Source organism: Nerophis ophidion, linkage group LG12 (genome assembly GCF_033978795.1).
Source record: "Nerophis ophidion isolate RoL-2023_Sa linkage group LG12, RoL_Noph_v1.0, whole genome shotgun sequence".
In the NCBI taxonomy this organism is placed as follows: Eukaryota; Metazoa; Chordata; class Actinopteri; order Syngnathiformes; family Syngnathidae; genus Nerophis; species Nerophis ophidion.
The window spans coordinates 44,344,866-44,489,044 of record NC_084622.1 but is presented as its reverse complement, the minus strand read 5'-3'; the positions used below and the strand labels follow the sequence as shown (position 1 = coordinate 44,489,044).

The 144,179-nt window shown below is 40.5% G+C and overlaps 1 protein-coding gene across 3 annotated transcripts; it reads right to left on the bottom strand.

Moving 5' to 3' along the window:
- Positions 1-32,283: 32,283 nt before the first annotated feature.
- LOC133563480 (inactive serine protease PAMR1-like) lies at positions 32,284-121,355 on the bottom strand. Of its 3 annotated transcripts, none has more exons than XM_061917633.1 (15): positions 121,177-121,355; positions 84,811-84,987; positions 74,944-75,069; positions 74,340-74,454; positions 67,617-67,834; positions 62,397-62,504; positions 50,609-50,779; positions 50,306-50,497; positions 46,320-47,081; positions 46,068-46,244; positions 41,709-41,775; positions 41,354-41,583; positions 37,336-37,439; positions 37,081-37,248; positions 32,284-37,006 (listed from the first exon to the last, which is right to left on the bottom strand). In XM_061917633.1, the coding sequence occupies exons 1-15, from the start codon at positions 121,334-121,336 to the stop codon at positions 36,443-36,445; spliced, it is 3,339 nt and encodes a 1,112-aa protein (XP_061773617.1). In that variant the 5' UTR covers positions 121,337-121,355; the 3' UTR covers positions 32,284-36,442. The 3 variants fall into 3 exon arrangements, with proteins under 3 accessions (XP_061773617.1, XP_061773618.1, XP_061773616.1); XM_061917634.1 differs by lacking the exon at positions 121,177-121,355 and adding exons at positions 104,124-104,240; positions 104,499-104,620 and having other exon boundaries at positions 37,081-37,439; XM_061917632.1 differs by having other exon boundaries at positions 37,081-37,439.
- Between the last annotated feature and the right edge of the window lie 22,824 nt (positions 121,356-144,179).

The window sequence follows — 144,179 nt, the reverse complement described above, 5'->3', positions numbered from 1 at the left end:
CATACTTTTACTTTTACTTGAGTATATTTATAAAGAAGAAAGGCTACTTCTTACTCCGCTCCATTTATCTAAAATCAGCTCGTTACTCGCTACTTTTTTTTATCCATCTGTTAATGCACGTTTTGTTTGTTTTGATTTTGTCAGACACGCATTCAAAGTAGGATCCACGCATGCCTGCTTTTCACCAATCACATGCAGTCACTGGTGACGTTGGACCAATCAAACAAAACCAGGCGGTCACGTGACCGTCACACGTCGAATCCGACCTAAAAAAGTTGAAAAACTTATTGGGGTGTTACCATTTAGTGGTCAATTGTACGCAATATGTACTGTACTGTGCAATCTAATAATAAAAGTTTCAATCAATCAATCAAAAGTGTAAAGGAAAAAAGACACTTTTTATTTCAACCGTACTTCCCGTCAAAAGCCTAAAGACTGATCGCACAGTTCCTGTCTTCACAATAAAAGTGCCGCTCCATCGCGCCTGCGCTAACAAAATAAGAGTCTCCGAGAGCCAGCGCAAACAAGCTAGCAAGCTACGGAGTTTGCCGCCAATGTATTTCTTGTAAAGTGTATAAAAACGAATATGGAAGCTGGACAAATAAGATGCCAAAAACCAACGACTTTCATGTGGTATTAGACAGAAAAGAAGAACTTTGTTTCTCCTCCATTTGAAAATGTGGACATTATCAGCACTATACTGTCTGATTCCAATCAATGCAAGTCATCAGAATCAGGTAATACACCAACTTATATTCTTGTCTTCATGAAAGATAGGAATCTATATGTTAAACATGCATGTATATTCATTAAAACACCTTCAACATTTCAACAAAAACGGCAAAATAAAAAACCATAAATTATATACTATATATATATATATATATATATATATATATATATATATATATATGATATGTGTGTGTATGTATATATGAGGTAGATCACCTCGACTTGGTCATTTATTAAACAATTGATAAACGTTGAAAAAATGTATTGGGGTGTTACCATTTAGTGGTCAATTGTACGGAATATGTACTGTACTGTGCAATCTACTAATACAAGTTTCAATCAATCAATCAATCAATCAATAAATGCCTACTGAGCCTATGGTGCTGTTAAGTTATTGTGGCTCAATTTGCCTTAATTTTTTTACTTTAATGTATTATTATTTAATATATATTATTGTTTTAGTTGCTTAAGAGATATTCCTTGTTGCCGTAATCATTAAACGAACAGGTTACTCATCAGTTACTCAGTACTTGAGTAGTTTTTTCACAACATACTTTTTACTTTTACTCAAGTAAATATTTTGGTGACTACTCCTTACTTTTACTTGAGTAATGAATCTCTAAAGTAACAGTACTCTTACTTGAGTACAATTTCTGGCTACTCTACCCACCTCTGACTAAAACTAAAACAATTTAAATAACTAAATTATGACTAAAACTAAATTACATTTTAGTTAGAAGACTATGACTAAAACTAAATCAAATTTTGCTGTCAAAATTAACACTGGTTGTGGACAGACAAAGCCCCAGCATTACAGCTTTTCGAAGCAATACGAGCTTGCAGTGGGAATCAATGTATTAATAATGCACATTGAGAATGGATGCTAAATATTTGGTTGTGATTTGCTAGGTAGCATAACTGCACCTGTACACATCACATGCAAACCATTGAAAAGATTCCAAAGAATACCAACTCAAATAACCGACTCGTTCCTCTTTTTAATCAGTTTCAACAGATGGAAAACAAGAATGGCGAATAACGTTAACGATGGTTATAATATACGCTCCATACATTCCTTTATTCTGTTTCATTGTCATGCCGAGCACAGAAGCCTCACATCTTTTCAAAATGGATTTTTATGGCTGCGTCTTCCATTTTTTTCTGCTGATATGGTTGTGTTGACTGCCCCCCACCTTCCAGTCCTCACACATACCTTGATTCAGGGTTCCTGCTAAATCACATTATTGCCCGTGTGTGTGTGTGTGTGTGTGTGTGTGTGTGTGTGTGTGTGTGTGTGTGTGTGTGTGTTTGCGTGTGTGTGAGCATGCAATTTGGTTTCAAGCTGCACAAAGATGAAAATACGGCTGCATATGTAGCACTACATCGATATAGGACGATAATGGTTTGTGTGTTTCTTTGTGTGATTATTCATAGTCGGGTTGAAGTCTATCAATGGATTTCCTACATTTTGCAAAGTGTTTGGTCGGTGATAGCGTACACTAACATTAGGTTTTCTTGTAGTGTAGATGTTGATTAAACAATGAATGAATGAAGAAAGATTATATAGTAAATTAATGGTGATCCAAACAGAAGAAACTGCCTAAGCCTAGACATTCTGAGAACAGTTCTGTCAGGCTTGCCTCTGACAGTTTGACTATGTTTTAGTTTTTTCCTCTGCATTTGTCGGTTTCCTCTGTGTGTGTAGCGTTTCCTGTCAGTGCTCTTATTTTGTTGGTTTCTTGTCTTTCTCCCTGCGTGCTGTGTTCCCCCTCAGCTGAGGCTGATTGGCACCTGACCACACCTGGTTTCAATCAGTCCGATCCTACTTAGACCTGTCTTCCCATCCAGTCACTGCTGGATTATTGTATTGCATGTCGCACTTGTCATTGCTACCTGTCGTGTCGTATCTTGTCGTGTCATGGCAGCGTTGCGGTAAGCTATGTTTGATAGCGGTTTTTAGCTTACTCTCTGTTGTTCCCTGCTTCCAGTTTGTTTTCTAAGTACAGGTACGACTTCTGTTTTCCATGCTAAAGTTCCTTTTTGTTTTCTCGCTCCCATGCTAGCTCTCTTAGTTTGTTATCTGCCATCGTGCGTGCTTTTTGTTTGTACCCTTTGTTTGGTTTTGTTCTAGTATTTTATACTAAAACCATGTTTCGTTATTCAATGCCTGCCTCAGTCTCTGCATCTTGGGGTTCGTCAAAAACAAACTCTGACAAGTTCTAAAGAGTTTGGTTTTATTGAGAACAATGACAGAAGACCGAAATGTGTGATGTATCTTTAGGTGCTTCTAGAAGAATATATTACTTACATGTATAACCACAGTGGGATTGGCCAAGGCTTAATTAAAACTGTTTACTGTTTGTTTTGAAGTACTTTCCTGCCAGTTGTCCCTCGTTTATCACAGTTAATTAGGACCGGACATGCAGCTGGGATAGGCCCCAGCACCCCCCCGACCCAAAAGGGAATAAGCTGTAGAAACGCGTGTCCCTTTCAGAGTCATGGAGGGTGCTGGAGCCTATTGGTAAATGGTAAATGGGTTGTACTTGTATAGCACTTTTCTACCCCTTTTTAAGGAGCTCAAAGCGCTTTGACAATATTTCCACATTCACCCATTCACACACACATTCACACACTGATGGCGGGAGCTGCCATGCAAGGCGCTCACCAGGACCCATCAGGAGCAAGGGTGAAGTGTCTTGCCCAAGGACACAAGGGACGTGACTAGGACGGTAGAAGGTGGGATTTGAACCAGTAACCCTCAGATTGCTTGCACAACCACTTTACCAACTTCGCCATGCATATCCCCCTATTATCAGTAATATAAACTATTTTCATAGTGAGAGCATGAAATAACTGTTTGTGACCTCCTAAATAAATGTTTAACATTATTAGAGTCCTCAAAACATGAGACAACTATGGCCATGACAACATGGCCACGGCATGGTAATGTTGAGGGTTCCTGGTCCCATACCAGCTTCCGCCGTCCTAGTCAGTGCTGTAAAGTCCTTGGGCAAGCCACTTGAGAAAAAGCGCTATATAAGTCCTCTAAGTTACAACTGGGCTTTGAAAGCTGAGACCACGGGCGTACATTTTTCTCCACAAAGCTGGGCCACATGACAGTCGTAGCTACGACCATTAGCTGTGATTTGAGCGTTCCATGTCACCTCTGCATGTCTGGGTTGTCATTCCACACCGAACAAGCCAAAGCTGTTATCGATGTCGAAAATAAAGTCCATCAAAGAGTTTGTCTCCTAATTGACTGGGTAGTTGCTGATACCTGAATTTTTAGCAGCTGAGTATATGACAGTCTCAATTAGCCCTCTCAAGTGCTGCCTATAATGTCCGATCCTAATTGGACATTGGGGACGGCGTAGCAAAGTTGGGAGATTGGCTGTGCCAGCAATCTGAGGGTTACTGGTTGAATCCCCAACTTCTACCATCCTAGCCACATCCGTTGTGTCCTTCAGCAAGACACTTCACCCTTGCTCCTGATGGGTCCTGGTTAGCGCCTTGCATGGCAGCTCCCGCCATCAGTGTGTGAAGGTGTGTGTGAATGGGTGTGTAAATGTGTGTGCAAACGGGTGAATGTGGAAATAGTGTCAAAGCGCTTTGAGTTCCTTGAACAAGGTAGAAAAGCGCTATACAAGTACAACCCATTTACCATTTACCATTCCAGCTGTTGTCGTTCGACATTGCTCTCATTAAAGGTTAAAATCACTTATTTTTGCATTCTGCCCATCATTCACAATCTCTACGTGATATAAAAACACACGTCTTTCTTTTTTTTGTTCAGTCTAAACAGTAAAAAAAACCCTGCTATTATGAGGCGGCTAATAGGCACCCAAAACTGCTTGAAGGCTCGCGTACAAATGTAAGAACCTTATGAGTATGATTGGCTTAGTTAAACATATATATCCAACATTGCGTCCAAGCAGGACCCTGTGATCAAACAGGGTAAACTAGTGCTATGAACAAGAAGTATAGTCCACAACTCAGGGGGTAGTACAAATAACATTGACATAAGAGTCCATAGCCTGTGCCACACTAGTACAAATACAAAACAAAGTTGCCTTTAGGAAGGTAAGGCGAGGCTGAGCACATAAAAAGTAAATCCCCCCCGCCCCATAACCATGAGCAGCCTTCAGGCCCGTACCCTTTCCAGTCCACCAGATACCGGAAATCCCTGCCCCTTCGTCTCACATCTAAAATAGCCGAGACAGAACATGCATGATGACTGGCGATCAGCCTGGAAGGGGGAGGAGCCATCTGCAGAGGGCTCAGGTCACAGGAAGCCACAGTATTTAAGAAGATAGATATGAAAAATGGTGTGTATCCTCAGGGTTACTGTAAGGTGAAGCTGGACCAAATTGGGGCTGATGATACGTTCCACTGAGTAGGGACCAAAAAAAGTTGGCTGAAGTTTATGGATCTGTGTATAACGGTATCAATCAATCAATCAATGTTTATTTATATAGCCCCAAATCACAAATGTCTCAAAGGACTGCACAAATCATTACGACTACAACATCCTCGGAAGAACCCACAAAAGGGCAAGGAAAACTCACACCCAGTGGGCAGGGAGAATTCACATCCAGTGGGACGCCAGTGACAATGCTGACTATGAGAAACCTTGGAGAGGACCTCAGATGTGGGCAACCCCCCCCCCCCTCTAGGGGACCGAAAGCAATGGATGTCGAGCGGGTCTAACATGATACTGTGAAAGTTCAATCCATAGTGGCTCCAAGACAGCAGCGAGAGTCCCGTCCACAGGAAACCATCTCAAGCGGATCAGCAGCGTAGAGATGTCCCCAACCGATACAGGCGAGCGGTCCATCCTGGGTCCCGACGAGCGGTCCATCCTGGGTCTCGACTCTGGACAGCCAGTACTTCATCCATGGTCATCGGACCGGACCCCCTCCACAAGGGAGGGGGGGACATAGGAGAAAGAAAAGAAGCGGCAGATCAACTGGTCTAAAAAGGAGGTATATTTAAAGGCTAGAGTATACAGATGAGTTTTAAGGTGAGACTTAAATGCTTCTACTGAGGTAGCATCTCGAACTGTTACCGGGAGGGCATTCCAGAGTACTGGAGCCCGAACAGAAAACGCTCTATAGCCCGCAGACTTTTTTTGAGCTCTAGGAATCACTAATAAGCCGGAGTCTTTTGAACGCAGATTTCTTGCCGAGACATACGGTACAATACAATCGGCAAGATAGGCTGGTTGACAGCCACACCGTCTGACCAAGCTTTTACTCTAGTGCAGGGCCCCACTGCCAATTTACTCTAGTGCAGGGCCCCAGTGCCAATTACTTTTACTCTAGTGCAGGGGCCCACTGCCAATTAGTCAATCACTTTTTGGTGTGGTAGAGGGCAGCCCAGGTGCCTCATGTAAAGAGAAATGCATGGCTTTCCTACTGAAAATGGATGTACGATGAAATCCATAAAACGGCGTATGCAAGTAAATATTCAGATATATTGAAGTGTTCGCACTCACAAATCCAAAAACATTTCTTTTTTACATCGATTTGGAATCCTCCGCAGACGTGTGCGTGGCTTAGCTTTCCCAGACCATGCCACCTTATACATATGCAAATCATGTTGAAAGTAGCCAAGTGCTTGACCTCGGCACGGTCTGACCAGTCACAAGACAGTAGGAGGCGCTTCTTCCTCGCGTTTCGAGGGAACGCCAAAGACCTTGTCAGCCTGACATTTTCGAGTCTCCGAGAACTGAACACAGGCAGGAAAAGAAAAAAAATGGTTGTGTTAGGAAGAAAGTGAAGAAATTGTTAGATGTGCGCGGCCATAACTGACTCAAGAAAATTAGTGATTGTTAATATGTCTCTTATGAGTGTATCAATCAGTCAGAGGAGTGAAAGTTGGCACTTTTTTATGTGAACCGTTACCTATCTCTGCGTGTCGATAAAGAATCCACAGCCTGTAGAAATGAGCGTTCGACAGACTTGGAGTTTCCAAGAGGCAGCGCATATTTCCATGTCAACATCAGTCTTGATAAATCTCATCTTTGCCGTGAAAAAGGGTGTACAACAGGTTTTAATGCATACACAAGCTTGTTACAGGAGGACCCAGGCATGCGTGACCTGGATGAGGGCCGACTGATTGCACTGCAGTCTCTGACTCCAGAGACGGGAACGCAGGTGGCTAGAAACTGCAGGCGGCATGGAAGGGAGAACCCCCTGCGGCAGAACTGACATGGCCTTTTGTCCGTTGATGGTAGCCTGAAGACAAACGTGGTGATGCTCCCAGGGACTTGCTGAAAGCCTTCCAGACTGCAGTCGAGAATTGTGGACCCCTGTGAGATTCCACCTCAATCGTGATGCTGTGCAACTGGAACACATGCTGAGTCGTGAAGTCGGCAATCTCCAGGGCAGAAGGGAGTTTGGGTAAAGCTGCAAAATGTGCCATCTTTGAGGAACGGTCAACAATGGTAAGAACGACAGTGTTGCCATTTACAGGCGGAAGACACATAACAAAATCTAAAGAGGTATGAGACCAAGAGCTTGGGGGATGGGCAACGCCCTCAAAGTCCAGCAGGAGTCAGATGAGATGGCTTACTGCAGGCACGAATCGAAAAAGCCGACTCAAATTATCTAACATTCTTTCTCATGGAAGATTGTAAGAAACCCTACGCAAAAGGAAAACAGTGTGATTTACTATCTAATGGTGTGCTAAGATGATGTAGTCCTGATGGCTTCATCTGACCGGGATCTTCAGCTCTCACTGGATCAGTTCGCAGCCGAGTGTGAAGCGACCGGAATGAGAATCAGCACCTCCAAGTCCGAGTCCATGGTTCTCGCCCGGAAAAGGGTGGAATGCCATCTCCGGGTTGGGGAGGAGACCCTGCCCCAAGTGGAGGAGTTCAAGTACCTAGGAGTCTTGTTCACGAGTGGGGGAAGAGTGGATCGTGAGATCGACAGGCGGATCGGTGCGGCGTCTTCAGTAATGCGGACGTTGTACCGATCCGTTGTGGTGAAGAAGGAGCTGAGCCGGAAGGCAAAGCTCTCAATTTACCGGTCGATCTACGTTCCCATCCTCACCTATGGTCATGAGCTTTGGGTCATGACCGAAAGGATAAGATCACGGGTACAAGCGGCCGAAATGAGTTTCCAGGTCTCTCCCTTAGAGATAGGGTGAGAAGCTCTGCCATCCGGGAGGAACTCAACGTAAAGCCGCTGCTCCTCCACATCGAGAGGAGCCAGATGAAGTGGTTCGGGCATCTGGTCAGGATGCCACCCGAACGCCTCCCTAGGGATGTGTTTAGGGCACGTCCAGCTGGTAGGAGGCCACGGGGAAGACCCAGGACACGTTGGGAAGACTATGTCTCCCGGCTGGCCTGGGAACGCCTCGGGATCCCCTGGGAAGAGCTAGACGAAGTGGCTGGAGATAGGGAAGTCTGGGCTTCCCTGCTTAGGCTGTTGCCCCCGCGACCCGACCTCGGATAAGCGGAAGATGATGGATGGATGGATGGATGGTGTGCTAAGATGTGCGCCCAGGACAGCACCTTGGAACCAAGTTCAGATGTAACAAACAGCCAGTTTGCAGGACAGGCATCAGGTGCTAGGGAGCTTTTAAATATTTTTACACAACCTTTTCTACACTATAAAGATCCAAGAAGATTGATTGATTGGTTGATACTTTTATTAGTAGATTGCACAGTACAGTACATATTCCGTACAATTGACCACTAAATGGTAACACCCGAATAAGTTTTTCAACTTGTTTAAGTTGGGGTCCACGTTAATCAATTCATGGTAGATGGAACAATAGTGTCTGTAGGTGGGGGCTGTCCTCCACTACAGTGTAATCTAGGTAGGGTGTCAGACTTTCTATTCTGGGATCTGAGGTGGAATGTCTGGGAGAGGTTAAACCGGGACAGGTTTGTCTGGTGTACAGTCTCTAGGCAGAGTGCAGGTAAGATAAGTTCTAAGGGTCAGTGTAGGTGGTAATGGTCCTTGCAAGCCCTCCAGCAAGTGGCTCCATACCTGCAGAGCAAAGACTACGGCCAGGAGTTCCCAATTTCCAATATTATGATCGATCTCTGCTGGTGTCTGGCGACGGGAGATGAAGGCGCAGGGGTGCAGCTCACTAATGGTGGAGAAAGAATGGCCCCCACACCAGTCTGAAGCATTAACTTTGACCAAAAAGGTAGAAGCAGTATCAGGATGAGCCAAAACAGGAACAGAAATATATAATTTTTAATGTCTAGAAAACAGAATGTTAGCTTCTGGGGTCCATTAAAACATAATCTTAGTGGATGTAAGCTTGGTCAGGGCCAGCACGCCGGCTGTAATCACAGATTAACAGATGATAGAAATTAGCAAAACCAAGAAATCTCTGCAGAAGCTTCCTAGATGTAGGAGCGGGACCGTTGACCACCGCCTGGATCTTAGCTGCATCGAGTCTAAACTGTCCCTGTTCCAATACAAACCCCAAAAAAGACACCAACCATGCACAAAGCTCACACTTTTCTGCCTTGACAATTTATTCTCCAACAGCCGCTGGAGGACAAGGCGGGCCTGCTGTGTATATTCTTTTAGAGTAGAAGAAAACATGTGTATTTCGTCAAAATATACAAACACAAAGCTGCCGAGCATATCCCCAAGAACATCAGGCAGAAGCCTACTAAATATTCAGAAATGTCCCATGGGAGTGTTAAAAGGCATCTTTCACTTTTCCCAACAAGGTAATAGGCATTACAAAGGTGGGATTTATGAAGGTAACTAAAAGAAGAGTCTAGCAAGGGTAGCGCATAGTTATTCTGTACTGTGATATCGTCTACAAAGACGGAGAGTGAGAAGTTCCGATTGCAAATTTACACCGGCCAAGAGGTGCCCATCAAGCAAGTGGACCATTTTGGGAGATGTTTATGTGTAGGTATGATATACGCTTTCACAAAATTTCCATTAAAAAAAACTGTCATCTGTCCAAGAATCTAAGAAAACATTTATGTAGAGCACAGTCAATAACCAATCATTTGTACCTGGGAGCTGAAGCCTCCCTGAAGTAGATGCCGATGAGGAAAGCAGGGGTGGAAGCGCAAGCAACGATGTGGGGGTTGGAATTCCTCATGGCTCTTGACTGGTTGGGCAAATGGGACTGTGACAGAAAATGGTCCTCATGGCCGCAGAAGAGGCAGATGATGGAGCCGCTGACGTTGACTTCTTTCAGCTGACATGAGCAGATTGCTGCCAAGTTGCATGGGCTTGTCCCTTAATAGTATCGCCGTTGTTCCGGTACAATTTAGCGTTGGAGAGGCGTGGTTGACTAATTTTTGGTTCCAGTCATCCTCCTGTTTGCTGAGTCGTTTGTCAATCCGGACAGCTGGGTAGATGAGGTTATCAATAGCCAACATCCAATCCAATCCAATCCACTTTATTTATATAGCACATTTAAACAACAATAACGTTTCCAAAGTGCTGCACAGCCATGTTAAAAACAATTGTAAAAAAAATAATATTAAAACAAAATAAAATAAAATAAAAATAAAAATATATATACATATAATGCTCCACCAATGACTGAATAAAAACAAAAAATAAATAAATATAAAACCAAAAAAAACCAATATAAAAACAAATATGATTAAAAACTATTTTAAAGGGTAAAATCAATTAAAACAGTAAAATAGAAATCAAAGTGTATAAAAAACACAGAGGACAACAGAGGACCACACAACTCACGTAGTGTTAAAAGCCAAAGAATAAAAGTGGGTCTTAAGACGAGACTTAAAAGAGTCCACTGTGGAAACAGTTTGAACATGGAGGGGCAGAGTGTTCCAGAGCTTAGGGCCGACCACAGAGAAGGCCCTGTCTCCCCTGGTCTTAAGTCTGGTCTTGGGCACCACGAGCTGGAACTGGCTCTCGGACCTCAGAGCGCGCGCAGGGATGTAAATTTGGATGAGGTCCGAGATATATTGAGGTGCCAGTCCATGTAAAGATTTAAAAACAAACAGCAATGTTTTAAAATCAATTCTAAAATGAACAGGGAGCCAGTGCAAACTCTGAAGAATCAACGGAAGATCGACTGGAGCCATGTGACCCTTGATGGGGGTGTCGAGTCCCTGGAAAAAAAGTATCCAAAAGAGCGTCAGCGTTCCAGTCGTTCTCTGATGCCGAGGTGCCAAACTCAATTGAGTAACGACATGCTGCATTCTCTCTAACGAAGCCGAAGCAGTGAGCGAGCTGCTCTGCATCCTGGGTGGGGGTCCACTGGAAGATTTGCTTCATATCCGGAGAAAAAGCGGTCAAAGAGTTGCATATGTGCAACTGTCAAATCCACTCAGCTGTGGCCCATGCCACTGCTCTGCCAGACACAAGCAAAATAGAAAAGGCCACTCAGGCACCCTCTGTAGGGAATTCAAGTTTCAAAATGTAGCAATCACTGAACAAGAAAAGGGCGAACATCGACTGTGTCGCCGGAGAAATGCTTGGGTCGCGACGGTATCGGTCTGGAAGGGGTACTGACATTATAAGTGGCTAAAGCCACTCGTGTGGTCTGATGCCCGGACATGACGGAGACGACCTGTGCTTCTAGTGACACAATTCGAGCCTTTTGGTGAGTGACCAAATTATTGACAGCGGCCCCCAAATCCACAAACAGCTTCTCCTGATGATGGACACCCTCAGCCTGCTTCTGGAGAATGCAAGCTTCAAGAAGTCCATCCATCCATCCATCATCTTCCGCTTATCCGAGGTCGGGTCGCGGGGGCAGCAGCCTAAGCAGGGAAACCCAGACTTCCCTCTCACCTGCCACTTCGTCTAGCTCTTCCCGGGGGATCCCGAGGCGTTCCCAGGCCAGCCGGGAGACATAGTCTTCCCAACGTGTCCTGGGTCTTCCCCGTGGCCTCCTGCCAACTGGACGTGCCCTAAACACCTCCCTAGGGAGGCGTTCGGGTGGCATCCTGACCAGATGCCCGAACCACCTCATCTGGCTCCTCTCGATGTGGAGGAGCAGCGGCTTTACTTTGAGTTCCTCCCGGATGGCAGAGCTTCTCACCCTATCTCTAAGGGAGAGCAGGAAACTCATTTGGGCCGCTTGTACCCGTGATCTTATCCTTTCGGTCTTGACCCAAAGCTCATGACCATAGGTGAGGATGGGAACGTAGATCGACCGGTAAATTGAGAGCTTTGCCTTCCGGCTTAGCTCCTTCTTCCCCACAACGGATCGATACAAGGTTCGCATTACTGAAGACGCCGCACCGATCCGCCTGTCGATCTCACGATCCACTCTTCCCTCACTCGTGAACAAGACTCCTAGGTACTTGAACTCCTCCACTTGGGGCAGGGTCAAGAAGTAGTCACTGAAATTATTTTCACTTCAAAAGATGTGCTTGAAGCTCATCGAGAGAACGCCAAGAGTGTGCAAAGCAGTAATCAGAAAAAAGGGTGGCTACAGTATTTTGAGGAAACTAGAATACAAAACATGTTTTCAGTTAGGTATTTCATATTTTTTTGTTAACTACATAAGTCCGCATGTGTTCATTCGTAGTTTTGATGCCTTCAGTGACAATCTACAATGTAAACAGTCATGATATATATCCAGATGTGTTTACATGTACATATATGTGGCGAGAGGAGAGCGGTATAATATCAGGATGTATGTGTCCAACAACGCCACCCGGGGAATTGCACCCCAGGAAATACAAAGCTTGAGATTAGTATCGCGCACACACACCAAACAATAGAACAGACACTTGGGCAAGAAGGGAGGATAAAGGTCAGGGCTGGAGCTTACCAGGCAGCAGGAAATCAAAAAGGGAGAAGGGATCCTCCAAAATGACCACCCATGACACTGCATGCACACACAAAAGCAAAATGGGAGGGGACTGTAAGCCGCTGTAAGCCACCAACACCTGAAACAAAACACAAAACAGGGTTTAATAAAAACATGCCCAGGGGCTTCAACCAAAACGCTGTGGCCTAAACCAAACACAATGAAAGAATTGACAAAATAAGTCATTAACAAACAACAATTGGAATCAAATAGATAAATAGATACAATAAAATTAATTTAACAAAAAAAATGACAAAGGAAATGTATCAAAGGCCTACTGAAATTAGATGTTCTTATTTAAACGGGGATAGCAGGTCCATTCTATGTGTCATACTTGATCATTTCTCGATATTGCCAAATTTTGGCTGAAAGGATTTAGTAGAGAACATCCACGATAATGTTTGCAACTTTTGGTCACTAATAAAAAAAAGCCTTGCCTTTACCGGAAGTATGTGCGTGTGACGTCACGGTTGTGAGGGCTCCTCACATCCTCACATTGTTTATAATGGGAGCCACCAGCAGTAAGAGCAATTCGGACCGAGAAAGCGACAATTTCCCCTTTATTTTGAGCGAGGATGAAAGATTTGTGGACGAGGATATTGATAGTGAAGGACAAGAAAAAAAAAAAAAAAAGCGACAGCTCCGGGCGGCGGCAGCGTGAGCGTTTCAGATGTAATTAGACACATTTACTAGGATAATTCTGAACGATCCCTTATCTGCTTATTGTTTTAATAGTGTTTTAGTGTGATTGTAAAGACATACCTCAAAGTCTGATGGCTGCGGTGAACATGCCAGTGTCTCAGAGAGAAGCCGAAGAGCCAAGCTCACAGCTGCCTTTTTTGACAGCTACAGTAGGAAGACGCATAATCCACTGATGTCTCCGGTAAGATATATATCACAATTTTCCCATCCAAAAAACATGCTGATTGACGTAGAGAAACATGTTCGCTTGACCGCTCTGTGTTAAAGCTTCACAACAAACGAAGAAACACTGGCTGTGTCTCGGAGCTAAAGACAGCTGCAATCCACCGCTTTCCACCAACAGCATTCTTATTTATAGTCTCCATTATTAATTGAACAAATAGCAAAAGATTCAGCTACACAAATGTCCAAATTACGGTTTAATTGCGCGATGAAAAGAGACAACTTTTAGCCGTAAGTGGTGCTGAGCTAATATGTCCCCTCCAACCAATAACGTCACAAACACACGTCATCATTCCGCGACGTTTTCAACAAGGAATTCTGTGGGAAATTTAAAATTGTAATTTAGTAAACTAAAAAGGCCGTATTGGCATGTGTTGCAATGTTAATATTTCATCATTGATATACAAACTATCAGACTGTGTGGTCGGTAGTAGTGGCTTTCAGTAGGCCTTTAAACTAAACCAAATTAGGGGTTAGTGCGTCTGCCTCACAATACGAAGGTTCTGAGTAGTCTGGGTTCAATCCCGGGCTCAGATATTTCGGTGTGGAGTTTGCATGTTCTCCCCGTGTCTGCCTGGGTTCCCTCCGTGTATTCCGGCTTCCTCCCACCGCCAAAAACATGCACCTGGGGATAGGTTAAATGGCAACACTTAATTGGCCCTAGTGTGTGAATGTGAGTGTGAATGATGTCTGTCTATCTATGTTGGAGCTGCGATGAGGTGGCGACTTGTCCAGGGTGTAGCCTGCCTTCCGCCTGAATGCAGCTGAGATAGGCTCCAGCACCCCCCATGACCTCAAAAGGGACAAGCGGTTGAAAATGAACGGAAGGATCATTTCTGGGTGTGGGTCTTAGGCCCCAAAACAGCCCTTATATGTGGCACTGGACGGAGAACTGAGAAGGCCCAGGCGGCAATGAGTGTCAAGTCCCGAACGTGGTCCGCTCCACAGAAATAAGAGAAAATAAACACAATCCAAAACAGAGAATAAAGAGCCAAACTGAAGGAACAAAATAATAAAATAAATACAAAGAAAGACATCCAATCCAGCAGCCAGCCTCCAGTTAGGTGTGCACAGCAACTCAAACAATGCAGAGGATGCTAGACTCAAAGGGCGGAGCTTTAAAGAGGAACATTATCAGCAGACCTATGTAAGCGTCAATATATACCTTGATGGTGCAGAAAAAAGACCTAATGTTTTTTTAACCGAAGTCCGAACTCTAAAAGGGTGAATTTGGTGATTTAAACGCCCTTCAATTGTTCGCCTGTCGGAGCGATGACCTTTCACCCATGACGTCACACCGTGAAGCGACACGCCATTTTCTCAAACACATTACACACACCAAGTCAAATCAGCTCTGTTATTTTCCGTTTTTTCGACTGTTTTCTGGTACCTTGGAGACATCATGCCTCGTCGGTGTGTTGTCGGAGGGTGTAACAACACGATCAGAGACGGATTCAAGTTGCACCACTGGTCAAAAGATGCGAACGTGCCTCGTTTGTTCTGCACACTGTACCGACGACAGCTATGCTACGACAAGAATGTGTGGATATCCTGCGCCCCTCAAAGCAGATGCATTTCCAACGATAAAGTCAACAAAATCCCAAAGGTGAGTTTTGTTGATGTTATTAACTTATGTGGAGTGTGTTAATCAGACATATTTGGTCACGGCACGACTGCAAGGTAATCGATGCTAACATGCTATTTAGGCTAGCTGTATGTACATATTGCATCATTATGCCTCATTTGTAGCTATATTTGCATCCAGCCTTTCCCTCCACCCACATTTAGAATAGAATAGAATAGAATAGAGTTTTATTGTCATTATTGCAATGAACAGGTTCAAAGAACAACGAAATTGGAGCAGCCCCTCCTAAGGTGCATATACAATATGGTAGTAGAAATAGTAAAGAAAAAGATTGAGATGACAGATGTATCTATGTATATGTATATGTATCCACACAGATGCATATCTGCATGCATATGAATACATATACACACATACATAAAACATTATTGCACATTGTAGTCCGAAAAAATTGAAAAACATTTAAACATTACACATGAGGACATGATGGACATATTGTGCTCACTCAGTGCCTGTTTAGTGCTACTATGGCTCTTGGGTAAAAGCTATTTTTTAGTCTATTGGTGCTCGCTTTTAGCACCCTGTAGCGTCTGCCTGAGGGTAGCAGTTCCAGGTGGCTGTGCCCGGGGTGGAATGGGTCTTTCAGGATGCTCTGTGCTTTCCTGAGACAGCGGGAGGTGTACAGGTCAGCCAGGGGGGGGAGGGGCATCCGATTAACTTCTGGGCGGTCTTTATGACTCTCTGGAGCGCCGTTCTCTCTGCGGCCGTGCAATGCTGAACCACACGCAGATGCAGTAGGTCAGGATGCATCCACATTTAATGCCAAACAAACACATACCAATCGTTGGTTAGAAGGCGATCGCCGAATTCGTCCTCGCTTCCTCCCGTGCCGCTGTCTGTCGTGATATGGCTCAAAAGCTTCTGTTTCTTCTTTAATTTCGTTTTCGGTACCTGCCTCCACACTCCAACCATCCGTTTCAATACATGCGTAATCTGTTGAATCGCTTACGGCGCTGAAATCCGAGTCTGAATCCGAGCTAATATCGCTATACCTTTATGTGCTATCCGCCATGTTTGTTTCTGTGTGGTCACTCCGTGACGTCACAGGATAATGGACGGGTGGATATAACGAGGGTTAAATCAGGCACTTTGAAGCCGTTTTTCGGGATATTGCATGATGGGTACAATTTTGAAAAAAATTCGAAAAATAAAATAAGCCACTGGGAACTGATTTTTATTGGTTTTAACCCTTCAGAAATTGTGATAATGTTCCCCTTTAACACACCGCCGGAGCGGACAGGTAGCTGGACAGAGCAGGGCTTCAGCAGGACGTTCCCGTCTCCACCGGACCAAGCAGTCAAGTGTGGGGTAAAGGACATTTGTGTGCCTCAAAAGTGGTCACAGAAGGCCACACCAAACGAGGATTGAACAGTGGATACAAGCGAAACAGAGAGAGTGGGCCGCAGCCACACACCTGCTTCAAGAGGTCTGTTTCTTCTTTAATTTCGTTTTCGGTACCTGTCTCCATACTCCAACCATCCGTTTCAATACATGCGTAATCTGTTGAATCGCTTACGGCGCTGAAATCCGAGTCTGAATCCGAGCTAATATCGCTATACCTTTATGTGCTATCCGCAATTTTTGTTTCTGTGTGGTCACTCCGTGACGTCACAGGATAATGGACGGGTGGATATAACGACGGTTAAATCAGGCACTTTGAAGCCGTTTTTCGGGATATTGCATGATGGGTACAATTTTGAAAAAATTTCGAAAAATAAAATAAGCCACTGGGAACTGATTTTTATTGGTTTTAACCCTTCAGAAATTGTGATAATGTTCCCCTTTAACACACCGCCGGAGCGGACAGGTAGCTGGACAGAGCTGGGCTTCAGCAGGACGTTCCCGTCTCCACCGGACCAAGCAGTCAAGTGTGGGGTAAAGGACATTTGTGTGCCTCAAAAGTGGTCACAGAAGGCCACACCAAACGAGGATTGAACAGTGGATACAAGCGAATCAGAGAGAGTGGGCCGCAGCCACACACCTGCTTCAAGAGGTGCGCATGACACCACCCAGAAATCAGTTGCAATTAGTGGATGGAAAGATGGATGAGGAGGTAAACAAACATCTACCCCCCACTTTTGTATCATTGGCACAACCATTTGCAGAATATACTGGAGTTAACAACAAGGTCTTGGAAATGGCAAACTGGACTTTAGACACAGAGCCTGGAACTCCAACGGATTTGTCTGGATGACCGGCAGACGATGAACTATGGAATGGTGGCCTGTTGTAGAAGAAATGGTTCTATGCAACGCCGTCAGACTAGTATTAGGCTGGTCAGTTAGAGACATTGAAAGAGTTGGCGGATAAAGATGTTTAGATACTGGACATGGCGAGCCTGGTCTTCAAGGGTACCGGGATTGGTGCACTTGTAGAACCAAAATCATTGGGAACAGCTGCAGGCGGCGGGAGAGTTGTTTCAGAGACCAAAAATCACAGGTCGCCATCACTGGAGGACTCTTGGTCCAGTGCTGCCAGAGCAGGTGGAGAAGGCAGCTTTAGGCCGGACTACAGCCTTTAGCATACCCACTATGAAAACTACTTTGACACAAAAGCGAGGTGAGATATTTGTTTAAGTATTATGACTGGCATAATTTCAACGGGGCTTTATTTATGAAGGAGATCTCCACTCAGTGAGATGATTGTCTTTATGCTACGTTGTGTGATATATCAATCAATCAATGTTTACTTATATAGCCCTAAATCACTAGTGTCTCAAAGGGCTGCACAAACCACTACGACATCCTCGGTAGGCCCACATAAGGGCAAGGAAAACTCACACCCAGTGGGACATCGGTGACAATAATGACCCAGTGGGACGTCGGTGACAATGATGACTATGAGAACATGATACTGTGATACTGATGATACTGATGACTATGAGAACATATGAGAACATGATACTGTGAAAGATCAATCCATAATGGATCCAACACAGTCGCGAGAGTCCAGTCCAAAGCGGATCCAACACAGCAGCGAGAGTCCCGTTCACAGCGGAGCCAGTAGGAAACCATCCCAAGCGGAGGCTGATCACCAGCGCAGAGATGTCCCCAGCCGATACACAGGCGAGCAGTACATGGCCACCGGATCGGACCGGACTCCCTCCACAAAGGAGAGTGGGACATAGAAGAAAAAGAAAAGAAACGGCAGATCAACTGGTCTAAAAAGGGAGTCTATTTAAATAAAAGTACCACACACACTCACAGCTCATTAAAAGTGGAATAAATTACTCGCCACTTGTAGTTGAAGCCTCATACCTCTTTTCCTACGGAAGGAGGCAAACTGGATGTGAAATATCCTCATTGAATGACTACTTGTACTCGACCTCGGACCAACTGCACTCAGTAACAAAACAAACACGCTCACATTGCGCTTATTGCAACCATAGACAGCGGAACAATTGTATTGTAAATTTCATTCACGTACTTTAGTTATCTGCTGCACCCACAAGATGCCTTCTAGGTGCGTGTTGGCTACTGGAGCAAAACTGTCATGTCAAAACTGGCATGTGACGTCAAGATTTAACTTTTTCTTTTACAGGGCGCACCAACCCAGGAACTTGGGAAACTAAATATTCGACAACGTTGGCCACTTACTTAATAAAAATACTACACAAAGTGTGCCCCTTGACAGCTCAATATGGAATGTGTTTGTTTCACAATACGGGACTAATATATATATATATATATATATATATATATATATATATATATATATATATATATATATATATAGGTGTGGGAAAAATCCCAAGACTACTTCATCTCTACAGAACTGTTTTATGAGGGGTTCCCTCAATCATCAGGAGATTTGAGGGAACCCCTCATGAAACAGTTCTGTAGAGATAAAGTAGTCTTGTGATTTTTTCCACACACACATATTGCGCTCTACCACGGTATCGAGCACTATTCTCTTGATAATCCAATCAAGATATATATATATATATATATATATATATATATACACATACACACACAAACCCCAAAATCAGTGAAGTTGGCATGTTGTGTAAATCGTAAATAAAAACAAGATACAATGATTCGCAAATCCTTTTCAACCTATATTCAATTGAATAGACAGCAAAGACAAAATACTTAACGTTCAAACTGGAAAACTTTGTTATGTTTTGCAAATATTAGCTCATTTGAAATTTGATGCCTGCTACATGTGTCAAAAAAGCTGGCACAAGTGGAAAAAGAGACAGATTAAGTTCAAGAATGCTCATCAAACACTTATTTGAAACATCTAACTGGTGAACAGGCTAATTGGGAACAGGTGGGTGCCATGATTGGGTATAAAAGCAGCTTCCATGAAATGCTCAGTCATTCACAACGATGGGGCGAGGCTCCCCACTTCCTGAACCAATGTGTGAGCAAATTGTCGAAAAGTTTAAGAACAACATTTTTCAACGAGCTATTGCAAGGAATTTAGGGATTTCACCGTCTAAAGTCTGTCATATCATCAAAAGGTTCGGGAAATCTAGAGAAATCACTGCACGTAACATTGAATGCCCGCGACCTTGGCTCCGTTAGGGCATTACTGCATCAAAGACCAACATTAAGGTGTAAAGGATATCACCATAACCCTCTCAGGAACACTTGAGAAAACCACTGTCAGTAACTACAGTTCATCGCTACATCTGTAAGTGCAAGTTAAAACTCTATTTTGCAAAGTAAAAGCCATTTATCAACAACACCCAGAAATGCCACTGGCTTCACTGGGCCTGAGCTCATCTAAGATGAACTGATGCAAAGTGTAAAAGTGTTCCGTGGTCTGATTTTTATGTATAAAATATGAAATAAATATAAAAAACAGTGGTAATCTTAATCTCACAAAAATGTATATTTGACAAACGCGTGTAAATGTTGGGTCAAGCATGATGCCTTTGTGTTTCTATCCGTTAAATTGTATTAAGGTAGAGGGTATTTATTCCTGTTCCCAGGCCAGCCACATTCTGTGGGGTGCCCCATGGTTCTGTTGAAGATGTCTGACCCACCAAAGGTCTGTGAACAGACCCCTTTCCAGCCCAAGTAGGCAGGAGGACCCTTCCCGGGCATCCATGGGAAATTACTAAGCTGTTGTTCAACTTGAGTAAATGGATGCAGAAAAGACAGGACGTGCTTTGAAAATGCTGGGCGTTAGATGATCGAGGCAGGCGAGCAGTGTTGCATTCCAATTATCATACAATATAGTAAAACTCTCATCAAACTTGGGTTTATGAACCAACTGCAAGAATAAACTGGAACAAAACATACAACCATTGCTCTTCTTTAAACATGACAAGGAAAGAACAGCATAAATGATAAATAAATGGGTTGTACTTGTATAGCACTTTTCTACCTTCAAGGTACTCAAAGCGCTTTGACACTACTTCCACATTTACCCATTCACACACACATTCACACACTGATGGAGGGAGCTGCCATGCAAGGCGCCAACCAGCACCCATCAGGAGCAAGGGTGAAGTGTCTTGCTCAGGACACAACGGACGTGACGAGGTTGGTACTAGGTGGGATTTGAACCAGGGACCCTCGGGTTGCGCACGGCCACTCTCCCACTGTGCCACGCCGTCCCGATGACACATTTTAAGATTACATGACGAGAGGATACTGTAGTACCTAAACCATACTTGCCAACCTTGAGACCTCCGATTTCGGGTGGTCGGGGGTGGGGCAGAGGCGTGGTTTGGGGGCGTGGCGGGGGTGTGGGTAAGAGGAGAGTATATATACAGCCAATTCACCAACTCGAGTGTTTCATATATATATATATATATATATATATATATATATATATATATATATATATATGAAATACGTAACTTTCAGTGAATTATAGCTATATATATTTATTTTATTATATATATATATATATATCAATAAAATAAATAGTTCAATTTCAGACGGCACCTATCAAATACACAGTAATAAAAACACAGTTGTTCTAGTAATAAAAACACAGTTGTTCTACTTGTACTGTGCTTGCTGGTCACCAAAAAAAACAAACAACAACACTTACCTTTCACTATTTGAGTAACGTCACTTCCAAGTTTCCAGAAGATGGCGCCAGTACGTGCTTTGCCCTGCCGTCTCTCGCTGTCAATTCTGTTGGTTTTTGTGTTGTTTGCGTCTATTTTCGTCTCTGTCAGCTCACTGCTTGTGTATGACCACCAAACACTGTTGGATCTTTGCCCCTTTCCCACTGATGTGATCAACTTCAACGTTGGTTTTTCGACGTTCCAGTCAGCTTTTTCATCCGGCCCGATTCCTGCCTTCCTTTCCCGCGTCGTGGCTCCTCTCCCCCGCCACCTGTGTCTGGCCCCACCTGGATTAGCTGCGCCCTTGGATGTGTTTGGTCTTGTAAACGCAACATCTTTGACAAACAAAACGTTTATCCTGAAGGATTTCTTCACCTCCCGTGGACTTGACTTCCTTTGTGTGACGGAAACATGGCTGAGAGCCGGTGAGTCCGCATCTCTTAATGAACTTCTGCCTCCGGACTGTTCCTACTTTAATTCTCCGCGGTCGTCCGGTCGAAAAGGAGGAGGGTTAGCAGTCGTTTTTAAAAATGACTTTAAATGCTTCGAACTGTGCATGTTTGAGCCTCCAGCTCCAGCTGAATTTCGGGAGATTTTCAGGAGAAAAATGTCTTCCGGGAGGTTTTCGAGAGAGGTGCTGAATTTTGGGAGTCTCACAGAAAATCCGGGAGGGTTGGCAAGTATGACCTAAACATACAAGCTTAATTGGCTCGGTGACCGAGACTTGTATCTCAACTCAAGGTGGCTTCTTCTTCTCAGCACTCTCCTTTACACTCGCTTTCTTCATTCCAGTGATTGGAAAACAAAGTCATGTTAATCTGTAGCTGTAAAACCAGATGTTTGAGTTGCGGGTGTGCACAGGGTTGACTCTGACATTTGCTACACCAACTAATGGCAATCAATTCATTTACCATGAATTGATTAACGTGGACCCCGACTTAAACAAGTTGAAAAACTTATTGGGGTGTTACCATTTAGTGGTCAATTGTACGGAATATGTACTGAACTGTGCAATCTACTAATAAAAGTTTCAATCAATCAATCAATCAATGGCAGACATGCTTGTATTGCAAAATGTTGCATAACAATTTAGCTGAGCAACAGCTCTTATCTTAAAACAGTTGGGGCATTCTTAAGTTGAGGCACCACTGTATTTATCTCACAAATCAAAAACTTACATCAGGTGTCGGCAACCCCAAAAATGTTGAAAGAGCCAAATTGAAGCAAAAATAAAAAAATCTGTCTGGAGCCACAAAAAATGAAAATCCTTATATAAGTCTTATAATGAAGGCAACACAGTGTCTATATTAGCCTACTATCAAAGGCTGACGAAAATCTTCATTGACAGAAATGTTATATTTTCATTTTTATTCTACACATTTTTGCAACATTGGAAATCTTTCGTAAAATGAAGGCTTCTGACAGGATGAGATAACTTCTGGAAATGACTGTCTTAGAATAGCCAAAAGGTAAATATGAGTGTGTCCAAGTTCAAGGAAACGGCAGGCTGTCTTCTTCTAATGGATTTACTACAATCTTTGCAAGCTGGGTAACGTTTGCTGTGGTCAGACATGCAGCCAATATTGCATACAGATAATGTGTCATTATGAGACATGCAAATATAAATTAAATACACAGAGGACGTGAGTAAAGGAAATTAAATGAGCTCAAATATAGCTACAAACGAGGCATAATGATGCAATATGTACATACAGCTAGCCTAAATAGCATGATAGCATTGGTTAGCTTGCAGTCATGCAGTGACCAAATATGCCTGATAAGCACTCCCCGTAAGTCAATAACATCAACAAAGTTGGCTTTTGTGCATATACGCACAGCATAAAACATTTGGTGGACAAAATGAGACAAAGGAGTGGCATAAAAGACGTCTTACTGTGGCAGCGTCTGAGAAAGTTGGACATGCAAACAAACTACGATGAGTTCAGGGATCGCTGAAATTAGTAGGATAAAACGGTGTTCTCCAAGTACTCTCATCAGTAAAGCATGTTTCATATAAAGAGTGGGATTTCTAATTAGGGAGGTTTGTGTCAAGTTTGTTCTCCTACCGAAAATATATTAAAACAAAAAATATTTCAATTTTTTCTTTATCTTTTTCCATTTTCACACATCTCTGAAAGAGGTCCAGGGAGCCACTGGGGCACAGCTAAAGAGCCGCATGCAGCTCTAGAGCCTCGGGTTGCTGACCCCCGACTTACACAGTGGTAAATAGACAGAGAAAACATTTTTCATTTTAGTTTGATGCTCTTTATAGATTTGAATGTCTATTTTAACACAACAGCAGCCATCAGATCAACCACCACACAAAACGTCCTCATGTTGCACCAAACACAATTAAGACGAGTGAGTTGTATTCAAAAACATTAACACTTTGAACTTTAACAGTACGACACAGTCTCTGACTGTCCAGAGTCGAGACCCAGGATGGACCGCTCGTCGGGACCCAGGATGGACCGCTCGCCTGTATCGGTTGGGGACATCTCTACGCTGCTGATCCGCTTGAGATGGTTTCCTGTGGACGGGACTCTCACTGCTGTCTTGGAGCCACTATGGATTGAACTTTCACAGTATCATGTTAGACCCGCTCGACATCCATTGCTTTCGGTCCCCTAGAGGGGGGGGGGTTGCCCACATCTGAGGTCCTCTCCAAGGTTTCTCATAGTCAGCATTGTCGCTGGCGTCCCACTGAATGTGAATTCTCCCTGCCCACTGGGTGTGAGTTTTCCTTGCCCTTTTGTGGGTTCTTCCGAGGATGTTGTAGTCGTAATGATTTGTGCAGTCCTTTGAGACATTTGTGATTTGGGGCTATATAAATAAACATTGATTGATTGATTGATTGAAATGTGACTAAAGGTCTTGTAGGATCACCACTGATGTTTTACAGGCAGGAACTCGACTGATACATTTTTCTCTAAAAGCCCTGTCTATCTTTAAAAAATAGCAGTCATAAAAAGCCCAAAGGACCAACTTAAAGCTGTCACAATAAAAGCAATACACAGCAAATCCTGTCTAACAACATAAGGATCTCAGTAAAATAGCTTACACAAGTTAGTCTAGCTATGTTCTGTAATTATTTAGATTTTTTTTCATTCAACCTATATTTAACCAGGAAAAAAATCATTGAGATTAAGAACTTATTTTTCAAGGGATTCCTGGCCAAGAGGCAGCAAAGTTACAGATAAAATCCCATTGACATTACACATTAAAATGACAAGATGGACATAAAGTAAAACAGCTACAGATAACTGGGGCTCTCAGTTTGGATTCTAAATGCATTTTAGGATAAAAATTGAGTCAGCTTCCAGTCTCTTTGTCTATGCAGCTTCTTGTGCTTGGAACATGCTACAAAGGCTTTTTTCCCTAGACCATTTTCATGAAAAAAAACTGCTTGCAAGAGGTTTCAAGTACAGCTAACTTTTGCGGGACCGACAGCACAAACTTGGCCAATCGAGGTTTCTCAGGGGCAAGGCCAGGCCAAGACAGACTGATTCCACGACTCGTTGCAGCGACCGACCAGATGATAAGTTTGTCCATCTCTGCTCTTGTATAGAGTATGTCGCCATGCTCTGACTGGCATGGTCCACCACAGACTTTGGGACAGTAACGTGATTGGAACTGCCAGGATGTCCAGCCTCACCCAGAAACCGTGATTTGTCTTCGGGGTTTGCTCCCTTAGCCTTTGGTCAACCAAGACCTTAACCACAAGGCAGCGGTAAACACTTCGTAACCCTGAGGAGGGAGGCTACCAGGTGCTACACCTTGCCCAAGGGTGACCTGGGGTTTTCTGTCGGGGTAGTCCATCCCCTAGCCTTTGGCCAACCAAGACCTGCCTGCAAGGCAGCGGTGACTCATGGAGGGCGGGGTTGTCAGAGCCCGTGCAGGAACCAAACTGCCCACCGCCCACTTTCCCAAGTTAAGTGCGATCAAAAGGGACAGAAAGCAACAGCTGATCGTTGGATCTCAGTGCATAAGAGATTGTACATCTCTGTGGAATCAATGCACACATATATTCGGACAATAGTCCCAGAAGAGCCTTGTAAATACAAGTCTACCAATGACACTGTCTCCTATCAATCAATCAATCAATGTTTACTTATACAGCCCTAAATCACTAGTGTCTCAAAGGGCTGCACAAACCACTACGACATCCTCGGTAGGCCCACATAAGGGCAAGGAAAACTCACACCCAGTGGGACGTCGGTGACAATGATGACTATGAGAACCTTAGAGAGGAGGAAAGCAATGGATGTCGAGCGGGTCTAACATGATACTGTGAAAGTTCAATCCATAATGGATCCAACACAGTCGCGAGAGTCCAGTCCAAAGCGGATCCAACACAGCAGCGAGAGTCCCGTTCACAGCGGAGCCAGCAGGAAACCATCCCAAGCGGAGGCGGATCAGCATCGCAGAGATGTCCCCAGCCGATACACAGGCAAGCAGTACATGGCCACCAGATCGGACCGGACCCCCTCCACAAGGGAGAGTGGGACATAGAAGAAAAAGAAAAGAAACGGCAGATCAACTGGTCTAAAAAGGGAGTCTATTTAAAGGCTAGAGTATACAAATGAGTTTTAAGGTGAGACTTAAATGCTTCTACTGAGGTGGCATCTCGAACTGTTACTGGGAGGGCATTCCAGAGTACTGGAGCCCGAACGGAAAACGCTCTATAGCCCGCAGACTTTTTTTGGGCTTTGGGAATCACTAACAAGCCGGAGTCCTTTGAACGCAGATTTCTTGCCGGGACATATGGTACAATACAATCGGCAAGATAGGATGGAGCTAGACCGTGTAGTATTTTATACGTAAGTAGTAAAACCTTAAAGTCACATCTTAAGTGCACAGGAAGCCAGTGCAGGTGAGCCAGTATAGGTATATATGTATGTATATATGTATATAAAGGTATATACAGTATAGGTATATATGTATGTATATATGTATATAAAGGTATATACAGTATAGGTATATATGTATGTATATATGTATATAAAGGTATATACAGTATAGGTATATATGTATGTATATATGTATATAAAGGTATATACAGTATAGGTATATATGTATGTATATATGTATATAAAGGTATATACAGTATAGGTATATATGTATGTATATATGTATATAAAGGTATATACAGTACAGGCGTAATGTGATCAAACTTTCTTGTTCTTGTCAAAAGTCTAGCAGCCGCATTTTGTACCAACTGTAATCTTTTAATGCTAGACATGGGGAGACCCCAAAATAATACGTTACAGTAGAGAAGGCCTTCTCACCCGAGAGTACAAGTCACAGTGGTGTGTCACGGCTCTACAGTCTGTGATGAACCTCAAAAAAGCAGGGTAAACACAGTCCACCATCTGAAGACAGGAACGAGTAGCATAAAAGATCACCGTTATCTAGCAAAGATAAAAAATGTGGCAGAGACAATGAGCTTTTTTTTTTTTTTTTACACGGAAGAAAATACCCAATTTAAAGGTCTACTGAAATGAAATTTTCTTATTTAAACGGGGATAGCAGGTCCATTCTAGGTGTCATACTTGATCATTTCCGGATATTGCCATATTTTTGCTGAAATGATTTAGTAGAGAACATTGACGATAAAATTCACAACTTTTGGTCGCTAATAAAAAAGCCTTGCCTGTACCGGAAGTAGCAGACGATGTGTAGGGCTCCTCACATCCTCACATTGTTTATAATCATAGCCACCAGCAGCTAGAGTGATTCAGACCGAGAAAGCGACAATTTCTCCATTAATTTGAGCGAGGATGAAAGATTTGTGGCTGAGGATAGTGAGAGTGAAGGACTAGAAAAAAATAAAAAATAAAAATCAATCAATCAATCAATGTTTATTTATATAGCCCCAAATCACAAATGTCTCAAAGGACTGCACAAATCATTACGACTACAACATCCTCGGAAGAACCCACAAAAGGGCAAGGAAAACTCACACCCAGTGGGCAGGGAGAATTCACATCCAGTGGGACGCCAGTGACAATGCTGACTATGAGAAACCTTGGAGAGGACCTCAGATGTGGGCAACCCCCCCCCTCTAGGGGACCGAAAGCAATGGATGTCGAGCGGGTCTAACATGATACTGTGAAAGTTCAATCCATAGTGGCTCCAAGACAGCAAAATAAAAAAGGCGAGGGCAGTGGGAGCGATTAAGATGTATTCAGACAGATTTACAAGGATAATTCTGGAAAATCCCTTATCTGCTTATTGTTTTACTAGTGTTTTAGTGAGATTATATGGTACCTGAAAGTCGGAGGGCTGTGGTGACCGCCAGTGTCTCTGAGGGAAGCCACGCAGCTGCAGGAGGACGCAAGCTCCGCTCATAACTACAGTAAGAGCAGACTTATTACCACAATTTTCTCACCGAAACCTGCCGGTGGACATGTGGTCGATAACCATGTTCGCTTGACCGCTCTGATCCATAGTAAAGCTTCACCTTCGGAAATTTTAAAAGAGGAAACACCGGCTGTGTTTGTGTTGCTAAAGGTAGCTGCAATACATCGCTCCCCACCTCCATCTTTCTACTTTGACTTCTTTATTATTAATTGAACAAAGTGCAAAAGATTCAGCAACACAGATGTTGCAGAATACTGTGTAATTATGCGATTAAAGCAGACTACTTATAGCTCGGATCGGGCTGGAAAAAAATGTCCGCTACAACCCGCGACGTTTTCAAAAGGACACTTAGCGGGAAATTTAAAATTGCAATTTAGTAAACTAAAAAGGCCGTATTGGCATGTGTTGCAATGTTAATATTTCATCATTGATATATAAACTATCAGACTGCGTGGTGGCTAGTAGTGGCTTTCAGTAGGCCTTTAAGTTTTAGTTTATTCACCAGTTGATCAATAAAAGGTTTACAAGTGAGAGAGTCGTCCATTAAAACACCAAAGTATTTATATTCAGGCACCACTTCTATGACATTGCTTTCAAGAGAGGAAACCATCAGGGGAGTTTGAGGCTCCTTTGTTTAGAAAACAGCATAAGTTTTGCCTTGTCAGCATTGAGAACCAGTTTTAAGTCAATAAGGGAATTCTGCACAGCGACAAAAGCTTTCTGCGGGGAATTAACAGACAGATGATCCAGAGCAATAAATGATAAATAAATAAATGGTAAATGGGTTGTACTTGTATAGCGCTTTTCTACCTTCAAGGTACTCAAAGCGCTTTGACACTACTTCCACATTCACACACACATTCACACACTGACGGAGGGAGCTGCCATGCAAGGCGCCAACCAGCACCCATCAGGAGCAACGACCGCGACCAGGATAGCGGAAGCTGTAATCCAACCTGTAACCCTCACGTTGCTGGCACAGGTGCGCTACCATCTGAGCCACGCGTTCATCGTGTGTCGCGATTTACGCTAATTGTATGACAGGTGTAGGGTCGTTAACTAATGACATAAAGGCCCAATCCACACGATTTAATCATTTTTAGTGTTTCAGTTTGTGATGAATAAGAATTTCGTAAGAAATCAATATCTTGTCATTTAAAAGAAAGTTTTTTGTCTTGCACTCGCAAAGGAGATGAATTAAAATGGTAAAAAGGTCAAACTACATGGGTTTATGTACGTACAATTTAAGGTGTAGTGATTTTTTTTATATAGCGCTTTTCTCTAGAGACTCATAGCATTTTTACATAGTGAAACCCAATATCTAAGTTACATTTAAACCAGTGTGGGTGGCACTGGGAGCAGGTGGGTAAAGTGTCTTGCCCAAGGACACAAGGGCAGTGACTACGATGGCGGAAGCAGGGCTCGAACCTGGAACCAACAAGTTGCTGGCACGGCCACTCTACCAACAGAGCTATACCGCCCCAAGGTAAAGTTATACATATAGATTTCAAGAAATAGTATTGACTAATAGCATACAGTCCGATTTATTTTTAGACACAATTTATTTTTAGCTCTTACAATGTTTCCAATAATGAAGATATATCAATAAAATAATTTATATTGGTATTTGTAATGCTCCATTTTTAGTGTAAAATGCTGATTGTCATTTCTGTATTATTATTAATTATCAGTTTTACCATCATATTTGTACATATCGTATGTGCTGATGTTGTTCTATTGCTGTTGTTGTTGTTTTCTGTTGTTGTTTTTGTCTCTCTGTCTAATCCCCCTCTTGTCCCCACAATTTCCCCCTCTGTATTTCCTTTTTTTCTCTTTCTATCCCCTCTCAAAAGCCGTTTTCATATGAGTTGGGAAATTGTGTTAGATGTAAATATAAACAGAATACAATGATTTGCAAATCCTTTTCAAGCCATATTCAGTTGAATATGCTACAAAGACAACATATTTCATGTTCAAACTCATAAACTTTATTTCTTTTTTGCAAATAATAATTAACTTAGAATTTCATGGCTGCAACACATGCCAAAGTAGTTGGGAAAGGGCATGTTCACCACTGTGTGACATCACCTTTTCTTTTAACAACACTCAATAAATGTTTGGGAACTGAGGAAACACATTTTTGAAGCTTTTCAGGTGGAATTCTTTCCCATTCTTGTTTTATGTACAGCTTAAGTTGTTCAACAGTCCGGGGTTTCCATTGCGAAACTCATATGGAAACGGGGTTTGTATTTGATGCCAGCAACACGTGACAAAGAAGTTGGGAAAGGTGGCAATAAATACTGAAAAAGTTGAGGAATGCTAATCAAACACTTATTCGTAACATTCCACAGGTGTGCAGGCCAATCGGGAACAGGTGGGTGCCATGATTGGGTATAAAAGCAGCTTCCCAAAAAATGCTCAGTCTTTCACAAGAAAGGATGGGGCGAGGTACACCCCTTTGTCCACAACTGTGTGAGCAAATAGTCGAACGGTTTAAGAACAACGTTTCTCAAAGTGCAAATGCAAGAAATTTAGGGATTTCAACATCTACGCTCCATAATATCATCAAAAGGTTCAGAGAATCTGGAGAAATCACTTCCCGTAAGCGGCATGGCCGGAAACCAACATTGAATGACCGTGACCTTCCATCCCTCAGACGGCACTGTATCAAAAACCAACATCAATCTCTAAAGGATATCACCACATGGGCTCAGGAATACTTCAGAAAACTACTGTCACTAAATACGGTTTGTCGCTACATTTGTAAGTGCTAGTTAAAGCTCTACTATGCAAAGCGAAAGCCATTTATCAACAACATCCAGAAACGCTGCCTGCTTGTCTGAGCCCGAGATCATCTAAGATGAGTCCACATTTCAAATATTTTTGGGAAATATTCCACGTCGTGTCATCCGGACCAAAGGGGAAGCGAACCATCCAGACTGTTATCGACGCAAAGTTCAAAAGCCAGCATCTGTGATGGTATGGGGGTGCATTAGTGCCCAAGGCATGGGTGAAGTGAAGTGAATTATATTTATATAGCGCTTTTCTCAAGTGACTCAAAGCGCTTTACATAGTGACACCCAATATCTAAGTTACATTTAAACCAGTGTGGGTGGCACTGGGAGCAGGTGGGTAAAGTGTCTTGCCCAACGACACAACGGCAGTAACTAGGATGGCACAAGCGGGGATCGAACCTGCAACCCTCAAGTTGCTGGCACGGTCACTCTACCAACCGAGCTATGCCGCCCCGTAACTTACACATCTGTGAAGGCACCATTAATGCTGAAAGGTACATACAGGTTTTGGAACAACATATGCTGCCATCTAAGCGCCGTCTTTTTCATGGACGCCCCTGCTTATTTCAGTTAGACAAGGCCAAGCCACATTCAGCATGTGTTACAACAGCGTGGCTTCGTAAAAAAAAGAGTGCGGGTACTTTCCTGGCCCGCCTGTAGTCCAGACCTGTCTCCATTGGAAAATGTGTGGCGCATTATGAAGCGTAAAATACGACAGCGGAGACCCCGGACTGTTGAAGGACTGAAGCTCTACATGAAACAAGAATGGTAAAGAATTCCACGTTCAAAGCTTCAACAATTAGTTTCTTCAGTTCCCAAACGTTTATTAAGTGTTGTTAAAAAAAGGTGATGTAACACAGTGGTGAACATGCCCTTTCCCAACTACTTTGGCACGTGTTGCAGCCATAAAATTCTAAATTAATTATTATTTGCAAAAAAAAAAAAAAAAGTTTAGGAGTTTGAACATCAAATATCTTGTCTTTGTAGCATATTCAACTGAATATGGGTTGAAAAGGATTTGCAAATCATTGTATTTTGTTTTTATTTACCTCTAACACAATTTCCCAACTCAAAAGGAAACGGGGTTTGTATTAATGTTTCTCACCTTCTTTATGGATGTATTCTATATTATATTTGGATTGTATCCCAGACAACCATAACAACTATGTTATTGTAGCCCTGATATTCCACTATGTTTTGTGTACTGCCATTATTTATGCTGTATGCAATATTTTAAGATGCAATTTGATCATATATGAATACACATACAAATGAATACATGCAAGTTTTGTTTTATTAATGAAAAAAGGAATTGCTAACAATTTGTAGACGTCCACCCTTATGCTGAATTATTAAGAGGTATATTATATCTCAGTAATCCAAGATTTCCTTTCAAAAGGGCCTATATCCAAGACACCATTCTATATTCTATATTCCCAAAAGACATATAGAGCAAGATTATATTAGAATATGCAGCTGTTGTGCCACCTCCAAGAAAAAGGCAATAACGCTACACAATGTCATTTACACTGTATCTGAAAATCTAATGAAGAATGATGGCCGTTGGTCCCTTAAAAGACATTTTTGCACAATGGAGTCAAAGAATAAATGACCGGGCTTATTTCAACATTCTGCCTGAGGTTTGCATTTTTAATGTGTCTCTTTAATCACATTCCAGCACCTTTCACCGTGCTTCTGAACAACGGATGGAGATGTTCTTGTTTTTTGCTTTCTTGCACAGGATAGAAACTGAATAATGGAGGAGGGTCAGATTGGAAGTAATTGATTTAATTTGAGCACAGAGGAGTGAAATGATATGTGAATAATATGCTCCCTTTATGGTTGTGGAAATGGTGCTGCTCTGACCTGGATTCATTTGCTTCATAACACAGACTATGCTTCACCGAGCAGGCAGTTTTTTTATATATAAATATATATATATATATATATATATATATATATATATATATATATATATATATGTATTCATTTTAGTTTTTTTTACTAGACATGAATGGCTGTACAGCAAAAGCATAATATTACACAACACAACCACAGTTACCACCTCTTCTTTTTAATTAAAAAAAAGCATCCAGTTTGTCCGGTCTTTTTCAATGCAATATTTACATCAAGTTCATTGTCATATTAGTCTACAGAAAAGTCAATACATCACAATATACTTTTAGTAGTAAATACATTCCAATAGTTCCTCGCCTGAAGACATGGGTGGTTGTTTTTTCAAGAATGATCTTTTCGAGGGAACTGCACTTTTTAGTTTGGAATTTTTTTTAGAATTTCACCTATTGTTTGTAATCATTATGAAAGACATGACGTCGGATGGATTTTTCTATGCATTTTGAATTTTAAAGTGCCAACAATACTCCATTTACATTTTGTGACTTGTAACAAAATATTAGTGATATTTTTCTTATAAGCGCTAACGCAGACAAACTACTTATAGCCGTGCCGTGAAAACTACCCTATATTTACATCATCGAGTGGTCTGCTGCTTTCTCCCTTCTTTGCTCCCTGGAAGTTTATGGTAGATCATAAATCATGCCTCTCACCTGGACAGAAGACGTCTGACAAGGTAATCCGACAATTTGGTACACTTTGACAGCCATTTAGGGCCTAGAACTGGCGAGAAAGACACAAACAGACGTGTGTGGTTCCCCAACCCGTTTATTCATGAGGCTGATGGTCATCCTTCATTTAAACAGGAATATATGAACGTCCCAGCAGTTGGCATCCTAATGACAGCAGACATTGTACAGTAAGTAATGTTTCATTATGTTTGTTGGCTCTCTTAAAGTCTTTAATGAGTAATAATCAGAGATGAAGGAAAAAACCAAACCGTTCTGATGCCTTTTTGATGCTTAAAATGATCAAAATATGCAAATATTAAATGTTGCTATAAATGCACCCACTCCTAAAGTACATATACACTTAAAAATCATGTATATAAAACTTCAATGCAGTTGTTTTTAAAGAGTTTATAGGCAGAATTGTGCGGCTTTATAGGCTCCATTGTGAGCAAACTTTTGACCGCAATTATTTAATATTTAGAATGCAAAAACAATACAAAAATAACATCCATCGTTATGTCTTTCATAATGGTTGTGAACGATAGGCTGAATTCCAAAAAAATTGCAGTTCCAATTTTAGCACAGGGGTCAAACTCAAGGCCCGAGGGCCACATCTGGCTTGCCACATAATTTAATTTCATAAGCCTGGAAATAATAAACGTCAATAAGGCATTTCAGCTTTTTTCTACGTATGATTTTAAATTTAGAGATATTTGTTTTAAATGCAATATTATTGCAGTTCTTAAATTGGAACTGTGATTTTTGGAAAATTGCTTATAATTCACAATCTTTTTGTAGTACAAGAACACACGTTTGTTTTTGTTTTTTTAATGCATTCTAACTCGTCAATAAATGCCAGTAAAAGTCAGCTAACAATCCGACCAATGGGAGTTGCTCTCTTTCGCCCCTAAAGCATCCTTGAAATCATTCAAAAACGTCTATCGACATTGTATACACACGCTGTAAGTATGCATGTACTGAAGTAACAGGCACCTTCATTATAACATATATTATTATACCTTGCTAGATCTCTCGAGATGTATAATATGTATATGTGCTTTGCTATAGTTTTTTTCCCCACTCCAGACTGAGCCCAGTCTAGATTGTATTTTTTTTACTAATCCTTCCCCAGCGTTTTACCCTTTCCCCCATCTTTACGGGGCGCCTTATGGCAACCCATCAGCATTCCTATTCTGTAACCCTGTTCTTTGCTTGTCTAATCTTGAACGGGTTTGTGATCAAATGTTTTGTTGTACTTGTACAATGATCATAAAGTCCTATCCTATCCTTTTTTGCTCATTTTAAGCATACAGCGGTGCATTGACGTCACAGACGCATGACAACGTTCACTTTTCCCTTCAACAACAACAATAAAACTACTACTCATGGCATAGTTAATAATTCTACTTTGGGACAAAGAATGATCCAGAACCTTATATTTTCAAGCCTGAATATACAGAGTAGGAGCTACAAGTTTAAAAAGCTAAGTGCACAACGGATCCAGCTTTTAGTGAGACACCGTGAGCATCCTGTAGCAATTTTGCGAAGAGCTGAACAAGGAATACAAACTATGAACATAATAAAACAATCACGTAGTTTACAATGTCTGCTCTCACTGGGTTGCCGACTCATGGGATTTTCATATCTTCCCCTTTTGGTGAAGAATTAATCATAATTCTCCTTTAAGTTAAAAACAACAAAAAAATGTGTCTTTCTCGCCATCTACGGGTCTAAGTTGAACATTAAAGTTGACCAGATTCTTTGTTCATGGCTACAACCTTCTAATATAAAAATAAATGGCATTATTTATAATCTAGAAATAACTTTCACCAGCTTAGAGGCGATACAGCAGCAGCAGTACCTCAGTATGTCAATACTGTAGCTGCCTAAGCTAGTTGGCGCTCTGCTGGCTAAGAGTTTGTCTTTGTTAGCGCTTATGACATTAATGACATACTTGGTTATGAGATGTGAATGGAGTTTTGTTAGCATTTTTTGGATGTTTTTTAGAGAGCTTTATGGGCACAATATAGTACTCCAATTAGTTGCGTTGTAAACCACCTCATACCTGCTGTATTTTACTCATTTGAATTTTAAAAAAAACCATAGGGATTGTGAATGATAGGCAAAATTACCACAGAAATTAAATTCCCTTTAAGCTCGATATTTAATTGAACAAGCTATTCCTGGATTTTTTTTGTCATTGACAATATTTTTCCATTAACTGCTAGACTAGCCGAACCAAAATATTTGCTTGTCACTCTGACTTCTGATTTCAAAGAACACTTTCCATTAGGTTGCTGGTAAACAATGATAGTAATCAAATGAAGGGGCAATTATGTAATAATCAGTCCCTCTAGGATTTTGCAGGCTTTTTTGTGATCGTTAAGACCTAAAAAGCATGGTTTCTAGGGGTGTTGGAAAAAATCGAATCGAATACGTTGTGCGATTCAGAATCGATTCTCATTTTTAAAAAATCGATTTAAAAAAAAAAAAAAAAAGATGTATTTTTTAATCAATCTAACAAAACAATACACAACAATACCATAACAATGCAATCCAATTCCAAAACCAAACCTGACCCAGCAACACTCAGAACTGCAATAAAGACACAAACACGACACAGAACAAACCAAAAGTAGTGAAACAAAAATGAATATTATCAACAACAGTATCATTATTAGTTATAATTTCAGCATAGCAGTGATTAAAAATCCCTCTTTGACATTATCATTAGACTTTTATAAAAAATAAAAAAAAGAACAATAGTGTCACAGTGGCTTACACTTGCATGGCATCTCATAAGCTTGACAACACACTGTGTTCAATATTTTCACAAAGATAAAATAAGTCATATATTTGGTTCGTTTAATAGTTAAAACACATTTACATTATTGCAATCAGTTGATAAAACATTGTCCTTTACAATTATGAAAGTTTAAAAAAAAAATCTACTCTGCTAGCATGTCAGCAGACTGGGGTAGATCCTGCAGAAATCTATGTATTGAATGAATACAGAATCGTTTTGAATAGGAAAAATATCGTTTTTGAATCAAGAATCGAACCCAATCGAAAAAAATCGATATATTATCGAATCGTGACCCCAAGAATCGATATTGAATCGAATCGTGGGACACCCAAAGATTCACAGCCCTAATGGTTTCACTGCAGCATTTTCAAAAAGTTGTGGCCAAATCGCCCCTGGTGCTGCAGGCAGACATTTGATGTTGTGTTGCGTTCGAGTTCTGCTGGGACAAATCCGATTGGCAAATATGTCGATGCGAGGCCAAAATGGGCGGTGTGTTTGTGGGGATTGTCCAACATTTGCCAATCGCAGGGATTAGTTGAATTTGCGTGAATAGTCTCCATCGCAACATTACAAAATCCTGAAAGGACTGATCAGTATCATGAAAATATGTTTTGACGCACCTGACTTAAAGCACAGTGTTGTCCAGTGTTGCGTTTGTGCAAAACACTACAAAAATGAGACTGCTGGGTGACCAGATTGAACAAACAAACAAAAAGGAAGAGAAAGAAGCATGTGCATTTAAATATTATAAGTCACATGTTCCGATTTCTATTTCATATGACTCTCGATCCAGACTTTGAAGTTTGCTACATGTGTGTAGACCGTATAGAGGTCAGGATCACACTCTCCTTGGTCATAGCCAAAGCTCACAAGTCCCAGAAGTCTCCAAAATCCTTTGCTCCCAACATGATTGCTGCCAACAAAGGGATTCTGGTTGTTGTCAGTGTAAGCAGGAAGGACAAGAATCCCCCCAGTGTCAGAGGGACATATGTTAGAGGGCCCGTAGTCAGGCTTCTGGCTTGCGCACAACATGTTGTCTGTAACACTGATTGGCACACCATTTCGGGCATATTGCTGCTCGCATGGGACAATGTCAGCGAGTTGGACAAGTCCGACTCTTGCTTTCTCATCAGCACTTAAATCTGAGTCAGGAACTGGAGACCAGCCAGTCACAAGCCCTTGTCCGGAGATCTCCCCCTCACCCTGACTGTCTGATAGACAGAGGGGCAACACTTTCTCTCCAATCTTTGCTTTGTCCATTAACTTGATGATAGCTATGTCTGAGTCAAGAATATGGGGATCATAGTTGGGGTGAACGCTGATGGAGGCAACCTTTGGGGGGAAAGAGACAAGTCATGACATTTGTTAAAGAGCTTCGACACAAAGGATATGTTCTTAGAGCTTACCCTCAGATGTTGGAAACCTTTACTTTCTCTGTGATCGTCACGGTAGTGTTTCCCAACCACCACCTTGATTTCGGCTGCATCCAGAGGGTAAACCTTGCCCAGGTCTGTCACGCAGTGGGCTGCGACTACAACACTCCTTTGGTTCACCAGAGCCCCACTGCACACCAGCTGCCAGTCAGAATCACGAATATGGTTGCCAGATTTTGCGCCACCGTCCTTCTTCACAGACCCCGAGTGGCTATCTGCCTTGGTCACCTTGGTCCCGGCACCATTGGTGGTGCGGCGGTAGATGGCTGCCAGCCAAGGCCAGTGAGCCTCTCCCGGCCTCTCACGGTCAAAGGTTGGATGCTTCCCACACACTGCCAAAGAGGAAGTGACAGGAAACGAGGGCATAAGGGGAAGACCACGATGAGGAGGAAGGATAGACTAAATGTTACTTACATTGAAGTTGTGTTAACACAAAGTGTGCTTGAACCTTCTTTCAGTTATTTTCTGAATGCTTTTACTTTGTAAAGAACCGAGGACGGCTGTTTTGAAGCATGTTGACCAAAATGCAAAGAAGCCCCACGTGGGAAAATGTATGAAACACAAATGGCTGACTGTGTCTCTGACTTATCAAGGAAGTTTTGTTTCCATCCGTATCAGGGGTCTCAAACCCAATTTACCTGAGATGTAGTTGGGGTGAGGATGGGCAGTACGAAGTATTCACTTCAGAATCACATTTTAGTGATCAAAGTGACTAAATCTGTTGACAACGTCTGCCAGCAGCTACAGTGACCCTGAGCTTACCTCAATCTAAATATCAAATTTTATGTGAAATTGCATATTTTTAGATAACGGCTGACTTTCTCAAGAGATTGTCACAGAAGGTTTTGCTTGCTTAAAGATTAAGATTAGTTTATTTCAAAGGTGAACATGCAATTTTATAAAACACATGACTACACAGGGCTTCACGGTGGCAGAGGGGTTAGTGCGTCTGCCTCACAATACGAAGGTCCTGCAGTCCTGGGTTCAAATCCAGGCTCGGGATCTTTCTGTGTGGAGTTTGCATGTTCTCCCCGTGAATGTGTGGGTTCCCTCCGGGTACTCCAGCTTCCTCCCACTTCCAAAGACATGCACCTGGGGATAGGTTGATTGGCAACACTAAATGGTCCCTAGTGTGTGAATGTGAGTGTGAATGTTGTCTGTCTATCTGTGTTGGCCCTGCGATGAGGTGGCGACTTGTCCAGGGTGTACCCCGCCTTCCGCCCGATTGTAGCTGAGATAGGCGCCAGCACCCCCCGCAACCCCGAAAGGGAATAAGCGGTAGAAAATGGATGGATGGATGGATGACTACACAGGTTAAAAAAGCCTGAATTAGCCCCAGAAGGCTAGTTTTCATCTGTAGTCCCCTAGCCATGATGTAAAAAAGGCACTGCCATTACAATTCAAAAGAAAAATAAAACAGAGAGAAAAAGAAAAAAAAACACACAATACATATACGATATGATAAAAAATTTAATAAAACATCACAACATAACATTTATCTTAGAATCAAAACAGGCTCATCTGTTAGTGCTGAAAGCTTTAGGCGTTGATAAGCCACATCTTATTTTTTTATGTGAAGGCCTTGTGACCAGTTTAACCTCCTCAGGTACTGAGTTCCACACATTTCGGGCCGGTTCTACAATGGGAATGAAACTGGACTCACTGGTGAGGGTGGCAGAGAAGAGGACTGTGGACAAACTAGTGAGCATCCTGGATGATGCCAGTCACCCTCTGCATAGTGTTATCAGTAGCCAGAGGAGCCTGTTCAGTTCTAGACTGCTTCATCCCAAGTGCAGGACTAATAGACTCAAGAACTCCTTTGTCCCACACGCCATTAGACTGTACAACTCCTCTCTGGGGGGTGGGGGGTACTAGGATGACAGGGGATGCAAAACAATAACAGTGCAATACGTTTTCATAACATGGTCACTACTGCCTACTTTGTCTTGTTATATTCTTAATTTACTGTTATATTTTTATTCCTATTGTTGCTTTTTATTTTTTATTCTCATTGTAATATTTCTCTATTTTGTTTCCATTTGAACCCTCTTTATTTACTTTTTACTTTTTTTTTTTAATTTATCTCAACTCTGTACACTGCTGCTGGAATTTTAATTTTCCTGAAGGAACTCTCCTGAAGGAATCAATAAAGTACTATCTATCTATCTATCTATCTATCTATCTATCTATTTGCACTTCTGACTGACCAGGCCGACTTACTGACAGTGCTCCTGTGCAGAAGACTATAACAGTCACCTCTGACAGAGCCTCGAGTGACAGGCTTGCGGCTGTTGAACAATTCATGCAGTACTTTATAGGTCAGTTTTAAGTCCGCAAATGTGCAAATACTGTATTTTTTAGAATGGCACAGTGATGATAGTGCCTAGGTTTTGTATCCATCATTTTAATTGCTTGTTTGTACAATATTTCATTTTTTTTTTTTTTAACTCTAACCAGCCTGAGACCAGCTGGTAAGGCAATAGTTGAAGTCGCTAAAAATCATCGAATGCAAATACAATTTTGCAGCTTCAGTTGACATTTCATTTCGAATTGCACGAAAATTTGCAAGATTAAAATGGATTATTTTACACAAATTGCCAATATGGGCTTTGAAGGAAAGCTCTGAATATAGGCCACCACAGTGTATACGTTTATTTTAATTTTTATTCATAGCTGTATGTAGAAGTCCCTGGTTGTATCAGCTCCACTGCTTTATTGTCTTTCATGTCCTTTGTTTTCTTTGATGTTTCCCTCTTACACACATGTGAGAGGGATGTCTACTATCATCAATGTTTACTTATATAGCCCTAAATCACTAGTGTCTCAAAGGGCTGCACAAACCACTACGACATCCTCGGTAGGCCCACATAAGGGCAAGGAAAACTCACACCCAGTGGGACGTCGGTGACAATGATGACTATGAGAACCTTGGAGAGGAGGAAAGCAATGGATGTCGAGCGGGTCTAACATGATACTGTGAAAGTTCGATCCATAATGGATCCAACACAGTCGCGAGAGTCCAGTCCAAAGCGGATCCAACACAGCAGCGAGAGCCCCGTTCACAGCGGAGCCAGCAGGAAACCATCCCAAGCGGAGGCGGATCAGCAGCGCAGAGATGTCCCCAGCCAATACACTATGACTATGAGTTGTTGTTTTTTTTCCCTTGGCCTCAGTCTGGACCCCATCTCCAGGGGCCCAGGCTTAGACCGATTTTTTTTATTTTATTTCATTTGAATCTTCTATTTTTTTCTCCCATCCCCCCCCCCCACTTGTTTACCTGTATCGCACCATTTTTGTAAGGGGTGCTGGAAGCCGGCAGACCCGTCAGCGATCCTGTTGTGTCTCCCTGTAATGTTTGTCTGATCTTGAATGGGATTGTGCTGAACATTTTAATTTTCCTGAAATTACTCTCCTGAAGGAATAAATAAGGTACTATCTAATCTAATCTTATTAACCAAATATATTTATATTTGCTGACAATTTGTATTCTTTCTCCATTGATATGTGTGTCAAATGATACTTTTTTGGTTTTATTTGGGACTTGGTCTTTGCTTTGCCCAATGTGTGTTTGTGCTGTCAATTTTGTGTTTGTGTTCTTTTTTTTAAATTGGCATTCAAGACTGTGTATAAATAAAGTACATTAATCAGGGATTATGGCATTGAATCTAATTGTTGCGGCATAATTAAAAAATCCTTGGAACTTGACTCCAACCATGTGATCAGTACCTCCAGAAAGGATGCCATTCGTAATGTTGACATTTTTTAGACTCATTTGCTGACACAACTTAATTATGCGGACAAAAATATCGTCCCACTTGGTTATGACCCACATGAAAGGCATAAAAAATGTGTTGAAGACGATAAGAAATTTGTCCTTTTGCAACAGAAAAAGGGTCTTGACCAAACCCAGAGTTACAGAAAGCAAAAATGTTAGGTCCTGCTTATTAATTGATTACCAATGACAATACTCAAAATAATCAAAGTATAATACAATAATAGCAATTGAGCAAGTATAGTCATCCATCCATCCATTTTCTACCGCTTGTCCCTTTCAGGGTCACTGGAGCCTATCTCAGCTGCATTTTGGCGGAAGGCGGTGTACACCCTGGACAAGTCACCACCTCATCGCAGGGCCAACACAGTTAGACAACATTCACGCTCACATTCACACACTAGGACCAATTTAGTGTTGCCTATCCCCCTGTAGTCAGTGAGACTTAATATTATGGACCTCTGCTGCCCTCACCTGGTGAACATGAGACATGACGCCCACTCCATTTGCCTGTTTTCAGGCATGTCCTCCGAGGGCTGCCATTGTGTTGGTAGAAAGGAGACACACAGTCATACTCTATATGTGTGTAGAGGTGATGGAAGCCTTGGGCCAGCTGGGAGAGTATTGGTGGGCTTTTCGTGGGACCCTCTGACTGCACCCGTCGGCCCAATGCAGAGGAGTACAGCTTGTGTACTGGTGTCTTTCTGGAAAGGAAGTCCAAAAAAGCAAATAAAACATAACCGTCTCAGGCCATTTCCATTGTACGAAAAATTGCATTTACATCTTCATATTTGATTTGACTTTTTGATTATATTTGCATTTTACATACCTGAATGGTGCTTGAGGTGGATGAATTCTTTGTCTGACCAATTCTGAAACTTTGGGCTCCCGACAAGCTGCATATAGCGTGGAAAGTAAAAAAAAAGGACAATTAAATAGAAATAGCAAATTCCAGTAAGTATGTTGCACAAGACCAATTAAAAGTTATTACTCACAGGTTATTATTATTTTCTCGTACAATTATATCACTGTATAAAAGTGTCTTTTCATTATTATAGCTTCATTACACAACATTGAGGCCTTGACCTTGTGGTTAGCATGTCAGCCTCACAGTCAGGAGGAGAAATCTCTTGGAATACTTCTGTGTAGAACAGACCTGGGCAATTATTTTGACTCGAGAGGCCAAATTTAAAAAAAAAATGTGTCGGGGGCCAGTTTATCTATTTTTAGGAACACTAATACAAAACTTCACAATAATGAATTGAATGCTAAAAACTTTATGACGGACCGTCCTAAACGGAATGGAATTTTAAGATTTTTTTTAATGAGACACCCAGTATTTACATGGAAATAAAGAATTTTGGATTAACAATAAACTATAAACGATAAAACATTGAATATTAACATTGATAATAATAATAATAATAATAATATATTAAATTTATATACAGTGGGCAAAAAAGTATTTAGTCAGCCAGCGATTGTGCAAGTTCTTCCACTTAAAATGATGACAGAGGTCTGTAATTTTCATCATAGGTACACTTCAACTGTGAGAGACGGAATGTGAAAAAAAAATCCAGGAATTCACATTGTAGGAATTTTAAATAATTTATTTGTAAATTATGTTGGAAAATAGGTATTTGGTCAATCATTCAAATATCTCACTGATGGAATGAGGTTTTGGCTCAAAATCTCACGATACATGGCCCCATTCATTCTTTCCTTAACACAGATCAATCGTCCTGTCCCCTTAGCAGAAAAACAGCCCCAAAGCATGATGTTTCCACCCCCATGCTTCACAGTAGGTGTGGTGTTCTTGGGATGCAACTCAGTATTCTTCTTCTTTCAAACATGATGAGTTGAGTTTATACCAAAATGGATACATGGATGATACAGCAGAGGATTGGGAGAATGTCATGTGGTCAGATGAAACCAAAATAGAACTTTTTGGTATAAACTCAACTCGTCGTGTTTGGAGGAAGAAGAATACTGAGTTGCATCCCAAGAACACCATAACTACTGTGAAGCATGGGGGTGGAAACATCATGCTTTGGGGATGTTTTTCTGCTAAGGGGACAGGACGATTGATCCGTGTTAAGGAAAGAATGAATGGGGCCATGTATCGTGAGATTTTGAGCCAAAACCTCCTTCCATCAGTGAGAGCTTTGAATGGTTGACCAAATACTTATTTTCCACCATAATTTACAAATAAATTCTTTAAAATTCCTACAATGTGAATTCCTGGATTTTTTTTTTCACATTCTGTCTCTCACAGTTGAAGTGTACCTATGATGAAAATTAAAGTTAAAGTTAAAGTACCAATGATGTCACACACACCATTATGTTCTTTTGTATTTATTATTTGGTTATCTTAATTAGCTACATGATAAGTGTGAATGTTGTCTGTCTATCTGTGTTGGCCCTGCGATGAGGTGGCGACTTGTCCAGGGTGTACCCTGCCTTCCGCCCGATTGTAGCTGAGATAGGCGCCAGCGCCCCCCGCGACCCCGAAAGGGAATAAGCAGTAGAAAATGGATGGATGGATAAGTGGACAAATATTGGAAACACATTTCAGTATGACACATTACATAGGTTTTTCTCACATTGTTTGTGCCACAAAAAAATGATGGTTCTTGTCTGTGGTTTGTATAGCCCGTAGCGGTACTCAGTTGTAATCATACTTGCCAACCTTGGGACCTCCGATTTCGGGGGGTGGGGGTGGGGGGTGTGGTCGGGGGTAGGGCGGGGGCGTGGTTAAGAGGGGAGAAGTATATTTACAGCTACAATTCACCAAGTCAAGTATTTCATATTTCTAAAAGAAATACTTGAATTTCAGTGTTCATTTATTTACACATATACACACACACATAACACTCATCTACTCATTGTTAAATTAAGGGTTGAATTGTCCACCCTTGTTCTATTATCTGTCACTATTTTTCTAACCATATGCATGTACAGTAGATGGCAGTATTGTCCTGTTTAAGAGGGTCACAACATTGCTGTTTACGGCAGACGAACTGCTTTACAGTAGACAAAAACGTGACTGCTGTTGTTGTGTGTTGTTACCGCGCTGGGAGGACGTTAATGAAACTGCCTAACAATAAACCCATATAAGAAACCAAGAACTCGCCCTCGATCAATCTACAGTTATAACGTCACTGGGCAGACACGCTGTTTATATTGTGGGAAAGCGGACGTGAAAACAGGCTGTCCTCATTCAGGTCCGCATGGAGCTGGAGGGGGTGTGTCCTCCAGGTCCACCTGAATTTCGGGAGATTTTTGGGAGAAAATTTGTCCTGGGAGGTTTTTAGGACAGGCGCTGAATTTCGGGAGTCTCCCACAAAATCCGGGAGGGTTGGGAAGTATGGTTGTAATGCACTTTTCCACCACTCATGGCAGTAATTACAACATCAAACAAACAGAAGAAGTCTGGAGCTAAAGTCATAGAGATGTTTCTTAAGGGCAAAAAATATGACTGAAGTGGTCATGCAGTATTTTCATTTGCACTTTACAATGTATTCAAGAAACATATTCAATATTAATTTTGTGTATTTATTTTACATAATTGTATGTACATTTATTAAATGTGTTAGAATTTCAGTGGGACCCACAGTCAAAAAGGTTGAGAACCCCTGCATTACATCACTGCCAGTGACAATTAAAATATTAATATCATCAAAAAGGCTTTTAAAAAGTTTGAACATAAATAAAACAACCCTGATTATGTTTCTGAGGAAGTCTATTTCACAGTAGGTACAGTTGCAATATTGTAGCTCAGTGATACTCAAACTGTGGTACGTGAACCAAAAGTGTTGCGCGGGCTCCATCTAGTGGTACGACAAAGAATCACTTGATTAAAGTACAGTGTTTTAATCCTGTGTTCAAACTGTGTTATGATCCATTTTCATCCATCCATTTTCTACCGCTTATTCCCTTTTGGGGTCGCGGGGGGCGCTGGCGCCTATCTCAGCTACAATCGGGCGGAAGGCGGGGTACACCCTGGACAAGTCGCCACCTCATCGCAGGGCCAACACAGATAGACAGACAACATTCACACACTAGGGCCAATTTAGTGTTGCCAATCAACCTATCCCCAGGTGCATGTCTTTGGAAGTGATACAGTGGCCAAAAATATTAAATATACTTGTTAAACAAAACCTCTGCCTTGTTTTTAATGAATACCTAGGCCTTCTACACTATTGTATTTTATTGTATTTTTATTTTGTATGGTGGTACCAATTTCAACCCTTGATGCTGAGTGCCAAACAGGGAGGTAATGGGTCCCATTTACTGCCACTTAGTGTCAATGTGGTATAAAACAAATAAAACATCAATATAGTATTTGTTTTCCATTTTTTGTCAAACTAATGTGCTTTCTGAGGTTAATTTTTATAAGGCACACAAAAAACAATAATATCAAGTAAATTAAATAAGTTGATTCAATGGTATTGACAAAAATTATGCATAAAAACATTGCAACTTTGGCTGCCACTTTCCAAAAAAGCTGTTTCGAATTTAGACATTTTAGGCCACAAAATCACCCAAAAATCCCGCAAAATAACTACTGTATTTTTCGGAGTATAAGTCGCTTCGGAGTATTAAGTCGCACCTGCCGAAAATGCATAATAAAGAAGGAAAAAAACAAATATATAAGTTGCACTGGACTATAAGTCACATGTTTTAGGGAAATGTATTTGATAAAACCCAACATTAAGAATAGACATTTGAAAGGCAATTTAAAATAGATATAGAATAGTGAACAACAGGCTGAATAAGTGTACGTTATATGAGGCATAAATAACCAACTGAGAATGTGCCTGCTATGTTTACGTAACATATTATGGTAAGAGTCATTCAAATAACTATATCATATAAACCATGCTATACGTTTACCAAACAATATGTCACTCCTAATCAATAAATCCCATGAAATCTTATACGTCTAGTCGCTTACGTGAATGAGATAAATAATATTATTTGATCTTTTACGGTAACGTGTTAATAATTTCACACATTAGTCGCTCCTGAGTATAAGTCGCACCCCCGGCCAAACTATGAAAAAAACTGCGACTTATAGTTAAAAAATAAAGTACATTGTACTGTATGTGTGTACACCATCCTATATCATTTATTCTTATGACAAAACCTGCAAAGTGCAACATGACAAGGAGTAAAGAATGAGTACCTCGAACACAGAGAGGCTGTTTGCCGCTCCAAGTACCATTTGGCTGGCAGCTCCATTGGAAGTCTCCACTCAGAGCGTAGGAATGATTACAGAAGAACTCTACTGTCTCAGGCTTGGTCCCTGGCACCGTTCTGTGATAGCCGTGATAGAGGCGAGGGGGAGGAGGGCACATCCTCTCTGGAAAAGGGCGGTTAATGTCGGAAGGGAGTGTGAGCGCTCAGGGAATCTTCCCGTTAAATTTCAATCTCTTACCAGTGAAACTTTGGTTGATGTCCTTCCACCGCTCTTCCTCTTCCCCGTCCATATCAGGTTCCTCTTTTGGTTTTTCAGTAGGACTTGTCTCTGCTTTGCCTTCTCTGATGGTTGTTTTTTGTTTTGTTTTTCCACGTTCCTCACCCTCTGACCTATACAAAGTATACTGTGTAATATTGACTTGCGAGGGAAGGATTTTCCTCTCTGGAAAACCTGTCTTGTTATTGCTTTTTTTCTTGATGTCATTGATATCGTCCTTGACTGTGTCGTTCTTTGCCGTTCCCTGTTCCAATATGTTGACTGTGTTCATTTCTTCTGAGACTGCCGTCCTCAGCTTCGTGTCGTTTGGTCCGACCTTCCCTGAGTTTTTCTTTCCATTCACTTGCTCCTCTTTTCTTTCCTTCTCTTCCTGCCCTTTGTCTTTTATCACCTGTATCTCAGTGATATCTGTCTCCGACTTTGGGGAATGGCTGTCGTCTCTCCTCCCAGGTTTTGCTATTTCCGGTTCTTTGGGTTCTTGATCTTCACTGCTGCTTGTTGTTTTATCCTGACCGTTATTTTTTTCCTCAGACCCAGTTTTCTCGGGACGAACACCAGTGTTTTTGTCTTCTCTCGTTGTATTCCTGAGATCACTTTCTTTTTCAACACTTTTAGTGTCTTCGCTGACATTTTTATCACCGTGTATTTCTTTGTCTTTGCTTTTTCCTGTCTTTCCTCCAGCTTCTTCCCTTTCCTTTTCAGCTTGTGTGAGTGTGTTATTCACTGTGGATGAAGAACAGGTATCATTAGTGACTTGTGAAGCGGATTGACCAAACATATTTTGTTCCGAAATTAGTGGAACACTGACTAATTTCTTATCTAAAAGCAAAGCCTTAGACCTACGAATGTAAAATCACAAATCTCCAGCATTGGGAATTTTTTTTAATAATTCATAAAACATACAAATTTGTAAAACTGCATGTTTTATTGAGGCACTTCAACCCAATTTACAGTAAGCACAACACCCTCACATTGCTAAATAATGAGACAGTCCACTAGTGGGCAGTGCTACAACTGTATGTGACACTCTAAGTCAGGGGAGTCCAAACATGTTCCACCAAGGACTGTTTTGCTGAAAAAATTTAAGATTGTGGGCCATTTGGATGTTTTATTTGTTCAAACAAGCAAACACCTACTCATGCTAAGAAGTTGTGTACATTTAAGAAGGACCTGCACTTTTTTGGGAATTTTTCCTATCATTTACAATCCATATGTAAGAAAAGCACACATTTGTTTTAATGCATTCAACCGAGTAAATAAATGTCGGCAAAAGTCCACCTACAGTGAAGCCTATAAGCGCTTAAACATCATATAAACACCTCCATTAACATTTTACATACTTGCTGTCAGTATATATTTAATTTAGTAACAGGCACATTCATTAAAACATGTAATATATATTTATTTTTCTCATTTTAAGCATACCTCAGCGCACTCATTTAAAAAACGCATCACAACATTCGCTTTTTTTTCCCCCCAAAAGCTAGTATTAATCATGGCAGACTTCCAACAAACAAGCCAACAAACCACACTTACTATACAATGTCTGCTTTTACTGCCGACTGTTAGGATGTTCATATATTCCTGTTTAGATGAAGAATTACTCATGATCCACAAGAGGAAAAAAAGTGGGTGGAACCACAAGTCTTTTCAGGTTTTTTTAAGCCTAAATTGGCTGTCAGTGTGTATATTTCCACATCATTTTACTATCAAGGCTCGAGGCATTATTTATAATCTAAAATAAAGTTTTAGCATCAGCAGCTAACCAGCTGATAATGCCAATACCGCAGCATAAGGAAGTTACCTTTCTTAATCAATGCTCCGTCAAAAATACAGTAGGTCCTTTAGATCAGCGCTTATAATAACAATATCGCCAATAATTGGTTAATAATCTGATCATGAAATGTAAATTCAGTATTATCGGCGCTTTTTGGATGTTTTAATAGTGTTTTTAGGGTCAGAATAGACGCATTAACGTCATGACTTCATGATTCCAATTGAGTCATTTGTAAGTAGACTTTTATTCATTTAGAAGTTAGTGCATTAAAAAAAAGAAGACACGTTTTCTTGTTTCTCATAAAGATTGTGGATAAAAGGCAACATTCCGAAAAACGTGCAGTTCTCCTTTAAAGAAAAATGTATACTTTAAGCCAGCCTTTTCTTAAAGGTCCCAGGATTGGGTGGCAGATTGTGATGAGTAAAATGGAGACTTTGAGGACTTGATTTTTTTAGCTGTCAAGTATGGACGGAGTCAGTGAATGTGAATTACAAAAGTCATTTAGTTGCCAAGGCTTTCAAAATTTTGACTATTGTGCTTAATTGCTTGGTGATGAATGTTTGTTATTTCTGGTTATGCCTGGCTTTTGTTGGTGTTTAGCTGTTTCTGTCTTTTGCGCGTCATATAATACGTGCAGGTAACTTTCAACAGCTTCATTATGTTCCTGATTTTCATGACCCACTAAAAGCAAAATACGTCAGTGCGGGGGTCGAAGGCTTAAAATCCTAGACAAAATTACAAAAAATGCTATTTGAGTAACCCTTGTCTGCTTCCATAGCCCAGTCGATGTGACCTTAAAGGACCCTCTTTGTCCAGATGACCGAAATTTCACTCACACATTCTTTTTATGTATATTTTGCTCCTGAAAATGAATTTTTCAGTCATTTCTAATGATATCAATTATTTTTTGAGTAATTAGTAGATAAGTATTTGTAGTTAGAACACCCCGTTTCCTTCTCTAGACTTCTTGGTTTGACGTCATCCACAGAACTGGAGCCCATTTCCCTGCATAGGCAGTGTGGAAAAATCCATGTAAAAATCTTATTCTGATCACTTCATTGAATGTTTCTGTAGCTCTGGTCCATGATTACTCCAAAACTGATATGGTTAACTTATTCCAGTGTTACCATTTAGTGGTCAATTATAGAGAATATGTACTGTACTGTGCAATCTACTAATAAAAGTTTCAATCAATCTATCAGTGATAAAAAAAATAAGTTTAAAACATTTACTGTACTTGTACAATTGTTAAACCTGTATCTCACCTTTTTTGTAAGGGACGCCGGAAGTTGACAGACCCGTCAGCAATCCTGTTCTGTCTCCCTGTAATGTTTGTCTGATCTTTAATGGGATTGTGCTGAAAATGTTAATTTCCCCTCTGGGATTTATAAAGTATGTCTGATTCTGATTTACAATTTCCAGATTTCCCTGCTCTTCTATTTCCTCTTCCACAGACACCATAGCCTGTGTTTCCTCATGCTTTTTCAAAATGTACTCATGCATCTTGAAGAAATTATTAAATAAGGACGCAAAATTAAATACTAGTGGTTTATCTTCAATTTCTCTTGTTTTGAGTACCTGGTCTCTTCTTCTTCTCATCTTTCTCCCATCGAGGGTACTACTGGTTTTCAGGATCGCATTTTATTTGAGTTTTAAAAATGTTTTCCTTCCAAATTCCGATCAAAACCTTTCTTCTTCGAAGTCAAAATTATTGAATAATCACGGCAAATGACTCTCCTCTCGCCTGGTCTGTCCCATTTTCCGAGAGTCAATACTTTCCTCCTATTCCCATCACTTGGAAATAATGGAATGATGGGATTTAGTTGTATTGCTACAACCTGTAACAATGCATATGGCAGACATATTTGATTATAGATTCAATTTCTGAGGAAATATTGCGATTTGGGATGAAGATCGTACTAAAACACATACTACGTATTATGAAATTGCCTCCAGTGTTCTGAAGGTGATGTCAGCAGACTGAAACGGGCGCGCCCACATTTTGGAGCTAAAAGTGAGCATTCCAAAATGTGCTGAAACTCGTTAGAAAACAAGCATGAAATTACTACTTTGGGGGAAATTAGTAAGTGTCAATGTTGTCAGCATTAGAGGAGCTCTTTAAGGTATGTGTATTGCGTTATAAAGAGTAAATTTAGATACTTGGCCTGACCTCTCCTGCAATCAGGTGGACTTCCACTCCAGGAATTGTTAGAAAGGCAGGTTCTCTGAGAGACTCCAGTGAGTTCATAAGGCTGGTGGCAAAGGTACTGGAGAGCTATTAAAACATCATTGGGCCCATAAACCAAGAAGTGGTCCCCGTGTGCTGGCTTTGGTGGTAGAACACAGACCCCTTCCACTGGAACTTGGAACATAAAAAGAGCAGAAATCAACGAATGGCAAATCTTAGGCGAAGTGATGTTTATTTTTCTTTTATATTTAGATTTTGCACAAAATAAATCAAAGCAAGTATTACCACATTGCGGGGAAGGCGCACTCCAGGTGCCATCAGTCAAGCAGATGGCAGTAGAAAACCCCCGCAACTCAAAGCCTGAATCACACTGGAAAGTGACGCGCGCCCCTGAATGATGAAACACTCCCTCTGTGGATCCATGGGTCGGCACAGGTGGCCTACGGCAACCTACCACTGTGTGGAAATAAAAAGAACATGCTCAGTTCTAAACACACATGTTCTGTCTGTAAACAGAATGCTAGCTCATCAAAATGTATGGAGGCATCGGCAGCATTCTTCACCGCATCAATTTGGTGTAACTTCCCACTCAAATGCTGATTTTTGTCCACAGGAAGCAAACACTTTTAGACGTATTCATCTTAGTTCAAGAAGATGGAGAGTTTCTAAAACATAGCATCAGTCTTGTTATTGAATGGTACGAGCGACTCACAGCTGGACTTCAACACGTGGCTTTTAAACGCTGAACTAAGCAGATGCAGTAAAGTAATTCAACCGAACTCCTCCAGTTTTCAGTCGTAAACGCAGTTTTGATTAAGTGTTCAAGATCAGTTTATTATGTGTACAGCTTAAAGATTATATATTCTATGTGTTCAAATAATTACGACATTTTGGCTGTTAACAGAGTGAAATTCTGTTGAATTTTAAAATGTAATGGCTGCTAAATATCTTATGAACACAGGTTCTGGTTGTGTGTTTTACTGTTTTTACAACCTATTGTTAGTTGCTCCTAATGGTGGAATGCACTCCCCAATGAAGTGCAATATAAATTAAATCTACTTACTATTGTGTTTTAATGAGTACTTTTTCATTTGAATTAGAAACAGGGGCCTCAAGTGTTAAGGCTTGCGGGAATTTCTTACTAAGAAATGGCTCAAATCCAGAAAACATAGACACAAACAAAATGTGTGCATATGCATTAATTCAAGCACATTTCTTTTGTACATCCGAACAAACGTGGAATTGAGTGAACATGTTGGAAAGACTGGCAAAGGAAATAAAGTAGAGCTTATCCAGTTTGAAAAGATAGTCGTTGCAATGATACATACAACTTTAGAAGAGATGGGAGTACCTCAATGATAAATATAATTTGCATAACTTACGACAAAATGTGTTAATATAGTAGCCTGGGCACAGCTACACTATAATATTATTTGATCAATAATTTATATTTAGGTTGGAAATCTTTTAAATTCAAACATGCCAGCATATCAAAAAGGATACAAAATTTGAACCTTGTTTGGTTACTCAATTTATAAATATAAACCAGGAGAGTTACTTGCGGTAGCAGACAAGTGACACAAAGACGGGCCCTTCCTCCACCGGTTACTGTAGCTGTACACCCAACTGGCCGAGCTATGCTGGAGTTGCAAGAACACATTTAGACAGCAATAGATGGCAAATGGTTACCTAAATTAATTAAGAGAATGTCCTCACAAATCCGGATACAAGCTATTAAAGGGGAACATTATCACCAGACCTATGTAAGCGTCAATATATACCTTGATGTTGCAGAAAAAAGACCATATGTTTTTTGAACCGATTTCCGAACTCTAAAAGGGTGAATTTGGCAATTTAAACGCCTTTCGATTGTTCGCCTGTCGGAGCAATGAGCCTTCACCCGTGACGTCACAACAGGAAGCAATCCGCCATTTTATCAAACACATTACACACACCAAGTCAAATCAACTCTGTTATTTTCCATTTTTTCGACTATTTTCCGTACCTTGGAGACATTATGCCTCGTCGGTGTGTTGTCGGAGGGTGTAACAACACGAACAGGGACGGATTCAAGTTGACCTACGTGGAGTGTGCTAATCAGACATATCAATGGTCACGGCATGCTAATCGATGCTAACATGCTATTTAGGCTAGCTGTATGTACATATTGCATCATTATGCCTCATTTGTAGCTATATTTGCATCCAGCCTTTCCCTCCATCCACATTTAATGCCAAACAAACACATACAAATCAACGGATTCAAGTTGCACCAGTGGTCAAAAGATGCGAAAGTCCCTCGCACACTTTACCGACGATGCTACGACAAAGATGGCACAGAGATGTGTGGATATCCTGCGACACTCAAAGCAGATGCATTTCCAACGATAAAGTCAAGGAAATCACAAAGGTGAGTTTTGTTGATGTTATTGACTTATGTGCTAATAATCAGACATATTTGCTCACGGCATGACTGCCAGCTAATCAATGCTAAAATGCTATTTAGGCTAGCTGTATGTACATATTGCATCATTATGCCTCATTTGTAGCTATATTTGCATCCAGCCTTTCTCTCCACCCATATTTAATCAATCAATCATCAATCAATGTTTACTTATATAGCCCTAAATCACTAGTGTCTCAAAGGGCTGCACAAACCACCACGACATCCTCGGTAGGAAAACTCACACCCAGTGGGACATTGGTGACAATAATGACTATGAGAACCTTAGAGAGGAGGAAAGCAATGGATGTCGAGCGGGTCTAACATGATACTGTGAAAGTTCAATCCATAATGGATCCAACACAGTCGCGAGAGTCCAGTCCAAAGAGGATCCAAGACACAGCAGCGAGAGTCCCGTTCACAGCGGAGCCAGCAGGAAACCATCCCAAGCATAGGCGGACCAGCAGCGCAGAGATGTCCCCAGCCGATACACAGGCGAGCAGTACATGGCCACCGGATCGGACCGGACCCCCTCCACACGGGAGAGTGGGACATGGAAGAAAAAGAAAAGAAACGGCAGATCAACTGGTCTAAAAAGGGAGTCTATTTAAAGGCTAGAGTATACAAATGAGTTTTAAGGTGAGATTTAAATGCTTCTACTGAGGTGACATCTCGAACTGTTACCGGGAGGGCATTCCAGAGTACTGGAGCCCGAACGGAAAATGCTCTATAGCCCGCAGACTTTTTTTGGGCTTTGGGAATCACTAATAAGCCGGAGTCCTTTGAACGCAGATTTATTGCCGGGACATATGGTACAATACAATCGGCAAGATAAGATGGAGCTAGACCGTGTAGTATTTTATACGTAAGTAGTAAAACCTTAAAGTCACATCTTAAGTGCACAGGAAGCCAGTGCAGGTGAGCCAGTACAGGCGTAATGTGATCAAACTTTCTTGTTCTTGTCAAAAGTCTAGCAGCCGCATTTTGTACCAACTGTAATCTTTTAATGCTAGACATGGGGAGACCCGAAAATAATACGTTACAGTAGTCGAGGCGAGACGTAACAAACGCATGGATAATGATCTCAGCGTCTTTAGTGGACAGAATGGAGCGAATTTTAGCGATATTACGGAGATGAAAGAAGGCCGTTTTAGTAACGCTTTTAATGTGTGCCTCAAAGGAGAGAGTTGGGTCGAAGATAACACCCAGATTCTTTACCGTGTCGCCTTGTTTAATTGTTTGGTTGTCAAATGTTAGAGTTGTATTATTAAATAGAGTTCGGTGTCTAGCAGGACCGATAATCAGCATTTCCGTTTTTTTGGCGTTGAGTTGCAAAAAGTTAGCGGACATCCATTGTTTAATTTCATTAAGACACGCCTCCAGCTGACTACAATCCGGCGTGTTGGTCAGCTTTAGGGGCATGTAGAGTTGGGTGTCATCAGCATAACAGTGAAAGCTAATACCGTATTTGCGTATGATGTCACCTAGCGGCAGCATGTAGATGCTGAAGAGTGCAGGGCCAAGGACCGAACCCTGGGGAACTCCACACGTTACCTTAACGTAGTCCGAGGTCACATTGTTATGGGAGACACACTGCATCCTATCAGTAAGATAAGAGTTAAACCAAGACAGGGCTAAGTCTGACATACCAATTCGTGTTTTGATACGTTCTAATAAAATATTATGATCGACGGTATCGAAAGCAGCGCTAAGATCGAGGAGCAGCAACATAGATGACGCATCAGAATCCATCGTTAGCAATAGATCATTAGTCATTTTTGCGAGGGCTGTCTCCGTGGAGTGATTTGCCCTGAAACCGGATTGAAAGGTTTCACATAGATTGTTAGACGCTAAGTGTTCATTTAACTGCTCCGCAACAATTTTTTCAAGGATTTTTGAAATAAAGGGAAGGTGAGACACCGGTCGGTAATTTACCATGAGGTCAGGATCGAGGTTAGGTCTTTTAAGAAGAGGATGAATAACCGCTTTTTTTAATGCTAGGTGAACAGTGCCCGAGGAGAGTGATAAGTTTATAATATTTAGCACTGATGGACCTAATAATACAAAGAGCTCCTTGATCAGTTTCCCAGGAAGAGGGTCAAGTAAACATGTTGTCTGTTTTATTCCATTTACACGTTGTAACAATTCCTCTAATGTTATTTCCTCAAAACGAGAGAAGGTATTTTGGAGGGCAGTATCCGCCGTATATACAATCGTGTCAGTGTTAATAGAACCCCGTTGTAGCTGGGACGCATTGTCTTTAATCTCCTTTCTAATGACTTCAATTTTCTTACTAAAGAATTGCATAAAGTCATCAGCTGAGTGGGTAATGCCAAACAAACACATACACATGTGTTTAGGATCGCCAAATTCGTCCTTAATTCCTCCCGTTCCGCTGTCTGTCGTGATATGACTCAATAGCTTCAGTTTCTTCTTCAATTTCGATCTCGCTATCTGCCGCCACACTCCAACCATCCGTTTCAATACATGCGTAATCCGTTGAATCGCTTGCGCCGCTGAAATCCGAGCCTGAATCCAAACTACTATGCTATACCTTTCTGTGCTATTCGCCATCTTTGTTTTTGGTGATGTCACACTGTGACGTCACAGGAAAATGGACGGGTGTAAATAACGATGGTTAAAATCAGGCACTTTGAAGCCGTTTTTCGGGATATTGCGTGATGGGTAAAATTTTGAAAAAAACTTTGAAAAATAAAATCAGCCACTGGGAACTGAAGGGTTTCAACCCTTCTGAAATTGTGATAATGTTCCCCTTTAAATTTGTGGGATAAATGATCACGTAGATAAACTATTAGACGTCCTCACAAATATGAAAATGAAACATTAAATGCATTGGCGAAAAAGTGAATTTTGTGTCCTTGCCTCAATCAGTTAGATTGTTGAAATCAAATATTGGCAATGGCCGAACGACCGAGTTGCCCAAGTATCCACAGCATGAAGAAAGGTTCATACGGCAACCATGAAGTTGGCATGAGGCACCGCACATTTCCACTTTCAGTTTACAATTTTCATACATCTCAAGTTTGGCGTGAAAAAATGTGAACACCAGGTACATTACTGTGGTTTTACAGATCCAAAACTAAGATCCCTAATTTGGAATGTTGCATTGCAATGTTGCGTTTTTCGTCCAGGAAAGGTAAATGTTTTTGGGTAACCTGACCAGTAGTTAAATAAAAATACACTTGTAGTTTCAAGGCTTGGTTGTTTATTATATATATTTTTTGATGACCAGAGTTTCCCTTTTGTCTACCGAAAATCAACGACTTGAAGTTAAGCAATTGAAGGTCAACATTCCTGTCCTAAATGCAACACTTTGAAGCCACAGTATCCTGAGGTTTCCATGACAGCAAGTCAGATTAACACACAAAAGCTGCCAGTATATCAGTCATTATTAAAGCAGGTAAATAATACAAATCTCACATACTTCTCTTTGGGGTAGACACTTTGCCAATTTCACGACAGATTGTTAGATCGTAGCATTACTCAGGTTGCTGAAATAAAATGAACACTCAAAATTCCCTGTGGGAAAACGTTTCAATGAACAGCAACTTTTATAGGAAGAATGGTTGTCTTGGGGACAGAAATTGTTTTTTTCTTTTATAGCATCAAGTATGAAAACAAAACAAACCAGTTTTCTCCCAAATTTTCAAGACGATGTATAAGGTACGAAAAACACAAGTTAGGTTCCTGACACATAATAATGTAAGACCGTGAAGGGCCAAAATGAGTCTGGCCTGTCTGAGGGAACATACATTTTTTTTCCTCTCTATGTTGGGGAAACTATAGTTGATATTACCAAAAAAAAAAAAAATGGAGAACAAAAAAAGACTTGTCTGAGCCTCTCCCTTTTTACACTGAATGACAGTTTCCAATTAAAACAATCTCACTTGAAAAGTATCCCTTAGTTATTGGAACAATTACATCTGAATAGCCCTTTCAAGACTGACCGGACATGTTTTCCCTCTCTTTGTGTTTTGTGCTGGTGTGTTATCAGTTTGTCTTGGTCTCCTTTTGCATACAAGTACAACCCATTTATCATTTATCCTTACCTTACCCAATCAACTCACTCCCAGCCCTAGTCTTCTCCCAGCTGCAGCTGCTCTGCTTAGGGTTTAGTTCATATGCAGACTATTGACACTGTCATGCTTTGCTATTTATTCCGAGTGATGCTTTTATAGAAATTTGGCAATGTAGGCATTCGACAAAAAGTTAGGACATTTGATCAAGTAAAATAGTTTTAGATACAAAAACGATAACACTGTATTGTACTGATTGTGCACTGTTTGCGGTAATCAGCAGAATGTTAATTATTGCGTGTGAGGCCTGATCTGCTAAGATCCAAACACCACACGCTAAACAGCTTGTGCAAACTACAAAGTTATGTATACTTTCAAGGCCTACTGAAACCCACTACTACCGACCACGCAGTCTGATAGTTTATATATCAATGATGAAACACATGCCAATCCGGCCTTTTTAGTTTACTAAATTGCAATTTTAAATTTTGCGCAAAGTATCCTGTTGAAAACGTCGCGGTGTAATGACGCGTATGATGACGCGTGTGCGTGACGTCACGGATTGTAGCGGACATTTTTTTCCAGTTATTAGTGGTCTGCTTTAATCGCATAATTACACAGTATTCTGGACACCTGTGTTGCTGAATCTTTTGCAATTTGTTCAATTAGTAATGGAGACGTCAAAGAAGAAAGATGTAGGTGGGAAGCGGTGTATTGCGGCTGCCTTTAGCAACACAAACACAGCCGGTGTTTCCTTGTTTACATTCCCGAAAGATGACGTGAAGCTTTACTATGGAACAGAGCAGTTAGGCGAACATGGTTCCCTACCACATGTCAAATTGCAGGTTTCGGTGAGAAAATTGTGGTAATAAGTCGGCCCTCGTGCACCTGTCTAAGAGGCAGCTGCCGACTGTCTTGCTTCCTCCGACCAGCCGCCCCTGAACGTGGGATGCTTCCACCGTGGAGGAGGGGGAAAACAAGCTCAGCCCGGCTCCAACAGCTGCCTTCCCTTCGCCTCATCGAGAAACGTGGCTTCCCTCAGAGACACTGGCGGTCACCACACCCGTGGCCACACCCCTCTGACTTTCAGGTACGACCATATAATCTCACTAAAACACTAGTAACACAATAAGCAGATAAGGGATGTTCCAGAATTATCCTAGTAAATGTGTCTAATAACATCTTAATCACTCCCACTACCCTCGTCTTTTTATTTATTTATTTTTTTTCTAGTCCTTCATTCTCACTATCCTCATCCACGAGTCTTTCATCCTCGCTCAAATTAATGGGGAAATCGTCACTTTCTTGGTCTGAATCGCTCTCGCTGCTGGTGGCTATGATTATAAACAATGTTCAGATGTGAGGAGCTCCACAACCCGTGACGTCACGCGCACATCGTCTGCTACTTCCGGTACAGGCAAGGCTTTTTTATTAGCGACCAAAAGTTGCAAACTTTATCGTCAATGTTCTTTATTAAATCCTTTCAGCAAAAATATGGCAATATCGCGAAATGATCAAGTATGACACATAGAATGGACCTGCTATCCCCGTTTAAATAAGAACATCTCATTTCAGTAGGCCTTTCAGTCGGTGTGTTGCATGTAATCTACAAAGCCTGCGGGTACAGTTGATTACTGATAATCGAATCAGGTGTACGACTACTACTACTACTAACTACTACTACTACTAACACTCATTTATTGCACATTCATTTTATTATGTGCTTACCTGTAGTCTTTTGCTATGTTTCTGAAACAAGCAAGAAACATGTATCCCTTTTTTCTGGGTATTTTAGAGGCAGTCTTGTCTACAAAGGAACCCACTTTTTTACTGAGCTGAAAGTGCGCCCTGGCACTAACTGCGAGCTTTATGCGCTGGAATGTTCCAGACCATGAGTTTTTTACTTATACATTAAAAAAAAACGACCATCATTAAAAATATCCCAGCAGACACCAAAACACATAGATTTAATTAGTTTTAATCAGCCCCTTACGTCATCCGTTTACAACATTCTAGAGTGATATGGCTGAGCAGACGATATGTGTAATATTTTTTATTTATGATTTTTTCATTTTATTTTGGGTTCATAAATGTACAGTAAACAAGCATAGAAAGCTGCAGTGTGATCACCATTTTTTCCTAATGGTCATTGTGTACGTCTTGCTGAATGTTTTTTGCGACCAACAAGTATGTGCTCCAATCACTCAATCACAAAAAATTAAGGGTTGTAGAAATTATTGGAAACTCAAGACAGCCATGACATTATGTTCTTTTCAAGTGTATGTAAACTTTGGATCGTGACTGTATAAATATGTGTGTGTGTGCATGTATAATGCATTCCAAGCATAATTTTATTAAATTAGGAACTTTTGTTTTTGGCTAGAACCAATTGTCCATGTTTACCTTATTTTTTATGGGGAACTCCACAATACAAACCTTTCTATTTACAAACCATGTTCAACAACCAATTAAAGGCCTACTGAAATGAGATTTATTTATTCAAACGGGGATAGGAGGTCCATTCTATGTGTCATACTTGATCATTTCGCGAAATTGCCATATTTTTGCTGCAAGGATTTAGTAGAGAACATCCTTGATAAAGTTCGCAACTTTTGGTCGCTAATAAAAAAGCCTTGCCTGTACAGGAAGTAGCAGACGATGTGCGCGTGACGTCACGGGTTGTAGGGCTCCACACATTGTTTACAATCATAGCCACCAGCAGCTAGAGCGATTCGGACTGAGAAAGCAAACAATTTCCCCATTAATTTGAGCGAGGATGAAAGATTTGTGGATGAGGATAGTGAAATTGTAAGACTAGAAAAAATAAAAAATAAAAAGTTTAAAAAATAAAAAGGCGAGGGCAGTGAGAGCGATTCAGACGTTATTAGACACATTTACTAGGATAATTCTGGAAAATCCCTTATCTGCCTATTGTGTTACTAGTGTTTTAGTGAGATTATATAGTACCTGAAAGTCGGAGGGGTGTGGCCACGGTCGTGGTGACCGCCAGTGTCTCTGAGGGAAGACACTGGCTTGACCGCTCCGTTCCATAGTAAAGCTTCACCTTCGGGAATTTCAAACAAGGAAACACCGGCTGTGTTTGTGATGCTAAAGGCAGCTGTAGTGCACCACTTCTCACCTCAATCTTTCTACTTTGAGTTCTCCATTAATTAATTGAACAAATTGCAAAAGATTCAGCAACACAGATGTCCAGAATACTATGTAATAATGCGATTTCAGCAGACTACTTATAGCTTAGATCGGGATAGAAAAAAATGTCCGCTACAACCGGAGACGTCACGCGCAAGCGTCATCTATCTGCGACGTTTTCAACAGGATACCTCGCAGGAAATTTAATATTGCAATTTAGTAAACTAAACCGGCCGTATTGGCATGTGTTGCAATGTTAATATTTCATCATTGATATATAAACTATCAGACTGTGTGGTCGCTAGTAGTGGCTTTCAGTAGGCCTTTAAATTTGTAAATCGAGGTTCCACTATATTAGAGCGCCAAAATGGAGCAACATATAACATTGTGTTTAAGGCCACAAAAAGGGTAATACAGGAGATCTGCCAGGGAAGGAAAAGAAAAGTGAGTAACATCCCAACTCCTGAAAAATCCTTCCTAAAATAATGAATCACCCAGAAGCAGAGGTGGGTAGAGTAGCCAGAAATTGTACTCAAGTAAGAGTACTGTTACTTTAGAGATTTATTACTCAAGTAAAAGTAACGAGTAGTCACCCAAATATTTACTTGAGTAAAAGTAAAAAGTATGTTGTGAAAAAACTACTCAAGTACTGAGTAACTGATGAGTAACCTGTTCGTTTAATGATTACGGCAACAAATAATGCACAAAAACATAAAACTAGCAATGAGCAAATTCAGAGCCAGGAATATCTCTTAAGCAACTAAAACAATATTATGTATTAAGTAATAATACATTAAAATAAAAAAAAATTAAGGCAAATTGAGCCACAATAACTTAACAGCACCATAGCCTGAATAGGCATTCATTGATTGACTGATTGAAACTTGTATTAGTAGATTGCACAGTACAGTACATATTCTGTACAATTGACCACTGAATGGTAACACCCCAATTAGTTTTTCAACGTTTATCAATTACTTAATAAATGACCAAGTCGAGGTGATCTACCTCATATATACATACACACATATCATATATATATAATATATATATATATATATATATATATATATATATATATATATATATATATATATATATATATATACATACATATATATATATATATATATACATATACACATATATATATATATATATATATATATATATATATATATATATATATATATATATATATATATATACGGTATATGATTTATATTTATTTATTTTGCCGTTTTTGTTGACATGTTAAAGGTGTTTTAATGAATATACATGCATGTTTAACATATGGATTCCTATCTTTCATGAAGACAAGAATATAAGTTGGTGTATTACCTGATTCTGATGACGTGCATTGATTGGAATCAGACGTCCACATTTTCAAATGGAGGAGAAAAAAAGTTCCTCTTTCCTGTCTAATACCACATGAAAGTCGTTGGTTTTCGGCGTCTTATTTGTCCAGCTTCCATATTCGTTTTTATACACTTTACAAGAAATACATTGGCGGCAAACTCCGTAGCTTGCTAGCTTGTTTGTGCTGGCTTTCGGAGACTCTTATTTTGTTAGCGCAGGCGCGATGGGGCGGCGCTTTTATTGTGAAGACAGGAACTGTGCGATCAGTCTTTAGACTTTTGACGGGAAGTACGGTTGAAAAAAAAAGTCTTTTTTCCTTTACACTTTTGATTCATTGATTGAAACTTTTATTAGTAGATTGTACAGTACAGTACATATTGCGTACAGTTTACCAATAAATGGTAACACCCCGATAAGTTTTTCAACATGTCGGGTTCTACGTGTGACGGTCACATGACCACCTGGCTCTGTTTGATTGGTCCAACGTCACCAGTGACTGCATGTGATTGGTGAAACGCAAGCATGCGAAGTTCCTACTTTGAATGCGTGTCTGACAAAACCAAAACAAACATTAAGAGATTGATAAAAAAAAAAGTAACGAGTAGCGACCTGATTGCAGATAAATAAAGCGAAGCAAAAAGAAGCGTTTCTTCTCAAAAATATACTCTAGTAAAAGTAAAAGTATGTTGCATAAAAACTACTCTTAGAAGTACAATTTATCCCAAAAGTTACTCAAGTAGATGTAACGGAGTAAATGTTGCGCGTTACTACCCACCTCTACCCAGAAATGATGTTTTTTTTACGAACCAACATTGGCTTTCAACATATAAGAACTGAGAATTAAAGATAGCTGCTGTATTTCTGTTTGAGCATTATGCGTGGGCAGGAGTTTATGGTGTCTTTGTGCATACAAGATATAATAATATTCAAGAATAGGGCTATAGTTTCTGGGATGCCTCGTGGCTATTAATGAGTCATTTGACCTGGGAATGGATGCCAACTGTACCCACCCATCATAAATTAAAAGCAGATGTTGTTGGGTTTGGTCTACTGTTGTCAGAACGAACACTATTTTTGACACTCACCATTTTCGCACCTCTTGCCTGCATAGCCAGCCAGACAGGCACAGCGATACACGTAAGAGCTGTCAAGGATACAAGTTCCATCATGTAGGCAAGGAGAGGAGCTGCAGGCTGTAAGAAGAGAATATAAGATATCAGGGTACATAAAAAAAATTACCGTATTTTTCGGAGTATAAGTTGCTCCGGAGTATAAGTCGCACCTGCCTAAAATGCATAATAAAGGAAGAAAAAAACATATCTAAGTCGCACTGGAGTATAAGTCGCATTTATTGGGGAAATGTATTTGATAAAACCCAACACCAAGAATAGACAACACCAAAAAATCTGTCACTCAATCCCTAAAGCCGATGAAATCTTATACGTCTAGTCTGTTTCGTGAATGAGCTAAATAATATTATTTGATATTTTACGGTAATGTATTAATAATTTCAAACATAAGTCGCTCCTGAGTATAAGTCGCACCCCTGGCCAAACTATGAATAAAACTGCGACTTATAGTCGGAAAAATACGGTAATATAAAGGAACAACATAAAATCAGCATTCACAATAAAAAAAAAAGCCATTAATGTTAGGAAAGGAACTGCACTCAAATTTGGCAACATTCCAATGTCATTTTCACTTTCAGTTTAAATGTTTGGACATGTCTGGAAAGACATAGCTCAGTTTATGAGAATTGGCTTCGCAGGTAGTAAATGCAGGTAGTAAAATGTGTGTGTCTGTATTCAAGCCAAACAAAGACAAGCTGGCAGCATGATATGGAATTAGTACATGAGTTTTTAGAGGTTGGTGATGGAATCAGCTCTCAGTCATGTTCTGTCAAAAGGTATCATTCAGTACCTGAACAATTTAGTGCTGGCATGATGTGCTTTCTGACAACACATGCTACTTAATCTCAAAGGGAAACTGCACTTTTTTTTTTTTTTTACCCATCATTCCAAATCCTTATTTAAGACAAAATCAAATATGTTTTCATTATTTTATTTTATCTTTTTTAAATGCGAGCAAAAGCTCGCTTGTCATGGAGCCTAAAGGATTTGCTCTATTCTGCCTATAAATGGTTTAAAAAAAACATCTAAACACCACCATGTACAAATGTAATATATATATATATATATATATATATATATATATATATATATATATATATATCTCTAGTGTATATATATATATATATACATATATATATATATATGTCTTGATTGGATTATCCAGAGAATAGTGCTCGATACCGTGGTAGAGCGCAATATGTAGGTGTGGGAAAAATCACAAGACTACTTCATCTCTACTGAACTGTTTCATGAAGGGTTCCCTCAATCATCAATCCTGATATATATACATATACATACATATATATATATATATATATATATATATATATATATATATATATATATATATATATATATATATATATATATATATATATATATATATATATATACATATATATATATATATATATATATATATATACACATACATACATACATACATACACACATATATATGTAGTTGAGTTTATACCAAAAAGTTCTATTTTGGTATCACCTGACCACATGACATTCTCCCAATCCTCTACTGTATCATCCATGTATCCATTTTGGTATAAACTCAACTCGTCGTGTTTGGAGGAAGAAGAATACTGAGTTGCATCCCAAGAACACCACACCTACTGTGAAGCATGGGGGTGGAAACATCATGCTTTGGGGCTGTTTTTCTGCTAAGGGGAGAGGGCAATTGATCCGTGTTAAGGAAAGAATGAATGGGGCCATGTATCGTGAGATTTTGAGCCAAAACCTCCTTCCATCAGTGAGAGCTTTGAATGGTTGACCAAATACTTATTTTCCACCATCATTTACAAATAAATTATTTAAAATTCCTACAATGTGAATAAGGAGATTTTTTTTCCCCATTCTGTCTCTCACAGTTGAAGTGTACCTGTGATGAAAATTACAGACCTCTGTCATCATTTTAAGTGGGAGAACTTGCACAATCGGTGGCTGACTAAATACTTTTTTGCCCCACTGTATATGTACAGTAATAACAGGCGCATTTATAATACAATTTAAATGTACGTATTTTGCTCATTTTAAGCATACGGCAGCTCTTTCATTTCACAAACACATCATGACCTTTACATTTTCCTTTGACAACATCACTGATTATTACTCAATGCAGACTCAATGAGAGACAAAGAAATTATACAACATCAATTACTGTAAAATGTCTGCTGTCAATGGAATGTCGACTGATTAGATGTTGATGTATTCTTGTTTGGATAAAGAATGGTTCATAATCTTTGCAAAGAAAAGTGAAGTGAGATTGAATCTCTGGAGCAAAGGAATCTTGATCGGGCACCAGTTGGAACCGTTACTCATAAAATCTGACGACTAATATATTCACCTTGCGCCAACGTGATACCAAACAATTACTGGCTCACAGCAGGGGTCCACTTGGGATTGTTGTGATTCAATGTGAATATTCAAACATCAAATGCAATTAAATGGAGATCTTCACATGTTTTAAAGTAGAAAAGACACCAAGATCTTTGTGAGAATCCAGTCATCCCAATTTATCTAGGGTGACAAACTGGCTGACAAGAGAGCTTTTAACAGGCTGTAATTTAATTTGTTAGAAAGCCATTTGGGATGATCTTTGTTGCTGAACATGATATTTAAAATGTCTCACTCTGCAAAAAAGAAAAACAGCTCCCTTTAACTGACTCATCTATCAAGTGCACCCTTTTAAATGTCGCACTTGTTGTTGTCGCCAGATGTGCGTGCATTAGACATGGGATTTTTGAAAGGAGCCATTCCTTGAAAAGAGCCGTTCAGAAGACTGGCTCATTATCGTAATCTTTTTTTTTTTTTTTTCACCACTGGTAGCGGTTATTATAGAATACAATAGAATAGAATAGAATAGAATAGACTTTATTGTCATTATATTTGCATATAACAAAGATTAAAGACTCCAATTTAAGGTGTGGTTGTGGGAACAAATATGGGGTAAAATAAATAACACAAGAGGTAATAAAGGAAAAACTAACAATTGAAATAAACAGATTACTATCCAATAAGAATAACAAGCAATCCTGTACAATATACAAACACTATAGAAATACAAAATACTGTACAATATACAGAACAAGACAAGAGTAGCGAAGTAATAAATAACAATCAGTGTCGGACGTATTGCACTCAAAGGGTAGTATTGCACAGTAGGGTATTAGGGCAGGATATTGTATAAATACAGACGTGGATGAGATTAATTTAAATCCACACAAATATTACTCTATTAGAGGGAATCATTTTAAAATATTGATTTAATACTTTTTGTTTTGTTGCGTTTTTATTGTTAACATGCCATATTCCCATGCTTTGACAGTGACTTCACTATTTTGAATTTCCCCTCGCCTAAAACAGTTTGTAGCGCAGGAGCATTTTAACAAACCATAAATACACAAGTTATCATTTTAGAATAAAATGTATGAATTAATATATAGTATAAATCAAAGTAGAGCCAAAAATATGGTGTAATAAAAATGCAAAAGTGTACTACCCTACCTGCTGGAGTATGATTTAACTACCTTACATATCAGGAAAAATGAACCAGGAAAGTAAAAAAAAAAAAAAAAAAAAAAAAAAAAATCCCACTTTTGAATTGGGAGTAATCATGATTGGTCACTGGTTATTATTTGCTAGCATAAATACAATCTGCTTAATAGAATACGCCTATATTTAGATACAAATGCATGTAGTCAGGCCTACTGAAATGAGATGTTCTTATTTAAACGGGGATAGCAGGTCCATTCTATGTGTCATACTTGATCATTTCGCCATATTGCCATATTTTTGCTGAAAGGATTTAGTAGAGAACATTCACGATAAAGTTCGCAACTTTTGGTGCTGATAAAAAAGCCTTGCCTTTACCGGAAGTCGCAAAGGTGAAGGCTCCTCACGTCCTGACATTATTTATAATGGGAGCCTCCAGCAGCAAGAGCTATTCAGACCGAGAAAACGACAATTTCCCCCTTAATTTGAGCGAGGATGAAAGATTTGTGGATGATGATATTGATAGCAACGGACTAGAAAAAATAAATAAATAAAATATATCATGTAAAAAAAAAACGCGATTGCATTGGGACAGATTCAGATGTTTTTAGACACATTTACTAGGATATTTCTGGGAAATCCCTTATCTTTCTATTGTGTTGCTAGTGTTTTAGTGAGTTTAATAGTACCTGATAGTCGGAAGGGTGTATCCACGGGTGTCTTGAGGCCAGTGTCTGATGGAAGTCGATGGCAGCTGTATGTACGGCTCAAGCTCAGCAGTAATCCGGTAAGAGGCGACGTTTTACCACAATTTTATCACCGAAAACTGCTGGTTGACATTTGGTCGGGATCCATGTTCGCTTTACCGCTCTGATCCATAGGAAAGCTTCACCTCCGGGAATTTTAAACAAGGAATCACCGTGTGTTTGTGTGGCTAAAGGCTAAAGCTTCCCAAGTCCATCTTTCTACTTTGACTTCTCCATTATTGATTGAACAAATTGCAAAAGATTCAGCAACACAGATGTCCAAAATACTGTGTAATTATGCCGTTAAAGCGACTTTTAGCTGTGTGTGTGCGCAGCGCTAATATTTCCTAACAGTCTGTGACGTCACGTGTACACGACATCATTACGCGACGTTTTCAAGAACAAACTCCCGGTAAATTTAAAATTGCAATTTAGTAAACTAAAAAGGCCGTATTGGCATGTGTTGCAATGTTAATATTTCATCATTGATATATAAACTATCAGACTGCGTGGTTGCTAGTAGTGGCTTTCAGTAGGCCTTTAAGTACAGTATTTATCTTTATTTTAACCAAAAATATTTTTGTAATACATGATAACGTGACATTTTATCATTATTTTTGATTTTGATAATATTGAATTTTAAAATATATGCAATTGCATGCAGTACATGATTTTTTTAATGTCAAAAGAGAAAGAACAAATATATTTAGTAAGAAAAGATTAAGCATTATATCAACGCATATTATTTCCAGGCTTTCGCGGGCCACATTGAATAATGTGGCGGGCCAGATTTGGCCCCCAGGCCTTGAGTTTGACACCTGTGCCTTAGCGGTAACACTGCAGTGAATCGGGTCTCCTCGTTCACTTTAATACTTGATTGTTTTGCGGACGTAACACCTCTAGCGTTTACACACACAAGACATACCTGAGCTCTCCTGGAACGTGGCGAAGAAGCCATCGAAGTTCTTGTAGCCGTCCGACTCAAAAAGAATGTGTAGACTGTTTCCAGAACTCTGAATGGGAGCAGGTCTGTTGTTGCCACATAACCGAGCCACGACACGAGAGTTGATGCTGTCGCCATCTCTGACCTCCACGTAGTCATAGCGACAAGTGGGATGTGCTTCCAAACTCAGCATCATAAACCTGGGGGCATGAACATGCAGGGAAAACAAACACAACTCAAACATTTTAAATCAGGGGTGTCAAACTTAAATACAGAGTGGGCCAAAATTGAAAACTGAACGAAGCCGCGGGCCAAAGTTGAACAGGCTAACCTTTTAATAGGGCCCCAAAAGAGTTTTGAACAAGCAAGGCTTATATAACTTTAGAGTGACAAGCAAAATCGAGTTTCAAATTATAATAATTTAAAAATATCAATGGCATATCAAATAAAATTTAAATAAAAATTGGGGAGTGTCGGGGTTTGGTGGTAGCGGGAGTGTATATTGTAGCGTCCCGGAAGAGTTAGTGCTGCAAGGGAGTCTGGGTATTTCTTCTGTTGTGTTTATGTTCTGTTAGGGTCCGGGTATTCTCCCGAAATGTGTTTGTCATTCTTGTTTGGTGTGGGTTCACAGTGTGGCGCGTATTTGAAACAGTGTTTAAGTTGTTTATACGGCCACCCCCAGTGTGACCTGTATGGCTGTTGTGCAAGTATGAATTGCATTCACTTTTGTGTATTAAAGCCGCATGTATTATGTGACTGTGCTGGCACGTTGTTTGTATGGCGGAAAAGCGGACGTGACGGCAGGCTGTAGAGGACTAAAGGCAGTGCCTTCAAGGCACGCCCCCAATATTGTTGTCCGGGTGAACTTTAACTCCTCCCACTGGATCTTTCCTAGTTACCAATCATCCTGACTAGGATTTAAAATCCAGTCCTCTTTGATTGGGAGATAGCTGTTTTGACCACTCAGCCATCTTTGGTCTTCTTAAAGGGAGATTTTGGGCCCCGATGACATATTTAATTGAGAACCTGTCTCAGTAAACTATGACACACAATCTTAACTCCACCAGCTGAACTTTTTCTAGTTACCAATCGATCTGACTGGGATTTGAACCCAGTCCCCTTTGATTGGGAACTAGCTGTTTAACCATAAAGCGGTAGAAAATGGATGGATGGATGTTTAACCATTTTCGGGAGCGGCACTGAACTTCGGGAGTCTCCCGGGAAAATTGTGAGGGTTGACAAGTATGAGTATCAGCGGTGAATGCGGTGTTACAGAGGCACCGCCGCTGAATAATACTGGCGGGCCAGCTCTGATCTTAATTTGATATTATCTCAAGGGCCAAATGAAATTACACGGCGGGCCAAAGTTTGACACCCATGCCTTAAAGCAACTGCAAAAATTGCGGTCTACTGTCGTTCGGGAGCACCTGTGTAATCTGGCAGTGATCCACTAGCTGCCATCGCAGTTCTGGCGCTTCAGAACACTCAGAAAGGAACCGCGCAACAAACAGTAATGAATGACGGTAATTACTCCAACAGCTGCAGAGGGTGACTGGCACTGCTAAATTACAGTTTGCTGCTGTGATTCACTTTCTACATAACACTTAAATTAAATACTTAAATGCATTATATTTGACATGACTGTTCTATTCTGTCATCAATTCTCTTGTCAGTTGATGCCATGCAGGAACGTATCGAAAAACCAAGCCCAGTTGTGGCGCAGCGGTTTCAGAAAGCTTTCAGAACTTTATCACCCTAAAAATGACAACAATATGTATGATGGACACTCCTCGTGTGACTATTAAACAGGAAGAATGCACTCATAAATACAACTCCAGTTGTTTGAGTGACGATAATGACCGCTGATGAACGAGCATCACGGCTCCAGTCTGGATAAACTTCTTAATTACATCTGATCAGTGGCTGTTAAACGTCGATAAAACTCGGACAGTAAATTCCGGACACATTTTGTAGCCAGTACTTTGGCTTTAACCAACTGAATATGCAAAGGATGTTGTCTGATGCGAGTAAACTGCACTCCATTCTAGCCAGAGAAATATATACTAAACATGTTTAGAATTCCTTGATACTATCTTTTCCCCAGCAGCTTCGGTAGGTTCCGTGCCACAGAAAAAATAAATAAAATATCCTTATGTATTAGTTATCTAGCATGGCCTTTGAAATCGCGCCAAGCCTCATTTAACATTGTAAAGGTCAACCTTGAAGCTGCGACACATTGTTAAAAGTGTTCTGAATCAAACCATTCCTCAATTTACATGTAATCCCTCAAAGCCTGCGTAAATACTTGACCGTGAAAATATTTGGATACGTCATGGAGAAAATGACAGACTCAGGAGGTTATCACTGAGCTGGAAAGTAGTTATTGAAAAAAAAAAAAAAAAGTTTTCCTAACTTTACTGTAGACTTGCCATCATTAATGACAGACGTAAAGTCAAGCAGACATTTGAGCCACCACCAGCTGTTAATCACTATTACAGATGGGCGGTGAATATTTGAAGGTGGGGTGTCATGCCAGATGAGGTTTCTACATTCAACTGCTCATTAATGGAGGATGTTATTGTCAGTGGCCGGATAGCTCAATGGATAATGACGCTTGCTTTCATAAACCAGGGGAGCACTGTTTAAATCCTAGCCGGAGTGAATAATAATATGTTTCATTATTATTATTTCATGTTGATATTGTTATTTTTTTATCTTTTAGCTTTAGCATTAGGGCCTGATCTGCTAAGATAACCCTCCCAAAAAAAGTGGTAAACGTGTTAAAAAAAAAAAAATGTGTGTACTATTAATGGGTGTGTTGTGGGTGATCAACTAAAACTGCATCAATAACGAGTGCAAAAGTGGTGTAGACTACCCTATTTTTAAATTTGTTTGTTTTGTATACTCCTGGCTGTCACCATGAAGACACTAATTTCCCTCCACATTTATAGCATCATATGGGCCAACCTGTGGCGTTTTGTCACTGTGTTGACATGCAGCAAACAAATATATTATGTACCACCTTTTTTGGGCTATATGGAAGCATGATCTAGACTAGGGGTCGTAACCCACGGCTCCGGAGCCGCATGCGGCTCTTTGATCACTCTAATGTGACTCAGCTGCATAATTTCCGACCCCACAGAATATCCAGAGATATTTCCGGAGTTTGATGTCTCTCTCAGAAACCACCCGGGGCCAGTATTCGCCGATGTATACCTAGTTTACTAAATAGAGGACATGCCCTGATGGCAAGGCTCTTACAGTCCTCTAAAACTTGTCGTCGCACCCGCTTTTACAAAATGCTATCTACGTACCAGCCGGTCACATGTAGAATGCAGCCTATGTTGATGCACGACAGTGACTGCAAGGCAATCCCGCACGGAGGGAAGGGGGGATTTGGTGCTAGCGGGGGTGTATAATGTACCCCGGAATAGTTAGGGATGCATGGGATTCTGGGTATTTGTTCTGTTGTGTTTATGTTGTGGTCCAGTGAGGATGTTCTCCAGAAATGTGGTTGTCATTCTTGTTTGGTGTGGGTTCGCAGTGTGGGGCATATTAGTAAGAGTGTTAAAGTTGTTTTTATCAAAACTCTCAGTTTAACCTGTATGGCTGTTGAACAAGTATGTGTTGCAGTCGTCTTAGTGTGTCACATTCGACTAGTGGCTGAGCTGTGCGGTGAAGGTAGCGCCTTCATAGCACGGTCGTATTAATGTCGAAAGGCAAAAATCAGCAGACATTTGCTCTGAAATCCGGGAGTCTTCCGGAAAATTTGGGAGCTTTGGCAAGTGTGATGTTGTCAAACGGCATTAATTTAAAACTCGCGGGCCGCACTAACATTACATTTTCATATTAAGCTGCTGGCCGCGAGTCTGAGACCCCTGGTTAATACATAGCACAAAGCAAAAATAAATTCTGTATGCAGTGTTATCCATCCATCCATCCATTTTCTACCGCTTATTCCCTTTCGGGGTCGCGGGGGGCGCTGGCGCCTATCTCAGCTACAATCGGGCGGAGGGCGGGGTACACCCTAGACAAGTCGCCACCTCATCACAGGGCCAACACAGACAGCATTCACACTCACATTCACACACTAGGGCCAATTTAGTGTTGCCAATCAACCTATCCCCAGGTGCATGTCTTTGGAAGTGGGAGGAAGCCGGAGTACCCGGAGGGAACCCACGCATTCACGGGGAGAACATGCAAATTCCACACAGAAAGATCCCGAGCCTGGATTTGAACCCAGGACTGCAGGACCTTCGTATTGTGAGGCAGACGCACTAACCCCTCTGCCACCGTGAAGCCCTATGCAGTGTTATTTCATTTTAAATTTCAAATGAGTTTTGTGGCTCCCATTGTTTTCTTTATTTTGCGAAAAGGGTCAAAATGGCTCTTCGGGTGGTAAAGGTTGCCAACCCCTGATCTAGACAAAATAACCTATTTTGAGCACGCGGAAGGTGCGCTCTGGGAGGCTTGTGTGGATTGATACAGATGCAAGAAAATGCATATTGTAAGTCATTTATCAATCAGTCATTAATTTGTCATTTATTTCCTATATGAAAAATTTAACACCATTATAAAAAATGCTATCAGACACCAAAAGAAATGAATTGAATTTGTTTTAACCATCCCCTAAATCATCCAGCAGCCATAAAATTATAAAATTATATTGATAAATAGACAATGTCCAATATTTGTTTTTATTTCTGACAGTTCAAATTCGTTAACACGCACAGAGACAGAATATTCTCTCTTACATTGTCCTTCTTTGCTGCATGAGTACCTGTTTTCTTAAACACATTTGGGCGTAACTGTGCCAGTTTGATCACACATATACATCCACCCATCCATCTATCCATCAATCCATTCATCCATTTTCTACCGCTTGTCTCTTTCGGGGTCGCGTGGGGTGTTGGAGCCTATCTCAGCTGCATTTAGGGGGTAGGCAGTGTACACCCTGGACAAGTCGCCACGTCATGCAGGGCCAACACAGATAGACAGACAACATTCACGTTTCAAATAGACTAAATATAGATGCAACACAGTCGCAGAACAGTTTTAGTCTCGCTAAATCACATTGAGAGCGCTAAATGATTATATTTTCATCTTCTCCCAGAATTGTGGGTGTTCTAATAATCTGCATAGAATTTGCAGATTGCGGATTTGCTGTCAAGTGTGCATGTGATTTAATACATGCAAAACGTTAGTACAAACCCCGTTTCCATTTGAGTTGGGAGATTGTGTTAGATGTAAATATTAATGGAATACAATGATTTGCAAATCATTTTCAACCCATTTTTTTTGCAAATAATCATTACTTTAGAATTTGATGCCAGCAACACGTGACAAAGAAGTTGGAAAAGGTGGCAATAAATACCGATAAAGTTGAGGAATGCTCATCAAACACTTATATGGAACATCCCACAGGTGTGCAGGCTAATTGGGAACAGTTTGGTGCCATGATTGGGTATAAAAGCAGCTTCCAATAAATGCTAAGTAATTCACAAACAAAGATGGGGCGAGGGTCACCAATTTGTAAGCAAATTGTCGAACAGTTTTAGAACGATCTATTGCAAGGAATTTAGGGATTTTACCATCCACGGTCCGTAAAATCATCAAAAAGTTCAGAGAATCTGGAGAAATCACTGCACGTAAGCGATGGTATTACGGACTTTTGATCCCTCAGGCTGTACTGCATCAAAAACCGACAGTGTGTAAAGGATATCACCACATGGGCTCAGGAATACTTCATAAAACCACTGTCAGTAACTACAGTTGGTCGCTACATCTGTAAGTGCAAGTTAAAACTCTACTATGCAAAGCAAAACCCATTTATCAACAATATCCTGAAACGCCGCCGGCTTGCCTGGGCCCGAGCTCACCTAAGATGGACTGATGCAAAATGGAAAGGTGTTCTGTGGTCTGACGAGTCCACATTTCAAATTATATTTGGAAACAGAGGACGTGTCCTCCAGAACAAAGAGGAAATTAACCATTCGGCTCAAAGTTCAAAAGCCAGCATCTGTGATGGTATGGGGGTGTAATAGTGCCTAAGGCATGGGTAACTTATACATCTGTGAAGGCACCATTAATGCTGAAAGGTCCATACAGGTTTTGGAGCAACATATGTTGTCATCCAAGCAATATTATCATGGATGCCCCTGCTTATTTCAGCAAGACAAGTCCTACAACAACGTGGCTTCGTAAAAAAAAGTGTGTGGGTACTTTCCTGGCCCGCCTGCAGTCCAGACCTGTCTCCCATGGAAAATGTGTGGCGCATAATGGAGCGTTAAATACGACAGCGGAGACCCCGGACTGTTGAACGACTGAAGCTCTACATAAAACAAGAATGGGAAAGAATTCCACTTTCAAAGCTTCAACAATTACATCCCTCAGTTCCCAAAAGTTTAATGATTAGTGTTAAAAGAAAAGGTGATGTAACACATTGGTGAACATGTCCTTTCCCAACTACTTTGGCACATGTTGCAGCCATGAAATTCAAAGTTAATTATTTTTTGCAAAAAAAAAAAAAAAAAAAGTTTATGCATTTGAACATCAAATATCTTGTATTTGTAGTGCATTCAATTGAATATGGGTTGAAAAGGATTTGCAAATCATTGTATTCCGTTTATATTTACATCTAACACAATTTCCCAACTCATATGGAAACAGGGGTTTGTAAATCAGCCCCTTCCAGTGCTATTTTACCTGAGTTCGATCGTAAAAGGCCGGTCCACCTGTATTGTCCACTCACAGCGAGCATTGTTTGGGTAGCTCTCCAACACCATGTGGCCCTGTCGTTTATGGATCACCCCACCGCACTCTGGCAGAACAGAAAGAGTCTGTTAGGAAGCATTAGGTGGTTCGCCTTTAACATTTTAGATCCTTTTAATTACACCCTAACTACTACAGCATGCTGGTCTATATTTATGTAACTGTTTATTTTTGCTCCCCAAAGAGACTCAGTTACATGTAAAAAAAAATCCATTTGTTTTTGTTTCCAATCGTTTAATGGGTATCCAGGTTATTGACTGACACTCTTTGTCAGCTCGATGTAGACAACCCCCGAGGCATGGCATTGGTCCAAGTCGGCACAGTCATTCAAAAAAATATTGGAAAGGAAAAGAAAGCACATTGACTACATCTTACAGAAATACACATGCATTAGAAATATACAATAAAGAGCAGTCCTGTCTAGTCTTTCAGCAGGAACTACTCAGATGACCCTCAGAAAACCCAGACAGTCCAGTTGCAATCAGTTCAATGCCCCAAGCAAAGACAAAGGGATCCTGAAGAAAATGACTTCACTCACTCATGCAATCTCCACCGGACCATCCAGGACGACACTCAGCACAGAATTGGCCCCTGACGAAGAAGTCATCCCTGGGACCCCACGTTCCATTGTTGCACCGCTTACAGTTCTCAAATATGCTGCAACCTGATAGAAAACAACCACGACATTACAGCATAAAAGACTTTAAGGAGTTGGCTTGGATAGAAAACTACATTCTGCTTATTAGAAGTAGTTGTATAACCTTGCTAGCTAACTGCATTGTTAACTATGCCATGTTAACTATGACTTAGATCCATCCATCTGCTTTTTTGTTCACAATCTTTATGAGAGACAACAACATTTATGTTTTTTTGTTGTTTGTTTATATTTTTTTATTTGTAATACTAGGCTTATTCTACATGGCTAGCAAAGCAGCTAATGGGAACAATCCATTCTACCTCTAAATCACTCTAAAAATGCATTCAAAAACCGGCGACAATATTTTCTTTATCTTTTGTAACCTGTATAATAACCAAGCTGTTCGTTATCGTAAGAGCAAACACTGAGGAACTGGTTTTTTTAGCGTAGTAATACATCGCCATGCGACGGCATGCTACAGTATTAGTCTTAAGTTAGCTTCTGCGTCAGCAGCTGAATGGCTTTTGAGTTTGTACTGCGCAACACAATGCGATACAACACCAATCTGTACTGACTAAAACACATGGACAATCATATTACATTATCTGTAAAGTATTATCCCACATTTCATGTTTTGTTTGTTAACGACTAGCTCGACAGCGTGTGTAATTGTACAAACAAGCATGATGTGCTGCATGTATTATGATCACTATTATAGTGACTCGCTCGATGAACATTTGTCTGTTTGGTTCAGCTGGCTGAGGGGATGTTTTTTCTTGTTGATTTTTGGCAAGCATTACATTTCTGTCAGCATAGCTTGGCTCCATACTCCACATTTACACCATCAGGTCACGCCGGTCCTGACTCTCTCGGCTTTCGTCAGCTCCCGCGTTTCACACGCTCTTCACGCTTGCAAAGATTGTATAACCAGGCATTCATCCTCTGTATGTTCAGGTTCAAAAAGATAACGGTAGTGAATACTCATTTGTCCAAAAAATATCCATCTTCATTGTGTAAGTCTGCTACGATTAGAAACACTTGTGTTTGTTTCCGGAACTAGGAAGACACATTTGTTGCCGGAAGTCGAAAGTGTGTTGCTCTGAGCGCCGTAATAAATGAGCCCAGGAAATAAGTCTCGGTAATGGTTAAAATTTCCAAAATACGGTAAATATTAAACATATTACATATTGTTAGAACGTGTCTGTTACTATATTATGTATATACCTGCAGTGATGGAGGGTTTTGAAGTGGTTTTAGAGGTCTTTGAAGGCTACGATGGTGACTAATATTAGCTGTATCGTGCAAACATTTTATCTTTAGAATTTGTATACTGTAGCTTTTAAATAGACCCCCTTTTTAGACCAGTTGACCTGCCGTTTCTTTTTTGCTCTGCAGCCTTTCCTTCGTGGAGAGGGGAGGTGGGGGGGGCACAGATTCGGTGACTACAGGTGAGGCGCTGGCTGTCCAAAGTCGGGACCCAGGGTGGACCACTCATCTGTGCATCAGTCGGGGACGTCTCTGCCCTGCTGACCTGTCCCCACTAAATATGATCTCGTGCTGGCCTCATTACAGACTGGAATCTCACACTATTATGTTAGATCCACTATGGACTGGACTCTCACACTATTATGTTAGATCCACTATGGACTGGACTCTCACACTATTATGTTAGATCCACTATGGACTGGACTCTCACACTATTATGTTAGATCCACTATGGACTGGACTCTCACACTATTATGCTAGATCCACTATGGACTGAAATCTCACACTATTATGTTAGATCCACTATGGACTGGACTCTCACAGTATTATGTTAGATCCACTATGGACTGGACTCTCACACTATTATGTTAGATCCACTATGGACTGGACTCTCACACTATTATGTTAGATCCACTATGGACTGGACTCTCACACTATTATGTTAGATCCACTATGGACTGGACTCTCACACTATTATGCTAGATCCACTATGGACTGGACTCTCACTATTATGTTAGATCCACTATGGACTGGACTCTTACACTATAATGTTAGATCCACTATGGACTGGACTCTCACACTATTATGTCAGATCCACTATGGACTGGACTCTTACACTATAATGTTAGATCCACTATGGACTGGACTCTCACACTATTATGTTAGATCCACTATGGACTGGACTCTCACACTATTATGTTAGATCCACTATGGACTGGACTCTTACACTATAATGTTAGATCCACTATGGACTGGACTCTCACAGTATTATGTTAGATCCACTACGGACTGGACTCTCACACTATTATGCTAGATCCACTATGGACTGGACTCTCATACTATTATGCTAGATCCACTATGGACTGCACTCTCACACTATTATGTTAGATCCACTATGGACTGGACTCTCACACTATTATGTTAGATCCACTATGGACTGGACTCTCACACTATTATGTTAGATCCACTACGGACTGGACTCTCACACTATTATGTTAGATCCACTATGGACTGGACTCTCACACTATTATGCTAGATCCACTATGGACTGGACTCTCACACTATTATGTTAGATCCACTATGGACTGGACTCTCACACTATTATGTTAGATCCACTATGGACTGGACTCTCACACTATTATGCTAGATCCACTATGGACTGAAATCTCACACTATTATGTTAGATCCACTATGGACTGGACTCTCACAGTATTATGTTAGATCCACTATGGACTGGACTCTCACACTATTATGTTAGATCCACTATGGACTGGACTCTCACACTATTATGCTAGATCCACTATGGACTGGACTCTCACACTATTATGTTAGATCCACTATGGACTGGACTCTCACAGTATTATGTTAGATCCACTATGGACTGGACTCTCACACTATTATGTTAGATCCACTATGGACTGGACTCTCACACTATTATGCTAGATCCACTATGGACTGGACTCTCACACTATTATGTTAGATCCACAATGGACTGGACTCTCGCGCTATTATGTTAGATCCACTATGGACTGGACTCTCACACTATTATGTTAGATCCACTACGGACTGGACTCTCACACTATTATGTTAGATCCACTATGGACTGGACTCTCACACTATTATGCTAGATCCACTATGGACTGGACTCTCACACTATTATGTTAGATCCACTATGGACTGGACTCTCACACTATTATGCTAGATCCACTATGGACTGGACTCTCACTATTGTGTTAGATCCACTATGGACTGGACTCTTACACTATAATGTTAGATCCACTATGGACTGGACTCTCACACTATTATGTCAGATCCACTATGGACTGGACTCTTACACTATAATGTTAGATCCACTATGGACTGGACTCTCACACTATTATGTTAGATCCACTATGGACTGGACTCTCACTATTATGTTAGATCCACTATGGACTGGACTCTCACACTATTATGTTAGATCCACTATGGACTGGACTCTCACACTATTATGCTAGATCCACTATGGACTGGACTCTCACACTATTATGTTAGATCCACTATGGACTGGACTCTCACAGTATTATGTTAGATCCACTATGGACTGGACTCTCACACTATTATGTTAGATCCACTATGGACTGGACTCTCACACTATTATGCTAGATCCACTATGGACTGGACTCTCACACTATTATGTTAGATCCACAATGGACTGGACTCTCGCGCTATTATGTTAGATCCACTATGGACTGGACTCTCACACTATTATGTTAGATCCACTACGGACTGGACTCTCACACTATTATGTTAGATCCACTATGGACTGGACTCTCACACTATTATGCTAGATCCACTATGGACTGGACTCTCACACTATTATGTTAGATCCACTATGGACTGGACTCTCACACTATTATGCTAGATCCACTATGGACTGGACTCTCACTATTGTGTTAGATCCACTATGGACTGGACTCTTACACTATAATGTTAGATCCACTATGGACTGGACTCTCACACTATTATGTCAGATCCACTATGGACTGGACTCTTACACTATAATGTTAGATCCACTATGGACTGGACTCTCACACTATTATGTTAGATCCACTATGGACTGGACTCTCACACTATTATGTTAGATCCACTATGGACTGGACTCTTACACTATAATGTTAGATCCACTATGGACTGGACTCTCACACTATTATGCTAGATCCACTATGGACTGGACTCTCACACTATTATGTTAGATCCACTATGGACTGGACTCTTACACTATAATGTTAGATCCACTATGGACTGGACTCTCACACTATTATGTTAGATCCACTATGGACTGGACTCTCACACTATTATGCTAGATCCACTATGGACTGGACTCTCACACTATTATGTTAGATCCACTATGGACTGGACTCTCACACTATTATGTTAGATCCACTATGGACTGGACTCTCACACTATTATGTTAGATCCACTATGGACTGGACTCTCACACTATTATGTTAGATCCACTATGGACTGGACTCTCACACTATTATGCTAGATCCACTATGGACTGGACTCTCACACTATTATGTTAGATCCACTATGGACTGGACTCTCACACTATTATGTTAGATCCACTATGGACTGGACTCTCACACTATTATGTTAGATCCACTATGGACTGGACTCTCACACTATTATGTTAGATCCACTATGGACTGGACTCTCACACTATTATGTTAGATCCACTATGGACTGGACTCTCACACTATTATGTTAGATCCACTATGGACTGGACTCTCACACTATTATGTTAGATCCACTATGGACTGGACTCTCACACTATTATGTTAGATCCACTATGGACTGGACTCTCACACTATTATGCTAGATCCACTCGACGTCCATTGCAACGGTCGTCCGGTCATCCAATTGGGTTGAGTTTTTTTCTTGGCCTGATATGGGATCTGAGCCGAGGATGTCGTTGTGGATTGTGCAGCCCTTTGAGACACTCGTGATTTAGGGCTGCATAAATAAAATTTGATTGATTGATCGATTGATTGATTGAATCCTAAAAATATAAAGATGTGTGTTATTGTCTCTCATAATGATTGTGAACGATAGGCAAAATTCCCCCAAAAGTGCAGTTGCCCTTTAAGCTTTTAAATTGTTGCTGTTTTTTTTTTTTTTTCAAAATGCACTGTGGGCCAAAATCCCCCCCAAAAAACTAAACAAAAACAATAAACGCCACAATATACAAATGACCCTGACCGCACTTGGACATCATTCCTTGCTTCTTTAAAATAAACCTTGATAAATGTTTTACACTTATATCCCGCTGCTATTTAATGCTAAACCATTATGTTTTCCCGACACTCAAACGGCTGCTTAATCAATTGAGGGGCTAGAGGTTAAAATATCCCAGATTCTAATTTAAACAGCAAATGCAGACACACATGGGGATTTAAGACTATTAGTATTTTTGAGGGCTTCACAGTTAAAAAAAAACACACAAGTTACCCATTACTAATTCCAAACATCTGTTTTCCTCTATAAAAGTGAGTGCATTAAATCGATGTCAAAAAAACTTGATATTCTGGAGGAAAATAGTGGAGAAAAACATGGAGAAAAAAAAAAACTTTAGCTATAAAGTGAAACAAGCGCCTGTATAAAATAATGTGTTTCTTCTGTGTTTATAAAATATAAACACATTGACTCCTATTCAGCAGTAAAGAGTCATAAGTGAAGAGATGTTGTGATGTGTGGTTGCCCTGGAAGCAAATGAGATCAGACATAATGAAGTTGTTTTTCAGGTTTTCCATCACACTTATTCGTCTCTCTACGGGGTAAAGGGCAGGCAAGGAGGCAGACAGCTCTTGGGGATGAGCCAAGAACATGGCAGGCAGTCCTGAAAGACTGAACTCGATGTTGAAGCGGTCTACAATCACAAAGCTTCTCAGTCTCTCTTTTCTTTTTTTTGCATTAAAACATGCCACTCACAAGTCAAACAGCTGGTCATGGTGCATTGACTCAGTCTGACTTATGTGAGTAAACTGTTAAGTTTAGCTTATGTTGTGCTACAGAATAGTCAAATTCAAGTATCTCTAAAGATAAACTGTTGAAAAATCGAGTTTCCATTGTATAATGTTTTTTTTTAGCCAGAGTTGGATGGTTGGCACTTTTTGATTGATTGATTGATTCTTTTATTAGTAGAGTGCACAGTTCAATACATATTATGTACAATTGACCACTAAATGGTAACACCCGAATACGTTTTTTTAACTTGTTTAAGTCGGGGTCCACGTTAATCAATTCAATCAATTTTGGATGCATTCTTTCAAGTACACTAAGAAAAATGTAATTAGGACACACTTTCTAATCAATCAATCAATCAGTCAGTGAGGGATGTAGGAGGAACCTTTAAATTCCACAGATTCAAAATTGTTTATCTTACTCAGACTTTTTGGCCAAATGCTCACAAGTGGGGCCTCGCACTGGGCGCCATTGAAGCTGGAACCACCACTCTGTTTCTGAAAGATAAACACCCAGTGGTGTGCCGTCAGGGCCAGCAAGGCCTTCTCTGCTGGCCTAAAATAACCAGAAATCATGGTCATGATTAAAGATAAAAGTAATTTATTATTTACTTCCCCTAAATATCTAAACACACTTGTATTCTCTTCATGTCATATTATACTCATTGCAATGCTGTTGTTTTTAGTTGAGAGATTGTATCCAATCAGAAATCAGCAAGCTTATGTTGCCAAGATGTACCAAATCTGCCCCGAGCCCTCAGAATCAACTGTGCAAATGTGATAGTGAATTGCGATAGCCAATCACATCACGAGGTGTTGTGAGTAAAGTCTTCCAGCTGGCCTAACGTTGTGATTGGGAAGTGAGTATCCAATCAGAACCGGAACCATAGAAAGCATACTTGCCAACCCTCCCGGATTTTCAGGGAGACTCCCGAAATTCAGCGCCTCTCCCGAAAACCTCCCGGGACAAATTTTCTCCCGAAAATCTCCCGCAATTCAGGCGGAGCTGGAGGCCACGCCCCCTCCAGCTCCAGACCTGACTCAATGTTGTAACCCTCTTTAACAGGACAATACTGCCACCTACTGTACATAGAACGTAAATATATTCTACATTTAAGTGCAGTCAAGGAACATGCATTAGGGAGTCTGTTTTGAAGCCCGCAGTAAAGAGACTTAACTTCATCACGTCGCTTGGTTATTGACTGCAACCCAATATATTACACCTTCGACGAGCAAAATGAAGAAATACGCTTGCAAGTTCCAGAACGATTGGAAACAAGAATTTCAGTTTATCCAGGAGAGTTCGAAGGGGAAGGGGTATGTTGCCTGTAAATTTCATAGAACAGACTTCTCCATTGAACACGGCGGCCGAACGGATATACTCAGCCATGAACGGTTAGCTAAGCACAAAGCGTCCGCACCGCAGCATCGTTCACAACCCAGTATTATGGCCCACCTCGCAAAATGGAGACGCGATGGTGTATCTTATGCTGAGACAAAGATGGCTATATGCTGATAGCTTGAAGCAACATCCCGTTCTCATTTGTGGATGTCTACAACAAATCCGTGAAGGATGTTCCCGGATTCGGAGATCGCTCGCCAATACGCAAATGGCAGAACAAAGGTTACTCAAATAGTGAAAGGTAAGTGTTGTTGTTGGTTTTTTTAAGTAACCAGCAAGGACAGTACAGTTAGTAGAACAACTGTGTTTTTACTACTGTGTATTTGATAGATGCTGTCGTAAATTCAATTATTTCTTTTATTTTTATTTATATAATAAAATAAATATACATAGCTAGAATTCACTAAAAGTCGAGTATTTCATACATATATATATATATATTTATTTATATATAAATATATATATATATATATATAAATATATATATATATATATATATATATATATATATATATATATATATATATATGAAATACTCGAGTTGGTGAATTATACGCCACCCCTCTTAACCACGCCCCCCGGGGTACATCACTGAAAAAAGGTTGAGAACCACTGGTCTAAACAATGTCGTATTGAAAATGCAAATGTCAACTCTCAAAAATGATTGGTCTGTTTAGAATCTGGGTAAAAAGACTCAGATGTGAATGTAATGTTTTGAGAACCCCTACTTTATAGTTGTTTGTAGTCCATTAATAAATGTATGCATTTTCCACATTAAACAGTTATGGTGGCATGCTACTAGCACACTAGCCTATCTAGTCTGTCTGCTAACTTTGTAAACTAAACATACTCTCTTTACATCCTATTAAAGTCTAGGGTTGCAGTCTAAGGACATGACAGAAAATAATTGCGAGTCACTGCATTAGCAGCTGAGATAAACTCCAGCACCCCCCGAGACCCCGATAGGGACAATCGATACAAAATGAAAGGATGCATTAATTGAAACAGCAGCACCTCTGCTGGTAGCAGCTAAGCACTGCATTTAGTTTTACCTCCATTGCTATAAGACACGGTTAATAAAAAATTATTTCCACACAAAAAAATCACCTAAGCAATCAATCAATTATAGAAAAATTACACTTTTTATACAGTGGGGCAAAAAAGTATTTAGTCAGCCAGCGATTGTGCAAGTTCTCTCACTTAAAATGATGACCGAGGTCTGTAATTTTCATCATAGGTACACTTCAACTGTGAGAGACAGAATGGGGAAAAAAATCTCCTTATTCACATTGTAGGAATTTTAAAGAATTTATTTGTAAATTATGGTGGAAAATAAGTATTTGGTCAACCATTCAAAGCTCTCACTGATGGAAGGAGGTTTTGGCTCAAAATCTCAGGATACATGGCCCCATTCATTCTTTCCTTAACACGGATCAATCGTCCTGTCCCCTTAGCAGAAAAACAGCCCCAAAGCATGATGTTTCCACCCCCATGCTTCACAGTAGGTGTGGTGTTTTTGGGATGCAACTCAGTATCATCCTCCAAACACGACAAGTTGAGTTTATACCAAAAAGTTCTATTTTGGTTTCATCTGACCACATGACATTCTCCCCATCCTCTGCTGTATCATCCATGTATCCATTTTGGCATAAACTCAACTCGTCGTGTTTGGAGGAAGAAGAATACTGAGTTGCATCCCAAGAACACCATACCTACAGTGAAGCATGGGGGGTGGAAACAACTTATTTGGGGCTGTTTTTCTGCTAAGGGGACAGGACGATTGATCCGTGTTAAGGAAAGAATGAATGGGGCCATGTATCGTGAGATTTTGAGCCAAAACCTCCTTCCATCAGTGAGAGCTTTGAATGGTTGACCAAATACTTATTTTCCACCATAATTTACAAATAAATTCTTTACAATTCCTACAATGTGAATTCCTGTATTTTTTTTTCACATTCTGTCTCTCACAGTTGAAGTGTACCTATGATGAAAATTACAGACCTCTGTCATCATTTTAAGTGGGAGAACTTGCACAATCTGTGGCTGACTAAATACTTTTTTGCCCCACTGTACATGGCGTATACGAAGCATACCTTACACATTAGAACCGATTCAGTACCAATTCATGATACCTGGGAATCAATACTCAACGGTACCACTTTTACCAATTTTCGGTAGTTTTGTGTTTGTGTGCTGATTGTGATAAGTGTGTCGCAGTGTTGTTATACTGTATCTTGTTTTTTTATTACAATTCTGAAGCTCATTTGCAAGTATTATATGGTAGAATTCGCATTGTTAAGAGTCTATTTGAATAGATACCCATTAGTACCGATTAAATTTGCCTATAAAAGTACCCAATACTCATTCCTAATGGCGTACCTGGATGGATGATGCAGGGGTCACACTCGTTGATGGCGTTGCGGCAGCAGGGCACAGAATAGCCCACCGAAGTCCCCTGCAGGGGGCATTTGCAGCGGATCACATCATACTCACAACAGCCCGAACACATAGCGTTCCACTCAGGACCGGGGCAGTCGTTGTACAAATACCTGTAATCTAAAAAAAGATAATATTTCAGACTGACACTGTAAAAATATTTATCCACGTAAAAATGTGTGCACAAATAGAGTGAAAGATTAGAGTGGGCGAATAGGAGGAAAGATGTGATATTTGTGTGAGCAGACTTGCTTTAATGTCCGCAGAGGGATGCTGTGTTTACTCATCCTGTGTTTGTGGGAGCGTCTGCCTACTGGTGCGTTGGTTATTTCTGCAGCCATATGGCCTCTAGCTCCTCTTTTAGAATCACAAGTCTCACAGCAGGTCGTCACCTCTGTGTTTGCATTCTGCTAAAACTTAATTAATCAAGCAACAGGCAGCAGTAGGAAAGTAAAAAAAAACAAAAAAACAAAAACGGAGTCTGGTGAATTATAAAGCGCTTAATGTTTCATTTTATTCATGTTTAAATGGGTTGAATAAAAACACTGACACACACACACTGAGCATTTTTGTGATATTATGCATTAGTGAACTTAGGTGCTGAAACTGAGAAGTGGAAATTCCTTGTGGCAAAAGAAGCGTTAACAGATGCAGCACTTTCAAACTTGGCAGAGAGTTCTGCCAGCACTTAGCTCATAATTTCAGTTCTGGACTTATATTCTTTTTCACATTAAAAACAGACATTATTTTTTATTTTTTTTATACAAAAGTAGATGCAAGCGGAAGATATTTTTGGACTACCGTATTTTCCGCACCATAGGGCGCTCTGGGTCTAGTCAGGTTATGTTCATACAAAAGGTGCACCAGATTATAGGATTTATTAAAGGGGTCATATTATTATTTTTATTTTCTAAATTTAAAACACTTCCTTGTGGTCTACATAACATGTAATGGTGGTTCTTTGGTCAACATGTTGCATGGATTTTGTTTTACAGATCATTTTCAAGCCGCTTTTTTACCGTCCCTTCAGGATACGCCGTTTTGTGGGCGGTCTTATAGACTTGGCTCACCTTTGGCAGCGTCCTCTCCATGTCATCTTTGTTGTAGCGGTGTAGCGTGCAAGGACGGTAGTGGAAGACGTGTCAAAAGGTGGAGCTAACTGTTTTAATGACATTCAGACCTTACTTGAATCAATAACGGAACTCTCTAATAACTAAAGTTCCTTGGGTAAATAATGCAAAGCAGTATGTTTTTGCGCTTTTATGGCGAGTTTAATGACAGATATAATTAAGAACTTTACACCACTTTATATTAGAAATGGCAACCGCGGAGGATGAAAATTCCCATAAGAAGAAGATGGAAAAAAAAAGAAGCTTATCAACTACAATGTCGTCACAGACTACAAAGGCGGCTGCAAGCACATTTTTAGGACTTATGCAGATCCCAAATACAGATCAGCAGGTACCAGAAGGTAAGAACGGTTGATTTTCCGTAATATTGCAAAACAAAACGCCAGAAACACCATAATAATACTCGTATGTTGAAGCACAGTACAAGTCATCAAGCGTTGCGGCTTCATAGCTTACCAAAGTCGTACAAAAACATTTTGATACATTTTTTGAAGCCGTTTTTAATGTTCTATATTTTCAATGGAACATATACAATTTTGTTGTTGTTTACTTGAGTCATATTGCAGTCTACACGTATCTCTTATGTGTGACTGCCATCTGGTTACACTTATTTCACCATGTACCAAATAAAATAGCTTAGAGGTCGGTAAGCACAACCATAATTATTCTGTACACTAGGCACACCAGGTTATAAGGTGCACTGTTGAGTTTTGAGGAAAAAAAAGGATTTTAAGTGCGCCATTGTCCAAAAAATATGGTAACTTAATGTCGGAGACACATCTCGGCATCGCCATAATGGCAGGATAGAAAGCAGGTGTCTCAATTACAGTGATAGAAAAATTACTTTAAAAAAGATATTGACAACAGTTACTTGTTACATTTCCAAAAAAGGTAATTAAATTACCAACTGAATTTTTCTTTGAAATATGTAATTTATGAGTGAGGAAAGTAAATAACGTGTTACTTTTTTAACTTTCATATACATCTGGTGTATGCAGTCGAGAGATTTTTCAAGAAAGAATAGTATGCGAGTGCGGCCCTTTAAAAGGCGGTGCCTATTGGCAAATGGAGCGTGACATTAGCAAGGGTGCACTCATTTCCACATTGGTAGTCTGTGGACTGGATGTAGATTATTGATGGTAGCGCCTGTGGAATGTTTTAACAAGGGTTGAAAATTAGCCTGTGGCTAAAAGTCCTAAGTACTTTGACATCAGTTACCTGTGGGTAACAATGTTTAATTGTACTGTCCCTGTCAAATAAATACATAAATGAATGAATAAAAACGAATAATTAAGAAAGCGATTGACATCAATGACTAAGTTTACACTGTAGGCCAAAGTGGACCAAATTTAATTTTTTTGAGATCTGATTTTTTCCAATTGACAGTTTTATCAGATTCCAGTGTAAACACGAACAGGCCCCAATGTGGCCTCAACATCACTTGCATGCACACTTCGATAAAGTAAAAACAAAGGAAGTTGACTGGGAGGAAGTCGCTATTACTATGAAATTAAATAAAAGTTGCAACACTTTAAAATGAGTAATTTTTACATGAAAATAAAGTAAAGTATTGTGATGTATGAATGAATGTATATAGTGTACTATATTTGGGAGGGATGTAATCTTTTTATAGCTGTTAAGTAGAGGAAACACGGACATCAGCGTGGATCGACAGCAGCTTTATTTTTTAACTCACATGTACGCAAATGCGCCACAATTCCAAATTCCATCCATCCACCCATTTTCAACTGCTTATTCCCTACAGGTGAGCGGGGGGCGCTGGACCCTATCTCAGATACAATAGGGCGGAAAGTGGGGTACACCCTGGACAAGTCGGGAATTAAATTCCGAAAAAAAATTGTTGTGATGAAATATCAGTTTCTGCAGGCGACTGCGTCTTCGCGCTAGCTCGCCCGAAGCTGACGAAAAAGTCACAATTAGGTCCCACTGCGTTTAAAAATATCGGATTACAATCGCATTCTGGACAACCTCTGGGTGTGGCCGGAATCTGATGCCAAAAGGACTTTGGAGCGTTTGGACTGGCAAAAAAAATATCCGATCTGTGTCACTCGAGGGCAGAAAAAATCTGATTTGGTGCCAATAGTAGAGTCTCTCTTTGTCAGAAAACAGGATATTGTAAATGGTAAATGGGTTGTACTTGTATAGCGCTTTTCTACCCCTTTTTAAGGAGCCCAAAGCGCTTTGATAGTATTTCCACATTCGCCCATTCACACACACATTCACACACTGACAGCGGGACCTGCCATGCAAGGCGCTCACCAGGACCAATCAGGAGCAAGGGTGAAGTGTCTTGCCCAAGGACACAACGGATGTGACTAGGATGATAGAAGGTGGTGATTGAACCAGTAACCCTCAGATTTGTCACTTTATTATTCCCCGTAGTAGTAGAGTGTGCGTGCATGAATTTGCTGTTTTTCTAAAGATGTCTTGTCAAAAGTAGCATGCCACATTACATCATACGTAACGGTAATGGTGTTGTAGCCTACATAAAAGTAATAATTAAAATTACGCATTACTAGAAAATGTATTAACTGGTCATTTATCATGCTATTTGTCAGTTGCTCAGACTATGGGACAGAGGATGCTAGAACTTAAATTTGACCACATTACCAAATATCTCAAAAGACTTCACAAAAATATATCTTTTAAAACATGCAAGAGGTGATTAGAGCACCTTTATCAACCAATTCCGTCCGTGCAGTGAAAATGTAATATCAGGTATGGAAGAAATGGCTTTCTATACTATAATATTGTGTACTTTTTTATCTGTGGTTATGGTTTTTGGCAATTTTCGTTTATACTTTAAACCGACAGGGTGGCCAGATGGTCACTTCGTGGTTGGCGACTCAGTTTTTGACAGCTTTCTTTTGTTGGATGCTTAAATGTCACCAGCATGTTTGGCAAAGATACTCGCGGCGTGTCAGCAGGGTGCACTTTAGATTGATTTTAACCGATTTATGAAGCATATTTATGTATTGTCAGCTTGCACTGATCGGCTTTGAGCTCAGCGTCGTTGGTTTTCACGGCTTTTCCTTTTTTATCTCGGATGACATGCTCTCAATGGCAAATGAGCACTGGCTCCCTGTCGGTTTAGTCTCTGTAAGGAAGGCTTTTTTTGGTTCGCTGTGGCACCCGGGAAGACCATATGTATGCTCTCCGAATGATACGGCTTTGTCTTCTTGGCCTATTTAAAAGCAATTCACAGCAGAAAACAACTGTGACATTAAATTATTCAGTGTTTCCCATAAATTCCTTTACTAGCATCTGACAACAACAAGAAAATCAAACATCATTTTGTTCAGTCTTTTGCAATACAGGAAGGTAACATGTTACCTTTCAGGAGAATATATGTGTTTCCATGTTGGCAATCAAGTCCCACAAAACATTACTTCAATCTTTTAAAGCAGACCTGGGCATTTATTTTGACTCTGTGGTCAAACTGAGAGAAAAATATGTGTCTGGGGGCGGGTGTGCATGTGAACATCTGCTGTACGGTATGTGGGCTTGGGTCCCCTTTTTTAGGAACTCTAATTCAAAAACAGACCATGATGTCTGAAAGAATGCTAAAAATGTTATGTACAACCACCCAAAAAAACGGAAAATGAATGATACGTTTTTATTACTGAACGAAACTGAACCAAAATGTACATCAAAACAAAGAATGTGGGATTTACTTTATTAGCTATGAACGATAAAACATTATTGGTAACATGATTGTCGCTCATCTTTAACTTCTCAGACCACCCACTCGTTTGACATATTTTACAATCAAGTAAAACACAACAAAAATGCAACAACCCAGGCGAAATATATAAGTAAAAAACCCTACCTCCAATCTGATATAATATCTCTTTTCTGCAGAACATTGTATTGGCAGCTACAGTTTTGATGATACAGTTTTGAATATAATAATTGAATATAATGGACTGAATATAATAATTGCATATAATGGACTTTATTAAATGGGTTTATTTAATGTTTGGCGCAGCCAGACCGGAGCAGCAGGGAATAGAAAGAAGAGGAAGTGCTGGGTACTTGCATTTCTCCATCAGTTTGGGAGTCTCAGGCTGTAAAAAGGTTGAAGACCCCTGCTCGAGAGTAAAAAAGCTAAACTTGGGATGTGAGGACGTTTTCATTTGTTCATGTCAAATTGTAAATATTCAGCTCATGTGTATTTGTCCTTTAGGCTTTTACACAAAGTAGTTTTACAACTCAACTAGACTTCAAGTGTAAAGGGAAGGATATAGTCTAGAGCAGAGGTGTCAATTTTTTTTAATCAGGGGCCACAATGGCGAAAAATCAACTCCTAAGTGGGCCGGACTGGTAAAATCACGTCATGATAACTTAAAAATAAAGACAACTTCAGAATGTTTTATTTGCTTAAAAATGAAACGAGCACATTCTGAAAATGTACAAATCACAATGTAGTTGGGTTTTTTTTACACTTACATATCACGGTTAATAGTATTCTATCTTTATTTGACGTTATTTATACTTTTTGAATAAATTATTTGATAATGTTCATCAGTCAACACATTTGTGTTAATTTTCAATCTATCAAAAACAAAACAATATCAAAATGAAATTACAGGTTATTTACGTAGTTTGGTCATTTTCCTCGACTGGTGCACTAACATCATATGTTTGTTTATTTTTTCTTACATATGTAGCATAATCTACAAATGTCAGGACTTTGACTTGGATTCGTATTGCTTCTTCGATGCAGAGAATATTTGGGACGAGCCAGGCGTGAATTAAGGTACATGATTAATTTATGTACACACTATAATACAAAAACAGGAAAACAAAGGACGAGCTCAATGGCGGATAATAAACTAGGCTAAACTCCAAACAAAACAGCACAATGGCAGGACTATATACAAATAAACAAAAAATACTATCTATGGTACAGAACAAACCAAAAACATGCACTGAGGCATAAATACAAACAAAATCTTACGTGGCGTGGTCGAAACAATAGACAGCGTGGCAAGGCATGAAGGTTGGCAAGGAGCAGGTAGCAACAGCAAAGTTCCCAGGACGAGGACAGAAACAGAATGGTATAAATAATGACTGTGATGATGATTACTAACAGGTGTGAGGCTGAGGACAGGGGCGTGACTTGGAGACCAGGTGGAAACTAATGAGTAAAACAAAACCAGGAAGTGCAAAACGGGAAACAAAAGTCCAAAAACAAAACATTAACATGATCAAACATAAAACTGATTTACAGGCATGGCATCAAAGATACAAAAAATTGCTATTGGGACATCTAGTGGAAACATTTAGAACAGCAGTTTCTTTCATTCAAAAATTCCGGCGCATTTTCATACTTGGCAAACTCTTCCCGTGGGCCGGATAAAACTTGTTCATGCCCGCGGGCCGTACGTTTGACACCCCTGTTTTAGAGCGTTATGAGATTAAATAACCTTTTTGGACATGCCGTAATGAGAAACTGGAAATATGTAATATATCATATTGTAATTGTACTCATGTTCAAAATAAACTAACACAATAAGCATAACCATGACTAGTTGTAAACCTTGACACTAGCTACTAGAGATGCGCGGTTTGCGGTCTCATCCGCGGAGTCCGCGGGTAAACCGCGGGTCGGGCGGTTGACATGACGAAAAAATAGATTTTAATTAGATTCGGGCAGGTGGCGGTTGAACCATCCGGAGACATTTGATATACATGGTTCTAGGATCGGTATCCTATGCCATTCAAAGAGCCATTTAAGACCCGTTTCATAAAGCGAAGAAGTCAATAGGAGACGCTATTATACTCTTGAATGACTGCCAGCAGTCACCCAGATATTAAACATTAGTGCGTGCTATGAAGCAATTGGTTTTGTCGCCTTCTACATGCACGATCTGCTTGTCAGTCCAGCATCATGTTGTGTGTGGCTTCCGCGGAAACACGCACACGACTGCAAGGCATACTGGGTGACACAGAGTACACTAATGGTTGTGATATAAACAATTTTAACACTCTTAGTAATATGCGCCACGCTGTGAAGCCACACCAATTAAGAAACGTGCGTCGGTGCGGGGCTGTAAAACATATTCAGGAAGTGTCATGAATACAAAGGATTATGGGTATTAGTTGTGTTGCGTTTATGTTGTGTTACTGTGAGGATGTTCTCCCGAAATGTGTGTCAATCTTGTATTGTGTGGCTTCATAGCGTGTCGCATATTAGAAAGTGTTAAAGTTGTTTATATCACAACCATCAGTGTACTCTGTATCACCCAGTATGCCTTTCAATCTCATACGTGAGATTACGGAGGCTGCACACAACATGATGCCGGACCAACAATCAGTTCGTACATGTTGTTGAAGGTGTCTAAGGCAATGGCTTCACAGCATGCCCATATTCTTGTCATCAGGATGAATGTCACTGAATAGTCGCGAGAACATTAGCGGCTCCAATTGACTACATTACTCTGTGAAACAGTGTTAAATAGCGCTGTGAGTGGTAAAGGTGGCCAAACTCTTATGTAATTCAGCGGGCAGTTGGCGGGCGGGTACGGTCCCGATGAAATGTTGGTTTCGGGTGGGCGGCGGGTGGATGACGATTTTGGTGAAGCGGATGCGGATGATATAATTGCCTATCCGCGCATCTCTACTAGCTACAATCTCCAGTTGAGGTTAGACGCCACATTCTTTCTGGGGTTGGTTGTCAAACTTGTCACATAAACTCATATACTGTATCCATACATGTCACAGTAGTCTGGCCTGAAGATGTCTTTTCCTGTCGTTGCTTGTTTTGTGTTTGCATTAAGTTATGTATTTGTCAGCTTGTGTGTGCAATTCAGATTTCACATTTACTACTGCTTTTTTGCCATTTTTTAGAAAACCATCCCAGTGACGGGGGTTAGTTGTCACAATGGGTCAGAGTGTTTTTAAAAATGTATCACCCCTTTGTTACTATGAGAAAGAAAATGAGCCGGATACACAATTCAAGTTAACGCCTTAATGGAAAAATGACTATTGAAAGATGTTTTGATGCTGAGCAATTCACACGAGAGTAAACAGTGTGACGACCAAACCCATCATCCCCTACTTTATGATGGTTGTATTGCAAATTTATATTGAAAATGTTATGACGTGTAAATGATCAGCTACTCCGTCTTAGTCAACAAAGGCACAGGGAATTAATCAAAGGGAAATTGGGTGCTGAGGTTCCAGTAGGTAAAATTTCTATGCAGGTTTTTCCAATCGCAGATCTTGTGCTGTCATGTTTTTTCGCCATCTGCAGAAGTCATATATTTATTTGACAATATGGGTTCCGTTGAATTTGTACTTTAACCTTGAAAGCGCCACCAGTCTGTCACCCCCTGTTTTACTTCTCAGGAATGTGTGATTAATGCCAAACATCAACACACTTACTATCCGGGCGGTCGCACTAACCACTAGCCACAGATTCTTGTTGTGGCAACTAACAAACTTACAACCACATCATTTTTTTGTACTGGTGTCATTGCGTCGTCCTATTGAATTTATGATATTCTGTCTCCCTTTCACCCAACTTGTGCTTTTTGTCCAGATGGTCATTTTTTGTATCATCTGGTCAGGCAGGTCATGACAGGAAGAAAAACTTTTGTACAACAAATATTCTTTTCTGTTTTTGGACAAAAAGACTGATTAAAGTTTTCAACCTGGCATTGACCCAGTGACGGAGTAAGTGTTTGCTTAAAACACAGATCTAAATCAAACCAGTTGCATAATACAAATACCAATTGCAGTTCAAACTGATGTTATGTTTGTAATGATATCCAGATTATGATCTGGAAATGTGTCATTAAGCGTATGAATGGCCATTGTCAACATTCACTGTGGACTTTGACCTTTAACACGCAGCAAAGACCAGCAGAATGAAAACAGTTTAAAAAGTGTGATGGCTGCCACATGAGGATAAAGGAGGTGTAGACAGTTTGTCTTCCCGTGGGATTTGCTGCCTCAGCTTGCTAAAAGACACTAGAGCAGTCTAAAAGCTAAATTATGGGACATAAACATGAAAAGGCCAAAATACTTTTTAAGAGGTAACCTGGTAATGTCATTAAAGTCCCGACGGAGAGATGACCAGAGGCTGCATTTTGGGATACTTCAGTGAGAACTCGTGCATTCGGCTTGGGGAAGAAGTTATATTTACAAGAGTTTGGGTTTGTTTATGAGCAGGAATACACAAAAACAAATTACCCCAAAACATTGTAAGAACCAAAACACTTTTTACTGCATTTATATAGATTTTGCATTACAACGAAACTATTACCCCACCTCAAAATGTCTGTTTTAAAGGGGAACTGCATTTTTTTTTTCTTTTTTTGCCCATCATTCAAAATTATTATGTGTGACAAGAACACGCGGCTTTTTTTTCCTAGGAAAACGCTTGCAAGATGCGACTAATGGAAGTCACCATTGCAGCCTTCAAAGCCCTCTAAAACTACTTCAAAACTCTCCGTCAACGTTTTATATACAAGCTGCAAGTAGATGGATAGATAGATAGATAGATAGATAGATAGATAGATAGATAGATAGATAGATAGATAGATAGATAGATAGATAGATAGATAGATAGATAGATAGATAGATAGATAGATAGATAGATAGATAGATAGATAGATAGATAGATAGATAGATAGATAGATAGATAGATAGATAGATAGATAGATAGGATACAGTGCGGCAAAAAAGTATTTAGTCAGCCAGCGATTGTGCAAGTTCTCCCACTTAAAATGATGACAGAGGTCTATAATTTTCATCATAGGTACACTTCAACTGTGAGAGACAGAATGTGAAAAAAAAAAATCGAGGAATTCACATTGGAGGAATTTTAAAGAATTTGTTTGTAAATTATGGTGGAAAATAAGTATTTGGTCAACCATTCAAAGCTCTCACTGATGGAAGGAGGTTTTGGCTCAAAATCTCACGATACATGGCCCCATTCATTCTTTCCTTAACACGGATCAATCGTCCTGTTCCCTTAGCAGAAAAACAGCCCCAAAGCATGTTTCCACCCCCATGCTTCACAGTAGGTATGGTGTTCTTGGGATGCAACTCAGTATTCTTCTTCCTCCAAACACGACGAGTTGAGTTTATACCAAAAAGTTCTATTTTGGTTTCATCTGACCACATGACATTCTCCCAATCCTCTGCTGTATCATCCATGTATTCATTTTGGTATAAACTCAACTCGTCGTGTTTACAGGAAGAAAATTACTGAGTTGCATCCCAAGAACACCATACCTACTGTGAAGCATGTGGGTGTAAACATCATGCTTTGGGGCTGTTTTTCTGCTAAGGGGACAGGACGATTGATCTGTGTTAAGGAAAGAATGAATGGGGCAATGTATCGTGAGATTTTGAGCCAAAACCTCCTTCCATCAGTGACAGCTTTGAATGGCTGACCAAATACTTATTTTCCACCATAATTTATAAATAAATTGTTTTAAAATTCCTACAATGTGAATTCCTGGATTTTTTTTTCACATTCTGTCTCTCACAGTTGAAGTGTACCTATGATGAAAATTATAGACCTCTGTCATCATTTTAAGTGGGAGAACTTGCACAATCGCTGGCTGACTAAATACTTTTTTGCCCCACTGTCGATAGATAGATAGATAGATAGATAGATAGATAGATAGATAGATAGATAGATAGATAGATAGATAGATAGACAGATGGACAGATGGACAGATGGACAGATAGACAGATAGACAGATAGACAGATAGACAGATAGACAGATAGATAGATAGATAGATAGATAGTACTTTATTGATTCTTTCAGGAGTGTTACCTCTGGAAAATGAAAATGTTGATAAAAAGTAAAGTAAATAAAACGTATATAAATTCATGTTTAAAAGTTTACATACACTTGTAAAGAACATAATGTCATGGCTGTCTTGAGTTTCCAATAATTTGTACAGCTTTTATTTTTTTGTGATAGAGTGATTGGAGCACATACTTGTTGGTCATAAAAAACATTCATGAAGTCTGGTTCTTTTATGAATTTATCATGGGTCGACTGAAAATGTGACCAAATCTGCTGGGTCAAAAGTATACATTCAGCAATTTTAATATTTGGTTACATGTCCCTTGGCAAGTTTCACGGCAATAAGGCGCTTTTGGTAGCCTTCCACAAGCTTCTGGCAAGTTTCTGGTTTAATTTTTGATCACTCCTCTTGACACAATTGCTGCAGTTCAGCTAAATGTGTTGGTCTTCTGATATGGACTTGTTTCTTCAGCATTGTCCACACGTTTATGTCAGGACTTTGGGAAGACCTTTATAAAACCTTAATTTTAGCCTGATTTAGCCGTTCCTTTACCACTTTTGACATGTGTTTGGGGTCATTTTCATGTTGGAACACCCATCTGATGATTTTAGGATGTCCTGAAGAATTTGGAGGTAATTCTCCTTTTTCATTGTCCCTTTTCCTTTCTGTAAAGCACCAGTTCCATTGGCAGCAAAACAAGCCCAGAGCATAATACTTCCACAACTATGCTTGACGGTAGGTGTGGTGTTCCTGAGATTAAAGGCCTCACCTTTTCTCCTCCAGACATGTTGCTGGGTATTGTGGCCAAACAGCTCAATTTGTGTTTTATCTGACCTTCTGGAGGAAAGTTCTGTGGTCAGACGAAACAAAAATGTTGCTGTTTGGCCACAAAGCAGATGACTACTTTTCTGACCCCCCAGGCCCACAATAAAGCAAAACTGCACATTTCAGTATGGCCTTTTATTGTGGGCAGCCTAAGGCACACCTGTGCTATAATCATGCTGTTTAATCAGCATCTAGATATGCCACACCTGTGAGGTGTGTTGGATTTTCTTGGCATGGAAGGAATTGCTCACCAGCACAGATTTAGACAGATTTGTGAACAATATTTGAGAGAAATATGTAATGTGTATATTGTAAAAGTTTGAGATTTTTGAGTTCAACTCCTGAAAAATCCATTTATATTTTTGTTCAGTATATTATTATGTCTAAATTAAAGATTTTGTCAATTGTACATTTATTTTTACAGCATACTTTGTTTTAGGAGTTTGTGTTAAAACATTAGATTAGTTAACTGTTGGCTAACAACATATTTTCTTGTATTTTTGTGACTAGTCGTTTCAGACACTGAGGGGTTATGTCTTTGTGTTTCATTACAAACTGCATGGAAATGAACCATGCTGTGTGTTTAAGTCTGCCGGAACTGATTGCAAGCATCTTTTTAACAGGTACGTAGCATTTAAGGCTCGTTTTTAATAGCTCACTTGAAGGAACATGTTGTGGAAGGCTGTGTTGTGAGTTGTCTAGTGAAAACTTGTACAAATACTTTCAAGTTAAAATGATCAAGTACTGCTCACATGTCTCGGAAACACGGGTATTCTACAGTTACTAGTATTAGAAACAGGGCAGCCGGTGGAAAGAAAATACGTAATGAGAGACAGCTTTTTATATCTCAGAAATATTATAGTAATGTATTTCCAACATAAATTCAAAATAAATAAATTACAGCAGACATCTAAAATGCATCAATTGAAATTAATTTTAATCATCCCCCTAACTCATCCAGCAGCTATAACATTATAAAAGGAAATTGCTGAATAGACGATATGTCTTTTTTTTTTCTGACTGTCCAAATATGTTCAAACACACATGTAGTACAGAAGATTCTCTGTCCATCGTCTGTCTTTGCAGCGGTAGCACCTCTTGTCTCACAACCGTGTGCGTCTGTGTCAGGTAGTACTTCTTTCTGACACGCAAAACAATGATGAGTCCTGATGAATAACATTGCACGTGCTGAACAATATATTCACATCTTTTCCTCCCGGAAATTGTGGGTGTTTTGACAATTAGCCTATATTTTGCATATTATTAAAGACAGAGACGCAAAATTGATTGCAATCCACTTTGCACACATTTAGTAGATCAGGTCTATATGTGCTGTCAAGTTTGCACTTGTTTTAGTACACGCAAACCTTTTGTAAATCAGGCCCTTAGTCGTATTGCCTCTAAAGCTAATGTTACAATTGTAAGTGCCAACAAAGCAAGTATGCCTGATAGAAAAATCACTTGACTGTACAGTAAGGCTATACTTTTACAAAACGTTGCTGGCTTAATGGTAATTTACATAGGCTGTGCCACATAGAGTGTATCTGGAAAGTATTCACGTTTTTTTTTTTTTTGCAAATGTATTTAAGATAAAAACCTAAGAAATCACATATACATATGTATTCCAAGCCTTTGCTCAATACTTTGTGTATGCACCTTTGCCAGAAATGTTTGCTTCAAGTCTTTTGAATACGATGCCAAAAGCTTGGCACACCTATCTTTGGGCAGTTTCCTTTTTGCAGCACCTCTCAAGCTCAATCAGGTTGGATGGGAACGGTTGGTTTTCACAGATGATGCTAAATACACCTTATTCCAGCAACATGTTTTTCAGTCAATGAAAGACATGAAAACACGATCTTCAAGAGGCAGAACCCCCTGCGAAACAACTGGTTCAGACTGTCTCTCCCTCCGCCTTGAAGCACTGTGATGGTCAGCGGTCTCCAGTCTTCACAAACATCTTTAACACCTCACTGGAGACATGCCAAGTCCCAGCCTGTTTCTACTCCACCACCGTCATTGGTGTCCCAAAAAAACAATAATCACTGGACTTAATGACTACAGACCCTTTCGCCCTGACCTGTGGGGTGATTAAAGGGGAACATTATCACCAGACCTATGTAAGCGTTAATATGTTGCAGAAAAAAGACCATGTGTTTTTTTAACCGATTTCCAAACTCTAAAAGGGTGAATTTGGCCATTAAACGCCTTTCAATTGTTGGCTGTCAGAGCGATGACCTTTTACCCGTGACGTTACAATGGGAAGCAATCCACCATTTTCTCAAACACATTACACACACAAGTCAAATCAGCTCTGTTATTTTCCGTTTTTTCGACTGTTTTCCGTACCTTGGAGACATTATGCCTCGTCGGTGTGTTGTCGGAGGGTGTAACAACACGATCAGGGACGGATTCAAGTTGTCTTACGTGGCATGCTAATCGATGCTAACATGGCAGAAATGGCAAGAATTTGTGGATATCCTGCGACACTGAATGCAGATGCATTTCCAACGATAAAGTCAACGAAATCACAAAGGTGAGTTTTGTTGATGTTATTGACTTATGTGCTAATCAGACAATTTGGTCAAAACATGACTGCCAGTTAATCGATGCTAACACGCTATTTAGGCTAGCTGTATGTACATTTGTAGCTATATTTGCATCCAGCCTTTCCCTCCACCCACATTTAATGCCAAACAAACACATACCAATCGACGGATTTAAGTTGCTCCAGTGGTCAAAAGAAAGCAATCGTTGGTTAGAAGGCTATCGCCGAATAGCTTCAATAGCTATTAGCTCAATAGCTTCAGTTTCTTCTTCAATTTCATTTTCACTATCTGCCTCCACACTCCAACCATCCGTTTCAATACATGCGTAATCTGTTGAATCGCTTAAACCGCTGAAATCCGAGTCTGAATCCGAGCTAATGTTGCTATATCTTGCTGTTCTATCCGCCATGTTTGTTTGAATTGGCATCACTATGTGACGTCACAGGAAAATGGACGGGTGGATTTACAGATAGCAAAAATCAGGCACTTTAAAGCCTTTTTTCAGGATATTTCACGATGGGTAAAATTTTGAAAAAAACTTCGAAAAATAAAATAAGTTACTGGGAAATGATTTTTATTGGTTTAAACCCTTCTGAAATTGTGATAATGTTCCCCTTTAAGTCTTTTGAGCGCCTTAAACACCCCAAAGACATCACTAACCTCCTCCTGGAGCCTCTACAGTTCTACCGAGAAAACAGGTATGCTGATGACGCTGTCAAATTGGCCCTCCACTCTATCCTCAAGCATCTGGACTCAGCAGAAACGTGCGTCAGAATCGGTTTTGTGGACTTTAGCTCTGCTTTCAATACAATACGCTGCTCCAGGACAGGCTGTTTCAGCTAACCGTGCATGACCCCATCAGCTGGTAAATCAAAGACAGGAGAAAGCAGGTGAAGCTTGGGAAGAATGTCTCGGACAGCAGGACCATTAGCACTCCCCTCAAGGCTGTTTTCTTTCCCTTCTGCTCTTCTCCCTGTATACCAGGGGTCACCAACGCGGTGCCCGCGGGCACCAGGTAGCCCGTAAGGACCATATGAGTAGCCCGCTGGCCTGTTCTAAATATAGCTCAAATAGCAGCACTTACCAGTGAGCTGCCTCTATTTTTTAAAAATTGTATTTATTTACTAGCAAGCCGGTCTCGCTTTGCTCGACATTTTTAATTCTAAGAGAGACAAAACTCAAATAGAATTTGAAAATCCAGGAAAATATTTTAAAGACTTGGTCTTCACTTGTTTAAATACATTCATTTATTTTTTTACTTTGCTTTTTATAACTTTCAGAAAGACAGTTTGAAGAAAAAAATACAACCTTAAATATGATTTTAGGATTTTAAACACAAATACCTTTTTACCTTTTAAATTCCTGCCTCTTCTTTCTTGACAATTTAAATCAATGTTCAAGTATTTTTTTTTTATTGTAAAGAATAATAAACACATTTTAATTTAATTCTTCATTTTACCTTCTGTTTTTTCGACAAAGAACATTTGTGAAATATTTCTTCAAACTTATTATGATTAAAATTCATAAAAATTATTCTGGCAAATCTAGAAAATCTGTACAATCAAATTTACATCTTATTTCAAAGTCTTTTGAATTTGTTTTAAAATTTTTGTTCTGGAAAATCTAGAAGAAATAATGATTTGTCTTTGTTAGAAATATAGCTTGGTCCAATTTGTTATATATTCTAACAAAGTGCGGATTGGATTTTAACCTATTTAAAACATGTCATCAAAATTATAAAATTAATCTTAATCAGGAAAAATTGTTAATGATGTTCCATAAATGTTTTGAATTTTTTCAAAAAGATTCAAATTAGCTAGTTTTTCTCTTAATTTTTTTCGATGGAATTTTGAATTTTAAAGAGTCGAAATTGAAGAGAAACTATGTTTCAAAATTTTATTTTGTTTTTTTTTCCGTGTTTTCTCCTCTTTTAAACCGTTCAATTAAGTGTTTTTTTCATCATTTATTCTCTACAAAAAAACTTCCGTGAAAGGAAAAAAATGTACGACCTAATGACAGACAGAAATACCCATTTTTATATATATATATAAAAAAAATATATATATATATATATTTATTTATTAAAAGGTAAATTGAGCAAATTGGCTATTTCTGGCAATTAATTTAAGTGTGTATCAAACTGGTAGCCCTTCGCATTAATCAATACCCAAGAAGTAGCTCTTGGTTTCAAAAAGGTTGGTGACCCCTGCTGTATACCAACAGCTTCACCTCTAGTCACCAGTCTGTCAAGCTCCTCGAGTTTTCCGACGACACCACACTCATTGGACTCATCTCTGGTGGGGAAGACAGTGGAGATGGTTGAGGTTTTTAGAAAAAAACACTGCCATCCGCAGCTGCATCGTCATTGGTGACTTTACGGTGTCTACTGTGGAGTTTTTCCACTTCCAGGGGACAACAATCACCAAGGATCTCAAGTGGCAGCTGAACATCACCTCTCTCATCAAAAAAGGACAGCAGAGAATGTACTTTCTGCGGCAGCTGAAAAAGTTCAAGTTGCAAATGACCACGATGGCACACTCTTACTTCAAAGTCTGGTATGCAGCACAACAGCGACAGACAAGTGCATGAGACGAAAACGAATCATCCTCTCTGCAGAGAAGGTCAATGGCTGCAATCTAATCTGAACACCTCCAGGACCCTGAGGTCCTGGAGGTGTTCAGATTAGATTGCAGCCGACCCCTCTCACATGGACTGTTTGAGACCCTTCCCTCTGGTCAGAAGGCTGCAGTCCATCAGGGACAAAACGTCTTGACTGAAAAACAGTCTCTTTCCCTCTGCTATGAGACTAATCAACAATGTCCCTGCCTGTCCCTCTCCTTCCACATAACACAACTCTCATCAGCCTCACACTGACAAAACATCCGTTTATGTGTTACATTACCGCTCACTGGACTTTACATTATTACTTACTTGCACCCCATTGCAACTTTTATACATTTTGTGAGTGTTTTTTTTTTTTTGTAATTATGTTTTATAAAAATATTATCCATCCATCCATCCATTTTCTACCGCTTATTCCCTTTTGGGGTCGCGGGGGGCATTATATTTTTTTTATTGCTAGTTGCTTCTTATATTTTATTTTACCTAAGTTCTTTATATTTTGGCTTTATTCCTCACGTTAGATGTTTTCACACCAATACACCACACAAATTCCTTTGTTTACATGTATTCGGCAAAAAAGAAAAAGATTCTGATAATACTTCCTAGCTCAGTAACACACCATAACATATACATTACTGCCATCTAAAGTTTTAGAATTGCAAATGCATAGAAAGTCTATTCTAGAATATAGAATACTTGCAAATAAGACTCAGAAGTGTAATAAATTAAGGTCCCGGTTGGTTCAGTCATGGTCAAAAGTTTACATACACTTGTAAAGAACATAGCTTATTTTGCGGACTATAAGTCACAGTTTTTTTCATAGTTTGGCCGGGGGTGCGACATATACTCCGGTGCGACTTCTGTGTGAAATTATTAACACATTACCGTAAAATATCAAATAATATTATTTATCTAATTCGCTGAAGAGACTAAGAAAATATCAGTAATCGTCACACACACGTCAGCAATCGTCACACACACGTCAACAAATAACAATTTGCAGAAGTTCATTGTGGGTCATGGAATGCTAACTGCTATATGCTACTGCCGTAGCTATTAAAATGGATAATTTTATCGTTGGCGGTAACTTCTATAAACCGAGAAGGGCTGAACAAAAATTGGACCGAAAAGGAAATCATATACTGCAGATTACAAGCTGGACGTAGTGAAATATGCAGCAGAAAAGGACAAGAGGAAGCGGTGCATACCTATGGAGTTAGCAGAGTTGTTTAGAAGCGACATCAAGGAAGAAGGGGTTGGGGGGGGCGTGTATAATATATCCAAGAGTCACGGATGCACAGCATTATGGGTAATCCCTATGCTGCATTTATAATGTGCCACAGAGCCAATACTCTCCAGAAATGTGTTTGTTATTCTTATTTGGTGTGGGTTCACAGAGTGTGGCACATAGTAAGAGTGTTAAAATAGTTTTATATCACAACAATTACTGTGATCTGTACGGCTGTGGAACAAGACGCCAGGTTTACACACAGTAAAGGCATTTTAAGACTCCTCCGCCATTTTGAAAATAACAGCAGGGGAAGCGTCACTCGTGACGTCACGAATTTGACCCGGCGGTAAAAGTAAGCATGCGCTTATTAATTTGGCGAGCGAGTTTTGCCCGGCAGTAATTCAAGGCAGGTGCATATTACATGCCCAGCGGCTATTCAAGGAAATAAGGTATATATGTCCCTTTGCAAGTTTCACTGCAATAAGGCACATCTGGTAGCCATCCACAAGCTTCTGGTTGAAGTTTGACCACTCCTCTTGACAAAATTGGTGCAGTTCAGCTAAATTTGTTGGTTTTCAGACATGGACTTGTTTCTTCAGCATTGTCCACACATTTAATTCAGGATTTTAGTATTCTACAAGTCCATTGGCAAGTTTCACGGCAATAAGGCGCTTTTGGTAGCCTTCCACAAGCTTCTGGCAAGTTTCTGGTTTAATTTTTGATCACTCCTCTTGACACAATTGCTGCAGTTCAGCTAAATTTGTTGGTCTTCTGATATGGACTTGTTTCTTCAGCATTGTCCACACGTTTATGTCAGGACTTTGGGAAGACCTTTATAAAACCTTAATTTTAGCCTGATTTAGCCATTCCTTTAAAACTTTGACGTGTGTTTAGGGTCATTGTCCTGTTGGAACACCCAACTGCGCGCAAGACCCAACCTCCGGGTTGATGATTTTAGGTTGTCCTGAAAAATTTTGAGGTAATTCTCATCTTTCATTGTCCCATTTACTCTCTGTAAAGCACCAGTTCCATTGGCAGCAAAACAGGCCCAAAACATAATACTACCACAACCATGCTTGATGGTAGAAATGGCGTTCCTGGGTTTACCTTTTGTCCTCCGAACATATTGCTGGGTATTGTGGCCAAGTTAAAGGAAACTGCAGGTTGTCTTCTTCTCATGGATTTATTACAATCTATGACAAGCAATGTAATGTTTGCTGTGGCCTGGAACAAAATGGCACACAAACAACTATCAGACATGCAGCCAATATTACATACAGATAATGTGTCATGATGAGACATGCAAATATAAATTAAATACACCAAGGACATAAGTAAAGGAAATTAAATGAGCTCAAATATAACTACAAACGAGGCATGATGATGCAATAGCATGTTAGCATTGATTAGCTTGCAGTCAAGCAGTGACCAAATATGCCTGATTAGCACTCCACACAAGTCAATAACATCAACAAAGCTTACCTTTGTGCATTATCACACAGTATGACGTGTTTGGCGGACAAAATTAGACAACGGAGTGGCATAAAACACGTCTTATTGTGGCAGCGTCAGAGAAAGGTGTGCAAGCATATAAACAAACTATGATGCGTTTAAGGACCGCCAAAATTAGTAGGAGAAAACAGCGCTTGCCAACTCCTCTCCTCAGTGAAGCATGTTTAATATAAACAGTGGGATTTCCAACAATCAGTAATGTTTGTGTCATGTTTGCTCTCTTACAGAAACCATATTAAAACTAAAACTATATTTTTCTACCATCTTTACCATTTCCATACATTTTTAAAAAAGCTCCAGGGAGCCACTAGGGGGGCGCTAAATACCCGATTGCGGCTGCCGAACCCCGTCATAGTGTTGATGCCAGAAAGAGTATCATTTACAGTATTTTTTTAAATGATTATAAATAATATATTTCCTAACATTTTCTTTTTTTCCCAACTCCTAGTTAAAGGAGAAATATAATCTTACAGAAAAATGTAGTTTAAAACATGTGTACACACGTACAACACTTAAGACCTTCAGTATATCAGTATGTGGAATTGAATTATTGAATGAATTAAGTAAAGAAATCAAACAACGTACTAATATAATCCACTTCAAGAAACTCTTCAAACTTAAAGTGCTTACAAAATACAAAGAAGAACCATGATAAAAATTCTGAATTTATTTGTCACAGCGCGGGCTCGATCCCGGTTGTCATCTGCAACAAGGGCTGCCAGCACTTCCATTGGAAGCACAACAGGACACGCTCCTGCTCGCGCTGGCCGCATCACGCCCACACGCCGGCAAGGCTGCGGGCGATCAGCATTCAGCACACTTGGGACTGATGACGGAGAGTAGTTTAAGAACCAGTGGACCCAAGGATCCTGCGCTGGAACGTAATCCTATGTTACATAGTAAGCATCTCGTGTCTTGCTTCCCTCCCGCATACTTGTTCTCTCCCTGTGACTTCCTTGTTCCCGTGTCTGTTTCATGAGGGGTTCCCTCAATCATCAGGAGAAATCTCCTGATGATTGAGGGAACCCCTCATGAAACAGTTCGGTAGAGAGGAAAGAGTCTTATGGTTTTTTTCCCACACATACATATATTGCGCTCCACCACGGTATCGAGCGCTATTCTCTGGATAATCCAATTAAGACATATATATATATATATATATATCCATCCATCCATCCATTTTCTACCGCTTATTCCCTTTTGGGGTCGCGGGGGGCGCTGGCGCATATCTCAGCTACAATCGGGCGGAAGGCGGGGTACACCCTGGACAAGTCACCACCTCATCGCAAGGCCAACACAGATAGACAGACAACATTCACACTCACATTCACACACTAGGGCCAATTTAGTGTTGCCAATCAACCTATCCCCAGGTGCATGTCTTTGGAATATATATAGAGAGAGAGAGAGAGAGCTACACCACCCCCTTGTTGAACTGTGCCGTCACTACTCCTCCTGTAAATGTAACATTATTTCATTCATAAATCAATTTTCTAGATAATCATACTTATCTCACCATATGAAATATAACTTATTTCACTAATTATTATTTATTTATATAGTATTGTTATTACTTATGGAGTATATTGTGAATACATTGAGAACAAGAAGTGAACAAAAGTTTTAGGAACTGCTATGTAAAAGAAAATGGGAAGGATTAAATAAAATACTAAACCTACTCCTTTTCAAACATGTTGAATGGTAAATGGGTTGTACTTGTATAGCGCTTTTCTACCCCTTTTTAAGGAGCCCAAAGTGCTTTGACAGTATTTACACATTCGCCCATTCACACAGTGACGGTGGGAGCTGCCATGCAAGGCGCTAACCAGGTCCCATCAGGAGCAAGGGTGAAGTGTCTTGCTCAAGGACACACCAAACGTGACTAAGATGGTAGAAGGTGGGGATTGAACCAGTAACCCTCAGATTGCTGGCACAGCCACTCAACCAACTTCGCCAAGCCGTCCCCTTGAATAGAGAAACTGGAAATTGTGATGTATTATGTTGCATGCATGTTCGGGAATAAACACAAACTCAACTCAACATTGTGCAATCTTTACTAAAAATATCACTTTTTCCCCCCCCCTCTGATTGTTTCCACTTCATCTTGGCTGCAGATCACGTGTGTGCTGCTGTGGATTTTTTAAGTGGTGTTTGCTTTTCCTCTTCCAGATTTTGGAAACTCTCTATGAAAATTTGAGAAAGCCGTAGAAATAAGACTCATCGTCACATTCTCCAGCGAGGCCCGTGCCACACAACACAAGGATCCGATTTTAAAAAGCAGACAGTAGATCAGCTGCATACCTTTGAAAAATGAATACAGACGATGACATCATTGCTGAACATGCCAGAAAGTGGTCATGGAAATGAGCCGCTTTGCTTCATGGATCAGTCCAGGATGACCTGGAAAGCACTACGTGTCGAGATGACGTCAAAACGACCTTAGAACCCTGACCTTTGTTGGCGACAAACATGTTGGTCTTCTTTTCAGGTTGTTAAGTCTGGTCCAACTAAACAAATTATACATGCTCCATTATGGAGTGTAATTTCCTTTTAATCACATCTTCTTGATAAGAAATGATTAATAATAGATATTGTGTATCCAAAAGGTTTGGAGTTGGGCTTCACAAGCTTGCACCCAACTTTAAATCCGCCACTATTTACAGGCTGCTCTCTACTAAGCTAGAAAATTGCCTTTTGCATCAGATGACATTTACAACAAAACATGTCTGCCTCGAGAGTTGCAATTTACATAATTGAAGTCTGCATGTGCACCCTGCTATCAGAGGCATTTACAGCAGTTATCACGTTTGACATTTTCCTGCCATTGCTGGGTTCAACTTTAAACATTCCCTGTGTGACTTTGCATCATCATGTGTTATATTATTTCTAGTAGACAAATACATTAGTAGCTAGCGGTATAGAACAACATTTATTTTGCAATATATCACATGTTCTCTCTCTCATGGTACAGCCATAGCGGTGATGGATGTACGCCATAAGGCTGGTGTGCTCAGGTCAGCATTTTCTAGGGCCCCCCGCAACTATGAAGAATCGTCAGGGTTACACATTTAAATGTGTCGTGATCCCCAAAATGCAGAGACGGTAGGCGACGTGCAGGTAAAAAAGTTGAATTAACCTGGTAAATGTAGACCAAGGGTCACCAGCGCGGTGCCCGCGGGCACCAGGTCGCCCGTAAGGACCAGATGAGGAGCCCGCTGGCCTGTTCTAAAAATAGCTCAAATAGCAGCACTTACCAGTGAGCTGCCTCTATTTTTAAAATTTTATTTATTTAATAGCAAGCTGGTCTCGCTTTGCTCGACATTTTTGATTCTAAGAGAGACAAAACTCAAATAGAATTTGAAAATCGAAGAAAATACTTTAAAGACTTGGTGTTCATTTGTTTAAATAAATTCATTTATTTTTTTACTTTGCTTCTTATAACTTTCAGAAAGACAATTTTAGAGAAAAAAGACAACATTAAAAATGATTTTAGGATTTTTAAACACATATACCTTTTTACCTTTTAAATTCCTGCCTCTTCTTTCTTGACAATTTAAATTAATGTTCAAGTAAATTTATTTTTTTTATTGTAAAGAATAATAAATACATTTGATTTAATTCTTCATTTTAGCTTCTGTTTTTTTGACGAAGAATATTTGTGAAATATTTCCTCCGAATTATAATTAAAATTCAAAAAAATTACTCTGGCAAGTCTAGAAAATCTTTAGAATCAAATTTAAATCTTATTTCAAAGTATTTTGAATTTCTTTTAAAATTTTTGTTCTGGAAAATCTAGAAGAAATAATGATTTGTCTTTGTTAGAAATATAGCTTTGTCCCATTTTTTATATATTCTAACAAGGTGCAGATTGGATTTTAACCTATTTAAAACATGTCATCAAAATTATAAAATTAATCTAATAAGTAAAAATTACTAATGATGTTCCATAAATTACGTTTTAAATTTTTTCAAAAAGATTCGAATTACCTAGTTTTTCTCTTCTTTTTTTTGGTTTAATTTTGAATTTTAGAGATAAACTCTATTTTAAAATTCAATATTCTTTTTTTCCCCGTTTTCTCCTCTTTTAAACCGTTTGATTAAGTTTTTTTTTCATCTTTTATTTTCTACAAAAAACCTTCCGCAAAAGGAAGTTTTGTTTTCCCGGAATGCAAAGTAACTGGATTGGACATGGCGTGAATGTAGATACATGATTTAATAATACTATAAAAAGTGAAAACAAAGGGCTCGCACCAGGCGGAGACAAAAACTTGGCTAAGGAAACAAAAAGCATTTTGACGTAAACTAGGGACTGTCAGGACTTTGACTTGGATTTGTATTGCTTCTTCGACGCAATGGGAATTTGGAACGAGCCAGACGTGAATGTAAGTACATTGTTAATTTATTTAACCACTATAATACAAAAACAGGAAAACAAAGGCGGATAATAAACTAGGCTAAACTCCAAACAAAACAGCACAATGGCATGACTATATACAAATAAACAAAAGATACTATCTATGGTACAGAACAAACCAAAAACATGCAGTGAGGCATAAATACAAACAAAAATCTTACGTGGTGTGGTCGACACAATAAACAGCGTGGCAAGGCATGAAGGTTGGCAAGGAAAGGTAGGTGCGTGGTCATGAGGGTTCAATACAAAGTCCGGTACAGTAGGTAAGTAAGATGCAGCACAAGAATGTAGCAAGTAGTACAGCATAAGCAAAAGCAAAGTTCCCTGGATGAGGACAGAAACAGAATGGTATAAATAATGACTGTGATGATGATTACTAACAGGTGTGAGGCTGAGGACAGGGGCGTGACTTGGAGACCAGGTGGAAACTAATGAGTAACTATGGAAACAAACAAAACCAGGAAGTGCAAAACGGGAAACAAAAGTCCAAAAACAAAACATAACATGATCAAACATGAACCCAGATTAACAGGCATGACAAGGACATAAAACACAAAATATGGCATAATTAAACAAACACATATTTGCGGTGATGTGAGCAGGGCAGCATGAACTATGACATGACACAGGCATGAAACAAAGTGGTCATAAAAAGAGTGATGCTGCCAGAACGACAAACTGAAAAACCAGGCTTAAATAAAAAGGACATGATAGAAACAGGTGCGCGGGTCCAACACGTGAGACAGGAAAAACTAATGGGTCGCCATGGTGACAAAACAGGGTAGTGAAAAAACAGGAACTAATGGAGTCTTGAATTAACAGAACATAACTAAAAAAAACATGATCACAAGACATGACAGTAAAAATAACAAAAGGTATAAAACATCAGGCTCGTGCAGCGAACGTAGTGGCAGCCAGGTAAAACAGCACAAAAACAAAAAGTAACACAATACAACTATCTAGCAATTAAATAGAAGAACCTTAAATAGGGCCTTGTGACGAATGGAAAACAGGTGTGCTTCTGTCAGGACGCTTCAATATTTGTTTGTGCTCGGCACCAGGTGCGACCACTTTGCTCCCCCATCTCCCGCCTACACTGCTCACAAGTTTGTGTATTATTTCGCAGTGTTTAGTTTGTGTCAGCGCTCCTTCCTCACTGTTTTTCCACTTCCCGTGTGTTTCCCCTGCCTTGTCACAGCCAGTGTGGAGCGCTGATTGACACCCCTGCCTCCGCTTGGTGATTAGGACACGCACCTGTTGACAATCAGCATCCGAGTTCTGTATAATTCCAACGCCGTATTTCAGTGAGTACATTTGAGTGTGTTGCCGTTTTGTTGTGATGGTGGTTTGCAAAGTGTTGCCGTCTTTTGCAAACTTGCATGTTTCCGTTGTTGCAAATATATTTAAACTAGCATACTTTGTCTGTCTCAGCATCATGATGTCACACTGACTGCCAATATGTAAGTTTGTGAAAATGTAAATTATTTGTTTGATTTCGTGTATCTTCTTCGTCAGGTGGTGTCAAATTAAGGACTGCAGATTATTTGACAGCCTGGTGTACTTATTGAATCTCTGGGAGTAATATATGCACACTGACCATAAACTAATATTTGTACGTGCATATATATGTATATTACGGCTGCAAATCTTTGGCTGTCCCACGATTCGATTCAATATCGATTCTTGGGGTCGTGATTCGATTATAAATCGATTTTTTCTATTCAATGCGATTCTCGATTCAAAAACGATATTTTTCCGATTCAAAACGATTCTGTATTCATTCAAAACATAGGATTTTAGCAGGATTTACCCCAGTCTGCTAACATGCTTGCAGAGTAGTAGATTTTTTTTAAAAAGCTTTTATAATTGTAAAGGCCAATGTTTTATCAACTGATTGCAATAATGTACATTTGTTTTAACTCAATCAATCAATGTTTACACGGCGTGGCGCAGTGGAAGAGTGGCTGTGCGCAACCCAAGGGTCCCAGGTTCAAATCCCACCTAGTACCAACCTCGTCACGTCCGTTGTGTCCTGAGCAAGACACTTCACCCTTGCTCCTGATGGGTGCTGGTTGGCGCCTTGCATGGCAGCTCCCTCCATCAGTGTGTGAATGTGTGTGTGAATGTGTAAATGTGGAAGTAGTGTCAAAGCGCTTTGAGTACCTTGAAGGAAGAAAAGCGCTATACAAGTACAACCCATTTATCATTTATTTATTTACTTATATAGCCCTAAATCACTAGTGTCTCAAAGGGCTGCACAAACCACCACGACATCCTCGGTAGGCCCACATAAGGGCAAGGAAAACTCACACCCAGTGGGACATCGGTGACAATAATGACTATGAGAACCTTGGAGAGGAGGAAAGCAATGGATGTCGAGCGGGTCTAACATGATACTGTGAAAGTTCAATCCATAATGGATCCAACACAGTCGCGAGAGTCCAGTCCAAAGCGGATCCAACACAGCAGCGAGAGTCCCGTTCATAGCGGAGCCAGCAGGAAACCATCCCAAGCGGAGGCGGATCAGCAGCGCAGAGATGTCCCCAGCCGATACACAGGCAAGCAGTACATGGCCACCGGATCGGACCGGACCCCCTCCACAAGGGAGAGTGGGACATAGAAGAAAAAGAAAAGAAACGGCAGATCAACTGGTCTAAAAAGGGAGTCTATTTAAAGGCTAGAGTATACAAATGAGTTTTAAGGTGAGACTTAAATGCTTCTACTGAGGTGGCATCTCGAACTGTTACCGGGAGGGCATTCCAGAGTACTGGAGCCCGAACGGAAAACGCTCTATAGCCCGCAGACTTTTTTTGGGCTTTGGGAATCACTAACAAGCCGGAGTCCTTTGAACGCAGATTTGTTGCCGGGACATATGGTGCAATACAATCGGCAAGATAGGATGGAGCTAGACCGTGTAGTATTTTATACGTAAGTAGTAAAACCTTAAAGTCACATCTTAAGTGCACAGGAAGCCAGTGCAGGTGAGCCAGTATAGGTATATATGTATGTATATATGTATATAAAGGTATATACAGTACAGGCGTAATGTGATCAAACTTTCTTGTTCTTGTCAAAAGTCTAGCAGCCACATTTTGTACCAACTGTAATCTTTTAATGCTAGACATGGGGAGACCCGAAAATAATACGTTACAGTAGTCGAGACGAGATGTAACAAACGCATGGATAATGATCTCAGCCTCTTTAGTGGACAGAATGGAGCGAATTTTAGCAATATTTCTTTACCGTGTCGCCTTGTTTAATTGTTTGGTTGTCAAATGTTAGAGTTGTATTATTAAATAGAGTTCGGTGTCTAGCAGGACCGATAATCAGCATTTCCGTTTTTTTGGCGTTGAGTTGCAAAAAGTCCATTGTTTAATTTCATTAAGACACGCCTCCAGCTGACTACAATCCGGCGTGTTGGTCAGCTTTAGGGGCATGTAGAGTTGGGTGTCATCAGCATAACAGTGAAAGCTAACACCGTATTTGCGTATGATGTCACCTAGCGGCAGCATGTAGATGCTGAAGAGTGCAGGGCCAAGGACCGAACCCTGGGGAACTCCACACGTTACCTTAACGTAGTCCGAGGTCACATTGTTATGTGAACAAACAAAAAAAAAACTATTAAACAAACCAAAAATATGACTTATTTTATCTTTGTGAAAACATAAGACACAGTGTGTTGTCCAGCTTATGAGATGCCATGCAAGTGTAAGCCACTGTGACACTATTGTTCTTTTTATTATTTTTTTATAAATGTGTAATGATAATGTCAGTGAGGGATTTTTAATCACTGCTATGTTGAAATTATAACTAATATTGATACTGCTGTTGATAATATTCATTTTTGTTTTCCTACTTTTGGTTTGTTCTTTGTCATGTTTGTGTCTCCTTTTAATTGCTCTGTTTATTGCAGTTCTTAGTGTTACTGGGTCAGGTTTGGTTTTGGAATTGTATTGCATTGTTATGGTATTGCTGTGTAGTGGTTTATTGGATTGATTAAAAAAATAATAATAAATAAAAAGAAATTTAAATCAACAAAAAAAAAAGATTTTTTAAAAAAGAGAATCGATTCTGAATTGCACAATGTATTCGAATCGATTTTCCCCACCCCCTAATATATATGTATATATATATATCTATATATATATATATATATATAGCAGTTTGTAAACAATATAATATTGGCATTAAACAATAATTATTTGTGAATATAAACATAGAACCAAAAAATATCGATATCATCATGTTGGGGTCGATACAATACCAATACTGCTCTTTGTAGCGATACTGTTGATAATTGGATCGACACGCCCATCCCCTCGCCTCTCACCCCCAGGGGTCACAAACCCTCGGATGTGCGTGTATGCACTTAATGAAAAGGTTTTGGTTTTTTTATTATAACCATTATTCTCATTTGTATACTGTCAACATTGCCTCTCTAAATAACCAATTAAATACAATTTACAGCACTGTCAATCAAATTTGATCATCTCATGGCTGCTATCCAGGTTATTTGTCGTCTTTTTATTAGCTCGCTGACTCAATTTCCTCCAGCTTTGCTTTAATGCTGAAAATGACAAATATTGCACCAAATCTTTTTTTTTTTTTTTTTTTGAAGCGATCACGACAATGATTGTAGTTAAAGAAAAGAACAAGACTTAAAGGCCTACTGAAATGAGATTTTCTTATTCAAACGGGGATAGCAGGTCCATATTATGTGTCATACTTCATCATTTCGCGATATTGCCATATTTTTGCTGAAAGGATTTAGTAGAGAACATCGACGAAAAAGTTTGCAACTTTTGGTCGCTAATAAAAAAGCCTTGCCTGTACCGGAAGTAGCAGACGATGACGTCACCCGTGTGGGGTCTCCTCACATCCTCACATTGTTTTTTAATGGGAGCCTCCAACAAAAAGAACTATTCGGACCGAGAAAACGAAAATTTCCCCGTTAATTTGAGTGAGGATGAAAGATTCGTGTTTGAGGATATTGATTGCGAAGGGCTGGAAAAAAAGAAAAAAATCAAGTTAAAAAAAAAGGCGATGGCATTGGGACGGATTCAGATGTTTTTAGACACATTTACTTGGATAATTCTGTGAAATCCCTTATATTTCTATTGTGTTGCTAGTGTTTTAGTGAGTTCAATATTAACTGATAGTCAGGGGGGTTTGTCCACGGGTGTCTTGAGGCCAGTCTCTGAGGGAAGTCGACGGCAGCTGTATGGACAGCACAAGCTCAGCTGATCCCTGGTAATTGCCGACTTTTTACCACAATTTTCTCACCAAAAATTGCTGGTTGACATTTGGTCGGAGGGCTTCACGGTGGCAGAGGGGTTAGTGCGTCTGCCGCACAATACGAAGGTCCTGCAGTCCTGGGTTCAAATCCAGGTTCGGGAACTTTCTGTGTGGAGTTTGCATGTTCTCCCCGTGAATGCGTGGGTTCCATCCGTGTACTCCGGCTTCCTCCCACCTCCAAAGACATGCACCTGGGGATAGGTTGATTGGCAACACTAAATTGGCCCTAGTGTGTGAATGTTGTCTGTCTATCTGTGTTGGCCCTGCGATGAGGTGGCGACTTGTCCAGGGTGTACCCCGCCTTCCGCCCGATTGTAGCTGAGATAGGCGCCAGCGCCCCCCGCGACCCCGAATGGGAATAAGCGGTAGAAAATGGATGGATGGACATTTGGTCGGAATCCATGTTGGCTTGACCGCTCTGATCCATAGGAAAGCTTCACCTCCGGGAATTTTAAACAAGGAATCACTGTGTGTTTGTGTGGCTAAAGGCTAAAGCTTCCCAACTCCATCTTTCTACTTTGACTTCTCCATTATTAATTGAACAAATTGCAAAAGATTAAGCAACACAGATGTCCAGAATACTGGGTAATTATGCGGTTAAAGCAGACGACTTTTAGCTGTGTGTGTGCGCAGCGCTATTATTTCCTTACAGTCCGTGACGTCACGTGTCATTCCGCGACGTTTTCAAGAAGAAACTCCCGGGAAAATTTGAAATTGCAATTTAGTAAACTAAAGCGGCCGTATTGTCATGTGTTGCAATGTTAATATTTCATCATTGATATATAAACTATCAGACTGCGTGGTGGCTAGTAGTGGCTTTCAGTAGGACTTTAAGCCTAGTCTTGTATTCTGCCATGTAAATAAGCTATTCAGAGTCCAGCTAGACCCAGAATGCAATGCTTTTCCACATCACACTTTCAAACCCTATAGGCTGACTTCCTCAACCCCGCCATGGCGCACCTGGGCAAGGCACCAAACCCAGCGGCATGTGTGTGTGGGTGTGACAACATTCGGAATAGCCCCCCCACTCTGACATCTTTCCCTTTTTTACTTGCATATGCGGAGTGATTGATAATTGATGTAATATGATATATTGTACATGCAATTTCTCCCTTGTGTCACAATTTGGGGACTGCTCTTTTTCTTGTTGAATTAAAGTTGCTGCTCTGCAAAAAAAAAAAAGAACTTCCAAACTGGGCCCTGCCAAGCGGGTAACATTACACAGTTACAGTATATTTACATCATTAAATGATTTCCTCAAGTCAAAAAGGTGCTGTTTTTTTGAACCATGACACAATGTGGAAAAATAGTTTGAATAGCAGCCGTGAGCGTGCAGTTCCTGTTACATGGTCTCCACAGCAGCAGCTGCCTGGTATTTTGAGGTCAGAGTGATTTAGCCATCATGGAAAAGGGGGAAACTCCCGAGGGACCTCTGTGGGTAACACATCTGAGCATAGGCTGATCCTGCAGATTGCTCTCAATAAACCTCTCTCCCTGCTAGGAAACCACTAATGAAGTGTCATATCACCCAATTATGCACTTTGATAAATAATATACTGATAATATGTATGACATTTTGTGTATAAGAGCACAATATACCGCATTGGAGAAACATTTTTCCATAGTGAGCCACAATATTTACTCTGAAACAGGGGTGCCAAACGTACGGCCCGTGGGCTGGATCGGGTCCACGAACAGGTTTTATCCGGCCCGCGGGATGAGTTTGCTAAGTATAAAAATGAGTGGACATTTTTGAATGAAAGAAACTGCTATTCTAAATGTGTCCACTAGATTCTGCAAAAGCAATTCTTTGCATCTTTGTAGATTACCGTATTTCCTTGAATTGCCGCAGGCCATATAGTATGCGCCTGCCTTGAATTACTGCCGGGTCAAACTCGCTTCCCAAAATAATTAGCGCTTGCTTAGTATTACCGCCTGCTCAAAATGGAGGAGGCTGATTTCAATTCCGGTAATTTGAAATCGCATAAAAGGAAGAAGATTAAGAGCTATTCAGTAGGATTTAAGGTACAAGCTTACATCACACTCAAATTTTAACTGCATACCTTTGGTAAGTGCCGGCGTGAGAAGAGGTTTTGAAATAGTTAGCGCATGCTTACTTTTACCGCATGCCTTTGGTAAGTGCCGGAGTGAGAAGAGGTTTTGAAATAGTTAGCGCATGCTTACTTTTACCGCATGCCTTTGGTAAGCGCAGGAGTGAGAAGAGGTTTTAAATTAATTAGCGCCCCGGCGGCAATTCAGGGGAATATGGTATGCTACATATGTAAAAAATAAAAAATAAACCATATGTATTTAATATTTGTAGCTGAGATAGGCACCAGCGCCCCCGGCAACCCCAAAAAGAATAAGCGGTAGGAAATGGATGGATGGATGGATGGATGGTGCATTTTGTATTTATTATTTATCTTGGATATAATTGTTATAATATGAAAAGAGGTAGGATTTAAGAAGCTCTGCTTCCTCCTACTCCTTTTCAGACATGCTGTAATGAAACGACTGGAACTGTGTGATTGTGTGATTGTATTGTATGCATTTTCGAAATAAACTGAAACTGAAACATGATGTCCGTGCAGAAGTCGAGAAAAGTAGGAAAACTACATAAACAACATTGTTTAATTTGATTTTGATACTATTTTTGTATCTTGATAGATTGAAAAATAACACCAAACGAGTTGACTGATGAACATTACCACAAAATTTATTCAGAAAGTATAAATAACGACAAATAAAGATAGAATACTATTAACTGCAACATGTACCATATTTTCTGGACTAGTTTGGCCAGGGGTGCGACTTTTACTCAGGACTTATGTGTGAAATTATTAACACATTACCGTAAAATATCAAATAATATTGTTTAGGTCATTCACGTAAGAGACTAGACCAGGGGGTGTCAAACGTGGACCGGATAAGGCCCGCCAACAGGTTTTTTCCGGCCCACGTGATGACTGTGCCAAGTATCAAACTGAGTTGCTTTTTTTTTTTTTTGAATGAAAGAAACTGCTGTTCTAAATGTGTCCACTGGATGTCACAATAGCAATTCTGCTAGGACTAGCAAGAGGTACAAAGTAAAGCATTGAAACTTAAAAGCTGCCGTTTTATGTCGTTATTTGGCACCCTTATGCCCCAACAATGTCTATGTGTGGGTTTTAAGAATAGACGGTAATATCTTGTGTACTTGGATAATCAACTTTTTGTCTTCAAAATCAACTTTTACCTTGAAAATCATTTTTTGTCTTGAAAATCAACTTTTACCATCGCAAAATGACTTGTTGTCGTCCCTTTTCGATAATAATAACATTGATAATGATAATAGATGGATAAAACGTTTTTCTATACACCCAAAACGCTTCGCAATATCAGAGCCATTATAGGCGGGACATGGACCAAACCTGTGAAATAAGGTGTCCGCCACGACAGGCACCAACTAAGGTATGAAAATATAGTGAGAAAACTTAACCATTTTGGATCATTTTACCTCTGAATCTTACGGTTTGTTGAGTTAGCTCTGGATTAATACGTGGACATGACAAAGGAAGTGTTTGATACCTCGAAGAGTTCACATGTTGTTTTTTTGTCCAATCCCAGAAAGACTATGACTTAAAGTTTAATCCTGGCTTTGCAGATAAACTGAGACCATGTCTAAACTTATTGTGTTTTTGAAACTGCACCAATTTCCTCAGAATTTTCAACAAACTTGAAGTGTTTTTTCCAGAGGATTATTTGTGTTTTGTACGTTTTCACAACGTGCTTGTTCTATTTTTGGCCAAAGTAAAACAAAGTAAACAACCTGGAGTTGTCTTTATTTTGAAGTTATCATGCCATGATTTTACCATTCCGGCCCACTTGGGAATGGATTTTCCTCCAAGTGGCCCCTGAGCTAAAACGAGTTTGACACCCCTGGACTAGACGTATACGATTTGATGGGATTTAGCGATTAGGAGTGACAGATTGTTTGGTAAACATATAGCATGTTCTATATGTTATAGTTATTTGAATGACTCTTACCATAATATGTTAGGTTAACATAGCAGGCACCTTCTCAGTTGGTTATTTATGCCTCATATAACGTACACTTATTCAGCCTGTTGTTCACTATTCTTTATTTATTTTAAATTGCCTTTCAAATGTCTATTCTTGGTGTTGGGTTTTATCAAATACATTTCCCCAAAAAATGCGACTTATATTCCAATGCGACTTATATATTTTTTTCCTTCTTTATTATGCATTTTCAGCCCGTGCGACTTATACTCCGGAGCGACTTATACTCCGAAAAATATGGGGAGTGTACAAAAAAAAGTGTAAAATAACAACAACAACATTATGATTTGTACATTTTCAGAATGTGCTTTTTCTATTTTTAAGCAAAGAAAACAATCTGAAGTTGTCTTTATTTTTAAGTTATCGTGCCGTGATTTTACCAGTCTCCCCCACTTTGGAAGTAGATTTGTCTCCATGTGGCCCCCGATCTAAAATGAGTTTGACATACATGCTCTAAAACAGGGGTCGGGAACCTTTTTGGCTGAGAGAGCCATGAAAGCCAAATATTGTAAAATGTATTCCCGTGAGAGCCGTATAGTATTTTTTTAACGCTGAATACAACTAAATGTGTTCATTTTTTAGTAAGACCACCATTTTTAGAGTATAAGAAGTCTCTTATTCTTTATAATATTGGTATTCTGAAGCTAACCAAGAATAAATCAAACACATCTTACCATTGAAGGGGAACATTATCAGCAGACCTATGTAAGCGTCAATATATACCTTGATGGTGCAGAAAAAAGACCATATATTTTTTAAACCCATTTCCGAACTCTAAATGGGTGAATTTGGGTGAATTAAACGCCTTTCTGTTTATCGCGCTGGAGGCGATGACGTCAGAATGTGACATCGCCGAGGTAACACACCCACCATTTTCATTTTCAACACATTACAAACACCGGGTCTCAGCTCTGTTATTTTCCGTTTTTTCGACTATTTTTTGGAACCTTGGAGACATCATGCCTCGACGGTGTGTTGTCGGAGGGTGTAACAACACTAACAGGGAGGGATTCAAGTTGCACCACTGGCCCAAAGATGCGAAAGTGTCTGCCGCCAGACCCCCATTGAATGTGCCAGAGTGTCTCCACATTTGACCGGCGATGCTAAGACAGACATGGCACAGAGATGTATGGATAACCTGCAGATGCATTTGCAACGATAGTCAACGAAATCACAAAGGTGAGTTTTGTTGATGGTGACTGCCGGCTAATCGATGCTAACATGCTACACTAATCGATGCTAACATGCTATTTACCGGCGGTGCTAAAGCAGACATGGCACAGAGATGTATGGATAACCTGCAGATGCATTTCCAACCATATTACGTTTCCTTCCACCCACATTTAATGCGAAACAAACACTTACCAATCGACGGATTTAAGTTGCTCCAGTGTCAAAAGATGCGAAAGTCCTGATCGTTTGGTCCGCACATTTTACCGGCGATGCTAACGCAGCTATTCGGCCATGCTATGGCTATGAATAGCGTCAATAGCTATTCGCTCAATAGCTTCAGTTTATTCTTCAATACTTTCATACTCCAACCATCTGTTTCAATACATGCGTAATCTGTTGAATTGCTTAAGTCGCTGAAATCCGAGTTTGAATCCGAGCTAATGTCGCTATATCTTGCTGTGGTATTCCCATTGTTTGTTTACATACAGGGAAATGGATAGTGGTTTCGAAGATAGCGAAAATAAGGTACTTTAAAGCTTTATTTAGGGATATTCCGAGACCGGTAAAATTTTGAAAAAAAACTTCAAAAAATACAACAAGCCACTGGGAACTGATTTTTATTGTTTTTAACCCTTTTGAAATTGTGATAATGTTCCCCTTTAATGCGACCCTCCTATATTCCTAAAGACAGCTGGGATTAACTGAGCCACCCGCAGCCTTGAACAGGTGCGGTAGAAAACAGATGGATGGATTAAAATGCTTAAGAATGTTTTATATTTTGAACGTTATTTTTAACACTGTCATTTCCAGCTGAATTATTAATTACTTATCATGCTAAGCAATGTCAGCTACGATTCATCTGAGAGCCAGATGCAGACATCAAAAGAGCCACATCTGGCTCGCGAGCCACAGGTTCCCTACCCCTGCTCTGAAAGAACAATTCCACAAACTTTATTCTTCAGGTTGTATGGCTGATGAATCCTACACTTGACCCATTTTGGGACCTGACAACATGCAGAGACACGAGTAAATAAAAATATCTATTTACGCCACAGAAAGTATCCATCATCGGATAATTACACCCGATTATGCAACAAGCCGTCTCCAGGGTGACTCAGATGACAACAATTCATGAAGAGGGAACTCCTACGGCATGACTTCAGAGTATATTGACTCTTTGAGAATTCTGCAAAGAGGAACGCAGACATTATCGCAGTCAGCATGGTCGTATCAGACTCTCCACTTCCTGCAGAAATGCGCGCGGTCGTTTAGGGTAAACACATCAAGGCTATTTTTAAGAGCTCCTCAAAAACCGACCTTTGACTTTCAAAGAGAAATTGCTGAACAAAGGGGGATTGTTGCCAAATGTGAGCAGTGGTAGACCTGAAGGAATGTGTGTCTGTTTTTGAGTATCCAAAAGTCCATAAACAAGCTCAACAACATCATCAATGTATTTTTTTATAAAGCGAAGAAGAAACCTTGCTTTTTACCTCCATTATCTAAGAGACACTATTGAACGATAACCAAAATATGTCAATTTCTGTTAAGAAAAGTGCTTTCTTTGGGATTTCCTTTGCATGTCTTGCTTTTCTGCTCTTAAGGGATTAAAAGATTGGATTAGCAGAGAGGGAGAGATGTTGGCCATTTGAGAACAAAGGAAGCACCCCCAAGAGAAAGGGGAGAACTGTAGAAGTAAACTTCTCTTACTGTGGGGCCAGGATGTCCCTTGAGGTACGAAGATGAAGAAGAGAAGGGAAATGAAGAGGAACCTGCCTTCCCTCCCACTGGTGATTGTGCTAGTCCAGGGAATTGCGTGGGACCCCCAGTTGGTTTGCCCCAGCTGTAGTTCTGGATCCGCCAACAGCATGCTGCAGTCTGGAACTCTGTTTACTTTCTGAACTCAGCTGACATCACCATCCGAAACTCCTTCAATGCTTCCCGCCCCCTTCTTCCAATTCTCTCTCTCTCTCTCTCTCTCTCTCTCTCTCTCATTTCTCCCTCAGTCTCCTTGCCTCTCTCATTATCCTTGGCCTCAGGTTACAGTTCAGACTTCCAAAACTCCAGTTCCAGTACCACAAGCATTACTCTTGAATGAATGCATCCACCGGCCTTTTGTCCTAAACTAACTTGTGGTTGCCATTCACACGTACAAAGACACACACACACACACACACACACACACACACACACACACACACACACACACACACACACACACACACACACACACACACACACACACACACACACACACACACACACACACACACTCTCACACGTAATAACTGTATGTGGAACACTGCACCCAATGATGTGATGGAATTCAGGTCTGGTGGACTACTTGAGCAGTCTGAAACATCTTAGTCAGTGCAATTCAAGCTCAGCAGTGTTCTGATTCTGATAACAGGTGTTCGAGTGCACCTCGTTACACAAGATAACATTGTGTTTATTTTCCCACAACACAAAGTGGGAACCAGAACCCATGATTTAAATAAATATTCTGACCTTAAACTTCAGTCTATGTTCGATCATCCTCCAAAGTTTCGGTTATCTTGGTCGCTTTGCGTAAAACTAGAGATGTCTGATAATGGCTTTTTTGCCGATATTGTCCAATTCTTGATTACCAATTCTGATATCAACCGATACCGATATGTACGGAATTAACACAATATTATGCCTAATTCTGTTGCGATGCCCCGCTGGATGCATTAAACAATGTAACAAGGTTTTCCAAAATAAATCAACTATCCATCCATCCATTTCTACCGCTTATTCCCTTTCGGGGACGCGGGGGGCGCTGGCGCCTATCTCAGCTACAATCGGGCGGAAGGCAGGGTACACCCTGGACAAGTCGCCACCTCATCGCAGGGCCAACACAGATAGACAGACAACATTCACACTCACATTCACACACTAGGGCCAATTTAGTGTTGCCAATCATCCCCAGGTGCATGTCTTTGCAACTAAAGTTATGGAAAAAAATGCCAACATGGCACTGCCATATTTATTATTGAAGTCAAAAAGTGCATTACTTCTTTTAACATGCCTCAAAACAGCAGCTTGGAATTTGGGACATGCTCTCCTTGAGAGAGCATGAGGAGGTTGAGGTGGGCGGGGTTGAGGTTAGGTTGGTAGGGGGGGTGTATATTGTAGCAAAGATACATATTGTATTGAAGAGTTAGTGCTGCAAGGGGGTCTGGGTATTTGTTCTGTTATGTCGATGTTGTGTTACGGTGCGGATGTTCGCCCGAAATGTGTTTGTCATTCTTGTTTGGTGTGGGTTCACAGTGTGGAGCATATTTTTAACAGTGTTAAAGTTGTTTATATGGCCACCCTCAGTGTGACCTGTATGGCTGTTGACTAAGTATGCTTTGCAATCCCTTGTGTGTTTGAAAAGCCGTAGATATTATGTGATTGGGCCGGCACGCAAAGTTTATTGGTGCTCTGTATTTCTCCCTACGTCTGTGTACCACTGCTTGCAGCTGTGTTTTAAAAAGTTCTACATTTTACTTTTTGTAACCGATAATTTCTGATATTAAATTTTAAAGCATTTGTCGGCCGATAATATCGGCAGTCCGATAATATCGGACATCTCTACATAAAATTCATGTTCTTTCCAAAATATTCCTAAAATAATATACTCACCCTCTAACCACAATAAATGTTTAGAATGAAAAATTTAAATGTGCTTGAGCGCAGGATTTGTTGAAGAGAAAATGTATTTTCCTCGGTTGAAGAAAACATGTTGGAGAAGTCCAATGACTTCAAACATTCTTAATTGATCATTTTTCCATACATTAAAGAATCAAGATACGGTTTCCCTGTCAACCGGTATTCTGTTCCTAAGCTTGGAAAGTGGACGCTGCTTTGAAATGTGCCGCCAATTGAGTTGGACATTTCGAAAACCAGAAAAAGAAAAAAATATACAATAAAGAGACACCATGCTGTTGCCACAAAACAAAGAAACCAATCATTCTCAGCAAACAACTCAAGTCCAGATAGAGAAAGAATGGCACTGACTGATTCTGTACGTCAATGATGTACCCTAGACTGACAAGTGAAGTGAAGTGAATTGTGTTTATATAGCGCTTTTCTCTAGTGACTCAAAGCGCTTTACAAAGGGAAACCCATTATTTAAGTTACATTTAAACCAGTGTGGGTGGCACTGGGAGCAGGTGGGTACAGTATCTTGTCCAAGGACACAACGGCAGTGACTAGGATGGTGGAAGCGGGGATCGAACCTGGAACCCTAAAGTTGCTGGCACGGCTGCCCTACAAGAGTCTCGTCCTATCGTTGCTGGTAACTTGTCAATAGTCTTCCCCAGGCCATCCATGTTTTTGGTCCCTCAGTCTCTCTAACTCCCACTCCCAGAGAAGTTCCAGGGAGCCTTCTATACAAGCAAGACCCATGTACTCCATTGCAGGCCTCAGCTGGTTTTTCTCCTCCTCCTCCAGGTACTACTGGACCAGCTTCTGCTCGGTCAAAATCTGCAGGCTCTCAAAGTGGTACATCTCACAGGTCTCGGCAGTCCTGCGAGAGAAGTTAAGTTAAAGTTAAAGTACCAATGATTGTCACACCCACACTAGGTGTGATGAAATGTGTCCTCTGCATTTGACCCATCTCCTTGATCATCCACTGGGAAGTGAGGGGAGCAGTGAGCAGCAGCGGTGCCGTGCCCGGCAATCATTTATGGTGATTTAACCCCCATTTCCAACCTTTGATGCTGAGTGCCAAGCAGGGAGGTAATGGGTCCCATTTTTATAGTCTTTGGTATGACTCGGCCAGGATTTGAACTCACAACCTACCGATCTCAGGGTGGACACTAACCACTAGACCACTGAGTAGATAGAAACTACCCGGCGGCTTTGCAGAGTCGGCCAATGCTGTTGCTGCAAACTCTTTTGCCACCACCGCCAGGGAATTTTGCCTGTTTTTCACAATGATTATGAAAGACATGACAACCAATGGATTTTTTTATGCATTCTAAGTTACAGATAGAAGTAAATAAAAACCCGATTACGGCGTAGCCAATGGTATGTGTTAAGATCCGTACTCCGATCTTCCCATATTATAGTTTGTTGCATTTTTATTCACTCCGTTGTTCTACCCTCATACTTCCTGTTTAGTCATTACCATGGTTACACATCAGTTCACCTGCTGCTCACGCCCCGCACACCTGCTACGGATAATCACCGTCACTTTATAAGCCGTCCTCTTTTGTTTGTTCAGCCTGGGTTCATAATTTGCTTTCACGCAACGAGTTACGCCTGCACTCTGTCATCGCATGTATATTCTCGCTAGCTTTTCACGCTCAGCCATTTGTTTATTCCAGCTCTCATGCTGTATGTTTTGTTTTACTCTTTAATGTGTCTACGTGCCAGTTTAGTTCTCATTTTTGTATATCCTAGCTTTTATGCTAGCGTCCTTTGTTTGTTTTATTCTACTAGCTCCAGCATTTTTGTTATATAGCTCTTTTTGTTATTTAAATAAATTGTGTATATCTTACCTTTGCTGTGTTCACTTGACGCATCCTCGAGGGAATCGAACCCGGCATTACAATGCCGAACCGGCGTAACAGTATGTCCTCTATTTTGCCGATAAAATCCAATAAATAACCATTCAAAAACCGCCAACTATACTCCATTTACATTTTGTTCCTTGAATGTTAACCAAGTATTAGTGCGATTGTTATTTGAAGCACTAACGGAGATAGACTGTTAATAGTGGCGCCATGATCCATGTTCTGTGTCCCTACATCATTGAGCAGTCTGCTGCTTTCTCGCTTCCTTGCTCCCTGCAAGTTAATTGTAGATCATAAACTTGCATCTCACCTGGACAGAAGAAGTCTGAGGAGGTATTCTGGCAGGTAGGAACATTTCGACAGCCACTTAGGGCCCGGAAATGGCGAGAACAACACAAAATGACGCTTGGTGCCTCAATTCCCCATTTGTTTCTTTGTGAGTAATATCACATATTCCCGTCTAAATGGGAATATATGAACATTCCAGCAGTCTGCATCGTAATGACAGCAGACTGTCACACCGTGGAGAGGGAAGTCATGTTTTGGGGTTGTCTGGCAAACTTCCTATTTTATTTAGAAAATTCTCTCGTTTCAGGCCACTTGCCCTTCCTCCTGTGTTACTGGTCTGACGTCTCTCCTGATTGCCTGATTGTGCCCACCTGTGTCACCCTCCCCCATGTGTATATAGTCCTCGTCTTCCCCTGTCTTGTTGCCAGAGTATATTGTCTCGCTACGTACTGCCAGCCTTGTCCACAGCCTTGAACCAAGTTTTGAAAACTATTGCATCGCTTTATTTTGAATGAATGAATGGTTTATTTAAAATAAATAAATGGGTTGTACTTGTGGGCTTCACGGTGGCAGAGGGGTTAGTGCGTCTGCCTCACAATACGAAGGTCCTGCAGACCTGGGTTCAAATCCAGGCTCGGGATCTTTCTGTGTGGAGTTTGCATGTTCTCCCCGTGAATGCGTGGGTTCCCTCCGGGTACTCCGGCTTCCTCCCACTTCCAAAGACATGCACCTGGGGATAGGTTGATTGGCAACACTAAATGGTCCCTAGTGTGTGAATGTGAGTGTGACTGTTGTCTGTCTATCTGTGTTGGCCCTGCGATGAGCTGGCGACTTGTCCAGGGTGTACCCCGCCTTCCGCCCGATTGTAGCTGAGATAGGCGCCAGCGCCCCCCGCGACCCCGAAAGGGAATAAGCGGTAGAAAATGGATGGATGGATGGAGGGTTGTACTTGTATAGCGCTTTTCTACCTTCAAGGTACTCAAAGCGCTTTGACACTACTTCCACATTTACCCATTCACACACACATTCACACACTGATGGAGGGAGCTGCCATGCAAGGCGACAACCAGCACCCATCAGGAGCAAGGGTGAAGTGTCTTGCTCAGGACACAACGGACGTGACGAGGTTGGTACTAGGTGGGATTTGAACCAGTGACCCTCGGGTTGCGCACGGCCATTCTGCCACCGCGCCACGCCGTATTTATTGATTTATTTGTTCCCTCTGAGAGAATGATTTTCTTTTGCTAAAGTTTTTCGGTCAAGTCTTTTTGTATGAATTTCATAGTGCCTCGTCTTCCTTTTTTCCTCCTCCTTGAGCGCTTTTAGTTTGCAGGCTTCTCAACGTTTTTTATCATACTTTCTGTTTATAGCTTCTCGACTCCTTTGCATGAGTGATTGACCTTTTTGTAGATAATCATAGATTGTTGTTTTTTTTTATTAAATTTGTATACAACTTTTGCTTTTGCCTTTTTCCTCCTTAAGGAGTTATTTTCTGTTTATTCCCTTATGCCAGGGGCGCTCACACTTTTTCTGCAGGCGAGCTACTTTTCAATTGACCAAGTCGAGGAGATCTACCTCATTCCTATTTATAATTTATATTTATTTATTTATGAAAGAGACATTTTTGTTAACAAGTTAATGGTGTTTAATGATAATACAAGCATGTTTAACACACATAGATTCCTTTCTTTCATGAAGACAAGAATATAAGTTGGTGTATTACCTGATTCTGATGACTTGCATTGATTGGAATTAGACAGTGGTGCTGATAACATCCGCATTTTCAAATGGAGGAAAAAAAAAGTCCTCCTTTCTGTCCAATACCACATGAAAGTGGTTGGATTTGGCATCTCATTTGTCCAACTTGCATACTCCTTTTTAAACACTTTGTTATGAGAGTAGCATATGTGTGTGGCCCTTTAATGTCTGGCAGCAGGTGAGTGACATCAGTGAGTGTGCGGGTGGGCAAGCAAGTGAGTGTGCGGTCGCTGAGGGCGGGGGAGAAATACATTGGCATCAAACTCCGTAGCTTGCTAGCTTTCTGAGACTCTTATTTTGTTAGCACAGGCAGGATGAAACAGGTCTTTTATGGTGAAGACAGGAACTGTGCAGTCGCTCTTTAGAGTTTTGACAGTAGGTACGGAGTCTCTAGAAATAAAATGTGTTTCTCTGCGTCCGCCCTGTTAGTGATTTTTTTCTTAAATATGAGCTCGCAGCAGCCAGCGTCATCTCACAAGATCCTCGGGTGCCGAGAATGTCAAACAACTGACGAAAGTGAAGTCTTGGTATGATTGATGATTGCTCATTTTTATGTCTATTTTTTAATGCCTGGCTTGAGATCGACTGACACACCCTCCGAGATCGACCAGTCGATCGCGATCGACGTAATGGGCACCCCTGCCTTACGCCCTACGTTACATATCCTTTGTTGCTCGAATATATCATAGATTTTGTAGCCACTTTGTTTTAATCACTCCGTCCAAGAGATAGCAAAGAAAACTATCTAAATAAAGTGTGAGTCAATTGTCCTCGTTTTCGCCAAGACCTAAGACAGACATTGCACAGTAAGTGAAGTTGTATTATGTTTGATGGCTCCCATGAAGTCTGCAATAAGTAATAATCAGTGATGAAGAAGAAAAAAAAAAAAAGACTTCAGGGAACATGATTATTTTTTGCCATACTAAGATTCGACAAAGCCATTATAAGGCTTGACTTCACTGTGACTATGGTGGGAGACAAGGAAAGACCGGTGCGATGCTTTCTTTAATGATTATAATGATACAATGTTATGCAGACGTGTACTTATAACAATTTTTTAGACAAACTTTACTATTTCTAGTCGTGGTGGAGCGTGTGGGGGGCAACATATTTTCTTCTTCCTAGGGGGCGTAACAGAAAATAATTGAGAATAATAATTGAGAGTTAACGTAAATAAATCGCCCAGGTGTGAACACTTTTGCTGAGCAGTCCGGTCCAAAATATCAGGCGTGGAAATGCCTTACATTCTTTTCTTCCATCCATCCATCCATCTTCTTCCACTTATCCGAGGTCGGGTCGCGGGGGCAGCAGCCTAAGCAGGGAAGACCAGACTTCCCTCTCCCCAGCCACTTCGTCTAGCTCTTCCCGGGGGATCCCGAGGCGTTCCCAGGCCAGCCGGGAGACATAGTCTTCCCAACGTGTCCTGGGTCTTCCCCGTGGCCTCCTACCAGTTGGACGTGCCCTAAACACCTCCCTCGGGAGGCGTTCGGGTGGCATCCTGACCAGATGCCCGAACCACCTCATCTGGCTCCTCTCCATGTGGAGGAGCAGTGGCTTTACTTTGAGTTCCTCCCGGATGGCAGAGCTTCTCACCCTATCTCTAAGGAAACTCATTTGGGCCGCTTGTACCCGTGATCTTATCCTCTCGGTCATGACCCAAAGCTCATGACCATAGGTGAGGATGGGGAACGTAGATCGACCGGTAAATTGAGAGCTTTGCCTTCCGGCTCAGCTCCTTCTTCACCGGATCGATTCTTTTCTTTAAAGTCGCAAAGTTTAAGTGACAGGCTGTACTTTTTTGTCTGAAGTACTGAAATATGGGTAATCACTGGTGACGGGGGGGGAACGGCGTGTTGCAGTTGGGAAAGTGGCTGTGCCAGCAACCTGAGGATTCCTGGTTCAATCCCCACCTTCTACCAACCTCGTCATGTCTGTTATGTCCTTGAGCAAGAAACTTCACCCTTGCTGCTGATGGGTCCTGGTTAGCACCGTGCACGGCAGCTCCCTCCATCAGTGTGTGAATGTGTGTGTGTGAATGGGTGAATGTGGAAATAATGTCAAAGCGCTTTGAGTTCCTTAAAGAAAAGGTAGAAAAGCGGCATACAAGTATAACCCATCACTAGTATGTCTTAAGAATGGTTTTAGGCTATCTTAGTAGTTTAAGATTAATTTTAGATTTGTTAACACAGCAAGTAATTAGCATTTTCCTACTAATGTTTTATCTTAGTTTTGTGTATTTTTCATAGTTTTGTGTGTAAATGTTTGATTACAGCTATACTGGGATTGTTAGGAAATGGGAGGAGAGCAAAATACAAGGGAAACGTGTGAGGTCAAGAAAAATATTGCGGTTTCACCATGAGGTCTACCTTTCACCACCTCTCCAGTGCTTATCCAGATGCATGAAAGTGTATTATGTGAAACACAAATATTTAACACTCCAGCTAGTCCAATTTGTCAGAAGACTAGACAGAGAATGTATCTCATTATTGATTTTTAATCGAGCATAACTTCTGCACCTACTCATTACCTAGATACAATAATTTTTTGCAATATTTGTTGTAAGAAATACAACTCGAATCAATTATTTAGATCAGGGGTCTCAAACTCACTTTACTTGGGGGCCACTGGGTGCAGAGTCTGGGTGAGGTTGGGCCGCAAGAAAAGATTTCTTTAAAAAAAATGTTGCATACTCCTCAGCATGTCTGGTTGTATAATGACATTTCAAATTGTGCAAATACGATACGTAGGGCTGCCCCTGTGCTCAACAGAGAAATATTGCATCGCCCATTTCTCCTGAAATTGTCTTTGCACATCACAAACCCTTTTCTTCACTGCAGGCTTTGAAAAAAGATATGTTTGTATTCAGCCGACGCATGGAGAATAATGTTATATCCGCAATGTGTGTTGTTCTGCTTTTCCTCCCTACAGCAACACGGCGGTCGGCGGATAATAGCCGGGAAAGCCCCGGGATTGCAAGCGCAAAAAAGTGACGGCTCCCGGAGTTTTATCCGGCGTATATAGAAATATATGTAGTGTTCATTGTGTGAGGCAATGCAAATTAAACAATAAAAAAAAACAAATAACGCTTTGAACTGGTCCAGGTTATCTGGGACTGTTATTACTGACGGACAGGCGTCGCGGTGTGACTGCAGCCAGGCACGTAAGAAAAGCCATGGCAAAGTTTCTGTTGCTTTCACTCATTTGCCGCTTTTCCACTAACGCAGATGTAGGCAACCCAGAACGTTGAAAGAGCCATTTTGGACCCAAATAACAAAAATTGTCTCTGTCTGGAGCCACAGTCTTGTATTGTCGCTCAGTCCTTCGACAGAGTGCTTCTGAAGTTACTGGACCAATCGTCTCCTGTTTACAGCGGCACAGGGGGAGGGAGGGAGAGAGAGAGAGCGAAAGCAGGCGGGCGAGCGAGGGAAGAAGAGCGCATGTGGAAAAGCGGCAAAATGTTTCTCTGCTTGCATCACGCAAGTGAGCCATATACCACACCGTGATTGGTAGATTCCTTCAGCTCCACACACAACATTCATATAAAACTTGCGGGCCACACTAGCATTAAACTATCATATTAAGGTGGGGGCCCCAAAATAACGTCTCGCGGGCCACAATTGGCCCACGGGCCGTGTGTTTGAGACCCCTGATTTAGATAGACGTAATGTTTTCCTAAACATTAAAATGGATAAAACCCCCAGGCAGCAAATGACGTCCGCCAAAGTGCTTTGGATCATAAATGCCGATGTTGTTCCAACTTGACCACACTGTTGGTTTGGTCACCTTGCCAGGCAAACACGCGGCTGCTGAGTCATCCATCATGTTACTGTAGCAATGGAAGGGTACTAATTTCCCATGACCCACGGATCAGTTTCATCCTGAGCTTTGTTGTAGAAACATGTCAGCTGGCACCAATGTGGCTGCAACTGGTCAAAGGGGAGACGGCCTGTGGCCAATGTGCACAGTAAAATGTCAGCACCTCGTAAAAAAGTGGATGATTGATCCAGAATAAATTGCAGGCGAGTCAGGAGAATTCCACTGTATATTCGATTCCCAAAAAATGATCGGTAAATTTTTTACGATCTAATTCGAGTCTTGGTAGAACTCAGGCGTGAAATGTCCAATCAAACTAAGGTGAGCCCTTTATAGAGGACCCAGGATGATGTTAATCCAGGTACATTTAAAGCACTTCCCTGTAATCTAGATCAGTGGTTCTCAACCTTTTTTCGGTGATGTATCCCCGGGGAAAAACATTTTAAATTCAAGTACCCCCTAATCCGAGCAAAGCATTTTTGGTTGAAAAAAAGAGATAAAGAAGTAAAATACAGCACTATGTCATCAGTTTCTGATTTATTAAATTGTATAACAGTGCAAAATATTGAACATTTGTAGTGGTCTTTCTTGAATTATTTGGAAAAAAAGATATAAAAATAACTTAAAGCTTGTTGAAAAATAAACAAGTGATTCAATTATAAATAAACATTTCTACACATAGAAGTAATCATCAACTTAAAGTGCCCTCTTTGGGGATTGTAATAGAGATCCATCTGGATTCATCAACTTCATTCTAAACATTTCTTCACAAAAAATGAAATCTTTAACATCAATATTTATGGAACATATGCACAAAAAAATCTAGCTGTCAACACTGAATATTGCATTGTTGCATTTATGTTCACAGTTTATGAACTTACATTCATATTTTGTTGAAGTATTATTCAATAAATATATTTATAAAGGATTTTTGAATTGTTGCTATTTTTAGAATATATTTTTAAATCTCACGTACCCCTTGGCACACCACAATAATACTCGTTTGTTGAAGCACATCAAACAGTGCAGCCTACGCTGATCTCTTATGTTTGACTGCCGTCTACTGGTCACACTTTTCAGTACCAAATAAAATTGTTTCGAGGTGGGTAAACTCAACCAAACATATTCCTTACATTAAGGGAACCAGGTTATAAGGTGCACTGTCAAGTTTTAAGAAAAAAATTGTCCGGAAAATACGATACTTGTTTTATCGTTTTAGTCAACGTGCATTTTGTTTTGATCATTGATCATTTTGTTTCTATAGATAAATAAAATAAAATAAACATCTTTCATTTCATAATGGGTATGGCTTACTGTGTGGGCCGGCCTAGACTAGGCAATGTCCACTTTTTGGAACTTACATTGTTTTAAATGTCCTCATTACTCTCTTCAGCAGCCATTCTTCCATTGCAAGGTAGTCCACCTTTCCCTTTAGTCTCCATGGTCAGTGGCTAGCATCTCACGGACTATTAATGCCAATGTCTTGGAAAATGATCACAGCGTCATATCCCTCTGGTTTCTATGGAGACACATTGAACAAAGAACAAACAGAACCATGTCCCGTCCTTTCTCAGCTCAACCTACTGTTCCCATCAGAAGTGGTGGAAACCCAGCAGTCAGGTGACAGGAAAGGCAGAAGCGGTGATATAATTATTTAATGACTTGTAGCGCAGACGTGTCTAACGGGATGGTATTTTGTTAGTTTGTACACAATTCTTGCATTTCGCGATGACAACTCACTTAGTCATTAACTTGAAACAATTTGAATATGAAGTGTGAACATTTGTCTGCAACTAATCTTGGTTTTTCCCTTAAAATGACTTGGACTTTTCCTTTACAGGAAAAGACGAGGGAGAGAATCGGTAAAACAGATGTTCCTTTAGTCATCACTCAAGTGAATATTGTGTAACGCAAACTGAAAGTGACTTTTACAAATTGAAAAATACTGCCAAGAAAATAGTTGTTTTTTCTTCGAATTCCTTATTTTTATTTTTGTATCCAAAACATGTTTTGTCAGTTCTAGCAACACAATGCAGAATATGATTTTTTTGGTTTTGCACATCATGGTCAATCCAAATCTTTGAAGGATTGGCCCTGCTTCAAGTGCATATTATATTAAAGTTATGTCACATTATCTCAGATTTCCACTGGATGCATAACGGAAGGTCTCCGCCATCCGCCAATCCCCACGTATAATGTTGTTGCTGCGTTGTGAACTCTTGGGAATCTCGGCGTAATCACTTGATAAGTAGAGTTGTAGTAAAGTGAACTACATGCTGTTTATTCTGTCCTTCCAAAGGAGAAGAATGCAGTAAACTCAGGTATGTCATTCGAGATACGTAATGACTGCTGAACGGAAACATTGCAGAAACCTCTCCAGTTATGCTGCTCATCAATACTAACAGGCGGGCGTCTGTGATGGCACTGACTCGACTTGACTGGTGAAAAAGACGACAGTTTTGCCTTGCAGAACGACAACTTAATTGTTATACAGTGGGGCAAAAAAGTATTTAGTCAGCCAGCGATTGCGCAAGTTCTCCCACTTCAAATGATGACAGAGGTCTGTCATTTTCATCATAGGTACACTTCAACTGTGAGAGACAGAATGTGAAAAAAAATCCAGGAATTCACATTGTAGGAATTTTAAATAATTTATTTGTAAATTATGGTGGAAAATAAGTATTTGGTCAACCATTCAAAGCTCTCACTGATGGAAGGAGGTTTTGGCTCAAAATCTCACGATACATGGCCCCATTCATCCTTTCCTTAACACGGATCAATCGTCCTGTCCCCTTAGCAGAAAAACAGCCCCAAAGCATGATGTTTCCACCCCCATGCTTCACAGTAGGTATGGTGTTCTTGGGATGCAACTCAGTATTCTTCTTCCTCCAAACACGACGAGTTGAGTTTATACCAAAAAGTTCTATTTTGGTTTCATCTGACCACATGACATTCTCCCCATCCTCTGCTGTATCATCCATGTATCCATTTTGGTATAAACTCAACTTATTTTAACATATCGAGGGTTGGTATTGGGGGTTAAATCACCAAAAGGATTCCCGAGCGCGGCCACCGCTGCTGCTCACTGCTCGCCTTACCTCCCAGGGGGTGGAACAAGGGGATGGGTCCAACACAGCGGGTAATTTTACCACACCTAGTGTGTGTTATTATCAGTGAAATTAATGAAATTGCACTTTTACTGTGTGCGCTTTATTAACAGTTAAAAATAAAAACTCTCCGCAGTTTGCAGCAGCCACACACCACCGCTCTCATGTGCGCTCTATTATAGTAACTATTTTTGCGTATTTAGTATTTCGGGCACTCCGTGGTGTCGAGATTTGATAAGTTCTTATCAGTTCCACTCATTAAGGATTAATCAAAGCAACTCAATATCAAATTAAGCTTTTTTTCTATTCAAATTAAATTGTCCAATCTATTAATTGTTGCAGCCCTAACCGTTAAGGCACCTCTCTTGAAGAAAAATGCATAACGTTTCTGAAGACGTTGCCCTCTAGTGGGTTCCTGGAACCACTACACACTGCCACGAGAGCCCGAAATTCAGGGTACAACACTATTTTATTTTCATAAATCGTGCCAGCCTTTTGCTTTCCAGCAAAAATGTATCTTTTCTTAGTCCGTCTCTCTCTCTCTCTGCATTCCACTCCAACAGCCATGTCTCGTTCCGGCTGCTGCTAATAAAAGCGACAGGTAATCAGATAACAATGCCCACCTGGGCCATCCACTCACGTGTCGCAGGCCCACAGGCCACGCCCCCTACACAGTTTCATTATAAGCTCATTCTCTTTACCCAAATTATTGATGGTGGCGTTTTAAGATGACGTTTTATACTCAGCGTTTTATGAGCGTAACTACAATCCTTGGATTGCTGACTAAGCACCCTGCTAGAGAGACATCAGCAAGCTGGAAGAATGGGAAAAAAAATTGTCAGTCTTATAATGGATTTCGGACTGAATGAGAACTAAATGTCACTCGGGGGAACATTTCCAACGGATCGGCCTGGCAACGCGGTCTTTGATATGAGACCCCTGCCTGTTGTTTATCACACGTTTCCTTCACTGTATCCCTGTTTATTGTGAAGATGCTGTTGCCGGGTGATTGGGGCAAAGAATAGCCACATGGGCGAGGTCCCTCACACACACACACTCACACGGACAATGTGTTGTTTGTGAGCCATGACAACCAGCAGTCTGTCACGAGCATCTATTTTTTATCCTGCCTCTGGCAGCAGGGCATTATTCCTCCATCATTATGTTGCAAAGAGGTGTTAACTGCCCTGGAAGACAAACGTGTTACGAGAGAAATGGGCCAATTCATATATCAAAATGAACCAAAACGAGCCCCGTTAAGCAACTGTAAAGATGAAAAAACATCCATAAAAAGCGAAATGAGGTTTTCTTATTTAAACGGGGATAGCAGGTCCATTCTATGTGTCATACCTGATCATTTTGCGATATTAACATATTTTTGCTGAAAGGATTTAGTAGAGAACATCCACGATAAAGTTTGCAACTTTTAGTCGCTAATAGAAAAGCCCTGCCTTTACCGGAAGTCGCAGACGATGACGTCACATGTGAGTGCTCCTCACATCCTCACATTGTTTTTAATGGGAGCCTCCAACAAAAAGAGCTATTCGGACCGAGAAAACGACAATTCCCCATTAATTTGAGCGAAGATGAAAGATTCGTGTTTGAGGATATTGATAGCGACGGACTATCAATCAATCAATCAATGTTTATTTATACAGCCCCAAATCACAAATGTCTCAAAGGACTGCACAAATCATTACGACTACAACATCCTCGGAAGAACCCACAAAAGGGCAAGGAAAACTCACACCCAGTGGGCAGGGAGAATTCACATCCAGTGGGACGCCAGTGACAATGCTGACTATGAGAAACCTTGGAGAGGACCTCAGATGTGGGCAACCCCCCCCCTCTAGGGGACCGAAAGCAATGGATGTCGAGCGGGTCTAACATGATACTGTGAAAGTTCAATCCATAGTGGCTCCAACACAGCCGCGAGAGTTCAGTTCAAGCGGATCTAAGACAGCAGCGAGAGTCCCGTCCACAGGAAACCATCTCAAGCGGATCAGCAGCGTAGAGATTTCCCCAACCAATACAGGCGAGCGGTCCATCCTGGGTCCCGACGAGCGGTCCATCCTGGGTCTCGACTCTGGACAGCCAGTACTAGAAAAAAAACAAAAAAAACGCGATTGCATAACGGATTCAGATGTTTTTAGACACATTTACTAGGATAATTCTGGGAAATCCCTTATCTTTCTATTGTGTTGCTAGTGTTTTAGTGAGTTAAATAGTTGGAAGGGTGTATCCACGGGTGTCTTGAGGCCAGTGTCTGATGGAAGTCGACGGCACAAGCTCAGCTGATCTCCGGTAAGTGGCAACTTTTTACCACAATTTTCTCACCAAAAAATGCTGGTTGACATTTGGTCGGGATCCATGTTCATTTGACCGCTCTGATCCATAGGAAAGCTTCACCTCCAGGAATTTTAAACACGGAATCACCCTGTGTTTGTGTGGCTAAAGGCTAAAGCTTCCCAACTCCATCTTTCTACTTTGACTTCTCCAATATTAATTGAACAAATTGCAAAAGATTCAGCAACACAGATGTCCAAAATACTGTGTAATTCTGCGATTAAAGCAGACAACTTTTAGCTGTGTGTGTGTGCAGCGCTCATATTTCCTAACAGTTGGTGACGTCACGCGTACACATCATTATTACGCGACGTTTTCAAGTAGAAACTCCTGGGAAATTAAAAATTGCAATTTAGTAAACTAAAGCGGCCGTATTGGCATGTGTTGCAATGTTAATATTTCATCATTGATATATAAACTATCAGACTGCGTGGTCGCTAGTAGTGGCTTTCAGTAGGCCTTTGAGAAAAACTCCATATTTTACAGCGCATAACCTCCCCTGTTGGAGTTTTCTTCTCCCGTCCAACAGTGTCCCCTCCCAGAGCTCGCTTTGTCATCCACATCAGCGGGTTGTAACTCTCGAGGATTGTCCAGGCAGGATCCCCGACCATCGCTCTGTAATTTAAGAGTTGTGTGAGCAAGACTCGACAGAAAATAAAAAAGCACACTTAAATCGGACACAAACCGCTTAATGAGGCCTTACATGGAAAAACAAAGAGGCGAGGGAACGCGCGCTGTAAAAGGCATGTCAGGGTGTGGCCTCCTGTGTGTATTTATAATGGCATTCATTTTGATTTTCTGGGAGGGTTTTATTGTTCCCTCGCCACCACATTAACACAGGAGGTGTCCTTCCCTGTGCCTGAATGTAATTACATGGGGTAAACATCAGCCTAATCATGAGACCGTGTGAATGAGCAATACTGTACAAATACAGTACATCATGAGTATGTGGTTACCAAGCAACATGATGATTAAAAAAAAACCATCTGACTGCGAGACACTAAAATGCACCAGTGCATCCACGTCAGCAGTGGATGTTTCACTTTATGCAAATGTGTGACTTTTAAGAGGGTTCAGCCTATGGCTTCAATAATAAAAGTTGTGCACAAAGTCTCTTTAAAAAGTTTTTTAGTGGCCGACAACATATTTTACAACTCGCCGTGCATTATCCATCACCATGGACTAAGGATATTTAAACCGTGTGACATTTTTACTGGCAGCACGACTCCTTTACGCAGAGTTTATTTTTCTCCCGGGCCCTTGTGGTGAACAATAATGTGACGTAGACCAGAGATGCTCAAACTGTGGTACACCACTGATGTGTGGATCGATACTGAAATATTGATACTGCCGATACTAGGGGTGTAACGGTACACAAAAATTTCGGTTCGGTACGTACCTCGGTTCAGAGGTCACGGTTCGGTTAATATTCGGTACAGTAAGAAAAAATACATTTTTCGATTACTTATTTAACAAATTTGCTATATCTTCCACCAAAAATATTTTTTTTTGTGGAATATTTGATGTGAAGTAATCGGAAGCTTGGATAGATCAATAATTCATGATAACATTGATTTTGATTCAATATTATGTGCTTTGTGGACTTGGAGAAGGCATTGGACCGTGTCCCCCAGGAAGTCCTGTGGGGAGTGCTCAGAGAGTATGGGGTATCGGACTGTCTTATTGTGGCGGTCCACTCCCTGTACTAACAGTGTCAGAGCTTGGTCCGCATTGCCGGCAGTAAGTCGAACACATTTCCAGTGAGGGTTGGACTCCGCCAAGGCTGTCCTTTGTCACCGATTCTGTTCATAACTTTTATGGACAGAATTTCTAGGCGCAGTCAAGGCGTTGAAGGGTTCCGGTTTGGTAACCGCAGGATTAGGTCTCTGCTTTTTGCAGATGATGTGGTCCTGATGGCTTCATCTGACCGGGATCTTCAGCTCTCACTGGATCGGTTTCGCAGCCGAGTGTGAAGCGACCAGAATGAGAATCAGCATATCCAAGTCTGAGTCCATGGTTCTCGCCCGGAAAAGGGTGGAATGCCATCTCCGGGTTGGGGAGGAGACCCTGCCCCAAGTGGAGGAGTTCAAGTACCTAGGAGTCTTGTTCACGAGTGAGGGAAGAGTGGATCGTGAGATCGACAGGCGGATCGGTGCGGCGTCTTCAGTAATGCGGACGTTGTATCGATCCGTTGTGGTGAAGAAGGAGCTGAGCCGGAAGGCAAAGCTCTCAATTTACCGGTCGATCTACGTTCCCATCCTCACCTATGGTCATGAGCTTTGGGTCATGACCGAAAGGATAAGATCACGGGTACAAGCGGCCCAAATGAGTTTCCTCCGCCGGGTGGCGGGGCTCTCCCTTAGAGATAGGGTGAGAAGCTCTGCCATCCGGGAGGAACTCAAAGTAAAGCCGCTGCTCCTCCACATCGAGAGGAGCCAGATGAGGTGGTTCGGGCATCTGGTCAGGATGCCACCCGAACGCCTCCCTAGGGCGGTGTTTAGGGCGCGTCCAACCGGTAGGAGGCCACGGGGAAGACCCAGGACACGTTGGGAAGACTATGTCTCCCGGCTGGCCTGGGAACGCCTCGGGATCCCCCGGGAAGAGCTAGACGAAGTGGCTGGGGAGAGGGAAGTCTGGGTTTCCCTGCTTAGGCTGCTGCCCCCGCGACCCGACCTCGGATAAGCGGAAGATGATGGATTATGTTTTGAGCAATGACAGTTCGAAAGTAAAAAAACAGCTTTGTTTAATTAGTCAGCGTTGCAACTTTTTCTAAATTACATTTAGCCTTTAAGCTTATTATTTCACCTTTGTTTATGTTTTTGTTTATTTTAATAGTATTTTTAGAATGTGCCGTGGACCTTTAGAACATTAGCTGTGGGCTGCAAATGGCCTCCGGGGCACACTTTTGACACCCCTGCTATAGATAATAAATAATAAAATCTGATTAATCAATGGATAAAAAGTAGAGCCTGGCGACGCATGAGCGTTGATCATAACTCTCTCACATTCTGTCTCTGCCCCGCCCTCACGGATGTTAACGCTGCGTGCACCACTTTTTTTTGTTGTTTTGAACCCCTTCCTAACCCTGAACGTACATTGAAAATACACGCAACCCTAACCCAAAATGCCGGACATTCGAGGCATTTAAGAAACTCCACCTGGACATCTCTGCAAAGAGGACATATCCCGTGAAAAGAGGAGGTGTGGTCAGTCTATCTACCAGTCGTTGCTAGCATGCTGTGTGTTGTTGTTTTTTTGATTGATTGAAACTTGTATTAGTAGATTAGTACATATTCCGTACAATTGACCAATAAATGGTAACACCCGAATACGTTTTTCAACTTGTTGAAGTCGGGGTCCACATAAATCAATTCATGGTGCCTCGGTGTGCACTGTTTACACAACGTGCGGTGCGCTACTTGTATGTCTGTGTCGTTCGGTACAACTCTGAACCGAACCGAAACCCCATTACCGAAACGGTTCAATACAGATACCGTTACACCCCTAGCCAATACCAAGTCCTTTATAAAAATGGGACCCATTACCTCCCTGCTTGGCACTCAGCATCAAGGGATGGAATTGGGGGTTAAATCACCAAAAATGATTACCGGGCGCGGCCACAGCTGCTGCTCACTGCTCCCCTCACCTCTCGGGGGTGAGGGGGACAGGTCAAATGCAGAGGATAGTCTTACCACACTCAGTGTGACAATCATTGGAATTTTAACTTTAACTTTATGCTCCAAAAGTAATTATTAAAACTAAATATCGATACGTTTTTTCCTTAAGTTCAGAGGTGTCAAACTTACGGCCTGCGAACAGGTTTTTTCCAGCCGGCAGGATGAGTTTGCCAAGTATAAAAATGAGCTGCTTTTATTTTTTTTACGAAAGAAACTGCTGTTCTAAATGTGTCCACTGGATGTCACAATAGCAATTCTGTTAGGCAAGTCAAGGGTACACAGTAAAAGGGGGACTGTGGCTCCTCCTCCTCGACCCACATGAAATTAAAACCTGTTACGTTTGGGACGCATTTTGAATGCGCGAGTTGTCACCCAGCGAGGCTCCAGGACTCGGACCAGGCAGGATAGTAGGTAAAAACTTGTTTCGATATACAAAAGGTAAAAAGAACACTTGACAAAAGGCAAAGGAAAGGCGTGCCTACGCACGGGAAGCTAAATGTTAATACAGGGGCGCTCACACTTTTTCTGCAGGCGAGCTACTTTTCAATTGACCAAGTCGAGGAGATCTACCTCATTCCTATTTATAATTTATATTTATTTATTTATGAAAGAGACATTTTTGTTAACAAGTTAATGGTGTTTAATGATAATACAAGCATGTTTAACACACATAGATTCCTTTCTTTCATGAAGACAAGAATATAAGTTGGTGTATTACCTGATTCTGATGACTCGCATTGATTGGAATCAGACAGTGGTGCTGATAACGTCCGCATTTTTAAATGGAGGAAAAAAAAAGTCCTCCTTTCTGTCCAATACCACATGAAAGTGGTTGGATTTGGCATCTCATTTGTCCAACTTGCATACTCCTTTTTAAACACTTTGTTATGAGAGTAGCATATGTGTGTGGCCCTTTAATGTCTGGCAGCAGGTGAGTGACGTCAGTGAGTGTGCGGGTGGGCAAGCAAGTGAGAAAGCGGTCGCTGAAATACATTGGCATCAAACTCCGTAGCTTGCTAGCTTTCTGAGACTCTTATTTTGTTAGCACAGGCAGGATGAAACAGGTCTTTTATGGTGAAGACAGGAACTGTGCAGTCGCTCTTTAGAGTTTTGACAGTAGGTACGGAGTCTCTAGAAATAAAATGTGTTTCTCTGCGTCCGCCCTGTTAGTGATTTTTTTCTTAAATATGAGCTCGCAGCAGCCAGCGTCATCTCACAAGATCCTCGGGTGCCGAGAATGTCAAACAACTGACGAAAGTGAAGTCTTGGTATGATTGATGATTGCTCATTTTTATGTCTATTTTTTAATGCCTGGCTTGAGATCGACTGACACACCCTCCGAGATCGACCAGTCGATCGCGATCGACGTAATGGGCACCCCTGTGCTAATAGTTAGCAAGCATAGAGTTCAAAGTCCAAGTAAATCGAGGTTCAGAGCGCACGCGAAGCTAAGACGTGACTTAGCAAAGTAAATACAAAGCGGGAATAACAAACGAGAACTCTGCGAGTAGCAAACAAAACATCCAGGCAGAACTAAGGTAGCAGGCCGGTTTGAATACTGAAACAATAATCGAAAACAGGTGTGCGTCAGAAAGTCAGTGCAGGTGGAACAAATGAAGTCGCCATGGTGACAAATACAAACAAGGAAGTGCTCAAACAAAGTCAAAAGTCCACATAACACACGATCCGGACAGCGGATCGTGACAAAAACCTGCCGTTTCATGTCTTCTGCTTCGAACACATCGTCATTCGGAACCCTGGTTGCCCCAAAATGTCTCTGACAAACACGAGGAAAGTGAACTTAACCATTTTGAATAGTTTTTACCTCCGTCTCTTACGGTTTGTTGAGTTAGCTCTGGATTGATACGTGGACATGACAAAGGAGGTGCTTGATACCTAGAATAATTTACGTGTTGTGTTTTTTTGTCCAATCCCAGAAAGACTGTGACTTAAAGTTTCATCCTGGCTTTGTAGATACACTGAGTCTAAGGTCAAAAACTAAAGTTGGACCAATTTCCTCAGAATGTTCCACAAACTTGAAGTGTTTTGTCCAGAGGATTATTATGTACATTTTTTCATTATCGTGCCATGATTTTACCATTACGGCCCACTTGGGAATAGATTTTCCTCCATGTGACCCCTGAGTTGAAATAAGTTTGATACCCCTGCTTTAGGTCTTTGAGATAATGTATATCATTAACAGGTAGACGGTGTAAAATAAGTAACTCATTAAGATCTCGTCTAAATGAAAAGTAATCTGTGGGAAAAAAAAAAAAGTATATACAGTAGGAAGGGGATTCATACGGCTCCATTCGTCTTGGTTTACCTGACACATAAAACATGAACCATTTGGTAGGTGGGGGGTGCAATATTCATATGGTAGTAGAGTGTTGAATATCTTATAATGTGTTTTGTGACAATTCCAATTTTGACCACAGTGTCAGTTGTTATATAGAGTGACGCTTACCATCATTTTCAGCAGACTGCATTGCAAAATGATTAACCCACTTCTTCCTTGAACGCAAGACTACAGATGAAAACTAGCCCTCTGGTTAATTCTGGCTTTTCTAACCATGTGTGGTCACGAGTTTTATGAAATTGCATTGTCCCCTTTGAAGTAAACTAATCTAATCTAATGTAATCTAAGATCCACCCAAGACTGGGGCCCAAATGAACCCCTTCCCTACTCTAATACGCACAATATATGACACAACACTGATCTCTTATAGGCCAAAAAAATAAACCAAAACGAGATAAAACATCCTAAATAATTCATAATACATAGTTGTCATTCATTTTTCAAACACGTGCACAAAAACAGTCGTTGCAAAGTGTTTAAGAAAATGACTTGCAGTTAAAATGAGTCACTCAGTATTATAAAAACAACAAGTATGTGTAATCTTTTATTTTAGGCTATATGGAGACACTACACACACTGTTGAATATTATAAAGATGACACATGTTATGATCCGCTGCACGGATCATATTCTGTTTGTGTTTTTCGGGTCACTTGTGTTTTTCTGTTGGTTTTGGACTCCTTCGGTTCCTGTTTGTGCACTTCTCAGTTGGTTACCAAGGCTATGTATTATTTTCACCTGCCCCTTGTTCCGGACACACACCTATTTTGTAATCACTGTCATTATTTAAGCCTGCCTTCTCCCGTCAGTCTGTTTGGCTTCCTAGTTTGTCTTCGCACAACAAGTAACCACGTTCCGTTTCCTGCTCGCTACCTGCTAGGTTCCACGCTAGGCTCTTTATTTTCTAGCTCCCATGCTAGCTCCTTTAGTTGTTTTGCCCTAAGTGCTAGAGGCACGTTTTTCTTTTGTCTGTCTGATTTATTTCTTAATAAATAATTTTTCCTACCTGCACGCTGTGTCCCAAGCCCGTCTGCATTCCTGGGAGAAGGAGCCACGCATCACCATGCGCCCGGGTCGTTACAACACATTCAGTAAAAAACAACACCCTGTGATTTTATATGGATTGAGGAGGATTCAACAAGAGCAGCAACACCTGAAATACGCTATTTTATTGTCATTTTACCTTACACATTTGCAAAAAGTATCAGTATTGGATCGGTATCGTCAATACCAGCCTGAATTTTACTCTTTAATTAGTGGTATCGCGCATCACAATTACAGAGACTCCATCTAGTCAAATAACCACTTCATTAGTGTTTTATTTTCCTACATTCAAACACAGTGTTACTGTTCAAATTGAGTGTAATGTGGCAGTGGCCAAATGTATTAAATACATTTGTTAAATAAAATGTCTGCCTTGTTTGTTGGGATCTGAGCCGAGGACGTCGTTGTGGCTTGTGCAGCCATTTGAGACGCTTTTGATTAAAGGCCTACTGGAATGAGATTTTCTTATTCAAACGGGGATAGCAGGTCCATTCTACGTGTCATACTTGATCATTTCGGGATATTGCCATATTTTTGCTGAAAGGATTTAGTAGAGAACATCCACGATAAAGTTTGCAACTTTTGGTCCTGATAAAAAAGCCTTGCCTGTATCGGAAGTCGCAGACGATGACGTCACAAGGGTGATGGCTCCTCACGTCCTCACATTGTTTTTAATGGGAGCCTCCAACAAAAAGAAAACGACAATTTCCCCGTTAATTTGAGCTAGGATGAAAGATTTGTGGATGATGATATTGATAGCGAAGGACTAGAAAAAAAATAGAAAAAATAAGTAAAGT

Coding starts and splice junctions, on each gene's coding strand:
- LOC133563480 (XM_061917632.1), bottom strand. CDS start 121,336: ATGCTGTTGGCGGATCCAGAACTACAGCTGGGGCAAACCAACTGGGGG. Junction 75,070..84,810: donor CCCCTGCATCATCCATCCAG/GTACGCCATTAG, acceptor GTTTTCTATCAG/GTTGCAGCATATTTGAGAAC. Junction 62,505..67,616: donor CACGTTCCAGGAGAGCTCAG/GTATGTCTTGTG, acceptor CTCTTCTTACAG/CCTGCAGCTCCTCTCCTTGC.